The sequence below is a fragment of the Zingiber officinale genome, chromosome 1B, assembly GCF_018446385.1.
Source record: "Zingiber officinale cultivar Zhangliang chromosome 1B, Zo_v1.1, whole genome shotgun sequence".
NCBI lineage: Eukaryota > Viridiplantae > Streptophyta > Magnoliopsida > Zingiberales > Zingiberaceae > Zingiber > Zingiber officinale.
In genome coordinates this window covers 115,148,970-115,293,079 of record NC_055986.1, presented here as the reverse complement: position 1 = coordinate 115,293,079, position 144,110 = coordinate 115,148,970, and the positions used below count along the sequence as shown (strand labels likewise).

General features: G+C 38.9%; 7 protein-coding genes across 8 annotated transcripts; 1 reads left to right on the top strand and 6 right to left on the bottom strand.

Annotated features, from left to right (window-relative positions):
• Positions 1–44,667: 44,667 nt before the first annotated feature.
• LOC121974552 (uncharacterized vacuolar membrane protein YML018C-like) lies at positions 44,668–50,085 on the bottom strand. The gene is made up of 8 exons (XM_042525665.1): positions 49,673–50,085; positions 47,819–48,199; positions 46,847–47,064; positions 46,613–46,683; positions 46,419–46,520; positions 45,649–45,766; positions 45,443–45,578; positions 44,668–45,137 (listed from the first exon to the last, which is right to left on the bottom strand). Exons 1-8 carry the CDS (start codon positions 49,754–49,756, stop codon positions 45,075–45,077), a joined length of 1,173 nt encoding a protein of 390 aa, XP_042381599.1. The 5' UTR covers positions 49,757–50,085; the 3' UTR covers positions 44,668–45,074.
• Positions 50,086–51,088: 1,003 nt separating this feature from the next.
• Positions 51,089–54,848, bottom strand: LOC121974541 (F-box protein At5g67140-like). Its single transcript, XM_042525655.1, has 5 exons — positions 54,642–54,848; positions 54,409–54,555; positions 53,831–53,966; positions 53,449–53,547; positions 51,089–51,420 (listed from the first exon to the last, which is right to left on the bottom strand). The coding sequence occupies exons 1-5, from the start codon at positions 54,740–54,742 to the stop codon at positions 51,223–51,225; spliced, it is 681 nt and encodes a 226-aa protein (XP_042381589.1). The 5' UTR covers positions 54,743–54,848; the 3' UTR covers positions 51,089–51,222.
• Positions 54,849–55,111: 263 nt separating this feature from the next.
• Positions 55,112–57,517, top strand: LOC121974531 (ras-related protein RHN1-like). The gene is made up of 7 exons (XM_042525647.1): positions 55,112–55,280; positions 55,679–55,756; positions 55,850–56,017; positions 56,622–56,670; positions 56,791–56,864; positions 57,146–57,239; positions 57,346–57,517. Exons 1-7 carry the CDS (start codon positions 55,239–55,241, stop codon positions 57,444–57,446), a joined length of 606 nt encoding a protein of 201 aa, XP_042381581.1. The 5' UTR covers positions 55,112–55,238; the 3' UTR covers positions 57,447–57,517.
• A 2,214-nt stretch (positions 57,518–59,731) lies between these two features.
• Positions 59,732–61,613, bottom strand: LOC121974523 (NADP-dependent D-sorbitol-6-phosphate dehydrogenase-like). Its single transcript, XM_042525636.1, has 6 exons — positions 61,419–61,613; positions 61,168–61,262; positions 60,955–61,072; positions 60,747–60,879; positions 60,428–60,647; positions 59,732–60,244 (listed from the first exon to the last, which is right to left on the bottom strand). The coding sequence occupies exons 1-6, from the start codon at positions 61,555–61,557 to the stop codon at positions 60,014–60,016; spliced, it is 936 nt and encodes a 311-aa protein (XP_042381570.1). The 5' UTR covers positions 61,558–61,613; the 3' UTR covers positions 59,732–60,013.
• Positions 61,614–62,185: 572 nt separating this feature from the next.
• On the bottom strand, positions 62,186–68,288 carry LOC121974512 (putative clathrin assembly protein At5g35200). 2 transcript variants are annotated; one of them, XM_042525614.1, is made up of 16 exons: positions 67,970–68,288; positions 67,386–67,507; positions 67,213–67,282; positions 66,649–66,746; positions 66,021–66,162; positions 65,836–65,936; positions 64,842–64,925; positions 64,712–64,762; positions 64,560–64,625; positions 64,418–64,483; positions 64,200–64,280; positions 64,011–64,088; positions 63,438–63,596; positions 63,282–63,357; positions 63,059–63,186; positions 62,186–62,744 (listed from the first exon to the last, which is right to left on the bottom strand). In XM_042525614.1, exons 2-16 carry the CDS (start codon positions 67,479–67,481, stop codon positions 62,382–62,384), a joined length of 1,659 nt encoding a protein of 552 aa, XP_042381548.1. In that variant the 5' UTR covers positions 67,482–67,507; positions 67,970–68,288; the 3' UTR covers positions 62,186–62,381. The 2 variants fall into 2 exon arrangements, with proteins under 2 accessions (XP_042381548.1, XP_042381557.1); XM_042525623.1 differs by having other exon boundaries at positions 67,386–67,503; positions 67,970–68,217.
• A 2,640-nt stretch (positions 68,289–70,928) lies between these two features.
• LOC121988869 (glycosyltransferase BC10-like) lies at positions 70,929–74,345 on the bottom strand. The gene is made up of 2 exons (XM_042542600.1): positions 73,024–74,345; positions 70,929–71,138 (listed from the first exon to the last, which is right to left on the bottom strand). The coding sequence occupies exon 1, from the start codon at positions 74,139–74,141 to the stop codon at positions 73,089–73,091; it is 1,053 nt and encodes a 350-aa protein (XP_042398534.1). The 5' UTR covers positions 74,142–74,345; the 3' UTR covers positions 70,929–71,138; positions 73,024–73,088.
• A 6,954-nt stretch (positions 74,346–81,299) lies between these two features.
• LOC122041123 (brain acid soluble protein 1-like) lies at positions 81,300–99,809 on the bottom strand. Its single transcript, XM_042600719.1, has 2 exons — positions 99,431–99,809; positions 81,300–81,349 (listed from the first exon to the last, which is right to left on the bottom strand). Exons 1-2 carry the CDS (start codon positions 99,807–99,809, stop codon positions 81,300–81,302), a joined length of 429 nt encoding a protein of 142 aa, XP_042456653.1.
• Positions 99,810–144,110: the final 44,301 nt, after the last annotated feature.

Here is a 144,110-nt window from a genome sequence, read left to right as displayed (position 1 = left end):
GCTTTCCTTAATGGAAGTCTTGAAGAAAACATTCATATGAAACAATCAGAAGAGTTCATTGAAAAGGGCAAAGAGCATCTAGTGTGTAAGCTCAATCGGTCCATTTATGGACTGAAGCAAGCTTCAAGATCTTGGAACATCCGGCTTAATGAAGTAATCTAGTCATATGGATTTATTCAGTGTCTGGATGAGTCTTGTGTATACAAGAAGTGTAACGAAAATGTGGTGGTATTTCTTGTATTATACGTAGATGATATTTTGTTAATTGACAACAATGTCAAGGTATTATCAGACGTAAGAGTATGGTTGTCCAAACAATTTGATATGAAGGACTTAGGAGAATGTGCACACATTCTTGGGATCAAAGTTATAAGGGATCGCAAGAAAAGAATGTTGTGTCTATCCCAAGCTTTATATATAGATACAATCCTTGCTCGTTTTAGCATGCAAAACTCCAAAAAAGATTTCTTACCTTTTAGGCATGGAGTAGCCTTATCTAAAGAGATGTCTCTGAAGACATCAAAGGAGATTGAGGACATGAAGGCAGTACCTTATGCTTCGGCTGTAGGAAGCCTTATGTATGCAATGCTGTGTACGAGACCTGATATCTGTTTTGCCGTGGGCATTACCTGAGAAGGACTAGAGATTATATGCTAGTCTACCAAGCAGACGATTTGCTCCCTGTGGGTTACACGGATTCAGATTTCCAATCAGATAGGGACAATAGTAAGTCTACGTCAGGCTATGTGTTTACTCAAGGAGGTGGAGCCATTGCATGGAGGAGTGTTAAGCATAAATGCGTCTCGGACTCAACCATGGAAGCTGAGTATGTGGCAGCCTCTGAGGCAGCCAAAGAAGCTGTATGGCTCAGGAACTTTCTAATGGACTTAGATGTGATTCCTGGTTTGCCCAAGAGCATCACAATTTATTGTGATAATAGCGGTGCAGTTGTAAACTCGAAGGAACCACGAGCTCATAAGGCAAGTAAACATATAGAGCGCAAGTACTATTGATACAGTCTGACCTGGCTGTTGTTTTGATGTTGACACTGATTTAAGTTTGTATCAGATGTTAATTGAACTCGGATTGATTACTGATCAAGGTTGATCGTGTGGAAGGGAAAAGTCCAAGTTGGAAACTTGGCACGCGAAGTCGGAGAGGGCTCGGTAGCTCGTTCTCCGTACTAGGTCAGAGAGGGCTCGGTAGCTCGTTCTCTGGACCTGACGAAGTCGGAGAGGGCTCGGTAGCTCGTTCTCCGGACTAGGTCAGAGAGGGCTCGGTAGCTCGTTCTCTGGACCTGACGAAGTCGGAGAGGGCTCGGTAGCTCGTTCTCCGGACTAGGTCAGAGAGGGCTCGGTAGCTCGTTCTCTGGACCTGACAAAGTCGGAGAGGGCTCGGTAGCTCGTTCTCTGGACTAGGTCAGAGAGGGCTCGGTAGCTCGTTCTCTGGACCTGACAAAGTCGGAGAGGGCTCGGTAGCTCGTTCTCCGGACTAGGTCAGAGAGGGCTCGATAGCTCGTTCTCTGGACCGGACGAAGTCGGAGAGGGCTCGGTAGTCTGTTCTCCGGATTAGGTCAGAGAGGGACTTAAGTGGACATTCCATGGTACATTGGATCGGTCGGCAGACCGATCCAGTGATACATAAGACAGTGGATCGGTCGGCAGACCGATCCAGTGAAACTAAGTTTCCTGATCGGTCTGGTGACCGATCAGGAAACACTCAGTAGCACACTGAGTGTAATCTGATCGGTCTGTGGATCGATCAGGAAACACTCAGTAGCACACTGAGTGTAATCTGATCGGTCTGTAGACCGATCAGGAGATGCTATTGCGAAGTCTTGGAGACCGATCGGGAGATGGTAGTGCGAAGAGAAGAAGGCAGGGGATCGGTCTGCCGACCGATCCACCTGCCGTCTGATCGGTCTCCACGACCGATCAGACAAGCTGTGGACCGATCAGGATATGCCCTGATCGGTCCATGGATCGGTCTGGTGACCGATCCACACACAACCAAATTTGTTCGCTGTTTCTGCGATTCCTCCACTGCATTTGATTTGCCTGATTCATGTGATATAACCATCTGTGCTGTTAGCTTTTGAGTTTGCAGGATCACAGGTACCATTCCAAGCATAATTTCAAATTAAGTCCATAAGAGGAATACGACAAATGGACTTTCTGCTGTGATTCGCGGCGCATGGTGCATTTGAAGCATCAACGGCTACTGGTGTGATCTGGCTGTGATCCGCTTGACTCCTGGTGATTGGTTCGATCTCAGAAGACACCAGTGAAGACTGTGATTTCATTGGTGTGAGTTCAGAGAACCAGGTAAGGAGGAAGAGGGATTGGCTGCAGCGATGATTTTGTGCAGATTGACCACGATCCGTGACAGCAGAGAACAGGGGCTTAAGAAGCAGTAAAAAGCGAGAGGAAAGAATCACAAGCAAGTAAGAAAGTGAAAGAAACGGTGTGTGCTAAGTTCTTGAGCTCTCGTGTGAGAAACTGTGATCTGTGAGTTCTCTGTTTCCACTGATCCTCGCGTGGTTGTAAGCGATTAGTTCATTCTTCTTTGCCACCGAGCTCTGTAAGTCTTGTGCTTTAACATATATATTTCTTGAGACTTTGTGGAGAGGTTACTCCACTGAGAAGGAGGATCTTTAGCCGGAATTTATCCGGGGTGCGATCTACCGAAGATCAAGGAGTCGTCCACCTTACGGACACGCCGAGGAGTAGGGGAAAGTTATCCCCGAACCTCGTAAATCCGAGTGTTAGGGTGCTTATTTCCTTTTGTTTTAGTTTCCTAATTCCGCTGTGCTAACAAGTTTCTCTGTAGAAAGTTTTGTTTAAGTTTTTAAGAGGCTATTCACCCCCCTCTAGCCATCTAAGATCTTAACAAGTGGTATCAGAGCGTGGTGCTCTTCATCTGGACTAACATCCTAGAGCAAAAGAAGATGGCTATGAAGGAAGGATTTAGCACCAATCGTCCTCCCTATTTCGACGGAGCAGATTTTCAGTATTGGAAGAGTCGCATGGAGTATTACCTCAAGACTGATATCTCCATGTGGTTCTCGGTCAAGGAAGGATTCACACCACCGAAGGACGAAGAAGGTAAGGAACTCGATTCATCAAGGTGGTCTACCGAACAAACTCGTAAAGGGCAAGCTGATGCCAAGGCAGTAGTCACCTTACAATGTGGGATTGCCAAGGATCAACTCGTCAAGGTAGGTCCATTCTCGAGTGCAAAAGATTTATGGAACAAGCTTATTGAGCTTCAAGAAGGAACTCGAGATTCTCGGATAGCCAAGAGGGACCTATTCTTGAATCAACTACAAAATCTCACCATGAAGGAAAACGAAATGGTAAGTGAACTACATGGGAGGTTCAAGGAAATCATCAATGGTTTACATTCCGTATATGAACGCGTGGAGAATCGCGATCTAGTAAGGTACGCTCTTAAATCATTTCCAAGGAATGCCTTGTGGTCATCTATGGTAGATGCCTACAAGGTTTCCAAGGATCTTTCCATTGTTAAATTAGACGAATTCTTTTGTGAAATGGAACTTCATGAACTTGCTAACAAAGGTCAAAGAGAGAAAGGTATTGCCTTAGTTGCAGGACCAAAGAACAAGGATGGAAGAAGAAAGAGGGAAAAGAAGAAGGAGGAAAGAGCCAAGAAGAAGAAAGCTCTCAAGGCCACTTGGGATGAATCTTCCTCAAGCTCATCGGAGGAGGAAGAGAAGAAGGAGAAGAGTACTCGGCAATTGGCACTTATGGCAAGGGAGGAGTCCGAGTCCGAGAGTGATGACTCAAGCACTTCAGCCGCGGCTTCATCATCTTCGGATGATGAAGAGGTAACCTCTTCTCACTTAGAAAAATGCTATAAGACTATTACACATTTGTCTACCTTGCTTAAAAAATCAAAAACAGAAAATAAATCATTAAAAGAAGAAGTAGAAAACTTGAGGGCCCTTAGGGAAGATGAGGTTGATGACCTACATCTAGAGGTCCTTGAGGATGAGAACAAGGCCTTGAAGGGTGAGGTTGAGAAACTCAAGAAAATGCTTGAGAAATTCTCAACTAGCTCCAAGACATTAGACATGATTCTAAATGCCCAAAGGGCAGTCTACAACAAGGCTGGATTAGGATACCAACCTAAGGAGTCTAGCTTTATTTCTTTAGTATCAAGAACCCAATTTCATAGATCGCATGTTTCTAGGGTTCATGAGACTAGGAAGAAGGTAACAAAGGCATGGGTGCCTAAGTCTTTCATTGTAGATGCATTAGGTCCCAAGATTTGGGTACCTAAAACATCTATCTTTCGTGTCTTGTAGGCATTGGTAAAGGGGGAGCGTCTATCAACTTGGTTTGTTGATAGTGGATGCTCCAAGCACATGACCGGGGACAAGTCACTATTTTCTACCATTCAAAACAAAAATAGAGGTAATGTGTCATTTGGTAACAATGGTAGTCTTAAGGTTATAGGAGTTGGAGACATTCATATATCCGAATGCCTCCAAATCAAGAATGTCATTCTAGTCAAGGGGATGACTTTTAATCTCCTAAGTGTCAGTCAATTGTGTGATACGGGTTACACAATTGAGTTTCATTCGAGTCAATGTCTAGTCAAAAACATTAACACACTTGACACGGTACTAGTAGGCACAAGGGTAGATAACATTTATCAAGTTTCTTTTAAAAGTGCTACTAATGCTCTTGCTAAGTGTTTCATGTCGAAAGAAGAAGAATCGTGGCTTTGGCATAGGAGGTTGGCTCATGTGAACATGAAGAATATCCGGAAGCTGGTCAACAAAGGGTTAGTGCGAGGCTTACCAAGCATCAAGTACCAAAAGACCAAATTGTGTGATGCATGTCAGAAGGGTAAGCAAACTAAAGCGCCTCATAAAGGTAAAAGCGTTGTAAGTACAACTACTGCCTTAGACTTATTACATATGGATTTGTTTGATTGCAGTAGTGTTATTTCATTAAATGGAAGTAGATACTGTTTAGTGATTATTGATGACTTTACTAGGTATACATGAACCTTCTTTTTGAAAACTAAGGATCAAACCATAGATATTTTTATTTCCTTTTGTAGAAGAACTGAAAATGAAAAATCAACAACAATTAAAACCATTAGAAGTGATCATGGTGGGGAATTTCAAAATCATAGGTTTTTAGAATTCTGTCAAGAAAAGGGATATAGGCATGAGTTCTCTACTCCAAGGACCCCACAGCAAAATGGGGTTGTGGAGAGAAAGAACCGAGTCCTACAAGAGGTTGCACGAAGTATGCTCAATGAGTACTGACTACCGAGTTACTTATGGGCTGAAGCTGTAAATACAGCTTGCTATGTGCAAAATCGAATCCTGATACATAGGTTTTTAGGAAAGACTCCCCATGAACTTTGGTTTGGAAAACCCCCTACAATTAAACATCTTAGGGTGTTTGGTTGTAAGGTGTTTATTTTGAACACCAAGGACCATCTTGGAAAATTTTCGGCCAAGGCTGATGAAGGGATACTGGTCGGGTACTCGCTCACCAGCAAAGCCTATCGAGTCTACAACAATAGGACTAAATTGATTGAGGAGTCCTCTGATGTAGCTTTTGAAGAAATCCCTAACTTAAATGATCAATCAAGGGATGTAGGAGAGATTCAACTTGAACTTAGAAATCTAAGTTTGAATGATCAAAATGAAGAACGAGTCGAGGTTGACTCTAATAATGATGAGCAAAGGCAACAAAGGGCTCAGGCTGATCCTTTGCCTGATATTGAGTCCTTGCCTGTGCCTAGTGAGACCATTCATGAGGCACCACCAACACCAAGACAATCTAGAATAACCACTAGTCATCCCCAAGACCAAATTATGGGAGACATCCAACAAGGGGTTAGGACTAGGTCATTCTTTAGAAATGAGTCTAATGAAGTCGCATTGATTTCAGAGATTGAACCAAAATTAGTTGATGAGGCATTGCGCGATCCTGATTGGATCATAGCTATACAAGATGAGTTAGGTCAATTTGAAAGGAGCCAAGTGTGGGACTTAGTTCTTAGACCTAAGAAGACCACCATTATTGGAACTAAATGGGTCTTCAAAAATAAGTTAAATCAAAAGGGAGAAGTTGTAAGAAACAAGGCAAGACTTGTAGCCAAGGGCTATAGTCAAGTCGAAGGTCTCGATTATGATGAGACTTATGCTCCCGTGGCCCGATTAGAGTCCATTCGTTTGATGCTAGCTTTTGCTGCACATAGAGGTTTCAAGCTCTATCAAATGGATGTTAAATCTGCCTTCTTAAATGACTTTATTAAAGAAGAAGTATATGTTGAACAACCACCGGGGTTTGTGAATACCGAAGCTCCAAACCACGTGTACAAGCTCAAGAAAGCACTTTATGGGCTTAAACAAGCACCACGAGCTTGGTACGAAAGGTTGTCAACATATTTACTAGAAAAGAGTTTTGTAAGAGGCCAAATAGACCCAACACTATTTCTGCGTAGAGATGGTGAAAACATTTTTGTAGCCCAAGTGTATGTCGATGACATAATTTGTGGATCAAATAACAAGGGCTATTTGAATGAATTTATTTCTCACATGGAAAGTGAGTTTGAGATGAGTCTAGTAGAAGAATTGACATTATTCCTTGGACTTGAAATCAAACAAACTCGAGATGGAATTTATGTCCATCAGACGAAATACACTCAAGAGATGCTCAAAAAATTCAACATGAGTGACTCTAAGGAAGTGTCCACTCCAATGGCGACAAGCACTCGTCTTGACAATGATGAGAGTGGGAAACCAGTTGATCTAACGCAATATAGAAGCATGATCGGTAGTCTTCTATATCTCACAGCTAGTCGACCGGACATACTTTTTGCTGTGGGCATGTGCGCTAGATATCAAGTTTGTGCCAAGGAATCTCATTTAACTGCAGTTAAGAGAATTCTAAGATATCTCAAGGGCACAATTAGAGTAGGACTGTGGTACCCTCGTACGGAGTCTTTTGATTTGATAGGCTATACCGATTCCGATTATGTTGGATGCAAATTGGATCGGAAAAGCACTAGTGGGGGTTGTCAATTTTTAGGTTCATCGTTGATTAGTTGGTCAAGTCGGAAGCAACATTGTGTTGCTCTCTCCACGACCGAGGCTGAATAAATTGCCATGGGAGAGAGTGTATCACAATTGTTGTGGATGATTCACACTCTAGAAGATTATGGACTTTCATATAAAGGAGTGCAAGTGTTGTGTGACAACATTAGCACAATAAACCTAACGAAAAATCCAGTCCATCATTCTAGGACCAAACACATTGAAGTGCGTCATCACTTCATTAGAGATCACGTAGCTAGGGGAGACATTGCACTCACATATGTTGAGTCAAAGTCATACCTAGCCGATATTTTCACCAAACCCCTTCCGAAAAATGAATTTAGTCATTTAAGGAGGGAATTAGGAATGTGTTTGGCTCAATAAGTCATTTTGACCACATCATGATCAATAAGGACCATTAAAATGACAAGAGAAATTGGGAAATTAATTTGGGCAACTTGGGGGCATCTCACACAAACTATAAGGTTTAACAAACTATTTTTGTTTGCTAGAAATGGGGTGAGATGCTAGGATCAACCAAATTATTCAAAATGTATCATGCATCCCTTGAATAATTAGGTTGAAGAGACATAAATTGAGTATGGGGAATGTCATTACATAATTCATGTGTATTTGGCTCCTAGATCTTACTCATATATTCCAACCAAAGAATCTTGGTTGGATCTGTGTCTAGAAATCATCTAACCTTGTTGATGTGTTGATTGATACCCCTGATTGACACCTTCCTGATTTTGATTGAAAATAGGACAAGTTGGTGAAGAAATTTTGACATATTTTGACAAACTTGTAACTACTCATAGCAAGGATATATTTTGAACCGATACTGAGTCAGATTTATTACCTTAGTTCACTATAGATCATAGCAGCAAACAAACAAAACAAACTTCTCTGGGTTTGAAACTTTGAGATTCAACACATCTGTTTATGAAGTGTCTGAAACTTTCGAGCTTTAAATAATTCCAAATCATTAGAGCTCATCATTAGGAAATATTCATTGGTATCACTGAATATAATCTGTGGGCTCTTCAGATTCTAAGTTCTAAACTTGGAAGTTGTTGAACCAAGTTTCAGAGCTTTCGATACGAATTTCAGAGACTGAAATCACTGATTATCAGACACTGATCGGTCCAGGGACCGATCAGGAGAGTTCCACTCTCTGTTCGATATCTGATCGGTCTGCAGACCGATCAGGGGTTCTGGCACGTATCAGTAGTTACTGATCGACCTCTGATCGGTCCGGGGACCGATCAGGAGGTTCCCTGATCGGTCTCCACGATCGATCAGGAGGCTCTACCTCTGATCCACCTCTGATCGGTCCAGGGACCGATCAGGAAGCTCTCTGATCGGTCTCCACGACCGATCAGGACACTCCCTGACCGATCAGGACGTTCCCTGGATCGGTCAGGATTTCTCCTGATCGGACAGCCGTCCGATCTTATGATCTGATCACCCTTTTAACTTCCCCCAATCCTTCGTCCTCTCATTTCACGCCGAAAACCCTAGCCGAACCACTCCTCAGTCCCGACTCTTCTCTCCACCTTCTCCGAAAACCTCAAATGGCGCCCAGGTAACTTCCTTTCTCCCCGAAATCTGTTTATTTTTGGCATTTTAGTTTCTTTTCACAGTGTATCTCTGTATGTTGTCTCTGTTCTCGACGCTGTGGCTCTCGTGGACTCCCATTTGCCCCGACCATGTCCTATTTTTGACCTATTTAGGAAGAAATCAACCGGTGAGGGTACGTCTAAGTCTTCTGCTGAGAAATCCAAGTCCCAAACACCCTCCCGACCTCAACCTTCCTCATCTTCGAGATTCCCGAACCGCCAGTTTGAACAGGCGTTTCAACAGAGGACATTCAAGCTACTCTCATGTCGATCTGTGGATCGAAAATACATGGATGAGTTTTGTCCCTCTGTATCCGAAACCTTGGCATATTACAAACTTGACTCGATAGTCTACCTGGAAAGGGACATCAACCATGACCTAGTGTCTGAATTCTACAACAATCTTCATCAGAACAGTGATGATGCCTATAAAACCAGAGTCGCTAAGAGAACTATCGATTTCTCCATCGTAGAATTCTTTAGGTATCTAGGTTGCTGAATGTGTTCAGGAGATCTTTTTTCCATTTATCCTGATTTACCAGACCCATTACTTCCTCCACTTGATGTCTCACCTGATTCCATCTATGAATACTTCTTCAGTCATCCTAGACCAGATGGACTGGATGAGTTGGATGTTGAGTTTCCCACCTTTGCCGCCCTACGACTATCTCCTCCTGACTATATTCTTTTTAAGATAGTAACAAACTGTCTTCTTCCAATCACATCCAAACCTCTAGCAGAGATCCGCCCCTATCATTGTTTGATGCTTTATGGGTTGCGTCGGTGTCTCGACTTTGACATTATGTCCAGCATCTATACTTCGATCATCTTGTATTCTCAGCCTAGCAGCTCCACTATTTATATGCCTTATGGGCATATAATTACAGATTGGCTCGAGACCCTTCTGATAGATGTGTCTAAGGGTAGGATAGTGAAGATGGTCCGACAGGATTGCAGACTTGGGAAATGGACATTTTCCGAGTCCAGTATCTTGGGACAGAATGAGACTATTCGGTGGAAGGATGGGAGAGGTCTGGGAGAGTTACCACGGGCACCTCCTCGACAGGTTGTTGTTCCTCCTCCTGCTGCTGATGAGGCCGATCCTGATCTGCGCTGGCAGATCGCTGAGCTAGAGAGCCGCTTCGATCAGCACGATGAGCTGCTGGCTGCTGAGCTCTACGCAGTCAGCAGCTGGTGACGCAGCAGCTGCTTCTGGGCTGGATGGCCAACTACCCACCTCCACAGCGTTTCTCGGGCCATCCACCTTCGAGCTCCAGCATGCTGCCTCAGGGTTACGAACCTCCCGCGGATGATGATGATGTTCCTCATGTTGAGGAAATTGATTGATACATTCTATGTGTTATTTTGCCTGTCTGTGTTTTGGACGATATTTGTTGGATATCTTTGTCTGACCTGGATACTTGTGCTACTCATATATTTTTGCTATTCATTTGTCTATTTCTCGTTTTTCCTTATGCTTCAGTTCATATTAATATGTTGTTCCTATGCCATGATTTGATTGTATCTTATCTCTTTCTTACTGTCACATAGTACACTTAGAGGGAACTCTAGGTGCATTAAGAAAAGACAGTATGGGTTAAGGGGGAGTCTTTTGAGTCTTATCACCCCATTCGCACCTTTTCGGTGTTTGACAAAGGGGGAGAGATATCTAAGTTTAGAGATGTATGAAGGTTTGATTTTAGGGGAGAAGATAACGGGGAGGATCTTGATTCTCGTTATTGACTTCCTTACATCATGGTATATTCATCTTAGGGGGAGGATCTTGATTCCCCTAAAATTATGAAAATAAGAACATTTCTGATATAAACTTAAATCGTGTTGTCAAACAACAAAAAGGGGGAGATTGTTGATACAGTCTGACCTGGCTGTTGTTTTGATGTTGACACTGATTTAAGTTTGTATCAGATGTTAATTGAACTCGGATTGATTACTGATCAAGGTTGATCGTGTGGAAGGGAAAAGTCCAAGTTGGAAACTTGGCACGCGAAGTCGGAGAGGGCTCAGTAGCTCGTTCTCCGTACTAGGTCAGAGAGGGCTCGGTAACTCGTTCTCTGGACCTGACGAAGTCGGAGAGGGCTTGGTAGCTCGTTCTCCGGACTAGGTCAGAGAGGGCTCGGTAGCTCTGTTAGAGTGTATACTAAAAGCCTAGCTTTTGATATAAACATTTATCTAGAAATAAGAATCACATTGGTCAAATGTTTACATTTATGATAAATGTAGTTGTTCAATTAATTTATATTGTAGATAACATGGTGTGTGGTGTCACACACAGAAGATCATGTTATCAGTACCTTATAAATTATAAACAGTAGCTCACGACCATAATGGAAAGGAACAAACCATTGGAAGGTCGTAGTGTAATTAGGTATTAGTTTATCTTAACTATATAATTACACTAGTACACTTAGAGTGTATTGAGTAGGATCATTAGAGGTCGTTTCTTTTATACTGACTTTATAAAGAAACAAAGATCTCAGTTATTATGGAAGTGTGTGCTCTTAATCCTAATATAATAACAAGCACATATATTTGATATTTATTTCTTTAATTTATCAATGGGTGAGATTTAGTTCGATGAATCAATAAGCCCGATAAGTTGGGAAATGATATCACTTATAGTGTGTGTTGTTGATTATAGAAGGAAACTGTGTCCTAGTGATCTAGGTTGAGAATGTCCCCAAGAGGAGCTCATAAGGATTGTCATGTTAAACCCTGCAGGTGGACTTAGTCCGACATGACGATGAAGTTGAGTGGTACTACTCTTGGAGCTAGATATTAATTAAGTGAGTTGTCAGTAACTTACTTAATCAGTGGACATTTGTTATCTTAAACACAGGGAGATTAACACACTCATAATAAGAAGGAGCCCAAAATGTAATTTGGGATTGGTGCGGTAGTTCAATAATAGTTCTTTAGTGGAATGAATTATTATTGATGAAATTAAGTTGTGTATTCGGGGCGAACACGGGATGCTTAATTTCATCGGGAGACCAAAACCAATTCCTCCTCTCGGTCCCTATCGTAGCCTCTAGTATATAGAGATTTACACCCACCGCATACCCACCTTCTTACCCATCCAATGGGGCCGGCCAAGCTAGCTTGGAACCCAAGCTAGGGCCGGCCAAGACCAAGAGGATGGGCCATGTAGGTGGCCGGCCAAAGCATGGGTCCCAAGCTTAGGTGGCCGACCACTAGAATATTAAAAAAGATTTTTTATTAAAATTATTTCTTATGTGGATATCATGATTTTAAAAGAGAGTTTAAAAATTAAAAATTTCCTTTTATAACTTTCTACAAAAGATTAAGAGAAGAGATTAATCTCTTTCCTTATTTGTAGTTTAAAAGGATGGTTTTAATTTTTGGTAAAAACTTTCCTTATTTGAAAATCATCTACATGTTTAAAAGAAAGTTTAAAATTTGAAATCTTTCCTTATTTGTTGATTAAAGGAGGATTTTAAATTTTAAGAAAAACTTTCCTTTTTAACCATGTTCATGATTTAAAAGAAAGTTTAAAAATTAAATATTCTCTTTTATAAGTTTCTACAAGAGATTAAGAAAAGATTTGATATCTTTCCTTATTTGTAGATTAAAAGAGATTTTAATTTTTAGAGATAACTTTCTTTTTATCCACATGTTTAAAAGAAAGATTTTAATTTATAAAATTTCCTTTTTATTAATCATCATGAAGGGAAAAATTATTAGAGAAATTTTTTATAAAATTTCCGGAAACAAATTAGGAAAGTTTTAATTCTTGATTGAATTAAATTTCCTTTGCTTGGTTTAAAGTGGCCGGCCACATTGTTGATGAGATAAAATTGTTTTTAATTAAATAAATTTTCCTTATCAATGGCAAAATAATTAAGGAAATTTTTATTTAAATTTCCTTATTTGCCAAGGCCAAGGATTATAAAAGAGAGGGTAGAGGTGCCTTCATTGTGAATAACTCTATTATTTTTCCTCTATCTTTTTCTTCCTTGGTGTGGCCGGCCATCCTCTCCTTCTTTCTTCTCTTTGATGGCCGAACCTCATCTTTCTTGTGGAGACTCATATGGTGGCCGGATCAAGTTTAGAGAAGAAGAAGAAGGAGAGAAAGAAAGCTTTGTTTCTAGCATCCCTTGGAGCATGGTGGTGGTGGCCAAACCTCTTCATCCTAGAAGATGTTTTGATGGCCGAAACTTGCAAGGAAGAAGAAGGTGCTTGGTGGTTCTCATCTCGGAAGATCGTTGCCCACACAACGTCCTAGGTTAGAAGAGGAATACGATAGAAGATCAAGAGGTCTTTCTAAAAGGTATAACTAGTATTTTTCCTTTCCGCATCATACTAGTTATTTTTGGAAATAATACCAAATACAAGAGGCTTACGATTCTAGTATTTCGAATATGTTTTTCGAAGTTGTGTTCTTTTGTTTTATTTTTCCTTGTGATTTGATTGTTCTTTTTGGTTAACCTAAAGTTATTTTAGGAAATTAAATATTAGATTTCTATAAAAGGTTTTGTCTAGTCGGTGGTGGTTGCTCCCATATCCAAGAAGGCCATGTGCCTCGCCACGTCAGTACTGGGAACCAATTATGGAAATTAATATTTAATGGAATTAATAACTTAAGGTGATTTGGGTCGAACGTGTTAAGTTTCGCAGGAGATCCAAGTCAAAACCTAAAAGAACAAATAGATTAAGTTTTGGATCAAACGTGTTAAGTTCCGCAGGCGATCCAAAATTTAATTTAAAAGAACACATGGTAGCTAGGAAAAGGTTCAGACCTTTGTACAAAATTTTTGTACAGTGGAACCTCTAGGTTTTTCGAGTAGCAACCAACAAGCTCGTTCTCTGGACCTGACGAAGTCGGAGAGGGCTCGGTAGCTCGTTCTCCGGACTAGGCCAGAGAGGGCTCAGTAGCTCGTTCTCCGGACTAGGTCAGAGAGGGCTCGGTAGCTCGTTCTCTGGACCTGACAAAGTCGGAGAGGGCTCGGTAGCTCGTTCTCCGGACTAGGTCAGAGAGGGCTCGGTAGCTCGTTCTCTAGACCTGACAAAGTCGGAGAGGGCTCGGTAGCTCGTTCTCCGGACTAGGTCAGAGAGGGCTCGGTAGCTCGTTCTCTGGACCGGACGAAGTCGGAGAGGGCTCGGTAGTCTGTTCTCCGGATTAGGTCAGAGAGGGACTTAAGTGGACATTCCATGGTACATTGGATCGGTCGCCAGACCGATCCAGTGATACATAAGACAGTGGATCGGTCGGCAGACCGATCTAGTGAAACTAAGTTTCCTGATCGGTCTGGTGACCGATCAGGAAACACTCAGTAGCACACTGAGTGTAATCTGATCGGTCTGTAGACCGATCAGGGAACACTCAGTAGCACACTGAGTGCAATCTGATCGGTCTTGGAGACCGATCAGGAGATGGTAGTGCGAAGAGAAGAAGGCAGGGGATCGGTCTGCCGACCGATCCACCTGCCGTCTGATCGGTCTCCACGACCGATCAGACAAGCTGTGGACCGATCAGGATATGCCCTGATCGGTCCATGGATCGGTCTGGTGACCGATCCACACACAACCAAATTTGTTCGCTGTTTCTGCGATTCCTCCACTGCATTTGATTTGCCTGATTCATGTGATATAACCATCCGTGCTGTTAGCTTTTGAGTTTGCAGGATCACAGGTACCATTCCAAGCATAATTTCAAATTAAGTCCATAAGAGGAATACGACAAATGGACTTTCTGCTGTGATTCGCGGCGCATGGTGCATTTGAAGCATCAACGGCTACTGGTGTGATCTGGCTGTGATCCGCTTGACTCCTGGTGATTGGTTCGAGCTCAGAAGACACCAGTGAAGATTGTGATTTCATTGGTGTGAGTTCAGAGAACCAGGTAAGGAGGAAGAGGGATTGGCTGCAGCGATGATTTTGTGCAGATTGACCACGATCCGTGACAACAGAGAACAAGGGCTTAAGAAGCAGTAAAAAGCGAGAGGAAAGAATCACAAGCAAGTAAGAAAGTGAAAGAAACGGTGTGTGCTAAGTTCTTGAGCTCTCGTGTGAGAAACTGTGATCTGTGAGTTCTCTGTTTCCACTGATCCTCGCGTGGTTGTAAGCGATTAGTTCATTCTTCTTTGCCACCGAGCTCTGTAAGTCTTGTGCTTTAACATATATATTTCTTGAGACTTTGTGGAGAGGTTATTCCACTGAGAAGGAGGATCTTTAGCCGGAATTTATCCGGGGTGCGATCTACCGAAGATCAAGGAGTCGTCCACCTTACGGACACGCCGAGGAGTAGGGGAAAGTTATCCCCGAACCTCGTAAATCCGAGTATTAGTGTGCTTGTTTCCTTTTGTTTTAGTTTCCTAATTCCGCTGTGCTAACAAGTTTCTCTGTAGAAAGTTTTGTTTAAGTTTTTAAGAGGCTATTCACCCCCCTCTAGCCATCTAAGATCCTAACAAGTACCACCTGATACGAGACATCGTCAAGCGAGGAGAAGTTGTCATCGCCAAGATTGCATCAGAAGATAACCTAGCATATCCTTTCATAAAGGCCCTTCCGGCGAAAGCTTTTGATCGGCATGTGGAGGGGATGAGAATCAGATGTAAGGCAACAGATATGGCAGCTTAGTCTTTTAGTATAAGTGGGAGATTGTTAGAGTGTATACTAAAAGCCTAGCTTTTGTAAACATTTATTTGTTGAAATAAAAGAATCACATTGGTCAATATATGTATTTATTTATTAAATATAATTGTTCAATTAATTTACATAGCAGACAACATGGAGTGTGGTGTCACACTCAGAAGATCATGTTGTCGGTTCTATATAAATTATAAACAATTGCTCGCGACTAAGATGGAAAAGAACAAACTATCAGAATAGTCGTAGTGTAATTAAGTATTAGTTTATCTTGACTAATAAATTACACTGATACACTTTAAGTGTATTGAGTATGATCATTTAGGTAAGTTCTTTTTGTACTGACTTAGTAAAAGAACTAAACCTTAGTTATTATGAAAGTGTGTGCTCTTAATCCTAATATAATAACAAGCACATATATTTAATATTTATTTCTTTGACTTATCAAATGGTAAGGTTTAGCTCGATAAATCAATATGCCTGATAAGTTGGGAAATGATATTACTTATAGTATGTGTTGTTGATTATAGAAGGAATCTGTGTCCTAGTTATCTAGGTTGAGAATGTCCCCAAGAGGAGCTCATAAGGATTACTATGTTAAACCCTGCAGGTGGACCTAGTCCGACATGACAATAAAGTTGAGTGACACTACTCTTGGAGCTAGATATTAATTAAGTAAGTTGTCAGTAACTTATTTAATTAGTGGACATTCGTAATCTTAAACACAGGGAGACTAGCACACTCATGATAAGAAGGAGCCCATAATATAATTTGGGATTGGTGCGGTAGTGCGGTAATAACTCTCTAGTGGAATGAGTTATTATCGATGAACTTGAGTTGTGTGTTCGGGGCGAACACGGGATACTCAAGCTCATCGGAAGGCCAAAACCAATTTCTCCTCTACGTCCCTGTCGTAGCCTCATTATAGCCTCAAGTTCATCCAAATATAAGGCTCTTCTTGGTGTCCAAGAAGTGGACCGGTCTAATGCTTGGTGACCAAGCAAGGGTCGGCCACATCCTCTCCTATAGGGGCCTACCCTTTGCTTGGTGACCAAGCATGAAGGGGCCGACCACAATATTCAAACAAGGAGGGTTGTTTTTGAATTTTTTAAAATCTTATCTTTGTAGAAAACTATAAGTTTTAAAAGAGAGATTTTAATTTTAAAAACTTTCCTTATTTGAATTTGGCCACATGTTTTAATAGAGAGTTTTAAAAGTTTTAAAACTTTCCTTTTTTAACCATCCTCATGGTTTAAGAAAAAAGGGAGATAAGTTTTAAAATTAAAATTTTCTATCATCATGTTAAAAAAGGAAATTTTATAAGAGAGTTTTTTAAATTTAAAACATGGTTATAATTTTTTGAAACTTTCCTTTTTTAACTCCTACTTTAGGAAAGAGAGCTTGTAAAATTTTATAAGAGTTTTTTCTCTTGTAAAATTTTATAAAAAAAAATTATTATTCCTTTCCTAAATATGGTGGTCGGCCACCTTGCTTGGTGCCCAAGCAAGGGGCCGGCCAAACTTAATCCTAAACCATATAGGATTGATCACAACCATTGATTGGTGATTGATTCAATCAAGAGGAAAGAAAAGGAAAAATAAAAAGGAAAAAGGAAAAACTGTTGGATGATTTTATTTTTTGTAAAAGGTTTTTCCTTATTTGCCTTGGGCAAGTAATATAAAAGAAGGGGTGAGGGGGCTTCATGAGACACAATTCTTATTCTATTGCTTAGAGGTTTTTTGGTGGTCGGCCCTCTCCCTTCTCCCTTTGCTCTCTTCTCCTTGGTGGTGGTGGTGGCCGAATCTTAAAGGAAGAGGAAGGACTCTTTTGGGTGGTGTTTATCTTGGAGGATCGTCGCCCACACGACGTCCAAGGCGAGGCGAGGAATACGGCAGAAGATCTCGAGGTCATTAGCTTACAAAGAGAAGGTATAACTAGTAATTTTCTTCGGCATCATACTAGTTATTTTCTTTGTAAGAATTCTAAATACAAGAGGCAATTAGATCTAGTTTATCGAATTTATTTTTCGATTTTGTGTTTTCTTCTTTTTTGAATTTGTGTTTTGATTGTTCTTTTTGGTTTACCTAGAGTTATTTAAGGAAATAAATATTAGCTTTCCTTAAAAGGCTTTGCCTAGGCGGTGGTGGTTGCTCCCATATCCAAGAAGGCCATGTGCCTCGCCATGCAGTCTTGGAAGATAATTTTGAAAATTAATATTTATGGAATTAATAAATTAGGTAGATTTGAATCAATAGTGTTAAGTTTCGCTTGCGATTCAAATCTAAACAATTAAGAACAGATAAATTAAATTTGGAATCAATGATGTTAAGTTCCATTTGCGATTCCTAATTTAACATCTAAAGAACATAATAGGTTATTTAAGGAAAGGTTCGACACTTGTACAAAAAAAATTTGTACAGTGGAACCGGTACGTTTTCCTAGGATTAACCATCAGTAGGAACTTTGGAGCACAGGAAATCGAGCGAAAGACGTAGCTAGCGAGAAAGACGACACAAGAGAGAGCCGACAAACTCAGTATGTCCGAGGGACGAGGTACTACGGAAGAGTACGTAGGCGGACGAGAAGGAGGCACGCGATATTTCTAAGGGACGAGAAGCTGGAACAGAAGACAACTCGAAGGTCGGAAAATGGGTTTAGGTGAGCCCTATTCCGGATGGTCGAAATCACCCAAACAAGCAGAGCCGGAGCCGTAGTAGAAGACCCGGACCCAAGCGAGTGGAGCCGGAGGAAAAACCCGAACCAAACAAGTTAACATAAGGTTAACTTTGGTCTGGGCGCTTGGACCATGAAAATTATCCAGATCGCGTCAAACGCGATCCGTTGCGACATGGATTAAATTTTATCCCCCTCCAGGTATCTGAAACTCTTCCAGGCTCCCCGACCAGGGTTATAAATACAATCTTAGTCCCTGAAGCAAGCTTAGACAGAACACGTGTAAATAATTTCCTTTGTTTAGCTTTGCATTTTGAGTGCTTTAACTGCTGCAAGAGGCTTCTCCACCTAAAGGAGACTTTGATAGTGAGATTCAACTTCCTTGGATTAACAACCTCCCTGATTGTAACCAAGTAAACCTCGTTGTGCCTTTTCTTTCTAGTTTCTTATTTAATTTATGCAAGTGTTAGTTTAATTAAGCTATAATATTTAAGGAAGGTTCGTGTTATTTTTACAGAGTTATTTACCCCCTTTAACTGGCCGCCAAGAGTCTTACAATTGGTATCAGAGCGGGTTCACTTCAAGAGGACTAACCGCTGAACGAAGCACACGAGATGACCGGACTGAGTATCAACCCACCGAAGTTCGAGGGAGAATTTGCGAGCTGGTAGAAAAAGATGGAGGTATTTTTAAAATAGATTTTGAATTATTAATAATTATGAAATATGATTTTGTAGTCCCGAAAGATAAAGAAGAATATTAGTGGATGAAGAAGGAGCAAGCCGACTTCATGGCAAACGACAAAGCAGAGTTTCATCTGCTTAGCATTTTACCACCCCAAGAAGTCAACTGTATCGGAGCCTACGAGTCAGCCACGGAGCTCTAGGAGAAATTCTTGGAAACACGAAGAGACCTTGGAGGCAAAACTAGCGAGACGAGACCTACTCCGGAACCAGATTAGCAACCTTCGATTAGAAGAAGGCGAAGCCATCGCACACCTCCACTCAAGAATCAAGGAACGCATCACTGGACTTACGAATCTCGGAGAAAAGGTAAGCAACCGAGATTCGCTAAGGTACGCGCTTAACGCATTTTCTAGAACTACTGAATGTGTATCATTAGTAGATGCTTATTATATATCTAAGGATCTAGAATCAAGTACTTTAGACTAAATATTTTCAACTTTTGAAGTCCATGAAAAGAGATGTGCAGATTTGAAGAAGGAGCCAAAGTACAATATTGTCTTAAAGGCAAAGATGGACGAACGAGATTCTGAATTTTTCTCGAGAACAATGAAATGACATTCATGATAAGTAGATTTAAAAATTATTTAAATCTAATAAATTTAATCAATGCAAGTACAAAAAGGAAAAGAAAGGTAAAATGCTACCATTGTAATGAAGAAGAGCACGTGAAAGATAACTACCCAAAATTGAAGAATTAGGACAAGGAAAAGAACAAGAAGGCAGTCCAAAACAAGTATAAAACTCTAAAGGCAACATGGGACGAAACACTAGTATAAATCTTTTCTTGTAGTGAAACGTCGTCTGAATCAGAGATCGAAACAATCGTTGGACTTGCACTAGTAGCAAGTCACCAAGAAGACGAAGACGAAACAAGCTCATCGAGAGCATCAATGAAGGGAGAGTGACATCGGAAGAAAGCAACACTTCAAGGGAGCTTCAGATTGCAAGATCGACGAGGTAAGTCAGGTACGGTCTCTTCTTCCTGACAAATTATTTTAGTTTATAAAACTATTATCGAAAATTTACTGTAAATTAGAAAAAAGAAAATAAAGAGTTAAAATCAACCTTAGCTATATCTTGTTGATTAGAAGATCTCGATAAGATTAACACTGAAAATGAAAAATTAAAAATTGAAAATGCAAATTTAAAATATCAAATAGAAAACTTAATAAAAAATTTTGCATGCTTGAATTTGTCTGCTTCAACTTTCAGGAATTATAAAGGATTAAATTGGTCATTTAGATATTACAAGCGAAAAAATAGAAAATATATTACACGAAAATTTTTAATTAACTCAGTAGGAAGAAACTTATATTGGGTTCAAAAAATAAGCTTAAGTTAATTGTTTTTGTGGGCTTTCAGAGAGAAAGCTAAATACTTAATTTCTTTAAAATACTTTGTCTAGAAAGTGGTTGTTGTTCAAATATCCAAAAAGGCCTAGTACTTTACCACAATCTGGAAGCCAATTACTGAAATAAAATATTTAATTAACTAACTATGAAGCATTTAATCAATTTAACTTAAGCTTTAAATAGTTTGTCAAAATTTCTCTTAGAAAAATTCTGATCGTTAAAATTTATTTAACAAAAATCATATTTGTTAGAGTTATTTTAGCAAATTTATTTTTTTAGACTTTATCCAAACAATCCGTTAGAAATGTTGGTGCAGGTTGCACTAGAATAAAACCTAAGTTTTGATGTTATCAAAGGTTCAAGTTAAGTCTTTTTGTAATCTAATAAATTGACCAAGTGTGCAGACTGTTTACTCAACTGGGAAAATCCTAGTTGGAGGCTAGGCAGGAAAGACTTAGCAGATCATGGAAGCCAAGCAGAAAGACCAAGTGGGTCGAGAGGATTCGACACTTGGCGAAGAAACTAGATAGGTTTGGAGGACCGTAGATCGAGAGAAAGTTCTGGGTGGCTGATCCAATGCTAAGAAGTAAAGTCCAAACATGTCTGGAGGATTATGTTTGGTAAGTAGGTTGAGGTAAGCAACTGGAGGAACGATAGTGAGGTTGTGTTCCTGAAAGGAACAACCTAAGGTCGTTGATCCAACTGAAGAAACCAGGAAGGTTTCCAAGTTGAGATCAAGACAGTGTTACTGTCTATTACTACTCATGCATCACATTATATTACTGTGTTAACCTTTGTTTTACAGAAGTATATTCTGTCTAACTCTGTTTTGCAGGAACCAACTTGATTTGTTGACCGAACATAGGGATTGGTCGACCGAATCAGGGTAACTCAGACCTCAGATCAGATCAGATGAAGGCAGAATCCGATCAAGCATGATCAGTCGACCGAACCATAGGATTGGTCGATTAAACCTTAATGATGTGTCACCTATCAGATCGATCAGAAGCACATATTGAAGGCTGGCTGATCGGTCGACCAAACTAGGAGATCGATCGATCGAACGATCATCACATTAAAGGCGCATTGATGAAGAATCTCGATGAACGGGGAAAGCTCATCATTCGGTCGACTGAATAATGGAATCAGTCGACAAAACCATTAAACATCATTAATGTCCGAGGATCGGATCTCAGCAAAGAAGGCAGCGAGCGGGTTCGGTCGATTGAACCCAAGGATCGGTCAACCGAACGTTGACCATTCTTATAAAAGTGAAGCTCAAGGTTTGAGGCTGAACAATGAATTTGTTTCAAGTTCTTCTCTGTGAAAAGGCTCTGTTCGTGCTACTGTTCTGCCAAGCTCCTTCAAGCAAGCTACTGCTCTGACACGATGCCAATAAACTTCATCGATATTTCTTGTTTGATATAATTATTTACTAGCTTGCGATTGTACTTAAATTAAAATAAGATAGTAGGTTGTTACTATCTTTACTTTGCATCTGTACGAATTGCTTCTCTCCGAAGGATTTCAGAAAGAAGAGTTTTAGTGGATTGCCCAACGGTGCAATCAAGGATCGCGGATTTTGGAGTAAGAGTCAACGTAGGCTCCGAACCAACTAACCGACTTGAGTCTTTTGTATTGTTTTCCACTGCCGCTTTGATATTCGTGTTACAAATCTGTACGAGAAAAGAAAGAGTTTTTAAAAGCGATATTCACCCCTCTCTCTATCACTAGTTTTCGATCCTATAATTGGTATCAGAGCCAAGTTGCTCTGAAAGTACTTAATCGTTTTTCGAGCACTTTTAAAAACTCTCTTTTTTCCTTTAAAGTTTTCTTTACTCTTATTTCTTTTTCCAGCACTACTAATCCCAAGACGAGAGTCTTGAAAATTTGTTTGTTGTTTTTCTCTTTGATCCAAGTATGTCAAATTCCTACCAAGAAGGGTACAACACCATCCGCCCTCCACTGTTCAAAGAAGATAATTTTAGCTACTGGAAGAATAGAATGGAGTGCTACCTTAAGTCCGACATCAAACTCTGGTTCACCATACTCAAAGGATACACTCCCTCAATGATCGATAGAAAATCGGTAGAACCAGAAGACTGGACCCATTCGATGATCAAGAATGTGCAACTAAATTACAAGGCGATCAACACCATTTAATGCGGTCTAACAATGGAAGAGCTAAATCGAGTCGGGCACTACAAAGATGCAAAACAACTTTGGGATCATCTGGTAAAGCTGCACGAAGGAACCGACGAATATAAGGTAAACAAAAGAGATTTATTATTAAATAATTTATTTAATATTAAAATGATTCCCGGAGAGACGACCATGCAAATACATGCTCAGTCAAAAGATATTCTCAATGGCCTACATCTAATCGGACACCACTTGGAGAACCGCAATACGATAAGGTACGCGCTAAACACTTTCCCGAGAAATGCCTTGTGGGCATCAATAATAGATGCATACAAGGTTTCATAGGATCTTTCAATTATTAAATTAGATGAATTATTTTGCGAATTTGAATTAAATGAATAGTCTAACTTAAGTCAAGTTGAGAAAGGTGTTGTCTTGTATGCAGGGTCAAGCACATAAACCAAGACTAGAGCCAAGATTGAACCAGAAAGTGAGATTGACTTAGACTCAACCAATGAAGAGAAACTGGTCAACATGATCCGAAAATTACTAAGAAGGAAGAAGTTCAAAAAGAGCACCAAAAGGACACTGATCAACTAGACGCAAAACAAATCAGAAATGATTTGTTATGGATGTAACAAGAAGAGGCATCTCAAAAAGGAATGCTCTAACCGGAAGGAAGAACATCTGAAATCAAGAAGGAAGAAGACCCTCCAAGCGACGTGGGATGAGTCATCCTCTGAGTAATATGATGTGGAAGAACCAAAGCACTCGAGCCGTCTTACCTTTATGGCAAAAAATGAAGATTCCGATTCTGATTCCGAGGAAAAGTACGAGTCCGAAACCGACACTGAGTCCGAGAGAAGCCACGGACCCGTATCCGTTTCCGAAGGTCCAAATATGATAACTTTTTATTCCAAGTCAAACTTACTTAAATTATTAAATGTTTGTTTAAAAAATTGACAAAATTCAAAAATTAAAATAACTTGCTTCTTAAGGAAATAGATTACCTTAAGGAGCAAGTTAACTTGAGTGACTCGACTAACCAAGTTCAAGTTGAAACTTCAACTCAAATTGCAAAACTTGAGGAAGAAATTTTCAATCTGAAAGGACAAGTCAAGCTATTCAAGAAAACATTGAAAAAGTTCAAACTGGGATCCAAGTGTCTAAACATGGTACTTGGATTGCAACGAGCCGTGTACAACAAATTGAGACTTGACTATAAATCAAATAAAACAAATAAACCATATTTGTCTTTAATTAGTCAAAATGCTAAAAGTCAAGTCCAAGCATGAGTTCCAATAAAATATTTAACCAAACCATTTAAACCAAATCTCTATTCAATCCCTAAGAATCAGATTCATTACTTAAATAGACCATATCTAAGCTATGACTCAAGGGGAGCAATTAGAAAAACAGTTCAACCAACTTGATTAACCAACTTTACATGATTAGAATTATGTTTACTTTCTACTTAAAATGGTTAGTTAAAAAGGTTTACCAAACCCTCTAACATAGCATCGGAGTGGATTGGGATGATAGTACGTCAAGGAAGATTTGTCGAAGACATGTCTAGGTCAAATCTTGTATATTATACCTGGTGCACTAGGCTTAGTGGATCTAACCGAAGCTACCCTAGTCAAACATGGGCTAGTTAGACAAAAAATTAGTATTAAATTTTTTGGGCAAGACTATTTTGGAAAGTATATAGGTCCACCGTTGATACACAAGAAGGTCATATGTCTCGCCATTGAACTGAAAACTTATCCCTAAGAAGTTTACTTGATTAACCCAAAACTAAGTTTGAATCTAACATAGATTCAACAACCTTTTTTAAATAATTAATTAATACAAACTTTATTAAAAACAATTTTTAAAACTTAATTAAAAATTATTTTAAAACATAATTTTAATACTTAATTAAAAAATTTTGTAAAGAAAAAACTTAATTTAAAACTTTATTAAAAATTATTTTAAAATATAATTAAAAATTATTGTAAAAAAACTTAATTTAAAACATAATTTAAAATTTAATTAAAAATTATTTTAAAACATAATTTAAAACTTAATTAAAAATTATTTTAAAACTTAATTAATTTTTTAAAAAAATTAATTTAAAACTAAATTAAAAATTATTTTAAAACATAATTAAAAATTATTTTAAAACTTAATTAAAATTTTAGTTATAAATTATTTTAAAAACTTAATTAAATTTATTTTAAAACTTAATTTAAAATTATTTTAAAACTTAACTTAAAAATTATTAATTAAACTTATTTAAACAGACATAAATTAAACTTTAAACTTAATCCAAACTTATTTTAATTCCTAAACCCAAGTATTAAATTAATAAACTTAACTTTAAATAAACCTATAGTCAAACTTAAAATTAAATCAACATTATAACTTAAATTTTAAAATACAACCTAATAACTAAATTTACCACATTTAAAAATCCTTTTAACTAAACTTTAATTTAATTCCTACGTTATGTGTAAGAATCCAAACTTTAGATAAATGAATCTTAGACATCAGCTGCTCCAGACATATAATTGGGGATCAACATAAATTCACCAATATTAAGTTCAAAAACCCGAGATCAGTTGCATTTGGAAACAACGACATCGATAAGGTAAAGATAATTGGTACAAGTGTAATTCAATTACAATCAAACATATCAATTAAAAAGGTTTGCTTGTTGAACATTTTCAGTATAACTTGCTTAATATAAGTCAATTATACGATTTTGGATTTAAAGTCAAATTTTTATCTTCTGAATGTCTAATAAGTTACACTGAATCAACCAATATACTACTAAAAGGATTTAGAGATAAAAATATTTACTCAATTAATCTACCAAAAACATTACCCAAGTGCCTTTTAACAAATCATGAAGAAACATGATTATGACATAGGAGACTAGCTCACACCCATATTAGGAATTTACTAAAATTAAACAAAAAAGGGTTAGTTAAAGGTCTACCAAAATTAGGAAATCCTGAAAATAAAATATGTAATCATTGTCAACAAAGAAAACAAATTTCTCATAAAGTAAAATCACTAAATAGAAGTTTTTACTGCTTGGTAATAATAGATGGCTACTCTAAATATACTTAGGTTAAATTCTTAACTCATAAATATAAAACTTTTGAAATATTTAGTAATTTCTGCAAACAAATAGAAAACGAAAAAGAAATAAAAATGAAGAAAATTAGAAGTGATAATGGAGGAGAATTCAAAAATCAAAATTTTACAAACTTTTGCTTAGAAAATGATTATCATCATGAATTTCCATGTCCAAAAACTCCACAACAAACTGGTCTATTAGAACATAAAAATAGAATTTTATAGGAAGCTGCAAGAACAATATTAAATAAATATAATTTACCTAAATACTTTTGGGCTAAAGTTATTAATACAGCTTGTTATGTTCAAAATAGAATTATAATTAACAAATTTCTGAATAAAACCTCTTATGAAATTTATTTTAATAAAATTTCAAATATAAAATATTTTAAAATATTTAGATGTAATGTTCATATTTTAAACCTCAAAGATTACTTATGAAAATTCACCTCAAAAACTCAACAAGGAATTTTTATTGATTATTCATCTACAAGTAGAGTCTATAGAGTTTATAATAAATCTACCTTAAAAATTGAAAAAACCAATAATGTAACTTTTGATGAAAATATTAATAATATCTTAACTAATAATCAACATAGTTCCATAAATAAAAAAGAAGAACAACAATTAATACAAACCAAATAACCTAAAAAATCTAACTCACGAAAAATAAAATCAAACCCTAATCATTCAATTGAACAAATCATAGGTAATCCTGAATTAAGGGTTCAAACCAGATCAACCTTTTAGAAACTTAAGTCAAATAGCACTAATATCTAAAATTGAACCTAAAATCATAAATGATGCATTGTACGAGCCCGACTGTGTAATTGCAATGCAATAAGAGTTAGGTCAATTTGAAAGAAATCATGTTTGAGATCTAGTATGCCCACCAATAGGAAAGACAATTATTGACACAGAATGAGTATTTAGGAATAAATTAGATGATCAAGGAGAAATCATAAGGAATAAAGTCTGACTAGTTGCCAAAGGGTTTAGTCAAGTCAAAGGTCTAGATTATGATGAGACTTATGCTCTGATAGCTAGATTTGAATCAATTAGGATATTGCTAGCCTCTGTAGTATACAAAGGATTCAAATTATATCAAATGGATATTAAATCCACATTCCTAAATGGACAAATTAAAGAAGAAACCTATGTAAGTCAACCACCAGGTTTTGAAGATCTAAAATACCTAAACCATGTCTTTAAACTAAAAAAGACACTATACGGATTAAAACAAGTACCTAGGGCTTGATATGAAAGATTGTTTAGCTTTTAAATTCAAAAAGGTTTTAAGAGGGTCAAATTGACCCTACATTTTTCATAAAAACCCTTAATTCTGATATTTTCATAGCCCAGGTGTATGTTGATGACATAGTATTTGGGTCAACCAATTCAAAATTCTTAAAAGAATTTATAACTTTAATGGAAACCGAATTTGAAATGAGTTTAGTTGGATAATTAAATTATTTCCTAGGACTTTAAATTAAACAAACTAAAGAAGGTAACTATGTACATCAAACTAAATACATAAAAGAACTACTTAGAAAATTTGGTTTGGAAAACTCAAAAAAAACTAAAAACACCTATGGCTAGTGACATTAATCTAGATAGTGACACAAATGGTAAATCAGTTGACTTAAGACATTATAGAAGCATGATAGGTAGCTTACTATGTTGGGATCGTCGGGTCTCGTCGCACGCTCGTCTGTTGCGTCTTGATGATGATATGCAGCGAAAATAAAATACAAGACTCACACAACGCTAACAAGTAGATTTACTTGGTATCCACCTCAAGAAGAGGTGACTAATCCAAGGATCCACACATGACACGTTCCTCCACTATGAAAACCCTCCTTCTCGGTCGCAGCCGAAGGCGGAGAAGCCTTGTACAAATTCTCACACACACAAACAACTCACACAAGAAGAAGAAATACAAATACAAGTAAAAACACTCTCTTCTTGCTTACTTGTTGCTTGTTATTGTCTCTTGAACCTTGAGAGAACACTCTCAAGAGCCTTCAAAAACTGGCGGTGAAAGTCAGAGAAGCTCGTTGAAGATCGTAAAAAAATCACAGGAAGAAGAACCCAAAGTTCTACGGAGAAAAACGCTCCGCAACGACTATATCCTGTGCTCCCAATCGATTGAAATCAACCCCAATCGATCGCCACGTCAGCTCCTCACAATCCAAGCCATCCATCACCTGCATCTTGCGCAACGGTCGAATCCCAATCGATCGGGCAATCGATTGGGACACTTTGAATCGATCCACCGATCGATTCAGATACTTTCTGTGTTCTCGCGATCGCGCGAGAACTCCCAGCTCCAATCGATCGACCGATCGATTGGAGATTCCCAATCAGTTGCCCGATCGATTGGAGATTCCCAATCGATTGCCTGATCGATTGGGAAAGCCTCTGTACTCACGACTCATGCTCCCAATCTATCGACCAATCGATTGGGCCTTTTCTTCCTTCGCATCACACTCCAATCGATCGGCTGATCGATTTGACCCTGGTTCAATCGATTTCCCAATCGATTGACCATCTTGGACTTGACTCAATTTCAAGTCCAAAGTCTCCAACCAACTCTCGGTCAACCGTGACCTATTGGGTCTCCATGCCTAGCATTTGGCCACACCCGACCAACCTCGAACTAGCCTTCTAGCCTCCTCCATCAGCCTCGCGTCCCTCGGATATCTCCCCATCCTTCACGCCTTGCCTTCAGGAGCTTCCTTCGACCTCATCCTAGTTGTCGGGTCTTCCTTGCCAAGTCATACCAGGACTTACCTTGCCAAGACCACATGCTTGGACTTACACCCTTTGCTAAGATCACACTTGGACTTTCCAATTGTCTGGCTCCTCACCAGGACTTTCTCCTTTGCCAAGATCACACTTGGAATTTCCAATTGCCTGGCTCCTCACCAGGACTTTTCCTTTGCCAAGATCACATTTGGACTTTCTCCTACCTAGCTCCACACTAGGACTTTCCAAATGTCTAACCTCCAGTTAGGACTTTCCCAGTCAAGTCTCCTGTCAACCTTGACCTACTTGACTTGTATTCTCATCAACCTGGTCAATCCTTTGACCATCTCCACAACCGGATGATTGCTCCAGCAATCTCCTTATATTGTCAAATATCAAAACTCAAATCCTGACTCAAGTTTGACTTAACTCAAGCTTAGTCAAACTGGTCAACCTTGACCTAGGGAAATTTCCCCAACAATCTCCCCCTTTTTGATATTTGACAATACCTCTAAGTTAGGTTAAATCTCATAGCCTTAACCTCTTCTTTATCACTAGGCTAAATCTCATAGCCTTAACCGCTTCTTTACACCAAAACTAAATCTCATAGCCTTAACTTTATGATAAAGCATGAATGAAGGTTTCCTTCATCCTCTTCCTTTCCTAGAGGACAAACTCCCCCTTCTTGGGATGAAGGTCTAACTTAACCTTCCATTCTCCCTCTTTGTCACACATCAAACCAAGAAAACATACTCTTCTCCACAAGAGTTAACTCTATGTTGTTTACAACTTCATATGTTGTTATCAACCCCACAATGAAGACCTCTTATTCTTCATTGCCGCCAAGGCTCCCCCTTGAGATCTACTTCACTTCACAATGCTCATCCTAGAGCATGCATCAACTTCCCAATGAAACTCTCATTCATTGTATTCAATGCTCCCCCTTGAGTAGTAATCTTCTTCTCAATGCTCATCCAAGAGCATTTTTCACTTTACCAATGAAGGTCTGATCCCCTTCATTAATCCAATGCTCCTCCTTGAGCAGTAACCTACTCCACAATGCTCATCCGAGAGTATTTATCATCCTAGCAATGAAGATAACCAATCTTCCATTGTTCCCCAATACTCGACCCTGAGTATTATCCATCACGAAGGTTTAACCCCCTTAAAAAGGTCCTTGAAAGTAAATTTTCATGCATTCAAAGAGTAACTCCCCTTAAAATATGGTCAAACTTCTGTCATTGCACCAACAATGACTTGGAGTTCCTAAACAGTTAGGAAAACCAAAACTTGAAGTTTTGAGGTTCAAAATTCAATAATGAAACTAAACCCCAACCTAAATTTCACCTAAGTCTACCTTAACCAATCCATACTTGCTTTCATCATTAAAACTCCCCCTAAATGTATACAAATGTATTCCAGGGGATTTGGAATGACTATTGGAACTTGAAGTGGCTTAATGTGCTAAAATCAGGCTTTTCCAGCTATAATCAGACTTCCCAATCGATTGAAGTTGGGACTCAATCGATTGAAGCTACTTCAATCGATCCATTGATCGATTCCGCAAGCTTCTGCTTGTAGAAATTCCCTTTGAATCGATTGACTGATTGATTCATCCTGGGTCAATCGATTGGCTGATCGATTCACTGACCTTCTGTTCGTGGGAATGAACTTTCTAATCGATCGGCTGATCGATCGAAACTCATCCAATCGATCGACTGATCGATTGGGTTTCTGATTTCTCTGAAATTCAATTTCAGCAGACTTCAGAAACTCCCCAAAAAATCTACAACCCTCTAAAAATCATGATAATTCATATAGATATTATTTAGGGTATATTCTATCAAAGAAAAATAGTTTTCTATGAAAATACTTCCTATTTTCAAATATTGACAGAAACTTGAGACCTTGTAAAAACTTTAGTGTTTTCTTCCAAATTTGTGTCTAATTATTCAATGATGATTACTATCAAAAGATAGTCTTCACCAAGGTTTTCCAAAAGCCTTTTAAAATCATTTTCAAAACCAATATCCAACTATGTTCCTTGAGCTCAATGCACATGACTTGTACATTAGCTTTCCCAATAATTGGAAAACACATAACTATGTATTTTGATGAACCTAAAACTCAACAAGATGTACTAAATCAACATCTTGAGTTTTGTTCACCATCCTAACATCTCACTTGTATCTAATGTGTACTAAAACACATATAAATCACCTTATGGTTCTTTGTGAGATGTATATTTGGTTTTGCCCTAAACTAAGAGATCATGCATAACTATCTAGGCATTATGAAACTTATGATCATCCACCTAGGATGTCACTTGGTGTCATCCCACTTGTTGAGATATTTACCATTCATAATAAATGTCTTTTGTCCTTAATTACAAGAAAATTAACATAATGCATGATGTTACATGACATACATCAAAATAAGCAATTTTCAAGAGAAAAAAATGTTATAGCTACATGATGTATGTATGACATGACATGGTACTTTTGTGTTTTTCATACTAAAAATGAATGCAACACATGATGTCATGACATGTAATAAACAATCAATCATGACACTTTAGCATATATAAAATATACCTAGATAGATTATCTAAGTATCCTTAATCCCTTAACTAAGCCTTTAAATTCTAATCCTAGATTGCCTATTGAAGAAATGCCACAACCCAACATGGCATGTCTTTTACCCTTTCTTATTCGTGTCAATTGAAATTAAAAATTAAATCCTCAAATTTTATTTGACACATTTTACTCTTTCTAAAAAATAATTTTGATTAAGGTTTACATTTCCCTTAATTCCATAAGAAAATACCAAATTCCCAATTTGGCATTTCTTTTGCTTTTCTCAAGTGTGTCAATTTAAATTAGATTCAACTCCTCAAATTTTGACACATTTTACTCTTTCAAAGAGTAACACTAATAATCCTTCTCATTTTCAAAGGTTAGTAAAACCTTGAAAATGCTCTCCAAGTGCCAACTTCATCAAGGTTGGGTTGACTACCCTTCCAATTAGAGTTGACACTCTCTAACCCATGTAAGATGTAGAGAATATGCTCCTAGGAACTCAAAACCTATTGGTACTCCTTGGATGCTCTAGGTACTCACTAGGGATGACTTCCCTAGATACCTTCCTAAGGACCTTTCTAGGCTTCTTAGAAGCCTTGGTCACCTCTATTAGGTCACTTCTAGGAATAACTTCCCTTATAACTTTCTTTGTGACTTTATTAGGTCTTTTTGGAGCCTTAGTCACCTTTACTAGATCAACTTTAGGGAATGCCTCCTTGCGACATTCTTTATGACTTTGTTAGACTTCTTAGAAGTCTCAGTCACATTGGTCTTTCCAAAAGTACTCTTAGGGATTCCTTCCCTAGTATCTTTGACTTGACCTCTACACCTAGGGTTGGTCCCATAGCTATATGGAACCCTATGAAAGGAAGTCACATCCTTCTTGGCTTTAGGTTTGTATCCCAAACCACTATAGTCATTGGATGGCTCTTGTCTAGCTTTTCCTAGGTTATGCTCATTTTGCCCCCCAAGCATATTTTTCATTCTTGCTAGGGTCCTTTCTAAATTATCAAGTCTTGACCTTAAGACTTGATTGCCCACTCTTAAATCCGTAGATTTGAATTTTTCTTGATTCCTATGAGCATTTCTATATTTAGGCATATATCTATAATCCTTAGAATTATTGTCTAAATTGCTATCTATCTTCCTAAACTTAGGTATGGTAGATCTAGCATGAGGAGGAATATATTTATCCTTAGTGCCATCATACTTCCTACTTTCATGATAATTAGCATTAAAATGATAAAATTATTTCTAGCATGCTTTTTATCTTATGTCAAAGGAATATATTCATTAAATGATACCTTGATTTTTACCTTGGAAGCTCCCCCTAGACTTGTGCTTCCTCCTTTGACTTTGGTTGACTTCCTCTTTTTAGGACATTGACTTCGGTAATGTCCTCTTTTTTTTCATGAGAAGCACACAATGTGCTCCTTGCTTTTGTGTTCCGTGGGACCAACCACTTTAGACTTCTCCTTAGCCTTGGTTGCCACTTGGCCCTTCTTCTTGGCCAATTTTGGACACTCGCTCTTATAGTGTCCATGTTCCCTACACTCAAAGCAAATGATATGATTTTTATTATTTACATTCGAAATTTCTATACATTTTCTTGTAGGAGTGACACTTGATCCTCCATTTGATTTATCTTGCATTATGGAGGTTGCATCATCATCTTCTTCTTCTCCTCTTAAGGGTGTGGGTGCTTCCACCTCTTCAACTCTTGAGGATGTGGATACTTCCACCTCTTCCGCTCTTGAAGATGTAGAAGATCCTTCATCTTCTTCCTTCTCCTCCTCTTCCTTCTTCTCCTCGAATGTTGACCTTATGTCAACATCGGATTGGTCCTTCTCTTCTTAGACCAATGAGTCCTTCTCCTTAGGCTCATCCACTCCTTGAAATTGAGTGGGGTTCTCATGATAGACTGTTGGAACCCCAAGGTTGTTTTGGTGTGATCAACAAGTTAAGTTAGGTCCTGCGTTGTTTCTAACCTTGTGTCTAAGTGTGCAGGAGCTTAGGAGCACAGGTACTCGAGCGGAAGACGCAGCTAGCGAGAAGGACGGCACGCTGTGCGTTCGAGGGACGAGGTGCTGCGGAAGGAAGTGCGCGCGGTGGTTCCGAGGTACGAAAGCCGGAGCGGAAGATTGCTCGGGGAGCAAGAGACGCAGCTAGCGCGAAGGTCGGCACGGGGTGCGACCGAGGGACGAAGTCTGCGGATGAGTACGCTGGTGGACGAGAAGGGACACGCGGTAATTCCGAGGGACGAGAAGCCGGAGGGAAGCACGCTCGAGAAGACCGGAAGATGGGTTCGGGTGAGCCCTATTCCGGATGTCAGAGATCACCCAAGCAAGCGGAGCCGGAGCAGAAAGACCCGGACCAGAGGCGAGCTGAACCAGAGAAGAGAGCATGGACCAAAAGTCAACTGGGTTGACTTTTGGCTCCGGGGCGCCCGGAACTATCCGGGGCGCCCGGAGCTGTCCGGGGCGCCCGGAACCATCCGGGGCGCCCGGAAGGGACTTTTTCACAGGATCGAGCTTTGACTCGATCCAACCGTTGGGGGATAAATTTTATCCCCCCCAGGGCGCCCGGAACCCATCCAGGCGCCCCGACCAAGGCTATAAATATAGCCTTGGTCCAGAAGCTTTTCAACAATCACGATCATTCTATTTCCAAACACTTGTATGCTTTAGTTGTAGTTAAGCTTCTGTTTTCTGTGCCTAAACGCTGTAAGAGGCTTTTCCGCCTGAAGGAGTTTTTGAGCTTAATCTTCCTTGGATTAACAACCACATCGGTTGTAACCAAGTAAACATCTGGTGCCTCGTTTTCTTCTTTTATGCTTTTATTTATCTACTTAATTCATTTTACAAGTGTTAGCTTAATCATTCGAGGAAGGGTTGTTTGTTTTTAATTGACAGGTTATTTACCAACCCCTCTAGCCGGCCCAACGGTCCTACAAGTGGTATCAGAGCCGAGTACGCCTTAGAAGGACTAACCGCCGTCTGAAGCAACAAAACGATGGCCGGAGCTAGCGAATATCCACCAGCATTCAAGGGGGAGTTTTCTTCATGGAAGAAACAAATGGAGATATATCTTAACTTTGATATTGGTATTTCACTAATAATGAAAACAGGTTATGAAGCACCAAAGACAACGAATGGAGAAGAACTCGATCTACGCCTATGGAACAAGAAGCAACGTGATGCGTCAATGGCAAACGGTCGGGCAGAGTTTCACATTCTAACCGCAATACCAAATGAAGATTTCGATAGAGTTGGCGAATACAACAGCGCAAAAGAACTTTGGGAAAAGTTCTTAAAACTCTACGAAGAACCAACTGAAGCCGAATCCGACTCTTTGATAGACACCGAGCTGCCGACAGAACAATCTGAGATGGAAGAAATTACCGAGACAGCCCCAACAGCCGAAGTACATCCCGAGAGTGATGAAGGGGGAGAATCTTCGGATAAAAGCAACTCGACAGGGGGAGAATCAACTACCGAAAAGGTAAGTCGGGTATGGATTCGAACCTCTGATCAATTAAATGATTCAATCAAAAAATTGCCTGAAGAGTCTTTCGAATCAGAAATTGAATCATCGAAAGAATTTTTCGAATTAGAAAATCAATTGTCAAACTTGCCTTGCAAATTATTATTAAAAGAATTTTGCAAGTTAGAAATCTCGTCGAAAAACTTTTGTAAATTGCAAAATATTTTTTCGAAAGAATTATGCAAATTAGAAATGATGTCAAAAACTTTCTTCGAATATTTTTTCGAATTACAAATTACTTTCTCGAAAGAGTTTTGCAATTCAGAAAATGAGTCATCGAAAAAGTGTTTCGGATTAAGAAATCTATTATTAATAAATTCTAGCAAATTAGAATTTTTATTAAAAAATTCTTGCAAATTACAAAATATTCTTTCAAACGAATTTTGCACATTGTCGAAAGAATTTTTTATAGCGTCGAAAAATTTTATCAAGTTAGAATCTATGCTATCGAAATATTTTTGTGAACTTGAAATTCAAAAAATAATAGAAATTAACATGATACAAATTGTTGCATGTTTAATATTTTTTTCTTTAAATCTAAAAAAGTGTGACTTAAGAATTTCTGATAAATTAAAATGGAAATTTAAACCTTCTGATTAAAGCATAAAATATATAAATAAATAAATGCATAGAAAATTTCTCTTTATGTTATTAATTCTCTGAAATTTTCTTGCATAAAGCTTTCTGTTTAGAAACTTCTTAATCTTGATGTCGAATGACTTAGAAATTTGTCTTGACTTAGAAATATTTCCCTGAAAATTATTGAAATAGAGTTTCAAAATTTTTTAATGTCAACCCTTAGATTTCGTTTGTACCCCATTTTTATTGTGATCAAAGGGGGAGAAGGAAAATATAAGTCTAGGGGGAGGTAGAAAAAATTGAAAATTAAAATTGGGAATGTTTGAAATTTAATTTTTTCTATCATGTTGCATGTTATTGCAATAAACTGTTTAATTTCATATCTATTGTTGACCCTAGCTTAACTTGGGTTGATCACACCAAAAAGGGGGAGATTGTTGGAACCCCAAGGTTGTTTTGGTGTGATCAACAAGTTAAGTTAGGTCCTGCGTTGTTTCTAACCTTGTGTCTAAGTGTGCAGGAGCTTAGGAGCACAGGTACTCGAGCGGAAGACGCAGCTAGCGAGAAGGACGGCACGTTGTGCGTCCGAGGGACGAGGTGCTGCGGAAGAGTACACCGGCGGACGAGAAGGAAGTGCGCGCGGTGGTTCCGAGGTACGAAAGCCGGAGCGGAAGATTGCTCGGGGAGCAAGAGACGCAGCTAGCGCGAAGGTCGGCACGGGGTGCGACCGAGGGACGAAGTCTGCGGATGAGTACGCTGGTGGACGAGAAGGGACACGCGGTAATTCCGAGGGACGAGAAGCCGGAGGGAAGCACGCTCGAGAAGACCGGAAGATGGGTTCGGGTGAGCCCTATTCCGGATGTCAGAGATCACCCAAGCAAGCGGAGCCGGAGCAGAAAGACCCGGACCAGAGGCGAGCTGAATAAGAGAAGAGAGCACGGACCAAAAGTCAACTGGGTTGACTTTTGGCTCCGGGGCGCCCGGAACTATCCGGGGCGCCCGGAGCTGTCCGGGGCGCCCGGAACCATCCGGGGCACCCGGAAGGGACTTTTTCACAGGATCGAGCTTTGACTCGATCCAACCGTTGGGGGATAAATTTTATCCCCCCAGGGCGCCCGGAACCCATCCAGGCGCCCCGACCAAGGCTATAAATATAGCCTTGGTCCAGAAGCTTTAACAACAATCACGATCATTCTATTTCCAAACACTTGTATGCTTTAGTTGTAGTTAAGCTTCTGTTTTCTGTGCCTAAATGCTGTAAGAGGCTTCTCCGCCTGAAGGAGTTTTTGAGCTTAATCTTCCTTGGATTAACAACCACATCGGTTGTAACCAAGTAAACATCTGGTGCCTCGTTTTCTTCTTTTATGTTTTTATTTATCTGCTTAATTCATTTTACAAGTGTTAGTTTAATCGTTCGAGGAAGGGTTGTTTGTTTTTAATTGACAGGTTATTTACCAACCCCTCTAGCCGGCCCAACGGTCCTACATAGACAATAACCTTTTTCCAAAGATTACTTGCACTCGTGCATTCACCTACACTCAAAATTATGTTAGAGGGTAATAGATTTAACAAAAATTTTGTTACCTCCTTATCCGCCTCCGCTTGCTCCCTTTGTTCCTCGGTCCAATGTCGAGGTCGGAGGCGCTTCCCCTTTTTATCCTTTAGAGGCTCAAATGGATCTTCCAAAGCAACCCATTGGTTCCAATCCATTTGGAACAAAATTTTCAATCTCGTCCTCCAATAGTTGAAGTCTTCTTTGTCATACGGAGGTGGAATTTGGATATCCCATCCGAGCGGTCCTTCGGACTCCATCTTCTTCCTCTAGCTTCTTGCACTCTTGGCGGTTAGTCCGTAGAAGAGCAACCTCGCTCTGATACCAATTGTTGGGACCGTTGTGTCCGCTAGAGGGGGGGGGTGAATAGCGTCTTGTCGCACGCTCATCGGTTGCGTCTTGATGATGATATGCAGCAGAAATAAAATACAAGAGTCACATAACGCTAACAAGTAGATTTACTTGGTATCCACCTCAAGAAGAGGTGACTAATCCAAGGATCCACACACGACACGCTCCTCCACTATGAAAACCCTCCTTCTCGGTCGCAGCCAAAGGCGGAGAAGCCTTGTACAAATTCTCACACACACAAACAACTCACACAAGAAGAAGAAATACAAATACAAGTAAAAACACTCTCTTCTTGCTTACTTGTTGCTTGTTATTGTCTCTTGAACCTTGAGAGAACACTCTCAAGAGCCTTCAAGAACTGACGGTGAAAGTCGGAGAAGCTCGTTGAAGATCGTAAAAAAATCGCAGGAAGAAGAACCCAAAGTTCTACGGAGAAAAATGCTCCGCAACGGCTATATCCTGTGCTCCCAATCGATTGAAATCAACCCCAATCGATCGCCACGTCAGCTCTGCACAATCACAGCCATCCATCACCTGCATCCTGCGCAACTGTCGAATCTCAATCGATCGGCCAATTGATTGGGACATTCTGAATCGATCTACCGATCGATTTAGATGCTTTCTGTGTTCTCACGATCGCGCGAGAACTCCCAGCTCCAATCGATCGACCTATCGATTGGAGATTCCCAATCGATTGCCTGATCGATTGGAAAGACCCTTATGCTCACAACTCATGCTCCCAATCGATCGACCAATCGATTGAGCTATTTCTTCCTTCGCAGCACACTCCAATCGATCGGCTAATCGATTGGACCCTGGTTCAATCGATTGACCATCCTGGACTTGACTCAATCTCAAGTCCAAAGTCTCCAACAACTCTCGGTCAACCGTGACCTGTTGGGTCTCCATGCCTAGCATTTGGCCACACCCGACCAACCTCGAACTAGCCTTCTAGCTTCCTTCATCAGCCTCGTGTCCCTCTTATATCTCCCCATCCTTCACGCCTTGCCTTCAGGAGCTTCCTTCGGCTTCATCCTAATTGTCAGGTCTTCCTTGCCAAGTCATACCAAGACTTACTGTTGGTGCAATCGACCTCCAAGATTTTAATGTTAGACAAATATGTTTAAGTATGTTTAAGTATGGAGCTTGATCTAGGGAAGTCCTAGTTGTAAGCTAGGCAAGGGAAGTCCTAGTTAGAGGCTAGGCAAGGAGAGAAATCTCGGTATATCATGGAAGCCAGGCGGATAGGTCTGGAGGGCTTGATCCCTGGGTAGCCGAATACTGAGTCCTAGTTGTAGGCTAGGTAAGGGAAATCTCAGTATATCGTGGAAGCCAGGTGGATAGGTCTGGAGGACTTGATCCCTGGGTAGGCGAATACTGAGTCTTGGTGAGTGAAGTCAAGTGAAGAAAATCCTAGGGGGTGGTAACCTTAGGTAACGAGAAGTCTTGGAGGAGTGAACTCCAAGCAAGGTTGATCGGATGGTTTCCGGTTGACCGCGCGCGGTCGACTGGACCAGCGGATCTCGGTAAATCTAGGTTTAGGTTTACCATTGTTTTCTGTATTATTGTTGTTGGCTAACATAATATTACAGGAAAAGTCTTAGTGGATTAGGTGATCAGACACTGAGCAGACAAAAGTCCAAATAAGTTTGGAGGACCATGTTTGGCAGGTAAGTTGAGGTAAGCAACTGGAGGAGCGACAGTGAGGTCGAGTTCCTAAAGGGAACAACCTTAGGTCGCTGATCCAACTGAAGAAACCGGGAAGGTTTCCAAGTTGAGATTAAGACAGTTCTACTGTCTTTCATATTACTCATGCATGTTATATTACTGTGCTAATCTCGGTTTTGCAAGGTGTTTTGCTTAACTCTGTTTTGCAGATTCGGCCTAATCGGTCGACCGAATAGGAGGATCGGTCGACCGAACCAGCTTGACTCAGATTAGAGATCAGTTCAGACCAAAGCGAAGCGCAGTCCGATCGAAGCTTGATCGGTCGACCGAACCAGGGATCGGTCGACCGATCCAATCAGTATTAATGGAGCATTAAATGAAGATCTCAGCAGATTTTGACGAACAGGGAAGGAAGCTATTAGGTCGACCAAAAAAGAGGTTCGGTCGACCGAACCATTTAAGACCAGTAAATGCAAAAGATCGAGCCAGCTTCGGACTTCAACCAAGAAGGAAGGGAGCGGGTTTGGTCGACCGAACAATGGGATCGGTCGACCGAACATCCAGTACACCTATAAATAAAGGCTCAGAGTCAAAGGCTCAATAACTGGTTCTGATCTATTCAAAAGTCCTTCTGCAAGCTTGTCGAGCTACGAATCTTCATCAGTCCTGCAAAGCTACTCCATCCGACCGAGCTTTCCACTTCTCTTCGAAGGTTTCGGAAAGAAGTGTCATAGTAGTTTGCCTATCGGTGTGGTCAAGGACCGCGGGCCTTCGAGTAGGAGTCGAGCTAGGCTCCGAATGAAGTAAACAAACGTGTCTCTCTCTTTACTTTCCGCTGCACATTTCTGATTTTAAAAAGGAAAAGAAAAGTTTTAAAGAAGCGATATTCACCCCCCCTCTATCGCTAACATTCGATCTATCACTTACCTTGCCAAGACCACATGTTTGGACTTACACCCTTTGCCAAGATCACACTTGGACTTTCCAATTGCCTGGCTCTTCATCAGGACTTTCTCCTTTGCCAAGATCACACTTGGACTTTCCAATTGTCTGGCTCCTCACCAGGACTTTTCCTTTGCCAAGATCACACTTGGACTTTCTCCTACCTAGCTCCACACTAGGAATTTCCAAATGTCTAACCTCCAGTTAGGGCTTTCCCAGTCAAGTCTCCTGTCAACCTTGACCTACTTGACTTGTATTCTCATCAACCTGGTCAATCCTTTGACCATCTCCACAACCGGACGATTGCTCCAGCAACCTCCTTATATTGTCAAACATCAAAACTCAAATCCTGACTCAAGCTTGACTCAACTCAAGCTTAGTCAAACTGGTCAACTTTGACCTAGGAAAATTGCCCCAACATACTATACTTAACTGTAAGCAGACCTGACATATTATTTGCAGTGAGTATGTGTGCTCGCTATCAAATATGCGCAAAAGAGTCCCATCTATCTTATGTTAAAAAAATAATTAAATATCTAAAAGGAACCATTAATGTAGAAATGTGATATCCTAGAACATCACATTTTGAATTAGTTGGCTATTCTGATTCAGATTATGCCGATTGTAAGCTAGATAGAAAAAAATATAAGTGGAGGATGTCAATTACTAGGATCTTCTTTAATTGGTTGGTTTAGTAGAAAGTAACATTGTGTTGCCCTATCTACTACTAAGGCCAAATGCATAGCAATGGGCGAATGTGTAGCTCAATTGCTATGGATGTCTCATACCTTAAAAGATTTTAATCTAGATTATAAAAATGTAAAAACTTATATTGATAATATAAACTCTATAAATCTAACTAAAAATTCAGTACATCACTCTAGAACTAAACATATAGAAGTTAAACATCATTTCGTTAGAGATCATGTTTCTAAAGGAAATATTGAACTTAACTATATTGAATCAAAATCTAACCTAGCTGACATATTTACCAAACCTTTACCTAAAGCTGAATTTAGTAACTTAAGAAGAAAATTAGGGATGTGTTTTATAGAATAGGTTTTTTAACACATTTTTGAAATTATTACTTAGTAGCTTTTCAAAATTATTTTTGTAAAATTCCCCTTTTAAAAATTATTTCAAAATGTTTTATCTTTTTGGAGTATTTAAGTCTTATCGTAGAATTGTATGATCCTATAGATTTAGCAGTTAACATCTCACAAGCAGAGCAGGATATCTTACTTGTGTATTGTGAAACTTAGAACGGTATGAGATGCTTAGGAGTTTACCTAAGATTTCAGATGCTTATATCAGTGCATCGCTATAAATCTGGGCTTTAAACAACACATACTGATCAATTTGAGTTACCTAACTAGTAACAAACTAGTTAGATCCAAATACTCAAATTGACCAACCTGAGTCAGCAGCTGCTAACTTGTAGTAATTAGCTTTGTACATAGGTTTAACATTTCATCATAAGGACAATTTCTTAGTTTTCAAATCATGCTTGGACTTTTAAGTACTCATCAATTTTAGGGGAGCTTCAATTTTTTTTTCACAATTTTCAAAATTATTTATTTTTAAAAAAATTTCAATATTTTGTCTTTAGAAAATTCTTCGAAATTTGACGTTTACTAAAATTTTCAAAATTACTTTTCAAAATGTTTACTTTACAAATTTTTAAAATTTTCCTTACAATTTTTCAAAATTGTGTCTTTCTAAAATATTTTTTCAAAAATATTTATAATTTTTTAAAAAATATTTACAAATTTTTTCTTCCTTTAAAATTTTACTTTTCCTAAAAATTTTCAAAATTATTTAGCTTTACAAAATTTTCAAAATTTTACCTTTAGAAATTTTTCAAACTTTACCTTTACAAAATTTTTCTTAAACTTTCGAAATTTTATTTTTACAAACTCTTCAAGAATTTGTCTTTCCTTAAACTTTCAAAATTTTCTTCGAATTCAGGATTTTCATATCAAATTTTCAAATTCAAAATTTCCTAAAGTTTGATTGTTTCTCCTTTTTTTTTTGATGTGTGTCAAAGGGAGAGAAATAATAAATTTAGGAGGACATGTTTAACTTAGGGGGGAGAGTTAAATTAAAAATATATATTTTAAACTTAACTTTGAATCTTAGTTACCAAACATCAAAAAGGGGGAGATTGTTGGTGCAGATTGCACCAGAATCAAACCTAAGTTTTGATGTTGTCAAAGGTTCAAGTTAAGTCTTGTTGTCATCCAACAAGTTGACCAAATGTGCAAACTGTTTACTCAACCGGGAAAGTCCTAGTTGGAGGCTAGGCAGGAAAGACTTAGTAGATCGTGGAAGTCAGGCGAAAAGACTAAGTGGGTCGAGATGATTCGACACTTGGTGGAGAAACTCGATAGGTTTGGAGGATCGTAGATCGAGAGAAAATCCTGGGTGGTCCATCCAATGCTAAGCGATAAAGTCCAAACATGTCTGGAGGATCATGCTTGGCAGGTAGGTTAAGGTAAGCAACTAGAGGAGCGACAGTGAGGTCGTGTTCTTGAAAGGAACAACCTAAGGTCGCTGATCCAACTGAAGAAACTGGGAATGTTTCCAAGTTGAGATCAAGACAGTGTTACTGTTTATTACTACTCATGCATCACATTATATTACTATGCTAACCCTTGTTTTGTAGGAGTATATTCTATCTAACTTTATTTTACAGGAACCGACTTGATCGGTCGACCGAACACAGGGATCGGTCGACCGAACCAGGGTAACTCAGACCTCAGATCAAATCAGATCAGATGAAGGCAGAATCCAATCAAGCATGATCGGTCGACCGAATCCTGATGATGTAGCACCTATTAGATCGATCAGAAGCACGTATGGAAGACTGGCTGGTCGATCGAATCAGGGGATCGGTCGACCAAACAATCATCGCATTAAAGGCGCATTGATGAAGAATCTCGATGAACGGAGAAAGTTCACCATTCGGTGGACCAAACAATGTGATTAGTCGACCGAACCATTAAACATCATTAATGCCCAAGGATCGGATCTCAACAAAGAAGAGGCAGGGAGCGGGTTCGGTCAACCAAACCCAAGGATCGGTCGACCGAACGTTGACCATTTTTATAAAAGTGAAGCTCGAGGTCTGAGGCTAAACAACGAATCTGTTTCAAGTTCTTCTTTGTGAAAAGGCTCTGTCCATGCTAAGGCTCCTTCAAGCTAGTTACTGCTCCGACATGACGCCAACAAACTTCATCGATATTTCTTGTTCGGTATAATTATTTACTAGCTTGCAATTGTACTTAAATTAAAATAAGATAGTTGGTTGTTACTATCTTATACTTTGCATCTGTATGAATTGCTTCTCTCTAAAAGATTTTGGAAAGAAGAGTTTTAGTGGATTGCCCAACGGTGCGATCAAGGATCGCAGATCTTGGAATAGTCGACGTATGCTCCGAACCAAGTAACCAACTTGAGTCTTTTGTATTGTTTTCCACTGCTTTGATATTTGTGTTACAAATCTATACGAGAAAAGAAAGAATTTTTAAAAGTGATATTTACCACCCCCTCTATCGCTAGTTTTCGATCCTACAAGAAAATTTTCTATGAATTAATTATCCAAATACAAAACTTTTAAAAATATGTTTAAAATTCAAATTTTTGTAAAAAAAATTCTGATTTTTTCCTTAGACTTTAAGTTTAGTAAATTTAATTTCTTATACATTATTGAGTTGCAAATTTATTAGCTTGTTATTAATTCTTTATGTTTGTTTACCATAACTTAACTTGGATTGTTCACATCAAAAAAAGGGAGATTGTTAGTACCCTAAGGTAGTTTTGATGTGATTAAGCAAGTCAGGTTAAGTCCTGTTGGTTTTTAACCTTTGTGTCTAAGTGTGCAGGAACTTAAGAGCACAAGAAGTCGAGCGAAAGACACAGCTAGTGAGAAGGACGACACAGAAGAGAGCCGACGAGCTCGGTGTGTCCAAGGGACGAGGTGCTGCGGAAGAGTACGCGGGCGGATGAGAAGGAGGCGCGCGACGTTTTCGAGGGATAAGAAGTCGGAGCGGAAGAATGCTCGAAGGTCGAAAATGGGTTTGGGTGAGCCCTATTCCGGATGGCCGAAATCACCTAAGCAAGCGGAGCCGGAGCAGAAGACCCGGACCTAAGCGAGCGGAGCTGGAGCAAGAACCCGGACCAAACAAGTTAACATAAGGTTAACTTTGGTCCGGGCGCCCAGACCATGAAAATTATCCAAATCGTGTCAAACACGATTCATTAAGACGGGGATAAAATTTTATCCCCCTCCATGTGCTTGAAACTCTTCCAAGCGCCCCAATCAGGGCTATAAATACAATCATGATCTCAGAAGCTTAGACATAACACTTGTAAAGAATTTCCTTTGTCTAGTTTTGCATTTTGAGTGTTTTAACTACTGTAAAGACTTCTTCGTCTAAAGGAAACTTTGATAGTGAACTTCAACTTTCTTGGATTAACAACCTCTCAGGTTGTAACCAAGTAAATCTCATTGTGTCTCTTCTTTCTAGTTTTTTATTTAATTTATGTAAGTGTTAGTTTAATTAAGCTATAACATTCCAGAAAGATTCGTGTTATTTTTGTAAGACTATTCACTCCTCTCTAGTCGTCCGCCAAAAGTCTTACAATTTGTTGTTTATAAAATTTTGTTGACTGTTCTAATCACAGTTGCAAGTGTAGAAAGAATTTTTTCAAATTAAAATTGCTCAAAACTTATTTTCGATCGATAATGTCTTAAGAAAAATTGAATGTATTAACTATGTTATCAATTGAGACAAATAATTGTTAAATATGTTTGATTGATATTTTGCATCCAAAACAGTACACACATATTATTTGATTGTTGATAATCTTTTACTTATGATTTAATTACATCACACATCACTTATACTTTGAATATTATATGTCATTTAACTTAAATGTTTTACTTTATATTTTGTAGATTTAATTGAGAAAATTTATTATTCATTTTAAGAGGTCCATTTTTAAAATTCGATTCAGGCCAAGAAAATCTCATATACGGCAGTGCCCCAATTGATTGCTACTTGGGGACATAGATGTGCGATTAGATAATTTTAAAACTTAGCTTTAGCCTTTAGGTAGTTGAGAAACTTACCAATGCAATTTGGTAATTTACCGAAATAATTAAATTTCAAGTAGTATAATGGGAAATTATGACGTATTAAAATGCAAATATGTTAAATATATTTCAAAGTTATTATTCCAAAAAAAAATAAAAATACAAAAATAAGTTTCATTTATTTCATATGAGACAAGACACTGCGTAAAAATCACAATTCTTGACTTCGACTATATTCAATATAAATCCCAAAAGTTATCTTATTCTAGAAACACGTTAAAGATTTTCCAAGTTATTTCAAACTTGCACAAATGAATCATAATTCAAAACAGAAAAAATTATTCGAACTTACATAAATTTCCTATATGGAATCTATATACAACTTTTTAAAAATATATAATTAATTCTACAGAATCAGTAATTAAGAACAGCAGTAAGAAACCTCTTGATAAACTTTTGTTTAGTTCTTCCCATGTGTCGACATCAGTCCAAAACGAAAGCGTTTACGCAATTCGTTTAAGAGAGCAAAACCAAATGTGAGTTTCAATCTCGAGTCAGTTCAACTTCCGACTTCTCGAAAAGAATACGAACAATTCCTTGGTAAAGAATCGCCCTATCACGAGCGGTGTTATAGTAAAAATGCTAGAAACCTATGAACCTTGATAGCCGGTCCGACAGATTGGCTACGACAAACCCAGCAAAAACCTGTGAATGGAATGTGCATATGTTTGAATCTAGTCGGGCATTAGGACAAACCATGGAGACTTGATAATTGTATAAGTTGAATCAACTAAACCAGTAGTTCGGAGGGAAGAGAAAGAGCAAAGAAAGATTAGAAGAGATCTAAATGAGATCAATATTCTAAATAATATTGTATTCCGCTAAAACTCTCACAGGGCAAGTCACTGTAAGTTTGTCTCAAAAACTTTTGGTAGCTTTTATGTTTATCGATCAAGAACAGGATATTTATTATACATGAAAAGACACCTCAATGCAGTTGGATTGATTACCTGAGTTGAGCCAAGGATGTAGACTGCTGAATATTGTCGACCATGAATCATCATATCAGCTAACATAGCAAGTGGTATTGTAAGTGACATGCCCAATGTTGCCACCAAAGGCGTTGTCCATACGACACACAATGCCCTGATGCAACAACATTCTGAGTCAGATACTACATTAAGTATGGAAAGGCACAACATGTCTGGAAGTGTACCAGAAGTAATCTGAAAGAACACTTCCGATAAAGCCATTAGCAAGCACAATTTCATCCATTTTAGCAGAATGTGGTATCCTGAACTTAGGCTCAATCCCTAGAGCAGTCAATGGCCACACTGAAAAGAAAGAAAACAGCAATATATTTTTCGATAATTTGTATTGTGTTATCAAGTAGAGGAATTGTGCAAAATATTTTGTTAAAAATAAGCTAGTGCACAAACAAAACAATATAATCACTAAGAAAAATAGTATAGTTTGAAGAACTAATACATGGCATGGTGAGAACGATAAAGCAGTCAGTTGAGAGAGTAGAGAACTGGCATATTGCACCCCAAAACACGGGCATGGTGGCTATGAAAGACATCCTAGGTTGCAAGCCAATGAACTATCCAAGAGATGGTTGTGCAAAATTGATATTATAGTTTTCAGAAAAGCAAGTAGGATAGAATATTTAATACAAACCCCTCTTAAATATTTTGATATGAAATTATTATAGTACCCTTATGTTTTAAAAATTGTTGCATATTAATTATAATTAATAAAATATCCTCCAAAGACCCCTCCATTAATCTGCAGCCGAATGCCCGAATCAAAAAGAATTATTTTTCTTCAAAGATGCTCTTTGTCGGTAGATTGACCTGCTTCTGTAGCATCTGATAACTGTCACAAGAAGTGCTACATTTACCATAGTTTGGGGAACAAAATCTTGAATTCAAAACAAATGCTGATAATAGTCCAATAATCTTCAGAAAAGAGCAGGAAATTTACCAAGCCACCACAAAGCTACTAGTGTAAATAGTCCAACATATCCAAATAGCTTCTGAACATCAACTCCTTCTCCTTCCTCTCCTGCAAACTTTTTTAGGAGCACTGCAACATTCAAATTGGATACTTGAGGTTAGACTAGTACTAAATTGTCACTTAATGCTATGAAGCGAAGAAGGATGTGAGATCCTACAGACCAGTAAATAGACCATAAGTCATTGCTGAAAGAAGACCGAAAATATCCCCTACAAGCGATCGTTTTCCATTACTGCAAAAAGTAAGCAACACTCTAGACAAGATAAAGGAAATGAAGACAAAAATGACAAACATTCTCTCTGCAAATATGGTTTCTAAATATTTTCTTCTTTTAGAATGGGAAAAAAAAGTATGCATCCACAATCAACCAAAAAAAGAACACACATAGAGGATACCTAGCAGCACTGAGCTCTGATTCATCTGTAGCCCAAGTCTTGCCAAATGTAGTCATCACAACGCCAGCCATGCAAACAAATACAGCAATCACTTTTGACATATTCAAGGAGTCTTGTCGTAGAAGCACGCCAATAAAAAGAGTAAAGAGACATGATGTTGATGATAACACAGTAGTACTTGCTACGCTGGTTCTTGCAAGTGCTGCATTTGATAAGTACTGCATCCATAAAATTTAAATATTAAGTATGCTCAACAATGATGACTATGTTGTTTCGTCTTTTTAGTCAGCAGAAGAAGAACACAAGAAAAACCTATGAAGCTAATTTAGAAAATGAGAGTTATTGAAGGAACTATTTATGCTCAGGAAAGGTTTGAGCAGTCTTCCTTTCACAATGCTAAAAGGATATTCATATTGGTTACTTGACAATGCTTATTTTTATTTTACCAGTTAACAGGTCCAAAAATATATTTTTCAAAGTAAAGCATCCAAGTATAAGTATATCTGCATATCAAAAAAGTGCAATCCGTGAATCCCCCTCAAAATTCATGAAGACATGCATAACCAACACGTGACTAGACAACATGTTCCAGAGGAAGATATTTAATGGATTTTATTCATGACTCAATAGAATATCTTCTTTTCCCCAATTAAGGATATCAGGAACAATAAAAACAAAAGCAGCGTGACTAGAACAGCATGCAACTTCTATAACTGGGGATTATGGACTTGAAACTTGAAGGCCCTTTACAAAGATAAATATGCCAGAGCAACTTATAACTGGGGATCATAAACTTGAAACTTGAAAGCCCTTTAAAAGGATTAATATGCCAGAGGAACTTACACACTTAGTGTATTTTTAGATGATCAAATACAACGAATATTAACTTTTTATTATTGTGCCTTTTCAGTATATGCATGAACAATAGCAAAGTAAATACATTAAAGTCCAACATAAGATGACAAATCTCACCTCTGTCACAAACCAAATAGGGGCAAGATAGATTGAGTATGTTATCATCTCCTTAGTAGTGACTGCTTTTCTTTCCTTCAGCATTTCAATATCCACATCATCTTTAATTTGAGATATTAGTGATTGTTCCTCTTTTCGTGCTGAAAGGTCAATTCCAATTTCTTTTTTCACTAAAAGAGATTGCGCTTCCATTTCAATCAACCTTTGGCTATGCTTTGGGGAAGAGTTAATTCCAGATGATAACTTGTCGCTTCTGGAAGGATGTTTTCTCAGTAAACTGTACACCCAATCTCTGAGGAAAGATACTGGTAGGTAAACAACCATAAGAGAGGCTCCCAAGTAAGTGATAGCAAATGGTTGTTGATAATCAATAAATATACCCTGGTTTACGGTGATTAAAGTTAATAAGATGCATTAATTTAAAGCATGTTGCATTATTATACAATTAATAGAATTAGTACAAAAAGAAAAATGGCTTTCATTCAATGAAACAAAGTATTAGTTCAATTAAAGAAAATTATTTGGCTTCCTGAAACAAAATTTCTCATCAACCTTAATAAAGCCATTCCCCAAAAATAATTACTTTACTGCAGAAATATCAGCATTGGATGCGGCACCATAGTTTAGTCCTAGATGTAGTATCATGGGATAATAAAAGGGTTTATAGGCTTAGATGAAACTTCAGAATGATTGTCACTTTTGACTTCTAGATCACGACAAAAAAAACACTCCTAGATTCAAATTGGCTGATCTTATTTCCCAACAAGAGCATACTGATGTTGATCTAGGGCATCCATTCTGCAACTTAATCTTTTGTATCAAGATGAATGATATATTCCTATCACCAGTTGACATAGGCTATTTAGATTTAATATTTTATTTAATGTGGTAAAGATAGAATAATCTATCAGCTAAGTCAATACTTTAATACTATCCTTCCTCTCTTTTCTCTCTCATTACAAATCACAGATTGAGTTACATGACCTTGTGTTGTGTCACCAATCTAATATTAGCAGGTTGAAAAGTTATATTCTACAGTATTCCTCCAATAGACACAAAAACTTGTAAGTGAATTTTTTATGATATTCATGCATGGTACCTCCTCCCTTAGATGCCACATCAAAAGTTCAAGCTTTTACTATTTACCTCCTCCCTTAGATGCCACATCGAAAGTTCAAGCTTTTACTATAACTCTTACAAAGTCGAATTTCAGTCAATTGAGAATAATGACAGAATTATCTCAGTATTTCCTTGTAGAAGCTTCATCTACAAATTTAATTGTGCTCCATCAGCACATTAACGGAGATTGTAAACATCTGCTGTGTCTTATGCATTCCTTCACCATTCGAACATCTTCTTTATTGTTAATTAGTGTAACATCTATCCCAGACACTTCAGCAAACAATAGAGCATCAGAGTTAAACAACTGAAGTATGAACACTCAAATCAAAGGCAATCAGATTAAACTGTTCGTTACATTGTGCTCTCTTGATTTTTGGAATAATGTCACTTGGCTGTTCATCAGTCAAGCTTTCAATGAACTCGGACTGAAGCTTGGATGCTATGAAAGAAAAGAGTGCAGATTTGTGATTCAACGACTAAGGCATTTATAGTTCAACAAAGGTTCCTGAATACAAGTCCTTGGATCTAGCTCTTAAATTTCAAAAGTTCATCTTATAAACCATAAGTGAAATCTAGACATGCTTCCTCCTCATGAGTAGAAAAGTCCTAAATGTTTAGGATTAATGCTACCTAAAGCAAAACTAAAAGCATAGCAAGATATGATAGATTAACACACAGGAAATTTTCCACATTGAAAAAACAAAGAACTTATGAAACGGATTCAGCATAAACCTGTGTGACTTCGGCTGAGGCGACCCAAATGACGACCACCCCAACTATGAGAAACAACCCGGCCCGATACCTCCAGCTCGACATCGCCACCCACCTCTTACACCGAATAATCACACGCCCAGAACGAAATAGGAGATGAAATCAAGAAATAAACAAGTAAAAAAAGGTCCGGCAAAGATCGGATCCTGGATCAAAATCTCGCCAGGTCCCGCGGCTGCTTCCACCACCGCTCGCAACCCGGACGACGATGCCGAGATCCCGAACAACTCGAACCCATGAGCCGGAGAAGAAGAAGATCCTTTCGCTCCTATTTCTTCTTCTTTCGCTGCTTCTTCTTTTCCGCTCTTCCTCGAATTGGCGAAACGAGGGAGGCGTCGAGAAGCGAAGCGGAGAATCCACTAAAAATAGAGCTATGATCGAAGCTGCGAACGCATAATTATATATATATATATATATATACATAATTATATATATATATATATATATTGACAAAGCCAATTGCTAACCAAAAAATATATTTTATTTTTTAAAACATATTTATCACAAAATTTTATTTTTTTAAAAAACACATAACAAATATTTAAATATTTTTTTTTAAAAAAAAATAAATTTCTCAAACTTTAACTACTTTAAAGATTTTAGTTACCTTGAATTTATTTTTCTAAATATTTTTTTTGATTTTTTTTAGTTTTATTAATATATTTAATCGACCTTAAATATATCTCTAAGGCATAGCCGAACTAGTTATGATGTATTGATGTGATAGAATTTTCATAATAAATAAGAGTTAAATCCTAATAAAATCCGTCTGATCATACCACTCTCCCACATGAGGATCGGTTTCAGTTTTCTAATTTACCTCTCAAATTAATTATGGGACCACTCATGTGAGATGCCTGAGCTTTGCCACCATTAACCTACCTTAAATATATATTTGCTACCATTTCGCAATATATCCAAAACAAAATAAGAAAAAAAAAGGTGGAGGATTGGGCACAAGATTGATGATAGAACTAACTCGAAGGAGGCTTTAAGTGAATGGTCAGAGTAGTTGAAAAGAACTTCATGTGTTATTAGCGTGAATACTTCATTATTTTAGTTTTCTTATGAGATTGATAAGGGGAACAAATGAATGACTATATGCTATCGAATTATTTCAATTTAGTTTTTTTAGTCAACAGTAAAATGACACAAATTTTTAAATATAAAAGTTCGATAGATATATCACGAGCTAGTTTCATCTATTGAGTTATCACAAGCTAGTTCCATCTATTGAGTTGACTACCGAAGATCCTTCCGAGCTTGATTAATCATTTTTTTTTCTATGGAGCCAAGCTTGTTTATTCAATAATTCAAAACCTTATCGGGTTCCAGCTAAACTTCACCTTGTTAAACTCTCTACATCACAATTCAGGATTTAGGATTTACAAGAACAATATCATTATATTTCTTTGTCTATACACAATTAAGGCAATTTATTTATGAACAGAAAAATCATTACTTATGCACACTTGCGAAGAAAACAAATAGTGCAACGTCAATCAAGTTGCTTATGCCACTGGCCAAACACCAAGTTGCTGGGTAATAGGTTTTATCTTCAAAGCAGGGCTGATGGCAAGCAAGCTCACAAAGCAATCTACAGACAGCCTCATGCCCCAAACATTGATCGATTCGAGCTTCCGACACTTCTTGACGAGCATGGTGAGGCCCTGCTCCGTGACATGGCGGCAGCTCCATAGAACGATAGTCTGAAAATATAAGTTCCAGAGATTATCATGTACCGCACAAATCATCAACGAAAATCATTGTCTGTCATCATCATTATCCCCTTATACAGTTAGCTTCTCTGTGGGTGACACTCCAGATGAATAAACACAAGGTTTCCATGTTGCTGAAATACTCAGGAGCGATTTGAAATTTTGTACAGAACCACCAGTTCATGATATTAGTTGTGCAAAGTGATCGCTGTACTGAAATTTTGTATTTCAAGTAATGATAGACATGCGAGAGGGCATTTTCAAAATGAACTACTTTTACGTCTACATCTAGTTATGTAGAACTCACCAAACAATTGAACTCAAATCAGTTAGAATAAAACTATATAATCCATCCATAGCGAGTGAAGATATCTCAAATTCAGTGAGACGTGAGATACAACGAACAAAAGTTAAACTAAAGCGGAAAAAACAAACAAACTACAATCACAGTTGATACAACCATACAGGATGTTACGAGCGGATCAGGTATGACGTGATAGTCAAAGTCAAAGTCAAAGTGAGGTGATGGTCAAAGTTAAGGGGAGGTGGCATTCGATCACTCTCAACAGGATTATTGCTCCTCGTCCAATGCTAAGACCTTCAGTACGAGGATGACCGGCCAAAGAGCCGGTCGGATCCAAGGGACCTAGTGCTCTATTCATGTGATAAGACACCTTTTATATATCCAATCAACCAATAATCAATTGGATTTAAGGGATGACCTGCCTACCACAAATCCAGTCAGTCATAAGTCAGGCCGGATTTAGAAGACCCCAGCTTCCCATTCTCATAGTACACGGTCAGCCCTAAAACTGATTAAATCTAGGGGGTTCAATACCAATACGTACACATAACCCGATTGGCCCTACGACCAGACGAACATACAAGACAACCCTCCTTCATATAGCCGGTCGGTAACAATGTCGATTAGGTTTATACAGCTCAGCACACCCATTTCTCATGTGTACAGAAGATAAATGTATAAGACAATTCTCATTATAGACTCGGCCGAACTTCCGGATCTCAAGTTATCATTTTAAAAGCAAGCCTCCTATCATACGGACGATCGGCTTAAAGTATTGATCGAATCTCTCGGAATTCAGTTCCCCATCCTTCAGAGGCAAGTATCCCAGCATATGGTCAGTCGATCATATAGTCGGCCGAGCCTATGAGATTTGGCTCCCTATTGCTTCAATATTAGGGGACGGACGACCTTACGGGACTCGGTACCCTACTGCTTATGTATTGATATGCCAATATAATATACAACCGATCGGCAAAAGATCCGGTCGAACTTCCTCATAAGACCGTATTGTCAAAGAATCACAACAACATGTCAAAATAACAGTTATTCGTCAGAGAATATTCTAATATCTGACATATACATGCAACGTAACCTTCTTAGGAGGGTGTGCTCAGCTTCTATCATTATTGCAGAGATTACAAAAGACTGTTCGTACACATGTAACGGAAGATTCTTCGAAGGAAGACTGTACGCCTTCCATCAACCGACAGCTTCTGGCACCGAATATTCCTTGTTGCCTCATTATTGCGGAGGTTATGAGAGGTGATATAAAAGAGAGTTCTCTTCGCTAGCTAGGTACGCAATACATTCTAAGCCAACTTTACAACACCCACTCGGATTTTACTCTTAATCTTCTCCACTTTTCGCTCGGTCATCTATTGACTTGAGCGTCGGAGGGCCTACGTTAGGACTCCTTCCTTAGTTTTTGCCCTAATGTTTTGTTGGCTCTCTCGAGTGTGCGCAGAAAGGAGCCGTAAAGGAGTGCCATGCATCGTCGTTTCTCCCTAGCAAAGTCTTCTCTAAGTCAACGTCAGAGCCACCTTTCCCAGCTCGCCATTTTCACAGCTTTTAGACCGGATCAACAGTAGCATGTAAAACTATCGGTGGTAGAACTCTAACACAATCAGTTGTAAAGTGATATACAAGTTTGCAACTGTATTTTAAAGAAATGTGGAAATCGGATCGAGTAGCAAATTATGCATTTAAGATAATACCTTGACATGTGGACAACTATTGGCAACTGCATACAAAGATTCATTTGTAATAAATGTACCCCCAACATTCAGGTGCTGTAAGGAATTAGCTCTCGTCACCTGAATACAATCAAATATAAGTGAAGAGCAGCAAGGTCCAAAAAAAAAAGAACAAGTATGAAAAAGACCATGGCAGATAGTAATTGACCAGCTAGAAGGATAAGGAAATATACAATTCAGAATTGCTTAAAATCGATCTACTTGCCCAACTCAAACATTTTCCCTATTGTAGCATAAGAAAGAACTAGTGGTCACTTACAATATTTCAATCAACCAATTCAGCATATTTAAACTGAAACTAGTCCACAGCTTATTGGAATAAGTATACGGGAGAAGTACAGACCAATTGAATTACTCCTTTATCGGTGATTCCGGTCATGCCCCACATTGATATGGATAATAGATTACCAACGCATTTTGTTTGTGAAATCTTATGCAGCCCTTCGTCAGTTATCTGGCAACCCCAGCAACTCCTGGAACTGCAACAATAAAAAAAAGAAGCAATTTTTATCAAATTAAAAAGATAACAAATTGAAAAGGACAAAATTTTTCAAATTTCCCAGAAGAAGAGCTATTCTTCATATTACAATAAAAATTAACTATTTGATCTCTTCAACCTCATCACTAACGAATTTGCAACCAAAATCAGCGTTTTTAAGCATAATACAAGGTTTGGAAAATCCAAACAAAGAAACAAAGGGAAAGAAGGAGATGCTTATCCAGCTCTGAGATCGAATAAAAAAGATAACATCGAATGCACGAAACTTTGCATTGAAAGAAAATTAACTAACTGATCTCTTCCACCTCCTCATAACTAATCAATTTGCGACCGAAACCAGCGTTTTAAGCAGAATAATAGAGGGAAAGGCATCGAAATCGAGTGAGAAAAAGGGAAGAAGGAGGAGGAGGAGAAGAAGGTACATATCCAGCTCCTTTATATTGTAGGAAGCCTGCACGACCCTGGAGGCGGACTCGTCATCCACCTTCCACCCAGCGAAGCTGAGCCGCTCCTTCCTCGCAAGCGACTCCGCCACCCCACGCCGCCACTTCCGACAAACTCCGCTCGCCCTTGCAAATCCAAACGCATTTAATGAAACCCAGCGACTCGATTCAACCACAAAAAAGGAAAAATAGGGCTAAATTGAGACGCTTACCGAGCCAAATCCCTAAAGGAGAGGGCGAGCGAGAAGATGTAGGCGAGGAGGTCCACGGGCAACCACTCTATCTCGGACCCCGTCTCCATCTCCGCCTCCATCCCCACCGCCTCGGGGTTAAAAGCGCGGCGGGGAGGAGAGGATGCGGCGGAGTTGTTCGACGCTACGCGCCCATCAGCCGGTCATCTTAACAAACGGCGTGACGTCGAGGAATCCTAATTAGTTAATCAAATGGTCAAAGATACTTTCCATTAAAACCCTTCAGACTTAGTAAAATACAATTTACCTCTTTAATTTCTCAATATGTCGTACGAACCCTCGTTTTTGTTAAAAGCATATAATTTCCAAAATTCTCCATTAACATCAACTTGATATTTACAAAACTTTGAGGTGTATATTGTAAGAATGTAAAAGATTCGAAGCAAAAAGGGATCCATCCATATCAAACGAACGTTCAAATTTCAAAAGCGAAGTCGTACCTACCATTCCTGGACCTTCCCTCCCTCCTCTCCATATTGCTTGTTTCTTGTAATCTCTTCGTCTCCCTTTTGACGATCGCTAAAAGCTTCGTCTTGCGTTCTGCGTCGGAGTTCTGCCATGGCCAGGACAGGGAGCAATAACAACATCCAAGCCAAGCTGGTGGGTATGTCTTCCCTTTGGGCTTGTTCTTGGCCCAAAAAAACTTGTCTGCTTTACTTGATCTTGTGGTTCGTATGTTCAATCGACAAGAGGATCCATTTGTTGCATGGCATCTCAGTAGATTTAGTAGCTAAATTATGTATTTGAATCATGATCGGGGTAAAATATTAGCAAAACAGGGTAATACTTTTTCTTCCAGGAGTGTGCGTAAGGGGAAAAAACCCCTGAGATCTGAATAATCTGTTTAGGATATGATGGGGGAAGAGAAGAGAACTCCTAATGTATAAAATACTAACTTTTTGACAATTATTTTCACTTTCTAAGATCTAGACAAAGGATCAAAATTGCCATTGTCTAAATTTTTCACACACTAAAATTGCTCATGGACTCTCTCACAGGTTCTTCTTGGAGATGTGGGAACAGGAAAGACAAGCATAGTGCTAAGGTTCATCAAAGGCCAATATTTCGACTGCCAGGTCTACCACTTTTCACTATTATTTTTTTTTGTTTATTTGTTTGCTCGGGTAATTTTCGAATTGTGCATGACAAATTGAGTGTTCTTTTTGCAGGAGTCGACAATTGGAGCTGCATTCTTCTCTCAAGTTATCTCACTGAATGAAGCAACTGTGAAATTTGATATATGGGACACGGCTGGACAGGAAAGATATCATAGTTTAGCTCCAATGTATTATCGCGGTGCAGCTGCAGCTATCGTAGTCTATGATATCTCAAACATGGTAACAACTGACCAATTCATCTAAATAGAACCTCTGAGCGATCTCTTGAACCATGTTTAGGAGAAAAGGATTTGTAAGATAGTCTTATTATTGTCATTTGTCTATCCAATATACATCTGAGGAAAGTTGGATTTCTCATAATAAAATATTTTATGCTTAAGAATTCACCCAAAAGCTTCAGATATGAGAAAAGACTCAGGTTTATACTGATTTTGGTCAAGTTGGAGTAAGTTTGAAAGAAGGATTACAAGAAAGCAGAAACTTGCAGATAACCTGTGTTCCACTTCCATATTAAAGTCTTTATTCGATAACTCCATAAAAAAGAAAAGAAAAAAACTTAAGCTACTAGGAAGATATCAAGGTGCATTTATGGTTGACAAACCAATATTTGTTACTGTAATCTTGTTCATGCTCATATAGGGTTGTGTTTCAATTGTCAGTTTGCAGGTTGCTATATATCTTCGGTTTGCTGGATTGTTTGATGGCCCACCCTGTGCCTCTAGTCCTTGTGGTTTTTAGATTTTGTATCTGGTTATTGTAGAAGAAAACTTGCATGATCGAGTACTAAATATTATCTAACTTTTATTTGTTTTACCTTCATCAGGAATCCTTCATTAGGGGACAAAAGTGGGTTCAAGAACTTCAAAGACAAGGTGATTTAAGATTATCTAAGACATGACTTTACCTATCAATTTGAGTGGTGTGCAATAATACATATCTATATCTACTAATTTATAGGATTTCAATTACTAAATAAATCTGTTTCATTCCAGGAAATCCATATCTGACAATGGCTCTGGTGGCGAACAAGGTGGACTTGGAGGCAAAAAGGAAGGTGAAAAGTGAGGTAAATCGACGACTCGGGTTGTTTCATGTTTAATTATCTGAAACCTACTTTTGTTTCTCCCTTTCTCCTCTCAGTGGACCAATTTTATCATTGTTTGAGTTGATACATCTTTGGAATTTCACACTTTGTATTCTTTATTTCACGCTTTGAACTCAATTCCATTTTAGTGAAATCAAACATAAGAATGGAGATCAAGCATTCTATTTTATTCCATTCCGATATAGATTTCATTCCTAACCCGAAAAAAGCACTTGCACTTTGATACTTGGACAATGCTTCAGGAAGGGTTGCAGTACGCTCAAGAACACGGATTGTTCTTCATTGAAACTTCAGCAAAAACCGCAGAGAACATCAATGAGCTCTTCTATGAAGTAGGTAGGTAAATGCATCACCATTAGTTCCCTCTATTTAGCTGTTTCGATGCATTTGGAACCAGTGTATGATAGATATATTTGACAACTTTAACTTTTACTCTTCGCAGCTAAGAGACTTGCGAGAATACATCCTTCGCGATCATCTGGGATGAACTTGACTAATGAAACAAGAGGCACGCCAAGGAGATTCTTTTGCTGCTCTGGATGAGTTTCAAATGTTTAGCTGTATCTTAGCAAGCTATAACACTATCATGCCAAATTTACTACTTTCAGTATTGATATGCATAGTTACTAATAAACATTTATAAAATTATTTGAATAATTAAACCACTCAAACCCTTACATTCTTTTACACCCATAGTGGATAGGGTGAAAATTAAAAAAACATCCCTATTTTTTTTTAAAACATTCTTCTTTTTTTTTTAAAACATCCTATCATATGAGTAAACTTTTTAAATTTTTGATACCCGTTCGATATTATTATTTTCTACTGCATGTATTAAATCCTGAATCTATCAAGTTTATTATAGCAGTGATGATTTTGTAGCTGTTATAGTTTGATAATTACTATAATATGAATTTACTATAATATGAATGTTGTTGAATATAACAAGTCTAAATTATAGTCGTTATTATTTCGTAGTTATTACAACGTGAATATTAAATGAGTAAATCGAATATGTATTGTAGTAGTTACGATCGTAATGGTTAAAATATGAATATTTTTAAATAGATTAAGTATGTATTATCATAAATATAAAATCATAGATGTTATAACACTCTTAATCAATTTAGGATTTATACGTATGATAAGAGATAATAATAACAAACAATAGAACTTAAGAATAACTATATCATTTTATAAGTATTAGGGTGAAGTGTTATTTTAATAAAAAATAAAAAGGGGCATCCTTGGATGATTCAATTATCCAATAATAAAGGACACTTTTGATTATTGCCTAATTGATATTTATTTATTGTTTTGAAAAAAAAACTTTTCCACAAAACAAATTTTCTGAATAGGGAAATTAATTAATCAAACATGCACTTCAAATTTACTTTCTACAGCTTTATTAGTTTCCATTGTTATGGAAGAGGCCATTTTGGTGGTAGGGTTGTCCCCTAGATGCCCCCACCACCACCACTACCTAAAAAACCGGCGGGTTGTCTGGAGATCTAGTTTCTAGTTTCTTTGTTGGTGTAAGTTTCACATATTTTATTACAAAATTAAAATTAAAATTTTTAATTTTTTTCTCATTGATCACTAAAGCTACAAAGTGAATTATTATATATCAATATTCATTCATTTATGCAACACGTCATAGTAAAATCTCTAAATTAAATTTACAATATATTTATTTATTTATTTATTAAAAAAATCATGCCCGACAGGATGAGGCTGGATTAAACATGCTTTGTTGTAACTTTTGTCACCTTTATGAATTAAACGACAATTTACATAAATTAATTATGAAGCCATCACTTGGCCACTACCTCAGCCAACCCTAAACTAACCATTTTCTCCAACCCTTTAATTTGTGGCAGCTAAAAGATAGACAACGCAGGCTCTAAATTATTCTCACTAAGTATTAGTTAAATCATCTTAAACAAGATAATATTATTTTTCAACCCCATAAATTAACTTTATATTCTTCTCGGGATTGGCCCCTTATTCAGTCATTTATTTATTTATTTATACTTTTTTCCCCTCGATAATTCTATAAATAGCTGCCTCCTTAATCTCCAACCCCCACCACTTCTTCTTCTTCTTCTTCTTCTTCTTCTTCCTGGTTCTTTCTTGAGAGATGTATGTAGTGTTCCTCTTTGTGGTCTTCCACAGCTTTCTTGAACTGCAAATATACAATCTATTCAAGTTGCAGTTCAATAAAGCTGTGGGAAATTACAGAGAGTGATCAAACTGAGAAGCTTCTTCATCATAATTTTGCAGTTCTTGTTCTTCTTGTAATATTGCTTTCTTTAGTTAATTGCCAGGTTTTTATATAATAGAGAGATCAAATTCAAGCTTCTTTGTCATCATCATCAATTTTCTTTTTCTTTACTTTGGTTTCTCTCTTCATTTTACAGTCCTTGTTCTTGTAAGACTCTAATTTTTTTTTCATTACTCATGATTTTTCAAAAAAAAAAAAAAACTTATCATAATTCATCCTTTTTAGATAATTCATACTTTGAAGTGATAGAATTGTACATATGCAATTATGTAGATTGGTGTGTCAAGGCAATATATTCCTACTGTTTAAATTTTTTACCATCATCTTGTTCATTTAAATGATTTTTCAGCTGGAATGAACTTAATATGGTTGTTTTTCAGCTGGAATGAACTTAATATGCTTATTGGCATCATCAATAATGAAGATATCTTATCTGTTAACACTTCATGCTTAGTGTCTAAATGAGATTCGATTTCACAAACAAGTCCAAAGAGCATAAATTCATGCTCAAGATAGATAAGCATTGTATTTATGATTACTTGTACAAACTCATAGACCAATATCAAGAGGCCCAGTTGGGGGGTTTCATGACAAGAGAGATACGAAGTCAGATCAAGTGCTATGCAAAAATAGATCATCATCACAAACAGCAACCCAATTTCAAGAAGAATCATAAGTTATTGTATCACTTAGTCAAGTAGTTTGCTCACTCATATACTCGTATCATTTTTTTTCGAAAAAAAAAACAAAACAACAACAAGCAGCATCATAGATAAGGAAAAACTAACTATTCTATTAGTGTAGTGAGAACTCTTGATAGATGAGTTCAAGCATAGAGATCAATCCCCCAAAATTTGGCTGGCTGATTAGTTCTGTACTTCCGATCGATATCTTTCATCTTTTTCATGTCTTCATCATGTATTGTGAAATCAAACACTTTGAAATTCTCATGCAGCCTTTCGATCTTCGAAGTCTTTGGTATAACAACAGTGTTCCTCTGGATCCCCCACTTGAGAATAAGCTGAGAAGCTGTCTTGTTGTATTTCTCAGCCAAGGACTGATACATCCAAAGACAGAATTATCAGGCTATCTATTCCTGAGAACGATTCATAGTTGTCAGAATGCTAAAGCTGAAAACAAATAAATATTCAACTGCACACTGATTTCCACATAGGACAGGTGCTTCACCATTGTTACAATTCTTGCTTTCAGTCATCATGCCTCTCGACTACGTACGTACCTTTATGACCGGATCGTCAAGGCAGGACATGGTGCCAAAACGTTGGGTGTTAGCAGTACCACCACTGAGAGGTGTATGAGCAGTTACACAGATTCCATGCTTCTGGCAAAAGTCGATGAGAGATTCCCGTTGAAAATATGGGTGAATCTCTATTTGGATCACTGAAGGCTTGATTTTAGAGTATGCCAAGCAGTCTCTAGTGAGAAATATGTCGTAGTTGCTGAACAAGTAGGCTATCAGTTGATCAGTATACACAAGTAAACCACAGGAGCTGAGATTCAAAAGAATGGATTTCAGATCAAATCCTATGTGAGTTCACCTGATCCCAATGCTCCTGACAAGCCCTAAGTTAACAAGCTCTTCCATCGCATGCCAAGTGGTCTCAAGGGAGATGGTTGTATCTATGTCTAGAACACCATCATCTCCAAAAGCACTAGCTGATGTTCCAATCCCTACATCCATGAATTGATGCCCAAAATGGTGTCAGTGAGCTTCAAGCATGCCAGAGCAAAGAAAGTATTGTGTACCAGTATGCCTTGTAGCTACTGGAAAGTGAACAAGGTAAAGATCAAGATATTGTAGATTGAGTTTCTTCAAGCTGTCCTTGCAGGCATCAAGCACATGCCCGTGATCTGAATTCCATAGCTGTTGCAACGTACATGGAGATTAGTGGAGGAAAGAACAAAAGGAATTATGTGATTGGGCATGAAGATTCACATCCATAGTTCGTTAATGAAGACCTTGGTGGTGATGAAAACTTCTTCTCTTTTGACGAGTCCTGTGAGAAAAGCCTCTGCGAGTGCTTCGCCAACCTCAGCTTCAATGTGGTAATTAGCTGCATTTTGAGGGTGAAAATCATGCCAAGATCAGGACTTTCGTTCTTAGAATGTGGAATTAGGGTTATATTCATCCATTTTCGACGAAGATGGGGAAGGTGGTTGGACGACTGAAATCAAAATTCACCCTTTATTCAAAAAGCTAGTAGTAGTACCGGCGCAATCGAAATGGCGATAGCCAATGTTGAGCGCGGAGAGGATGAGGTCTCGGATGGACTGGGGCTCCAACCACGACACGCCGATGCCGATGACGGGCACGCTGTGGCCGTTTCTGAGGGTGACCACCTCCGCCATGGCTCCCTGTTGCTGATGCTGCTGATAGGTGGATGACTGAATCCAGAATTCACCCTTTTACACAATGTCGTGACGTCGGCGCAATCGAAGTCGAGATAGCCGACGGCGAGGGCGGAGAGGATGAGACGTCAGGTGGACAATCGAGACCGATAATAGGCATCCTCCTGTGGTCGCTGACGACCTCCGCCATGGCTCCTTCCTCCTGAAATTGCTGCGTGGGGCCTCCCGTGCCAAGCGGCAGACGCTTCAAATCCTGACAAATAGGAAAAAAACAATTAATAACTATTTTTAATGTCTCTTTTTTTTTTCCTCTCCGCGCAAGTTTGTTGACTTGTTTCTCTACACAATAATATTTATAAAATGAATATTACACCATAAAAACTCTTGACAATTTTAAGTTGGGCCGTACTTGGATGGGCCATGCCCGGCCCGGCATTGGTATCCGGCCGGCCGAGCATGGAGGCTAGAGCCGGTTCGTTTTGATCGGGTTTAGCCTTTGCAATTTGGACCACGTCGTGTCCGGTCTGAGCCGGAGCATTGCTATCAGTTGTGGCCCCGACGAACCGGCTTCGCATCTTTGACTATCCACAAACTCAAATCAGTTTTTGTAACGACACACAAAAAAAAATAAAAATACAAAAATAATTCTTTATTATTACATACAACACAGATCTCCACTCCATATTCCTAAAAATAAATCAAGATAATCACCCGAAACATCACTTGAATATTGCATTCAAGCACTATCGACAGTGAATCTTATGATCATCAAATTACAAAAGATATCTCAAAAAAGAAAAGGGGAAAAAAAAATCTCATCTCATCTAGATGAGGCCGTTGTAACCCCTGGAAGGTTGATGAACAGGCACACTCGGAACGTCTCCATATGGATTGGCAAAAGGGTTGATGGTTGGATGGAGAGGCAGCTGCTGCTGCTGCTGCCCTCCCATCATCATCGTCATCATTTGCTGCTGCTGCACCAAGAAAGCTTGCTGTTGCTGTGCCATAGCTGCCATCTGCACCAAGTGTGGCGCAGCAATTGCATTCGAGGCGTAGAATGGGTCGTGAGCTACCGGTTGTTGCATCATGGGACCCATCTCCCATGGGTTGTAGCTGACGTTCTGGCTCGCTCTTCTCTCTGCGTCGTCATATAAGCTGTCTAGTATGAGCTTGTCTAGCCCTCCGGCCTGCAGGCGAGCATAGAATTGAATCAGCAAAACAGCATTCTGAGCAGTAATGCATGTTTGCAGCGTTAGAACATTGTTCTAGTTTGTGAGATTCTAAATATGCAAATTGTTATTGGGTACTTAGTAGTAGAATCGAATCTTAAAATGATATCAATGATATAGGAGCTAGATCATGAGTTCCAATTCCCCATTCTGTGTCTTTTCTATTGAATGTTATGCTATATATTGAGCTGATGCAGGGTATTACGATATAGCTAGTGATTAGTGAGATCATGAAATACTACTTTAAGGAGTGCAGATCATGAAACTCTTACCAATTTGCTTGAAGCTACGGCGGTCTCATTTGAGCTGGGAGCTGTAACGAGTGCCAATTCCCAGCCAGTAACTCCATTATCTGGATTCAAGCCCCTAGTGGTAGCAGAGCTAGAAACATTATCTGCGACTGCAATAATTCACACCCGAAAGTGAAGAAAGTCAAGAGAGCATAACTGCTGCATGCAGTTGAAACAATCAAAATATTAGTAATGGAAACATTACCAACTGGAACAATGGCAAGTGCCATGGCGTTCTTATTATCCAGGTCGAATGCTTCCGGAGCAGGATCTCTTAATCCCTGATAAGAATGAATTGAAGTAAAGTCAGAGCAGTAATTATCAAAGGGACCAATTGCAGTTTGGATCTGTTTGTTATTACCAGTAAATCTGTTTCTTTCGGTTTCTCCGGTGCAGGGACTTCAATTTTAACTGGTTCTGTTGGTGGAGGGGGAGGGGGGGAAGGTGCTGCTTCTTCCTGTTCAAGGTCCTTCTTGTACTCAATTGCTAATATTACTTGGGTTGTGCCATTATCTCTCGCCTGACGTTAACTCACACAATTTAGTAATTCAAGAAAATACTGAAGCAAGAAACAGATATGAGAACACGAAATAGAAAGATTACAATAAGGATAGATGGATGCCGAGGGGATAAATGAAACTAATTCGAGTATAGTATTAACTGAAAAAAAAGTATCAACTTTAATATGGACAATTATAAATGAATCCAAGTTGGACAAGATCACTCTGTGCAGCAAGTTGTTCAAGTTCTATTTTGAATTTAAACATTGGATATACACAACGACAAACATTTTGCTTAGTTCCACAAAGAGATATCAGTTGACATTCAGTTTATGTTCTGATTTGAATTTTAAGTAGGTTCAGATTATAACTTCTTATGTAAAAATATAATAAACAATTTAATAATGATGGAAAAGCATAGTAATATGTTCAACCTGATCCTTTCGAACTGTTGAAGCTCGTGGAGCATCTCTGATATATTCCTCCATTGTTGTTAGAAATGATGCAGGGGGCTGCATTATTGTTATAATAAATTCAGTGGTTCTGGAGGCTATTAATAGGAAATCTTCCTCACAATAACAAGCAGGAGGATGAGGACTGAGGAGCGATCATGAAACTAGTACCTGTTCAATTTTTAAAAATTTCTCTCCTCGTCTGACATCCATGCTTTTGCATACTTCATAAAATTCTGATAGTCGTTCACCCTGCAAATCATGACTGATTTTAGAAAGGAACGGCAAAATTATACCGAGATTGTAGACTTAATCTAAAAGTGAAATATCCCTTGGTATAATAACCTTCAAACAAACTTAACAACTTCTTTTTGGTTAATATATAATACCTGCTGACCTGCTCTTCTGTATATATCAAGTGCCCTAACTGCATCATGTCTCTGCATCTCAAAGAACTGAAAAGAAACTGTTTAGCATGAAATTTAGACCAAAATGGGCTCAATAAACTAATAGCTCATGGAATTCCAAAACCTTGTCGACCATATTTATTATTCCATCACTAATTGAAACGTAGATCTTAATACTCTCTGAAGCAACCTAGCCATGAAAAGTTGAAAAAGAAAAGAATCATGAGAATTATTTAGAAATGCCATTACACTATAGACAGATTAAATTTTGCTTACCATAGTAAGTGCAAGATGGATTATGATATTATGACGAGATGCTCCAAGTGGCTGCAAAAGGCGATTGCAATATTACTCATTCTTGAAACGAGTTATGAACATCATCGGTAAATACACCTTGCCAACCTACCTCACAGCCAAGTAGGCGATGTAACAGTTGTTGCAATGATGGCAATTGCTCAAGCAACTCTGCAGTTCCCAGATCCTTAGTTCTCTGTAGTTTGCAATCATTTTTTTTATCAAAACTAATTAATTGATACCAGTTACAAGATTAAATAAATAATTTGTATGTTGAAACTTAAGTCTTAGAGCTGGAACCATACACTAAATCCTCAGGGAATAACCTAGAAGAAATTCATGCATGTATTTAATCACCATTACTGTTTATAAGGATTGGATTCAATTTCTAACTCAGAACTATGTAGTTTTTGTTATTACTCCAAATGTAATTCTATCAAGATCAAGATAACACAAAATGATCTTGGAGGGGAACTTACAAAATATTAAATGAAGTTGAAGATTCACGAGCTAGAAATTAATCTTCCAAGAATGCATGCTTTAGATCATCATGATGGCCAAGTTGTGCTTGTGCCACGTGGATTTTATCCCTCTATTAAATTCAAATCAGTTGAATTATTTTTTATTAATTCAACTAAGGTTTTCATAATCTTCCTCTACTGCTTTTTGATGGATTGAAAATTTCTACCTATAGAATTTATTGGTCGTCTTTTAACATGTCCACACCATTCAACCTTTTCCCTCTTTTTACCGTATTGGAGCTTCACCTAATTACTCATGGTTATTAGTTTTTTTTATACATATTTGAATTCTTTCCAATGACCTCACGCATTTTTTGCATTATGATGCTCTAACAGTCTAAGTAACTGATGTCTATGCATGAAACTTAAATTGGACCATCTATACTATAGTGTTTCAACTACCAATTTATTGAATGAGTCAACAAATTGCATAGCTTTTTCAAGAAAATTGATCAGAATATTTCCCAAAGAAGTACCATTTGTAAGGATGCATTATCTTTTGTAGACAAATGAATGTTCTAAAGCTCTAATATAAAGTAAACAGAATCAGAAGAGCAGGGGAAAGAGGTAGGAATATATGCATACCGGAGGATCTGACTCAACATCATACTTGAGAATCCGGAAACACTCAAGCCTCTCTTCTAAATATAGAGCATAAGTACGCACCCATGCAGAATAATCCCAAGCTGAAACCCAATCAAACAAGAAAATACATGTAAATGGTCATTTCTTCATATAAGTGATTAGCAACAAGTTAAGAGAGCAAATACCATATGCACTGGAATCATCTTTAAAGTGGGACATATTCAACATCTGATTTCTGCTTCTCCCATAATTGATGAGTTCTTCACGAAATGTGGGATCAACTTCCCTCAATGCACGATGTATGACAAGCAAAGTTTTCAATGCAACCTGAAAATAACCAATATCTTTTCTCAATGATTACAAACACAAATAACTGTGCTTCCCTAGCATTAAAGTAGTTTTGCACAAAGTTACCAATCATTTTCACATTTCAAGATAGTATCTTTGTTTCTCAAAAAAGAAAGAGCAATTGCACGAATGAAAAAGTGTCCAAAATGTATAAAGGTAAAGGGAAAGAAAAATCACGACCAGTTGTTTGATCATGTTCTATTTTATACATTATTATATTTATAGCAAAGCCATAACATCCAGGAACTCATGCAATAATGAAAACAAGAGTTCAGCAAGTGAGTTTATCTTCTGTAACTACTAATCAAAATCAGAACATTCTTGAGCTCATCTCTCAAGATGCAGTTGTCAAAGAGTTAAATAGCAAGGGATGCCTAAGTTTCAAAATATTAACACGAATGCAAAATTTCTTTTGACTAAATGTGATGTAAACCAGATCATTGCATAACATGCTGAAGTATATACCGCCCAATTTTGTGTTTTGGTAAGACGTCTTGCAAGAGCATGAATGCAATAGGCCACATCTGCCCGAGGTCTGGCAGCTGAAATAGCACTGAAGATAACTGCAAGAAAAATAAATAAGGAATTAAACAAGCACAAGACTAGGGAAAAATATACAAAGGCATCTCCGAAAACATAAATTACATAAAAGTTATTATTAATGAAAAAAATATCATGCAACAAGAACTCTAATCTGAGATAATTGCATACATATAATACATAACATGAGTGGAAGAAAACAAGCTAGCATTAAACCACTCATCACAAAGTACTGAAAGACATTTAAGTTAGAAGACGAGGAGCTTTCTGATCATAAAGAACAAGCATAAAGAAATTCTAATGCATTATTTCTAGTAGATTGGAAATGACTAATGAACAAAGAATATCATTAACATTGAGATAAGTGGTGCTTGGAATGCTCATCTTCTTTACTTTACAATAAACAATAAATTCAGCACCCCATGTCATGGCTTGTCTTCAACTCTGCATTGAACAAACAACAAATAAATAAGATTATGCCACACACACCTCGTATGTGCTTCTCCTTGGAAGGACGCTCTACATGGTTTGTAGCCCTCACAATGGCAATATCCAATTCCTGATTCAAGGGATAATCCAGCTAAATGGATCAGCGGAAAAACAAACCTAAAAACAGAAGAAGGATAAGTCATGGCAATAACAAACACTTCTTAAGTTCTAACCTTGTAGTCACTGTTCACTTTAGCCAAGCTGACCGTGGTGGTGTCTTTAATGGCTCCCAAGTACTTCCTTAAGCTAGGCTGCGTTCCTCCAGACATTTTCCCTTCCTAACCCAAGATCCTATCTGAATGCAATTGGTCACAGAAAGCAAAATATTTATACAAAAAAGAAATCAAACAATCAGAGCATAACTCGATTTGCCTTTTTGTTTACTAAAATCAAAGCGCCAATATAGAAAGAACGATTTGTCCAAAAAAATCGAATCCGATCAAATATTTGGCTAGTATTAAAACGTCGAAACGATCAACAACTCGACAAAACTGAACGTCTGGACCAGAATCTCAAATTTGGTCATACTCGCCGAAATCCACCAAAGATCCAACTACAGATTCAGCGAAAACCAACAAAGCAAGCATTAAGCTTAACCACCGCAACAACTCAGTTGAAGAAGCAGCATCGAATCAAGAAACAAAGAAAGCTTCTCTTGCAACCCCAAAAGAACTCCTTTTCCTCACAAAAGACGTCAAATTTTCCAGCAAGCGGCGCAAAAACGGCGACAGATCAACTAATTTTTCCAAGAACTCACCGTGGTTAGATGGAAGTTGAAGGATGAGAACGAAGAGGTTCCCGATGGAGGATTGGCTCGATCGTTGAAGAGTAGTGGTTGGCGTGCCAAGGCGTCGACTTTTCAAAGCTGGGAGAAGGGAATCGACACTCGGGTGCGGTGCACCTTCGGAGCCACTTTCGGTTGCGGAGATCTTCTTCAGCCCACCAACGACGACCCACAGCGTGCACAAAAACCATGAGTCAAGAAAAGGACTTGACAAATAGTGGAGAGGAGGGCGCTCGTCGGCGACGCTGGAGTAGGCTAAGACAGCGGCGCAAGGGATCGCGATGCTCTTCGTTTCGTTTGATTCCTCCACAGTTTATTGACATAGTGAAAGTTTCATTTTGCCCCTCCAAAAATTTAATTTTCTTAATAATTAATTTTAACTGTGAGAACACCCACAGAAAAGAAAATTATTAAAAAGTATTTAAAATTTAATATTCAACTTTCCGACACTAATAGATAAATTTCTAAAATACCCTAATCATATATTATAGTTTCAAAATTATTAAATCACGTATCCATTTTTTATTTTATCCTCGTCTTCATATCAATTCAATTGGAAAATAAATTAGTTGACTGAAAAAAATTCAGTCGAATCAATTTCATTCTCTTTGAAAAATCGATCGACCGATTTCGACTAAAATCGACTGATAGATCTAGAAATCTTGGAATGATATGAAATTAGTTCCTATATATTCGTCTAGTTCTCTTAATTATAAAAATACTATCAAATATCAATTTAACCAAATATATTGGAAGCAGTGATCTTTTAAACCTAAATTAATTTTCCAGGCACATTCGTATTTAAAAAATCATTGCTCTCAATATATTAGGTTGAATTGGTATTTGATAGTATTTTAATAATTAAGAGAATAAGACAAACACATAAAAATTAGTTTCATATCATTCCGAGGTCTCTATAGGCCCATCAACTGATTTCTTGAAATGGCATGAAATCAGTTCCTATGTGTTCGTCTAGTTCTACTAATTGTTAAAAATACTATCAAATATCAATTTCATGTAATATATTAAGAGCAGTGGTTTTTTCTTAAACTACGACCGAATAAATCTAAATAAAATCAATATAAGTTCATTTGGTTAAACTCGGTTGATGAACCTAGAAAAGCTTGGAATTAAGTGAAAGTATATCCAATAAGTTCTTCAAGTTCTTATGATTATATCCATGCATTCAAAAATCAATTTGACCTAATATAATATATTGAGAGCTTTTTTAACATGATTAATTTTTTTGACATATTCATATTTAAAAAATTACTACTCTCAATATATTCGGTCAAATTGATATTTGATAGCATTTTTACAATCAGAAAAACTAGACAAATACATAGGAACTAGTTTTATGTCATTTCGAGATCTCTAGGTCTATCTGTCAATTTCGGTCGAAACCGACTGATGGACCTAGAGACCTCGAAATAATATAAAATCAGTTTCTATGTGTTCGTGTAATTCTCCTAATTATAAAAATACTATCAAATATCAATTTAACAGAATATATATATCATTTCAAGATCTCTAGGTTCATTGGTCGATTCTGATCAAAATTAACTAATGAATTTTTTTAATCACATAAAAAAAATCAATTCGACTAGAAAAAAAATCAGTTGATCATTTTTTTTTCAGTCGAATTCATTTAAGGATGAGGGTAAAATGGGAAGTGAATATAATAATTTTTAAATTATGACATATGATTTGGATATTTTGGAAACATATAGTAGTTTTGTTAAAAAGCGATTTAATCTTTATTACTTTCACGGCCAAATAATACTAATTTTTTAAACCAACACATATAAACGTTAACAGTCATTTAATAATAAAAAATTATTATAATTATTTCCCTTCTTGCAAATTTCTTATTAGTATTGTTATTATTTGCTAATAATTCAAGCATTATTAGTTTCCATCTTGACAAAGAAACAAATTTATTTATCCAAACTTGTTATGGTTCGGATAGATTAGTAAAATACTAATTTATATTTCCAAGCATCCAATGTTTAATTCTTACACGGGACATTTATTGTGATTAAATTACTTGTGATGCTATGTTTCTTGGATTTATTGGATAGGCAAAATATAGAGTCGATTGTCTATTCGTAAAATAGGGATATCTAATGTATATATAAAAGATTAGATGAGTGAAGTTGCAATTAGAATGATTTTTAGGTGATTAATGTTTGGGATATTTGTATAATTTTCTTTGAAAAAAAAGGAAGAAAATTGGTAAAACATTAAAAAAATATATAGTTTTTCTATATAATATCAAGGTGGCGCGAGCCTTTCATTTATTATTTTTATCAAAAGGATGTCCTATCTCATCAATAATCCTTTGTAAAATGATATAATTCTTCTTAAATACATTAACTGATAATATTATCTCCTGTTATAATCGAACAACTATGACAAATCTATAGTATAATTATTACAATTTTATAACTGTTAGAATACGAATTTGTTTTATTGTTTTATTCAATATATTCATATTGCAACAGCTATAAAATTATAGTTATTATAACTACAAAAATAATTATAAAATCGTAATTGTTACAATGAATTTGCCGTGAATTAATAGGACAGGTCCTTTAAAAAAAATAGAATGAAAGAGAGCAATGATTAAAAAATAATACTTTTTAATTTTTCTCAAAAAAAAATAAAAAAAAAATATTTTAATACATCAACAACCAAACTTCTGGTGGGATCTAAACATATTTTAGTACCAACAAGAAAAAAAAAATCATTCTCCTTCTAGATAGAAAAGGGCCCATAGTCAATTGCTTATAATAAAACAAAAATAAGAAAAATATAATGGAAGGGACCGATGAAAATTTTAAAAATATAAATAGAATAGACTTCACAAACTCAACAACTTTAAAGAAAAAAAATACAGGAAAAAATAAAAAAAATCCCTTTATCTTCTACAATTATCGAATTGGTAAGAAAAAAAAAATCCCTTTATCTTCGACAATTTTCACAAACTCACAATCTTTTTTAAGTCACTAATCTTAAATTGCTTACAATGACTCATTGTTTTCTTCTTCAAAGAGGAAAAGTGCAGTGTACATTGGAACCTTTGTTTCTTCTCTTTTTCCATTTGCCTTAAGTAGATTAAGCCAGTTGCCATCAATTGTTCCTGCAAAACAAGTGGTGTTTGCGAGTCATGAAACCGAAAAAAACTATAAGTTTTCGTCAATCCTTGGCTACTTTCCGAAAAACAAAACACACAAAAAAAAGAAGCTTAAGACAATCTAGAAAAGACTATATGTTAATGTTTGTAGGTTTCCCAAGAGCATGTTTTTGGATTATGCCTAGGTAGTCAGTTTGGTTCATGGTTTCTAAGCTTTTTCTGTAAACCGTTCCGTGCTGTCTAAGTTTGCCTTGATATTCTTCATTCATCCAAGAGGCAACTTTGGTTTTGATAATGCTAATTGATGCATGAGGTTTTCCGATACGTTTGCAATGCTATACTTATCATTGCATTGAAACACAACCATTACAAATATCACATACATCAATAAACACACAAAAGTAACACAAAGCGAAAAAGAGTTGTAACGAAAGGCACACTGGCGAAATGTAAGACTTCTACATCATTGCTTATATACTGTTGACATGGATAGAAGAAGTAGATATACCGAGACTAACGGCTATCCGTAGTGAATATATGCCAACTAAGAAGACATTTGATGTCAAGTCAATTGCTCTAAGTTCACGCAAAGAAATATGAAAGTGAGTGGAGAATTCCTTAAAGCCAAACAAGTTTACCATCCTTGCATTTAGAAAAGGCAATTCGAACAGGGATTGGTTTAAGAACATATATACAGTGAGAGATTTAACCAGTTCAGGAAAAAGCCTGAGTTAAAGAGGTGAACTCTGACAAAATAAGTGTGATCGAGCATACAATAGTATATTTGTCAAACTAGAATTTTTGAAACTATACATGGACAAAAAATATGCAATCCTTGTGTCTAGAATGGAGCAAGCAGCAAGATATGGTCCAAACAAAACAAAGGAAAGGACCAAGATTTCTTTATATTCATCCTTCTTTGACCTCAACATGATCCAACAAACCATCCTTCCAAATGGGATAGAAGATTTCATAGGAACAACCACTACTACTTCAATTGAAACAAGTTGAAGAATCAAAACTTTTAATTTTAAACAAGAACTGGTAAATAGCTGAATGTTGGTGATGGAAGAACTACTAGTATTCAGAACAATTATATAAACAAAGAAAATAAAACCATTTTTCAATGAAGAAATTGCCAAATATTTTAATATTGATTATGGTCAAACTAACATGCCTTAAATGCATTTGGAATAAAATATCTAGAAAGACATGGTTGACTCTTGCAAAAACTACTACTGATATTAATATATGCAGTACTCCCCATCATTTTAGGAGTTTTAACAAAGTCCCCAAAGCTGAAATGATGTCAAGTAGACCTTCAAGGTCCAAGCAAATAACTACAAAGAATCAAAGATGTAGTCACGGACAAACGAATTGCACATTGCATTTAGAATAAAGTATGGATTGAAGAGGAAGCAAATGAGATACTCCATGGTTTCTCTAGTTTGGGCATACTCGAAAGAAAGAAAGAAAGAATTGATGTGGTAGAACTTCAGTGAAAATAACCGTTTGGTTGTTCTGACTAATACTATATTTTCAACTGCCAACTTGTCAATTAGATGATGTTGTTCATGGACAACTGCTATGTGACAACATCCTTGCATCTAAAACAAAGTAGATAGGAAGTTATGTTCCAGATATGAACTGTTCGTTGTCCTAGACTTCAGTAAAAACAACTAAGAAGTTTTAGCAAAACACAACGAGCAGAATCATGGAAGCTTCCTATACAAGAGGAATCATTATGATATCGATTGAATTATTCTTTTATTGTATCGATAAGAATCTTCTTTCTCACCTCAACAAATTACAGGGACTCACACGGTCAAACCGTACATTTGTTTGTATGCAGTGAAAAAATTTGTCATTGAAGGGAAATGAGAAGGAATACCTCAAACGTTCAACTTGAAACAAAAGTCTTCCTCACCAACTCTTCGATCAAGAACGGGGTCCCTACTAATCACGAAAGATCACTCCATCCGCAAGCTCGAGCAAGATGTCGAGGGAATCTGGTGAGAACTTCCGCCCAAAGAGGTGGGAGTAAGTTGAGTTGGACTTTCTTAGCTCCTTGATGAGAGTGGCGGAAATCTCCGGCGGCCTGTACGTGTGCGGGTGGCCGTCTACGCTGTCGGTCCAGTTTACGCTAGTTAAGGTGTAGCGAGAGCAACCTGCGGGATCGAGCATGTCGAGGAGAGTAGGGAAGTAGTGTTCCTCCGGGTAGCAGGAATGGTTCCTCGACCTTAAGCACGGAAGCTTGAACTTTTTCCAGAGCCGACGGTCGCGCACCGTAAGCATGGCGTGCCGCCTAGTGAGGACGAAGAACTGCGACCCGTAGCGGAAGCGGACGAACGGCACCTCGGGCATCATCACGTCGTCGCCGCGGGCCACGTACCGCTTCCACAGGCCAGGCTCGTCGGAGACCACCTGAATGTAGCTCCGTTGGCGGGGGAGGTGGAGGTACCCTCCAAGGGTGCGGTAGGTGAATCTGAAGGAATGGAGGGGAACGCAGCGCTCGGAGAGGAGGGCGAAGAAGGCGTTGGCAGGGTCGTCAATGAGGGCGGTGGCGAGGAGACGTCGCGAGGCGGAGATGAGCATCGGGGAGGCGCGCTGGGTTGACTTGGCATTTATGAAGCGCCCCCGGAAAGAAGGAGTCGGCGGGAGGATAAAGCGGGTGGCAGGGTCGGCGTGGACGTACACGTTGAACAGCCGCTCGTGCCCGCGGAAGAACCGCTCCCACAGCGGTGCGAAAGCGAGGTCGGTATTGGTTAGAAATAAAAACGCGATCTTGGGCTCCGACGTCGGGCGGCGCAGAAACCGAGCTCCGCCGCTGCCGGCGAAGTAGGGCACAGCAGCGCGGCGGAAGAGCGCGAGGTCCTCGGCCTCGTCCAAATCAGGAATGCTCGGCATCGTCTTTGGCGGCAACACCCATGGAGCCAAAACCAACACCAACGGAATCGACATCAACAGGAGCAAAGAGATCACGAACGGAGGCGAAGAAATCGTCGACATCGTGCAATCCTGGTCCAGATTTTTCCCTAGAAAACCTTCACCGCGTCGCCCCGCTAGGGTTCTTCACTGCATCCGAACGCAAATCATTCATCAAAATAGCGAATCGATCGGCTCCATGTCGCACGAAGCATTCGTTGCTCGCATCAAAATCAAATTTTGCAGGTAAGAACGGATCGAATTGGGAGGATTTGGAGGGAGAGTCGCGCGGAGGCAGCCTTTTTGTCCCTTTCTGCATTATCCTTTGAAATATATTATTTCTTAAATCGATCTAACCGTCTCATTGCGGGAGTGAACTGGCGGTGACCTTCGCGTTACGGACCGTCGATCTTGTGATCGACGTCCATAAATGATCAACATTCAACAAACTACGGATCATCAAATCTGGCGCTGAATCAGCGTGAGAAGGATTCGATACGGAAACGAGTTTATATAATTGTCTTAAAAGTCCAATAAACTATTTCATATTCATATTTATGGTATTTTTTCCAGAGGAAATTATTTTATCACGATAATTACAATATCAAAAACGACTAAATAAAACAAATAATTAGGAATAATTACAGGATATTTGAAGTAAAATTCAAGTCAGAGAGTAATATTATATTCAAAATTATGTAAAATCACATATTATGATGGTATTTAAGTAATAAAGTTAAATCTCTTCAATAATTTTTATTAATTAATATTAGATTAAAGTGTATGAGTAAGTCTATTTTTTTTTAAAAAAATGAGTAAGTCAATTTTGATTATTTCTTTATCATTTTATTAGTAGAAAAATAATATTGGTTACTTAAATTAGGAAGAGGAAAATAAAATGCCAATGAGTTGTAGTCTCGTCATTAATGGGCGACCATTGGGTCTCAAGTTCAATTTCCGATGCAGGTAGGTAGGTTTCTGTCATCTGTTTACTAGCCAACGATTTCGACATTGCGACGTCTATCAAATCGTGCCGTGGGAATTTCCTCGGATTATTTCACCTTCATGCTTGGCTAGTACCGATCGGAGACGAACGATTGTTACTTCATGAAGTCGTCTCAACGACAACTTGATGTGGATAAAGTAGAGGCAAATTTCATTGATTTTGCTAGTTGAAGCTCTTTCCACTTCGCATCATTTGTCAGGTATACATAGAGTAATTTACTTTCCGTAAAAGTTTATATCTTTATGTGTGTGGTGCATGTTATTATTTTATCTTCTACTGTATGTTTAAGAAATGTATTTTAGCACGCAACCATATTAGACATTATTTGACAGTGGTATTAGAGTTCATAAAATTATTTTATGAGTCATAGTTGGTCATAAATTATTTTTCAAAATTTTCCCTATTTTATTACGAATTTTTATTTTTGGAAAGCATCTTAGTTTGTTTAGAGATTCTAATTTTTAAAAGTTAAGAATAATTTAGGAAATTTTATTTTATAAATATTCTAAAAATTAATTTCTAGATTTTTCTTATTTTATTATGAATTTTTAATTTTGGAAAGTTTCTTAATTTGTTAGGAAATTTTAATTTTGGAAAGTTATGAAATAATTTGAAAAATTTTAATTTAGAAAATATTTCGTAAATAATTTAGAAAATTATATTTTGGAAAGTTTAATTCTAATTTTAGAATGTTTTTTAATTGGTTAGGAAATTCTAATTTTAAAAAAATTCTAAAATAATTTAGAATAATTCTAGATATAAGAGTTTCTGAAATAATTAAGAAATCTAATAATAATTTTTCTAATTTGTTAGTTAATTAAAATTAGAAATTGTTTCCTAATTAATTAGATTTTCATAATTGAGAGTAATTTTTTATATAAAATATATAATTAAAATTTAGAAAAATTGTTTCCTAATTAAATTAGAGAAATCTTATTTATGAAAAATAAGATTGTTAATCTTATTTTATATAAATAAAAATTATGTCATATATGTAAGTCAGGTAGATGCATTAGATGTATATGTGAATGATGTGTTATATCTTATGATATGTCATCATTTATGTCATGCATGCGATCTCATATAGAAAGTATATTTGAATGATGATGATGAGACCTAAATCCTTATATCAATATTAAAGTATATACCTTTCACTAATATGGTAAGAACTAGAGCCTGATTTCTTATTTGGGTTGTTGGACTCACTCCAAGCTTGACCTGAAATTAGATATGTTCAAACCATTAAGATACAGTCTCATGATTAACGGACTGGCTTTAACTTGAAGTGTTAGTTTGTTGGACTCACTCAAAGGTTAATGTGAATAGACATGAAGTTCAGTAATATACATATGATGTATACTTGTTAATAAGTTAATAACCCGATGTTTATGTGAATATTCAAATAATTTGATATGGTGATAAGGATGGGTCCCCTAAAAAGCGAGTCAAAGTAGCAAGGACCGATTGGTGTTGAGGTTAAAGTCGTAGAGTCGTATGGACTTAGAGACAGCAGACTAGGTAGGGTTGGTCGAGCGAGCTCGCAGCGCTGGTCAGACGTGAAGAGCTGAACATACCATCCGAACGACCGTCCTCCGCAACTTACAGAAGAGGTTAGGAGCCAACTACTAAGCTACCTGACCCACCATCCTTGCTGATTGAACCTAAGGGCCGATCAGTATAGTGCGCCTCTCCGACAGCATGAAAGTCGAGTAAAGAACAAGTTGGCAACTGCATGACCGAGCGGGCGATGCCCAGCTGAACGGATCTTGGTCGACTTACGACGAGACCCAACTACTTGTCAAATCGTATGTTTTTGAAAGTTTATACCAGAAAGGATAAAAAATATTCGTCGGTAAATCGTCCTTTAGAAGCTTCCAACTTGTCAAATCATAGAGATTGGCGGGCTCATTTAAGGAAAGGTGTCAGAGACACTTTATGGCTTGCCCTTTCTTGGGAATGTTTTGGGAAATATGCTAATACTTTGAGATATGTGCATAACACAACAGGGACACTATAAAAGGGAGTCTCCATTTACAGGCGGAGGTATGCGATGTTTTTTATTTGCATATGCTATGATGCGGTAATGATGAAGGGTCTCACCCCGGTGTCATGGTGGAGGTTAAAAGAGATCAAAGTCAAGACGGTCAACGAGTGGGCGGTATCGGCCTGTCGGGCGAATCACACTCCGACCAAGGATTAAGCTCCGACCCACCGTCTTCGACATAAGCATTCAAACACCCGACGCTTAAGGGACGATGTGTAGAAACTGAGCTGAGCGCTACCCCGTTCGACCAGACAGCGAGGCCTGGCACCAACAGAGTTCAATTTCGGCCGAGCATCTCTTCCGCTCGGCCTAGCAACAGACTTGACGTCAACTGAGCATGTGGACAGTGGGTTCCTGGCCGACCGAGTGACTATCCTGCTCAACCCGACAACAGACAACACTTGTACAGTGGACTTTCGGTCGAGCGCCTATCCCGCTCGACCCAACAGCAGACAACCCGTGGATAATAAAATTTTGGCCGAGCGGCTATTCCGCTCGGCCAAGCAACAGACACAGCAGGATATCTTTTGACATCCTTTTGGGAGCTAGTGCCACTGACAGGCGGCATGATCAGACAGAGGATCATACGGTGGAAGCTTCTACTGTCACTTCAGAGATAAGCTCGGCCCGTTAAGGTACTGTATCAGAAACACTTTACTAGCACGTCTTTTCAGGAAAAGCTTTGAGATGCGTGTCCGTCTCAGGAAGCGTGTACATGCGCTACATGACCTCTATATAAAGGGGGTCCAAGCATCGACGGAGGTATTCGTTACATGCGATATCTTACTGTTGCACTACAGTTCATGTTGTTTCGCTTACTGCTTCTTCTTCTTCGCCGGAGACTGACTTGAGCATTGGAGGGCCATCGCTGGGGACCCCTTCCCTGGGTCGGCACTGACGCTGATTATGTTGCAGGCGGGAGCGAAGTCCACAGGAGGTCAGCGGGAGCGCCACATCCCCAGCATTCATCTCATCAACTTTCGGATAGGATCATATTTGGCGTCGTCTGTGGGAACGTCACCTGCATCCGAGTTGAGAGGATGGAAGACGCTAGACGACTCACCACCATGACGCTCACTCAGGAGGGACTTGGGATTCTCGTTCAACCCCGAGCAGCAAAAATGATCGAGCAGCAACAACAACAAGCGCTAGCCGATAGACTAGCGTCGCAGCCTGCAACATTGGCAGCTGATAGGCGAGCGGGGCAAGAAGACCGAGCGGAGCAACTCTCCGTATGGGGACATAACCGAAGGCCGACCGACATACAGGAGGAAGCGCCTCCTGCACCGATCCCCTTCCGCTGAGCTTTATTCCAAACCCCCTTGGAGATAGCCCAAGCACATCAAGAGCGGGGATTATCTTCAGATGATGCTCCCATTCAGGATGCATGGAAAGGGAAGGCGCCCCGAGGCACCACGTCTCCTGAACGGATCAACAGGCAGTTCCCAGAGGATATCTTACAAGACCCTCTGCCCCGACACTACACCCCGTTGGCGATCGGGACGTACAATGGATCGACTGACCCAGATGATCATCTGGATCAGTTCGATAATGAGGTCACACTGCACCAATACACGGATGGAGTGAAGTGCCATGTCTTCCTCACGACTCTCTTCGGATCGGCGTAGTACTGGTTCAGAAGACTGCCGGACGGTTCGATACGAAACTTCAAAAACTTCAGAGCCGCTTTCTAGCACCACTTCGCCAGTAGCCGACGCTATCAGAAGATGAGCGTCAGCCTCTTCGCCCTGAAGCAAGGGCCCAAGGAAGTGCTTCGAGCGTACATTCAGTGTTTCAATCAAGTGGCCATGGACATCCCCTCGGTCTCGTCCGATACCATGATTAACGCCTTCACCCAGGGGCTTGCCAAGGGAGATTTTTTCCGGCCACTCATCAGGAAGCCGTCTAGGGACTTCGACCGCATGCTCAAGAAGGCCAATGAGTATATCAATGTGGAAGAAGTGTAGGCGACCAGAAGAAAGGAGGCGTCGACCGAGCATACGACACCGATCGAACACCGGTCGTCAAACATCCATCAACCACCCAAGGGGTCGAGGGCTGAAGGAGCACGACTGCACCAGGAGACTAGGGCACATGCCATACAGCATGTGGCATCCGGTCGGCCTAAGGTGTTGAAGGGCAAGGTATGGACGCCTATGTTTTGTTCATTCCACCAGTCGGTGACTCACAACACATGGGATTGCAACGGACTGACGTCAATCGTCAGCCGACCAACCCCGAGAGGATACCACCACCGATCACCTTCTCTTGATTAGCGACAGAGACACAGATCCGCTTAGCGACGGGAGGACGACGGGAGGGCGTTCGAACACCATCACCATCAGCGGAGGGGGGACACCGAGCCCGCTCGAGTATTAGCAGAGCGAAATAGGTCATCCACTCGGGAAGAAGATAACAGGAGCAATGCTTCCCGAGGAGAGATAGGCATGATCGCTGGAGGGCCGATCGGCGGTGACTCCAACCAAGCCCGGAAGTCATACGCTCGGTGGTTGGAGATCCATGCCGTAGGATGCAACAAGGAGAAGGCCGAAGGCCCCTAGATCAGCTTCGATCTGAGAGACTCGGAGGGAGTAGAGATCTCTTATGATGATGCTCTGATCATCCGAGTGATGATCGCCAACTATACCATTCACCGAACCTTCGTCGACACGGGGAGTTCGGTGAACATCATCTTCAAGAAGGTGTTCGATCAGCTATAGATTGATTGAAGCGAGTTGCTACCCATGTCAACCCCACTTTACGGATTCACAGGCAACAAAGTTTTATCGATCGACTAAGTAAGGTTGGTGATAACGATGTCTGTCACACTCGTAAATCAAATTAACAATGTATATTCCATGAGCCCCTTAACTACACAATTATGTTGTAGTAACGAGCCCAGGATCAATCTCTCGAGGAATAAATGGTAGGATGTAATCTAGGATTATATTTTTATTCCTATTTTTGGGGGTTTTAATATGAAAATGGGGGTTTAAACTTGAATCTAAGTCTAACAAAAGTGAAGCACAACAATAAAGAAATTACTCTAATGCATTAATGAAACCTAACTAGGTGCCAACAATTAAACCATAACGCATTGTCACTCTACGTTGTGATTAAATCATTAAGACACACTTAAACTAAGAATGAACAACAAGACACATTTAAATCTGATCTAAAGCATAATTAAATCGCTAACTTAGAAATTAAACATTAAACAATTAACTAAGCATCAAACAAGAATTAAACTAAATTGTATCAATGAAATTACAACTACTAAACATGAATTTAACTTCAACAAGAATAAGAAATTCTAAATGGTAGTGATAATAACATAACAAAAGCTAAAATGAAGTTGTTCTAGCTACAAAACAGTAACAAAGCAAAACAAACCCTAACCGATCCAACTCACAACCAATCTAACAAGCAACAAATTCTTGCCGTCACACAAGAGTGCCGAAGTCGAGAACACCCAACTCCGGACCTCAATGGAGCATCTCAGCTGCGTCTCAGTTCAAGGAATGCTCAAGAACGCCGGCGGACCACCTCCGGTGAGCTAGAACAACCCTAAACCCACTCAAGTGCCGAAAATCTGGATTTATGCTACCTGGAATCTCTGGATCTGGAATGAAGTTGCGGATTGCGGATTGCTGTCGGATGGAGTTCAAGAACACCGGAAGACCACCTCCAAATGTCGCTGATGAGAATCGGAGTCGCCGATTGGAGGAACACCTCCAAATCTGGCGAAAACAAAGGCTTGCCGAGAGAAGACTTCCGCCGGAGGGAACACCCGTCGATGGATCCAGATGATCGGGATGACGATGCCGTGAAGCTCTACAATAAGGTTGAAGCTTGAAAGAGTTGATCGGAGAAGGAAAGGGGTCGGAAATCCTGGGAGAAACCGTGCGGCGCGAAGCTCAGCGAAGGGGATCGACAAAGAGAATGTACTGTAGCTTCTCTGTTTTGAATCAAACCTCAGATCTGATCGGACGACTGGGATGCTTTGAAGCTAAATCAACGGTGAAAGTTTGCCTAAAATCCGATCCGGAGGTACTGATCTTGAGCTAGGGTCTGGATTTACTCTCCCTTAGGTCGGATTGACCAGATCTTCACTGGATGGTTCAGATCTGCCCAATCTTTGATGAATGGTCCAAATAACTCCAAGGTTTGATCTTCTCGTTTCAACTCCGATTCAAGCATAAATTTGGCCCAAATAGATCAAAATCCAAGATCCTTTGATGCCTACAAAATAAGAATCAAATATTAGCATCAAATAACACAAAAATACAATAATTTATAATTAGGTCCAAAATTGATACAATGCATAAAATGTGATGTAACCATGATTTAAACCTATGAAATCAACATCAAACCATGCATATATGAATCAAAATAATACAGTAAAATCATGGTTATCAGTTGGCCATCTCGCTGGGAGAAGAGCTGTTGAGGAGGACCTAGACCACCAACTTCATAGTGGTGGGCGCACCATCAGCTTACAACGTCATCTTGGGCCGACCGGCCCTCAACGAGTTCCAGGCGGTGGTGTCAACTTATTGCCAGAAGATAAAGTTCCAAGTAGACGATTAGGTGGGCGAGGTCAAAGGCGACCAACTGGCCGCTCGACGCCGCTATGTGGAGATGGTCAAGACCGAAGCAAAGGCTGCTCGGAAGGCTCCGCGACTGGAGGTAAATGCGATCATTGAAAAACCCCCTACCTTAGTATACGAATAAAAGGAGGAGGTCTAGATCCATCCCAGCCGAGCAGAGGCAACAACCTTCATCGCCGCTAACCTGGAGGAGGAGAAGAAGGCAGAGCTGGTCGCCTGCCTTAAACAAAATCACGACGTATTCGTTTGGTCGACCCATGAGCTTCCTGACATCTCCCCAGCGTGGCTCAGCACGAGCTTCATGTCCGACCGGACGCTCGGCCAGTGAAGTAAAGGAAAAGGGATTTCAGTGCGGAGCAGAACATGATCATCCGAGCAGAGATAGAGAAGTTGCTAGAGGTCGGCCACATCAGGGAAGTCCAATTCCCGAGTTGGCTAGCCAATGTGATGCTAGTCTCCAAGCCGGGCAACAAATGGCAGGTCTGCATTGACTTCCATGACTTAAACAAGGCGTGCCCGAAGAACTTCTATCTGCTGCCCAAGATAGATCAAATGGTGGACTTGACGATGGGTTGCGAGTTGATCTGTATTCTTGATGCGTATCAAAGGTAACACCAAGTGCCACTCGGCCGCGAGGACCTGGAGAAGGTTAGTTTCATCACGGCTAACGGGATATACTGCTACAATGTCATGCCATTCAGACTGAAGAACGCCGGAGCCACCTACCAGAGGCTAATGAATAAAGTGTTCCGATGGCAGATCAACCGTAATATGGAGGTATATGTCGATGATATATTGATTAAATCCCTTCGAGCTGCCAACCTATGTGCAGATATCAACGAGACTTGCCAGACGCTAAGGACATACAGAATAAAATTGAACCCGAGCAAGTGTCTATTTGGCACGAAGAGTGGACGCTTCCTGGGCTACATCGTCATCAAGCATGGTATTGAAGCTAACCCAAGCAAGGTCAAAGCTTCACAAGATATGCCGCCACCTCAGAACTTGAAGGAAGCTCAAAGGTTGACCGGTCGGATCATGACGCTATCCAGATTCATATCCAAATCATCTGATTGGAGCCTGTCGTTCTTCAAGGTGCTCCACCGAGCCACGAAATTCCAATGGGACACCAAGTGCGACCGGGAGCTAGAGGAGCTAAAGGAGTATCTGAACTCATTGCCTGTATTGGCCAAGCTGGTTGTGGGTGAGCCATTGTGGATTTACTTATCATCCAACGAACATGTCGTTGGATTGGCTTTGGTTAGGCAGAACGGCCAATATCAGCAGCTTTTATATTTTCTAAGCCACGTATTAAAAGATGTTGAGTCCCGCTACACTGGTCTTGAAAAGTTGGATCATGCATTAGTAATCACTGCGCAGAGGCTTCACCCATACTTCCTAGTGCACTCAATAATTGTGATGACTAATAGCGCTTTGGGAAGAGTCCTCCTCAATTCGGAGGCGTCCAACGGCTGATTAAGTGGACGACAGAACTTAGTAAGTTCGACATTCAGTATCAACCCCGAGCGGCAATCAAGGCTCAAGCCTTGGCAAATTTCGTCATAGAAGTACAGAGTGACGAGCCAGCAGCAACATGGAAGATATATGTGGATGGCTCGTCCATTTGGCAGGGCAGTGGGATCGACATATTGCTTATCTCACCACGGGGGACCAGATGTAGCTGTCCGTTCGGCTGGACTACCGAGCCACTAATAATGAAGTAGAGTATAAGGCGCTGATAGCCGACCTACAGGCAGCTCGACACGTGGGAGCAGTCAAAGTCTTCATCCACTCAAACTCCCAACTCGCCACCTAGTAGCTATCCGGGACATTTGAGAGAGATAAGCAACGCTCGGCTAAGGCTCTATGCAGAGGCTTTTGAGAAACTGAAGGCCAACTTCCAGGAGGTCATTATACAGAAGATCCCCCGATCGGAGAACCAGGCAACGGATGAGTTAGCGAAGTAGCCAGTTCGTTGACTACAATCGGCATAGGTCAGTCGATCGAGCAAGTCTCACTTGTGGCGCACATCTACCGGATGAAGGGAATAACCTTCTCGAGCGACTGGAAAACAACTCTGATGGAGTTTCTGTGTTCGGGAGCTACACTCGTCGATCTGAAGGATGCCCACTTATTGAAAAAGAGGGTCGAGCGGTTCACCTTGATCGGCGACCAGCTCTACAAGAGAGCCTTCTCCAGGCCTCTCCTCAAGTGCATCGGATCGTAGGACTTCGAGTACATTCTGAAGGCTCTTACGGAGGTCATCCGGGTGGCCGTGCATTAGCCCGTAAGATACTCTTGGTCAGATATTTCTAGCCGATCCTCCAGGAGGATGCTGCTCAAACGGTGGCCACCTGCTTGTCCTGCCAGAAGTATCACAACATGCCGCACCGACCGACCGAGGAAGTGAAAGAATCCACTGTATCATGCCCGTTCGACCAATGGGGCATGGACATCATCGGACCTTTCCCCATGGCGATCAGTCAGCGGAAGTTCCTGCTCGTTGCTGTGGACTACTTCTCAAAGTGGGTAGAAGTCGATCCGCTTGCAAGAATCACCGAGAAGATGATCATCAAATTTATCTGGCAAAACATTATTTACCGGTTCGGAATCCCACGCTGACTCGTTTCTGATAACGGAAGGCAGTTCGCTAGTCGGGAGCTTAGAGAATGGTGTGAAGGCTATGACATCCAACAAGCCTTCACCTCGGTGGCCTACCCTCAGGGCAACAAGCAAGCCGAAGTCACCAATCGGGAGATTCTCAGAGTCTTACGCGCTCGGCTCGACCACATGGGAGGCAACTAGGTCAACGTGCTCCTCGGTGTGTTGTGGGCTCTCCGCACGACTCTGAAGGAGGCGACTGGTGTAACCCCATTCCAGTTGGTGTAAGAAGTTTTCCCTGTGGAGGTCGGAGTAGAATCCAATCGGGTGTAGCTCTACGACGAAGAGAACGCCGAACGAAGGCTGATAGCGCAGGCAAAACCCGTCATTCGGCTAATGGCGTGCCAACAGTGAATGAAACAGAACTACAACTGGTGAGTGATCCAGAGGTCCTTCCAGGTCGGCGATCTCGTCTGGAAGAAAGTGAAACTGGTCGGCAACGTCACCAAGCTCGAGGTACCATGGGCAGGACCGTTCAAGGTCATGCAGAAGCTCCGCTCGGGCACTTACTATCTGGAGGACGAAAAGGGAAGGCAACTTGAAAGGCCATGGAGCGCGAACCATCTTCAACCCTATAGAGCTGGATGAGAGGTGCACGAGTGAATATTGTACTTAATGGTATTCTTTGCATGCCTTTCGAATGCAGGGCAATGTATGAATAAAAAGTGAAGACCTCATTAAGTGCACCTTCATAGACAGTCGAACGACGACCTTAAACCCGGGTGTATATCGAGTTTATATCGATGGTCGAGCGACGACGTTAAATGCGGGTCTACCTCAAATCGTCAAGCAACTACGTTAAACACGGGTCTACCTCAAATCGTCGAGCGACGACGTTAAACACGGGTCTACCTTAAATTGTTGAGCAACGACATTAAACACCGGTCTACACCAGATCATCGAGCGGTGACGTTAAACTCTTGTCTCCACCAGTGGTCGAGCGGCAACCTTAAGCCCTTGTCTCCATCGATGGTCGAGCGACGACCTTAAATGCATGTTTATAATGGTTGATGTCTACATCAAATCATGAGCGGCAACGTTAAACGCGGATCTACATCAAATTGTCGAGCGACGATGTTAAACGTGGGTCTACACCAGATCGTCGAGCGATAACGTTAAACTCTTGTCTCCACCAACGATCGAGCGGCGACCTTAAACCCTTGTCTCCACTAACGGTTGAGCGACGACCTTAAACGCGTGTTTACAATGGTTGATGTCTACATCAAATCTTCAAGCAGCGATGTTAAATGTAGGTCTACATCAAATTGTCGAGCAGCAATGTTAAATGAGGGTTTATATCAAATCGTCGAGCGACGACGTTAAACTCTTGTCTCCACCAACGGTTGAGCGACGACCTTATGTTGGTGTGGTTAGCACTAATGGTCTAAATCAAGTTTTGATAAATAACAAAGTAGGTTAAGTTAATTGTGTTATGATGTAACATTTTGACTGAGTGTGGAGGAGAAATCTAGCTAAATCGACGAGTCGATCAGATAGCTGGTGAGAAGCCCAGCTAGGTCGACGGGCCGACCTGATAGCTGGCAAGAAGTCCAGATAGGTTGACAGGCTGACCTGATATCTGACACGAAGCCCAGCTAGATTGACGGGCTGACCTGATAGCTGGCACAAAGTCCAGATAGGTTGACGAGCTGACCTGATATCTGGCATGAAACCCAGCTAGGTCGATGGGCTGACCTGACAGCTGGCATGAAGTACAGATTGGTCGATGGGCTGACTAGATGTCTGACAAACGATAAGTAAAGGTAAATCACTGGAGGAGAGTGACTGTGAGGACATGCCCCAATTGAGGGACATTAGGCGTCGGTCCAGTCCAGGACCATTTGGGATCCCTAGACTAAGACCTTGACTAGTTCCTGGTCCTGAGAGGATAAGAGCTAATTACTCTTTTTATTATTTGCTTATTTGTTCTAAACACATGTCTTGCAGGGTTAGTGGACTAATATTGTTTTGTAGGATAAAAGGAAGAAAATGGCCTTCGGGTGAACAGTGCCCGAATGTGCCTTCCATGGCTATGGAAGGCGCCTCGGTACTGTTCATAGAAGACGCCTTCCATGGCTATGGAAGGTGCCTTCCACATGATAAATTTTGACCTATTCACAGATAAGGTGCAACGAAGTCGGGATAAATTTTTATCCCATTGGAGGCGCCTTCAAGGCCTTTGGAAGGCGCCTTCCAAGCTCTTTATAAGGTTGTTTTGAGGAGGCTTTGAAACAACAACGATATACAAGCTATTGCACGTACACTTGAGCCTCCGATTTCTTCCGGTTGCAACTATGACTCTACTATGAAGCTGCTGAGCCCGATGACTGATCCGAGGAGTTCCGTTCACGCACAGGAGACAAACATCAACACAAAGCATGAGGTGATTATTGTTGGTCCAGTTGGTACCAATGATTAAACCTAAGTTTTGATTAATGACAAATGGATTAAAGTTAGATGTGTTGTGATCTAACATTTCTACTAAGTGTGCAGGACTTGACTGATTTGACACCAGGCTAAAATTCAACTAGGTCTAGAGGACTTGATAGTTGGTGTAAAAGTCTAGATAGGTCAAGGAGTGACCTGATATCTAGTGGGAAGTCTAGCTGGGTCCGCGAGACCTGACAGCTGGCCAAAGTCCAGTTGGGTCTGCGGACTTGACAACTGGTGAGAAGACCTGGTGAACCAAGGTAGAGTCTGTTAGGATGTATACTAAAAGCCTAGCTTTTGGTATAAACATTTATCTAGAAATAAGAATCACATTGGTCAAATGTCTACATTTATGATAAATGTAGTTGTTCAATTATTTTATATTGTAGATAACATGGTGTGTGGTGTCACACACAGAGGATCATGTTATCAGTACCTTATAAATTATAAACAGTAGCTCACGACCAAAATGGAAAGGAACAAATCATTGTAAGGTCATAGTGTAATTAGGAATTAGTTTATCTTAACTATATAATTACACTAGTACACTTAGAGTGTATTGAGTAGGACCATTAGAGGTCGTTTCTTTTATACTGACTTATAAAGAAACAAAGACCTCAGTTATTATGAAAGTGTGTGCTCTTAATCCTAATATAATAACAAGCACATATATTTGATATTTATTTCTTTAATTTATCAATGGGTGAGATTTAGTTCGATGAATCAATAAGCCCGATAAGTTGAGAAATGATATCACTTATAGTGTGTGTTGTTGATTATAGAAGGAAACTGTGTCCTAAAGATACTAGGTTGATAATGTCCCCAAGAGGAGCTCATAAGGATTGTCATGTTAAACCCTGCAGGTGGACTTAGTCCGACATGATGATAAGGTTGAGTGGTACTACTCTTGGATTAAGATATTAATTAAATGAGTTGTCAGTAACTCACTTAATTAGTGGGCATTCGACATCTTAAACACAGGGAGACTAACACACTCATAATAAGAAGGAACCCAAAAATGTAATTTGGGATTGGTGCGGTAGTTCAATAATAGTTCTCTAGTGGAATGAATTATTATTGATAAAATTAAGTTGTGTGTTCGGGGCGAATACGGGATGCTTAATTTTATCGGGAGACCAAAACCAATTCCTCCTCTCGGTCCCTATCGTAGCCTCTTATTTATAGAGTACTATACCCACCTATACCCACCTTCTATACCCACCTAAAGGGGGCCGGCCAAGCTAGCTTGGAATCAAGCTAGGGCCGGCCTAAGCATGGTTTAAGGTGGCCGGCCCTAGCTTGAACCCAAGCTAGAGGGGCCGGCCATATTAAATTAAAAAGGATTTTAATTTTAATTTTTATTATGTGGAAGATATAATTTATTAAAGAGAATTAAAATTAAAAATATCTCTCTTGTAAAAGATCTACAAAAGATTAAAGAAAGAGATTAGATCTCTTTCCTTATTTGTAGATTGGTGAGATATTTTATTTTCTCTTTAAAAATTATTCACATATTGTTAAAATTAAAAATAGAAATTTCTTTTTATTAACCATGAAGAGATTTTTGAAGAGAAACTTTATTTTTAAAATTTCCGGAAATAAATTAGGAAGTTTTAATTTGTTGATTAAAACTTGTCTAATTTATTTCTCCATGTGGTGGCCGGCCAATATAGTTTAATTTGGGAAATTTTATTTTATTTTTCTCAATTAAATCATGTCAAGGAAATTAAGGAAATTTTATTGTAATTAAATTTCCTAATTTGCCTAGGCCAAGGAATATAAAAGAAGGGGTGGGGGTGCCTTCATGAGGTGAACCTCAATTATTTCTCTCCCTCTTTTGTTCCTTGGTGTGGCCGGCCATCGTCATCCTCTCCCTCTCTTCCTCTTGTGGTGGCCGAACCTCTCTCTCCCCTTGGAGCTCTCTGTTAGAGTGTATACTAAAAGCCTAGCTTTTGGTATAAATATTTATTATGAATAAAGAATCACATTTGGTCAAATTGTCTACATTTGTTTGTAGTTGTTCATTTAATTTATATTGTAGATAACATAGTATGTGGTGTCACATGCAGAAGATGATGTTATCAGTACCTTATAAATTATAAACAGTAGCTCACGACCAAAATGGAAAGGAACAAACCATTAGAAGGTCGTAATGTAATTAGGTATTAGTTTATCTTGACTATATAATTACACTAGTACACTCAGAGTGTATTGAGTAGGACCATTTGAGGTCGTTTCTTTTATACTGACTTTATAAAGGAACAAAGACCTCGGTTATTATGGAAGTGTGTGCTCTTAATCCTAATATAATAACAAGCACATATATTTGATATTTATTTCTTTAATTTATCAATGGTGAGATTTAGTTCGATGAATCAACAAGCCCGATAAGTTGGGAAATGGTATCACTTATAGTGTGTGTTGTTGATTATAGAAGGAAACTGTGTCCTAGAGATACTAGGTTGATAATGTCCTCAAGAGGAGCTCATAAGGATTGTCATGTTAAACCCTGCAGGTGGACTTTGTCCGACATGATAATAAAGTTGAGTGGTACTACTCTTGGATTTAGATATTAATTAAATGAGTTGTCAGTAACTCACTTAATTAGTGGACATTCGATATCTTAAACACAGGGAGACTAACACACTCATAATAAGAAGGAGCCCAAAAATGTAATTTGGGATTGGTGCGGTAGTTCAATAATAATTCTCTAGTGGAATGAATTATTATTGATAAAATTAAGTTGTGTGTTCGGGGCGAACACGGGATGCTTAATTTTATCGGGAGACCAAAACCAATTCCTCCTTTCGGTCCCTATCGTAGCCTCTTAATTATAGAGTACTATACCCACCTATACCCACCTTCTTACCCATCCTATAGGGGCCGGCCAAGCTAGCTTGGAGATCAAGCTAGGGCCGGCCATGGGTATGTTCATGGGTGAATTCATGTGGTCGTCCCTATTAAAATAAAAAGGAATTTTAATTTTAAAATTTTTCTTATGTGGATAATATAATTTAAAAGAGAGTTTAAAAATTTAAATCCTTCCTTTTATAAGATTCTACAAAAGATTAAGAGAAGAGTTAAAATCTCTTTCCTTATTTGTAGATTAAAAGGTTGATTTTAATTTTAGTAAAAACTTTCCTTTTAATTATATTCATGATTTAAAAGAAAGTTTAAAAATTAAAAATTCTCTTTTATTAGTTTCTACAAAAGATTAAGAAAAGATTTAATATCTTTCCTTATTTGTAGACTGAAAGGAGATTTTAATTTTTAGAGATAACTTTCCTTTTTGGAAATTATCCACATGTTTAAAAGAAATATTTTAATTTATAAAATTTCTTTTTATTAACCAATCATGAAGGGATTAAAATTATTGGAGAAATTTTTTATAAATTTCTAGAAATAAATTAGGAAGTTTTAATTTTTGTTTTAATTAAAACTCTCCATGTTTTGGGGAGAAGAGTGGCCGACCATTATAATTTGAAAAGAGAAAATTATTTTAATTAAATAAATTTTCATTTTCAATGGCAAAAGAATTAAGGAAGTTTTTATTAAATTTTCCTTATTTGCCAAGACCAAGGATTATAAAAGAGGGGGTAGAGGAGGCTTCAAGGCTAACGACTCTATTCTATTTTTCCTCTCTTTTTTCCTTTGTGTGGCCGAAACCTTCTCATGGTGGAGATAGCTAGGGTTTTGCCTCTGTGTATTTGGTATTTAGTTTAATTATGCACATGTCATACATAATTTAGGCAGGTTAATAGTAGGATGTGCTAACTCTATGGATGCAGGATCCAACTATTATGGCTTTTAGTTATTATGTGTGTGATTGGACCCTTGGACATGTCAAGGGCATTTATATGTGTGTGCATGATTGTATTAAAATACAGCAGGAGCTGTATTTAGTTTTATTAGGATTTTATTTTTGATCTAGATACATGTACATTCCTTTTATGGAATATAGGATCAAAAATGTAAAATTCTATTTATGTCGCGGATCGAATCTTGCAAAGCGTGGAACCTTCTAAGGACCAGAGGCGCAGCGGAACTAGGAGCAAGATGGATGCGACAGTTAGACCCGGTGGCGGTGGCCAAATATGGCAGCAGCTTCGGATGATAACACACGGAAGACAATTAAAGATAAAAGCCATAATAGTTGAAAATTAGATTTTCTATTTATTGCTTTTATATTGTGCTGTGTATGTTAGTTTACAAGTTTAGTAGGCTAGCATAGTTAAAATTCCTCATTTATAAATAACTAAGTGGGAGAGGGATTTTAAGTAAATCCCATGGTCTCCATTACTGGTTTGTAAGTGATGCAAACAAGCTTGCGTTGGCTCGAGTGCCTTCCTCCATAACGGATGAACTTGTTTGCGGATCACTAGAACAGACTTCCATTTTTGGATGACTATAGGAAGTTAATTAAGAGCGTGTGATCTTCCCCAACGGAAGAGGCATAATCTTATTAATGGACTTAGTGTCAAGTAATGGTGTACACTTAGACACATCTAATAGTATCCTCCCCAACGGAGTCATTATTTGTGTGACCAAATAATACCAACTATTAATTTTATTTGTCAAAAAGTTAGGTTGACAAGATAATAAAATTAATGGGTTAAAACCCTCTTTTTTACAAATGTTGAAATTGTATACGTCCACACTAACGTGGCATACAAAATTCACGGTGTTATGAGGTGTTGGTTAATTTAAAATAGTATTGTTTGAGGAATCAATATTATTCTAAATTTAAAGTTCTGACCAAAAGTTATTTGTGATTCTTAGGATGACTTTCAACCCACTGTCCATCATACTTCAACAAAATAGACTTACTGGACCAAATTACATAGATTGGAAAAGAAACCTGGGTCTTGTTCTGACTGCTGAAAGCTATAAATTTGTACTGACTGAACCTTGTCCTGATGCACCCACTGGTGAATCTACCCAAGAGGAGATTGAATATCATAAGAGATGGGTAAAGGCAGATGAGATGGCGCGGTGTTACATTTTGGCTTCAATGTCAAATGTATTGCAACATCAGCATAAAGATTTACCAACGACTTATGATATTATGAACAATCTCAAGGAACTCTTTGGTCATCAGATAGGGCTTCTAGGCAAGAAGCCATGAGAAAGATAATGACCACCATGCAAGAGGGTACTCTGTAAGGGATCATATCCTAAAGATGATGGCTTATCCGAACGAAAATACGGATCCTTGGAGGAGAAATTGATGGGAAACCCGGATCGATATGATTCTCCAAACGCTACCTAGAAGTTTTGAGCCACTGAACTATAATATGAATAAAGGATTTATTCATTAGGGAACTCTACTTCAAGAAGCAGAAGGGTTATTTCGTCACAATGCTCAAATTCACTATCTGAAAATGGTTCTACTTCTAAACCGAAAGGAAAGAAGAAGAAGAAACAAGTTGGTTCAGCAAGTGAAGAGTACAGGATTTAAAGCTGGAGTGAAGAAGCCGAAGGGCAAGTGCTTCATCTGCAAACAATCAGGGCATTGGAAGGCGGACTGGCCTCGTAAGAACCAAAACAAAGGTATATCTCATGCTCTAGTTGTTGAAACATGTTTAGCGGTGTTATCTACCAGGTGTGTAGATACGGGAGCCATGATCATGTCTGCAATTCCTGCAGGGGTTCCAGGAAGGAGAGATTACCGTCTACATGGGCAATGCTACTAAGGTGGCAGTGTTGCAGTGGGAGACGTCTACTTATCTTTTAGTAGAAATAGAAATTTGGTTTTAAGAAATTGTCTTTATGTACCCAGTTTTAGAAAGAATTTAATTTCAGTTTCTAAACTGTTTTTAGATGGATATTCATTTTCTTTCAGTAACGATGTAGTTATTAAAAGAAATAAAGTGATTATCTGTTCCGGTGCATTAGTTGGCAATTTGTATATTTTAAATCCAAATTCTTCCATAAAGCAAAACATGGAAATTTATAATTCATCTTCTAATTCTAATAAGAGAAAAGAACCTTCAGAAATGAACCAAGCATATCTTTGGCATCTAAGGCTTGGTCATATTAACTTAAGTAGGATTCAGAGGCTTATAGCCGATGGACTTTTAAGTTCATTAGAGTTGGAAAATTTTCCAACTTGTGAATCTTGCTTAGAAGGTAAAATGACCAAGAGGCCATTCAAGGACAAGGGGTATAGAGCCAAAGAAGTGTTAGAATTGATTCACTCTGATTTGTGTGGTCCTATGTCTGTCCAGGCAAGAGGAGGTTTTGAATATTTTGTCTCTTTTATAGATGATTATTCAAGATATGGATATATTTACCTAATCGCAAGTCCGAGTGCTTTGATAAGTTCAAAGAATACAAGGTCGATGTGGAAAAGCGATTAGGTAAAAGTATCAAGACACTACGATCGATCGTGGTGGCGAATACCTCTTAGGAGAGTTTAGGAATTACTTATCGAGGGATTCAATCCCAATTGTCCGCACACGGAACACCCCAACAGAATGGTGTGGCAGAACGAAAGAATAGGACTCTTATGGAGATGGTTAGATCAATGATGAGTTATTGAATTACCAAATTCGTTTTGGGGATATGCTCGGGAAACATGTTCCGAACTTAGTACCTTCTAAATCGGTTTCTTCTACTCCCATAGAATTGTGGAATGGCGAAAACCCGTCTAAGACATATTCGGATTTGGCACATGTCTGAAACCAGATCCTGATAAGTTAGAATCTCGTCAGAAGTTCGCGTGTTTGTGGGATATCCCAAAGGAACGAAAGGAGGTTTATTTTATAGTCCTAAAGACCAAGGTCATTGTTAGCACAAATGCCCGATTTTAGAAGAAGACTATATAATAGATCACAAGCCCAAGTAAAATTGTTTTAGAAGAACTTAGAGAGGACACGCCTACTTACCAACATTACAAGATGAAGTACCACAAGAGACCGCAACACGTGTCACACATGATACACAACCACAGACGATGCCTCGTCGTAGTGGGAGGGTTGTGAGGCAACCTGAGAGATTCATGTTTTGGGAGAGTCTTCAGACTTGATCCCTGGTAAACATGAACTGATCCCCGTCATATGATGAAGCACTCCAAGATATGAATGCAGATCTTGGCAAAAGGCGATGAATTCAAATAGAGTCTATGTACTCTAATAAGGTCTGCTTGTAGAACCACACGATGGTGTAAAGTTGGATGCAAGTGGATCTACAAAAGGAAAAGAGGGATGACGGGAAGGTAGAAACCTTCAAAGCTAGGCTTGTTGCAAAAGGGTACACTCAAAGAGAATCGATTATGAGGAAACCTTTTCACCGGTAGCCATGCTTAAGTCTATCCGGATACTCTTATCCATTGCTGCTCATATGGATTATGAGATTTGGCAAATGGATGTCAAGACAGCTTTCCTTAATGGAAGTCTTGAAGAGAACATCCATATGAAGCAACCAGAAGGGTTCATTGAAAAAGGCAAAGAGCATCTAGTGTGCAAGCTCAATCGGTCCATTTATGGACTGAAGCAAGCTTCAAGGTCTTGGAACATCCGGTTTAATGAAGTAATCCAGTCATATGGATTTATTCAAAGTCCGGATGAGTCTTGTGTATATAAGAAGTGTAACGGAAACGTGGTGGTATTTCTTGTACTATACGTAGATGATATTTTGTTAATTGGCAACAATGTCAAGGTATTATCAGACGTAAGGGTATGGTTGTCCAAACAATTTGATATGAAGGACTTAGGAGAATGTGCACACATTCTTGGGATCAAAGTTATAAGGGATCGTAAGAAAAGAATGTTGTGTCTATCCCAAGCTTCATATATAGATACAATCCTTGCTCGTTTTAGCATGCAGGATTCCAAGAAAGGTTTCTTACCTTTTAGACATGGAGTAGCTTTATCTAAATAACTGAGGTCTTTGTTTCTTTATAAAGTCAGTATAAAAGAAACGACCTCTAATGGTCCTACTCAATACACTCTAAGTGTACTAGTGTAATTATATAGTTAAGATAAACTAATACCTAATTACACTACGACCTTCCAATGGTTTGTTCCTTTCCATTATGGTCGTGAGCTACTGTTTATAATTTATAAGGTACTGATAACATGATCCTCTGTGTGTGACACCTCACACCATGTTATCTACAATATAAATTAATTGAACAACTACATTTATCATAAATGTAGATATTTGACCAATGTGATTCTTATTTCTAGATAAATGTTTATACCAAAAGCTAGGCTTTTAGTATACACTCTAACAATCTCCCACTTATACTAAAAGACTAAGCTGCCATATCTGCTGCCATACATCTGATTCCCATGCCTTCAAAAAGCTCTTCCTTAAGGACCTTAGGTTATCATCTGATGCAATCTAGGCGCAACAACTTCTCCTCGTTATACAATTTCTCGAATTGGGTGGTACTTGCGCTCTATTGTGTTTACTTGCCTTATAGACTTATGGTTTCTTCGAGTTTGCTACTGCACCAACATTATTACAATAAATTGTAATAATCTTTGGACAAACCAGAAATCATATCTAAGTCTCTCTTGAGGTTATTGAGTCATTCATCTTTTATGGCTACCTCAGAGGCTTGCCATATACTAAGCTTCTATGGTGGAGTCCAGAAAAACACCTATGCTTATCACTCTTCCATAGTTATGACTTTACCTCCTAAAGTAAACACAAAACCCCGAGGTCGACTTATTATTGTCCCTATCCGATTGAATGTTAAAATCCATGTAACCCACAGAGACCAAATTATCTGCCTTGTAAGCTAGCATATAATCTCTAGTGTCTCTAAGGTACTTTAATATATGCTTTACCGTAGACCGCAATCCAATGTCCTTGTCCAGGGTTACTTAGATATCTGCTAACTATGTCTTCGACAAAACAGATTTCTGATCTCGTGCATAGCATACATTAGGCTTCCGATAGCCTAAGCATAAGGAACTGCCTTCATTTCTTCTATCTACTTTGATGTCTTCAGAGACATATCTTTAGATAAAGTTACTCCATCCTGAAAAGGTAAGAAACCTTTCTTGGAGTTTTGCATGCTTAAAACGAGCAAGGATTTTTCTGATATATGAAGCTTGGGATAAGTAAAATATTCTTTTCTTGCGATCACTTATTACTTTGATCTTAAAAATATATACATTCTCCCAAGTCTTTATATCAAATTGTTTGAACAACCATACCCTTACTTCTGACAACATTTTGATATTGTTTCCAACTACCAAAAATGTTATCTACGTATAGTACAAAAATACCACCACGCTTTCATCACACCTTTTGTATACACAAGACTTATCCGGTTACTAAATCCATAGATCTGGATTACTTTGATAAACCGGATGTTCCAAGACCTTGAAGCTTTACCTCAGTCCATAGACTGATTGAGCTTGCACACAAGATGCTCTTAGCCCTTTGCAATGAACCCTTCTGGTTGCTTTATATGGATGCTTTCTTCAAGACTTCCATTAAGGAATGCTGTCTTGACATCCACTTGCCAAATAGATAAAAGAATCCGGATAGACTTAAGCATGGCTACCAGTAAAAAAGTTTCCTTTTTCATCAAGCCTTGCTGTGAAAGTTACTACCTTCCTGTCTATCCCTCTTTTCCTATTATAGACCTTTTACACCCAACGACTTTTACACCATTTGGTGATTCTACAAGCTTCCAGATTTTATTAGAATATATATATTCTAATTCTGTTATTCATTACTCTTTGCCAAGATGCTGCATCTTTATCTTGGAGTACTTCATCATATGACCGGAGATCAGGTTCATGTCCTCCAGGGATCGAATCCAAAAACTCTCCCAAAACATGAACCTATTTAGGTTGCCTAACAACCCTCCCACTACGACAAGGCACTTTCTGCAATTGTGTATCATATGTGATACGTGTTGCAGTTTTCTTGTGGTATCTCATCTTGTACAGTTGGTACTAGGTTAGACATGTCCTTTATTATTTCCTTAAGAACAAATTTACTTATGAGCACGTGGTTCATTATATAGTTATTTTCTAAAAATCAGTCATTGATGCTAACAATGACCTTCTGATTTTTAAGACTATAAACCTACTTTTTTTTATCTAGGATAACTTACAAACAAGTGAACTCCTATCCAACTTATCATTATCTCTCTTTAACATATGTGCTAGATTACCCGAATCCGAATATGCTTCAAAATAGGCTTACGCCTATTCAACAATTCTATATGAGTAGAGAGTTATGACTTGGAAGGCACTATGTTCACTTTCATTTTCAGAGTTTATCCTTAAAACAAATTTGGTAATTTTCTGAATAACTCATTATCTATCTAATTATTCCATAAGAGTTCTTTACCTTCTTTCTACTACACCATTCTGTTGGGGTGTACTAGATGCAGTTAGTTGGGATTGAAATCCAACTTCTGATAAGTGACTCCTAAAATCTCTCAAGAGGTACTTGCCACTACGATCTTCCATAGTGACTTTTTACTTTATTCCTCCGCATCAACCTTGTACTCTTTGAACTAATCAAAGTACTTAGTCTTGCGGTACATTAAGTAAATTTATTTGTATCTTGAATAGTTGTCTATAAATTAGACAAAATATTCAATACTACCTCTTGTCCGATAGTCATAGGATCACACAAATCAGAATGAACCGATTTCAACATATCTTTGACTCCATACCCTTGGACTTAAAAGCTTCTTGGTTATTTTCTTCCAAGTAAGACTTGCAGGTTGGAAAGATTTCCACTACCAATGAACCCAAAAGTTCATCAGTTACCAATGAATCCTACTCAAGTATAACCTAGCTTTAGATGCCAAAGATATAATTGGTTCATTTCCGAAGATTGCTTTCTCTTAAAATTAGAAGATGTGTTACTAATTTCCATTTGTTGCATCGTGGGAGTTATTGGATTATAAATTGTCAACCATCATACCAGAATAGATAACTTTCCTATTTTTCTTGATAACAACTTTGTTATCAAAATAGACATAATATCTATAATAGTTTAGAAACTAAATCTAGTTCTTTCTAAACTTGGTACGTAAAGACAATTACTTAAAATCCATATTTTATTCTTATCAAAGGATAAACATCTCCCACTGCAACAGCTACCACTTTTACAGTAGTGCCCATGTGGACGGTGATTTACCTTTCATTTAGTTGTCGGGTTTCCTGGAACCCTGCAATGAATTGCAGACATGATTAATGGCATCTTGTATCTACACTCCAGGTTCTGGTAGATAACACCACTAGACATGTTTCAACTAATGAATTAAATACACCTAAATTATTCTTAGTTCTAAGAAGACAGTCTACCTTAATGTCCAAGTCCTATTTCCAATCATTACAATTGGGACTACTAAGTCTTTTTCTATAGTATGACTACTAGGGATTTGACAAACATCCTAAGAATCACAAAAATATTTGGTCAAGATCAACTCCTTAAAATCTTCATGAATTTTGTGTATACAAAATCGAAGAGGAGATTTTATTCATTAATTTTATTATCTCGTCAACTTTACTTTATGACGAATAAAATTAATAGTTGATCTGTCTTTGATCAAATATTTGGTCAAAGCTCTTTGAATTTAAAATAACATTGATTCCTCAAACAATATTATTTAAATTTACCAACACCTCAAACACCGTGAATTTTGCATGCCACGTTAGTGTGGACGTATACAAATTCATCATTTGTAAGAGGAGGGTTTTACCCATTGACTATCTTGTCAATATAACTTTTGACAAATAAAATTACCTCAAACACCATGAATCTTGTATGTCACGTTAGTGTGGACGTATACAAATTCAAACATTTGTAAGAGGGGTTTATTAATTTTATTATATTGCCAATCTAGTTTTATGACAAATCAATAGTTGGTTTCCCTTTGGTCACACAAGTGATAGTAGTGACTCCGTTGGGGAGGATACTATTAAATGTGTCTAAGTGTATACCATTACTTGACACTAAGTCCATTAATAAGATTATGCCCTTCCGTTGGGGAAGATCACACGCTCTTAATTAATTTCCTATAGTCATCCAAAAATGGAAGTCTGTTCTAGTGGTCCACAAACAAGCTCATCCGTTATGGAGGAAGGCACTCAGAGCCAACGCGCAAGCTTGTTTGTATCACTTACAAACCAGTAATGGAGACCATGAGATTTACTTAAAAATCCCTCTCCCACTTACACTACAAGAATTTTTGCATTCAACAACACCCAATAGACAACGCTTTTTAATAAAAACGTTGTCGTTCTTTGTTTTACAACGCTTTTAGTGAAAAGCGTTGTCTATGGTATTTACTTTTTACTAACGACAACGGTTTTTAATGAAGTGTTGTCTTTAGTGTTGTTGTTTATGGTCAAAGACAACATTTTTTTAAAAAACATTTTTTAAAGTGTTGTGTATGTTTCCCCTAAACTCACTTAAAATAAATTCGCAGCCCTCGCTTTGCTAAACTCTAAACCCTCAACGCGCGCGCGCCTTCTCCTCTCCTTCTCCTCTCCACGAGTGCCTTCTCCTCTCCACTCCTCTCCACGAGCGCCTTCTCCTCTCCTTGCCGCGTGATCTCCTCTGAACCCTAATCTCGACCCAAACTCCTCACGCAAAACTCCTCACGCCGGCCCAACTCCTCCAAGTCGACCCAAACCCTCAGTCTCTTCCGCTTCCTCCTCTTTCTCCCTCTCCTCCGCCTCCCCCTTCTCCTTCGCTCCCACCGCCGCTGGCGCCGCCTCATCTTCCGCCACTGGTTTCTCCCTAGGCGCTTCTTCCTCCGCCGGTTCCTCCCCATCTCTCTTCGGCCTCTCAACCTTTGGCTCCTCATCGGCCGCATCCTCAGCCTTTTCTACCTCCAGTCTTTTCTCGACGTCTGCTCCATCTTCCGCCGCTTCTACCTTCAGTCTTTTCCCGCCATCTGCTCCATCCTCCGCCTCTACTACCTCTAGTCTTTTCTCGCCATCTGCTCCATCCTCCGCCTCTACTACCCCCGGTCTCTTTTCCTCGCAGGCGGTCTCTTCTCCCAAACCCATCCCTTTTCCCTCAGCATCCGCCGCACCTTCCGCTTCCTCAAGCCCTAATTTTGGTTTTGGATTGGGGGCTTCGACTCCCCTCCGGCGCCGGCCTTGTCCTCGGCTCAGACACTGTTTGCTTCGTCAGCTAGTGCCGCACCTTCGGTGCCTTCGTTTGCTACGTCCTCATCTCCCCCCGCCTTTTCTGTCCCGACGACGTCTGCTCCAGCTCCATCCTTCGTATCCCCGTTTCCTGCCTCCTCCTCTGCGTCCCCTCTATTCTCTTCTTCTGCTACCGCTACCTCCTCTCCTGCCATCACCAGCATTTCGACCTCTCCTTTCTCCTTTGGAAGTGGCAGTTCCTTTGCTCCGAGTTCGTTCGATGCCGTGTCGTCTGGTAGTACTACTTCGTCCTCACCTGTTACTACCACGTCCACCTTGGCAACTGGCTTTTCTTTTGCGACTCCGACATCTGCTGTGTCCCAACCTTCCTTTGGGTTTACCAATGCTGCTACATCAACTCCCTCCAGTGCATCTATGTTCTCCGCTCCTACTGCTGCAAAGCCTTCAACTCTGTCATTTGGATTTGGGGTGCATGGGACAATTCAATTGATGACAAAGGCAGTTGCTCGGTGAAGTTTCATCAGAAGAATATTGAAGAAGATGACGTAGAGATTGTGGGTAAAGACGAAGTTTTACAGGTAAAATACAAGTTATAGTGATATTCATTATTATTATAGCATTATAAACTAAATATAATCAACATGTTTTTTTTTTAATATTTTAGGGTCAATCAGTTGCATTGACATTGGAATCTTGCTCAAATATTGCTGCATATGGTACAATTGTTTGTTTCAATGGCATGGAAAAAATGCTTCATGGTATTCCATTTCCCAAGAATTGCATTCGAGTCTCCATTGATCAAGCAGTGGACAAATCCGCTCCTTTGCCATATCCAATTCCAAGTGAATGTGAAGTAATTGGTGATGCCATAGGAACTGTTGTGGCTTGGCCTAAACAGCAGATTGTGAAGCAAGATGAGGTATATGAGATATTATATTTCTAATTATATTGTCACTTTATTATTATATTTCTAATTATATTGCCACTTTATTATTATTCAACCTAGCTATATCTAACTTGTTTATATTTGAAATTATTAGAAGCCTAGAAGGAAGAAGTTTGAACGAAAAAAATCAAAACCTACTTTGTCAACAAGTGTCCCAAGAGCATTACATATGTTATATTGTTACAGTAAGCATGCTCTAGATGGAGGAAAATGTATATCAATGTGCTTAGATAATGAAGTGTTTGATGAAGATTGTGAACTTTTTCTTGACCTTGAGGACATCAATTTTTTGTATCATTTGGAGTCAATTTCAGGAAATTTGATCGTTGCCTACATATGGTAAGTAAGTTTATTTAAGCAATTTCAGCAACTTTTTCATCACATGTTTGCTTCCCAATTTTAGCAACTTATTATGGTTTATTGTTACAATTTCACCAACTTATTATGAGTGATCATTATTTTTTAATCCACATGATTGTTTTGTATCTAAATTTTATTATTTAGTATCTAAATATTATTTTCTCAGTTGCAACTGCATTGCTTTACTTATGCTGGGAAATTACTGCATTGCTTTATGTTTGCTGGGAAATTCTAATATCTAGCAAGACAGAAAATCACTGATTTGAACTGCAAGAAGTTTACTAATATTGTTGTGTGAACAAGTTTACTATTGAAAATTCAACTTCTAGTAATTTTCTCATACCATGTTATTCTCATTAAGTTAATAGTTCATCATTTCTATTGAGAGGTTTACTAATATCAATTGATGTGGTACACTTTACATAAATATAGCTCATTCATTTTCAACCGGCCCTTAATGTTTGCCTTCTGCCATTTGTTCTTCTAGACAGGAAGTACTTTGCTCATATCTTTTTTCTTGTATATTTTTAAGTATCTTAAATGTGCTTGTCCTCAAGAAATAAAAGAATTTGCATGTATACATTTCTGGTATGTTTAATATGCAAGACTGCTCATAGTAAGTTCTCATGTATGGATGTTACTATCATCACCATAACTTAGTGTTATGAGTGATCATTATTTTTCCAACTTATTATGAGTGTTTTGTATCTAAATTTTATTATTTAGTATCTAAATATTTTTTTCTTTGCAATGATAGGTGTCTAGATAAAAAGATGGTGAAAGATACCAAGACAAAGAAATTCAGATTTATGAATCCTCACAAACTCCCATATCTGGCAAAAACGGCACAAGACAAATCAGTTAAGCTTGAAACCCTGAATCAAAGGGCAACTCTTTTAGCAGATAAGCTGACAAGTGCATCAACAGATCAACTAGTGTTAGTGCCATGTAATGTCGGGTAAGCAAGAAGTAAAACATCACTTTCAATTGCTTCCTTTCGATAATTTATTCAATTTTATGATCTAATCCTATGTATTTGCCTAGTTTCCATTGGAATCTTAGTGTTATTGAACCTTACAAGGATGCTATTTACCTGCTGGATTCCCTAAGTTGCCGCATTCGCGATGATGATTCAAAATACGTAATGGAAATGTGAGTTCAGATTTCTTTTAGTAAATATTTATTATAATAAAAATCTTATTTAACAAATATTCTTAACGTATGAAGGGCCTTAAAATTGTTTAATTCAACCAAGGGAAGGAAAGGTAGGAAAAATGTTAAGTGGGAAGTAGTTAAGGTATGTGTACTTTTGTTTAACATATATTGTAATGTGTATAATTTTCATTAACAATTTGACTCTAATTACTATATATAGGCTCCTCAACAACCGGATGCGAAACAATGTGGTTTTTTTGTGATGCGATTTATGAGAGAAATTATTGAAGAAGTTGAGACTATTGAGAGAGATTCACTGCAATCAATAGTAACATTATTTAGCTTATCTCAAATTATTTGACATAAACTATTTAAAATTGCAAAGTGATCAGTGTTGATTATTTTTTCCATTAACATAAATTGTGTATGCTCACAGTTCACAAAAATAGGGTACTCTCGTGAACAAATTGATGAGGTTCGGTCCGAGTTGGCAGAGTGCATACAAGATCATATTTATGAATAGGTATGGAATGATAGTTGCCATAATTCTATTTAGATTTAAGTTCATGGAATGGTGGTTTTTTTTGGTGGAATCATAGTTAATGCCAATTTTTTTGATGCAGTGCATAGTTACCAGATCGACCTTGAGCAGTTGACCCCAAAGAAAAGTTGTCACTGAAGTTTAAAAACTTGTGAAAATTTTTAGTGAATGATGATGTTTTGTGAATGATGATGTTTTGAAAAAATTGTCACTTAGGTGAAAGGATGTTTTCTGGATTAATATGCAAGTACAAAGTACTGTATTATATGTTATTCTGTAAAGTTCTGTCAGTGTAAATTATCTAGTTTCTTTATCTAGCTTTTGTTCCACTATTGGGTTTGTTTTTCTAATAATTACTCGTGCAGCAAAATACTGAGCAAGAAGCTGTAGATCTTATAATCAGGTAAAGTAGAAAAAGTTAACTACTTCATTATGCTTTCATCTTAGTATTTGTATATTTGATTTGTCTTCTTTGAACCAGCTTCAAGTCAAAAAGCCAGATCCTCTAGATAGCTGTTAAAAATAAGGTATTATTTGGTTTGTCAGTGATCTTAATATTTGGTAATATTTGGTCTTTGATGCTCACGACAGAGTTCCAACGCTGCATGATTACCTTGTTCAAGCAGATTGCTCGCTGCCTCAGTAGCTCACATTTTCAGAGTTCCACAGTTCTTCTTTCTTATGATGATCTTGTTCTTGCAGATTTGTGTTTCCTCTGTGGACCCTTTGGCATTTCCTTCTGCAGTGGAAGCAGGTGCCCAAATGGTTAGGATGCGATGAACTTGACTGGTTTCGATCGGATTGTCTGTCATACCAAACATTAAAATCCTTGTGCTAAATGCAGGTGGAAATTGGAAATTATGATTCTTTCTACGAGATGGGAATTCAGTTTTCCCCTGAACAGGTATATGAATCATGATCGTACTTTTCCTTGCAGTTCCTCGAGTATTTTCAGCTATTTCTATCTCGTCACTATTCTGTGGTGCCATTGTCAGATTCTAAAGCTCACTAGAGAAACTAGAAGGATTCTTCCATCCATTACACTGTCTGTAACCGTGCCACACATGCTTAGTCTCCCTGATCAGGTAGCTCATTTATTTCCTCGTAAACTGAGATTTGTCACTAACACAATCTCTCGTTGTTTTTTGTTCAATTTAAAAAGGTGAAGCTAGCAGAGTTGCTGGAACAGGAAGGTGCTGATATAATCCAAACTGAAGGAGGGAAATACTCAAGTCCATCAAAACCTGGTGTCCTTGGTTTGATCGAGAAGGTAACAACAGTACGAATAAGAAATCTTAGCACACTTGTGATGAAAAATGTGATATTTTTCCTCTTTAAAATGTAGGCCACACCAACGCTAGCAGCTGCATACTCCATTTCCCGAGTAGTTCAGATTCCAGTTATGTGCTCATCTGGATTAAGCGCTGTCACTGCACCTATGGCTTTAACAGCAGGAGCAGCTGGTGTGGTATGCGTTCTTTTGCTTTCTAATCTAATCATTATCTGCTACTAGTGAAAGAAATATAGACTCTTTCAGATTCTCTTGTGTTCTTGATTATCTGCTACTACTTCATTGTCAGAAGTAGTTGAACACTAACACTTGGACGCCAACATTTTTGAGTTGGCGCCTAGATTTGACCATCTAACAGACACGGCTAAAGGATCAACTTCTATGAACACCCTTAATAACTTATACAGATATTTGTGAACAATTAGGTTGGTGGCTATCATTTATCCTCCCTTTTGTTGTTTTTTCCATGTACCCAATGCAGCTTTCATTTCAAAGGTTCCAAGCTGATGAACAAGGATGGGTGGACACAATCAAGTCAATGCGATTTGGAGGAGCTGTCAGGATTAGTACCATGGATTGGCTTGGGCAATCTCAATATTTGCGTCAAACTGTCTTCTGGCCTTCCCTATCATCTGCAGTATCTGAGGTATACTATGCACATTTACCGTGAATTTTCCTTATTGAGCTTGGGCTAGTGACGGTTACGAATGTATTTTATTTCAAGAACCGTATAAGCAAGTGTTCGTGCATCTAGTTTTATAACAATGCACTTCGTATCTTTGATCTAAAAAGCTTCTGAAACAAGTCATCTTCTCCAAGCATGCCCTGGTCAACATGCTAGTCACCTACTGGAGTCATTTCCTCGATGGCACGGATGAATACCTGAAATCCATCCTCTACTCCACCATTCTTTGCCACTCCTCAAGCCGAAACAACTGCAAAGGTAGAGTCAACATCAAGTATTACATTGTACCTGGCTACAAGAAGACCGGGGCCGCAAAATCCAATAAAGACAGGTCAAACATCAAGTAGCATTTTGTAACTTATTCCTCTTAGGTTATATGCTTGGTTAATATATATGCTTAGAACTTGTAAAGACAGGTCAAACATTAATATGCTTGGTTAATATATCCATCTACAACACTCCCGCTTTTTCCTCTAAATATGATTTTCATTTAGCACAGAACTAATGCCAATTTTTTTATTTTGATGCAGTGTTTAAAGAGCTTGAGTAGAAGTTGGCCCTAAAGAAAACTTGTCAGTTACGATATAAACACACTTACGGTATGAATTACATGTATATATAACATTGACATATTATTTAGTACGAGATTTACATGTATGAAAGTTTTCATACAAAATTTCTTGATTGCCTACAACCCCAGGTGTGCTGATGACAAGTTGAAGAAGATGGCTCTAAGAGTGATAGCTGAAAGCCTTTCAGAAGAAGAGATTGCTGGACTTAAAGAAGCAATTCCATGCGATGGACACCAACAACAGCGGTTAGTCAATGATGAGGTTTTGTAAAACTTGTGTGTTTGAAAAATTATTGTCATGAAGTTAAGGATAACTTGTATGATACAAATTTAATTTGTGGATCAATATGTATACATTTTGTTTGTATAATATAAAGTTTTATTTATTTGTTAAATAGTCTTATTATAAAAATGATTGTGGTTGTGGATATTCAATTATATGTAAATTTTGAGTATTTTTATAATTTTGAGTATTTGGACAACGCTTAAAAAACAATGTCTTTGAGACCAACCACAACGCTTTTAAAGCGTTGTCTTTGAGACGTGCAACAACGCTTTTAAAGCGTTGTCTTTGATATGTGCATTTTTACAACAGCATCTTTAACAACGCTTTTTAAGAACGAATAGACAACGCTTAAAAAGCGTTGTCTTTGTGACCAACCACAACGCTTTTAAAGCGTTGTCTTTGATATGTGCATTTTTACAACAGCATCTATAACAACGATTTTTAAGAACGAAAAGACAACGCTTAAAAAGCGTTGTCTTTGTGACCAACCACAACGCTTTTAAAGCGTTGTCTTTGATATGACTTTCTACAACACCATCTACAACATCACTTTTTAAGTACATACGACAACGCCAAAAAAGCGTTGTTGTTTAGCTTTTTTCTTGTAGTGTTAGTTATTTATAAATGAGGAATTTTAACTATGCTAGCCTACTAAATATGTAAACCAACATGCACACACAGCACAATATAAAAGCAATAAATAGAAAATCTAATTTTCAACTATTATGGCTTTTATCTCTAGTTGTCCTCCGTGTGTTGTCATCCCAAGCTGCTGCCATATTTGGCCACCGCCACCGGGATTAGCTGTCGCATCCATCTTGCTCCTAGTTCCGCTGCGCCTCTGGTCCTTAGAAGGTTCCACGCTTTGCAAGATTCGATCCGCGACATAAATAGAATTTTACATTTTTGATCCTATATTCCATAAAAGGAATGTACATGTATCTAGATCAAAAATAAAATCCTAATAAAACTAAATACAGCTCCTGCTGTATTTTATAATACAATCATGCACACACATATAAATGCCCTTGACATGTCCAAGGGTCCAATCACACACATAATAACTAAAAGCCATAATAGTTGGATCCTGCATCCACAAAGTTAGCACATCCTACTATTAACCTGCCTAAATTATGTATGACATGTGCATAATTAAACTAATACCAAATACACAGAGGCAAAACTCGCTCCGATACCAATTGTTGGTTGCTACTCGGAAAGCCTAGAGGTTCCACTGCATAAAATTTTGTACAAAGGTCTGAACCTTTCCTAGCTACCATGTGTTCTTTTAAATTAAATTTGGATCGCTGCGAACTTAACACGTTTGATCCAAAACTTAATCTATTTGTTCTTTTAGGTTTTGACTTGGATCTCCTGCGGAACTTAACACGTTCGACCCAAATCACCTTAAGTTATTAATTCCATTAAATATTAATTTCCATAATTGGTTCCCAGTACTGACGTGGCGAGGCACATGGCCTTCTTGGATATGGGAGCAACCACCACCGACTAGACAAAACCTTTTATAGAAATCTAATATTTAATTTCCTAAAATAACTTTAGGTTAACCAAAAGAACAATCAAATCACAAGGGAAAAAAAATAAAACAAAAGAACACTACTTCGAAAAACATATTCGAAATACTAAAACGTAAGCCTCTTATATTTGGTATTATTTCCATAAATAACTAGTATGATGCGGAAAAGGAAAAACTACTAGTTATACCTTTTAGAATGACCTCTTGATCTTCTACCGTATTCCTCTTCTAACCTCGGACGTTGTGTGGGCAACGATCTTCCGAGATGAGAATCCACCAAAGCACCTTCTTCTCCTTTCTTCAAGTTTCGCCAGCACAAAGCTTCCAAAAGATGAAGATCTTTTCCACCAACTAAGCTCCAAGGATACAAGCTTTCCTCCTTCTTCTTCTTCTCCAAGTAGTATCCGCCACCACAAGAGCTCCAAGCAAATAGAGAAGGTCGGCCACCACCAAGAGGAAGAGAGGAAGAGAGGTTGGTGACCACAACACCAAGGAAAAGAGGAGAGAAATAATAGAGGTTGTTCACCATGAAGCCTTTTACCCCCTCTTTATAATCCTTGGTCTTGGCAAATAAGGAAATTTAATTAAAAACTTTCTTAATTTTTTTGCCATGAAAAGGAAAATTTATTTAATTAAAAACAATTTTCCTTTTCTCAATTTACATGGTCGCCACACTAAAACAAAACAAGGAGAGTTTTAATTAATTAAAACTTCCTAATTTGTCTCCGGAAATTTATAAAATTTCTCCAATAATTTAATCCTTCATGATTGGTTTATAAAAGGAAATTTAATAAATTATAATCTTTCTTTTAAACATGTGGATAAAAATAAAGTTATCTCTAAAAATTAAAATCTCTTTTAATCTACAAATAAGGAAAGATATCAAATCTTTTCTCAATCTTTTGTAGAAACTAATAAAAGAGAATTATTAATTTTTAAACTTTCTTTTAAATCATAAACATGGTTAAAAGGAAAGTTTTCTTAAAATTTAAAATCCTCCTTTAACAAATAAGGAAAGATTTCAAATTTTAAACTCTCTTTTAAACATGTAGATGATTTACAAATAAGGAAAGTTTTTACCAAAAATTAAAACAATCCTTTTAATCTACAAATAAGGAAAGAGATTAATCTCTTCTCTTAATCTTTTGTAGAAAGTTATAAAAGGAAATTTTTAATTTTTAAACTCTCTTTAAAAATCATGATATCCACATAAGAAATAATTTTAATAAAAATCCTTTTAATATTCTAGTGGCCGGCCACCTAAGCTTGGGACCCAAGCTTTGGCCGGCCACCTACATGACTCATCTACTTGATCTTGGCCGGCCCTAGCTTGGGTTCCAAGCTAGCTTGGCCGACCCCATTGGATGGGTAAGAAGGTGGGTATGCGGTGGGTATAAATCTCTATATACTAGAGGCTACGATAGGACCGAGGAGGAATTGGTTTTGGTCTCCGATGAAATTAAGCATCCTGTGTTCGCGAACACACAACTAAATTTCATCAATAATCATTCCACTAAAGAAATATTATTGAACTATCGCACCAATCCCAAATTACATTTTGGCTCCTTCTTATTATGAGTGTGTTAGTCTCCGTGTTTAAGATAACAAATGTCCACTAATTAAGTAAGTTACTAACAACCGCAATTAATATCTAGCTCCAAGAGTAGTACCACTCACTTTCATCGTCATGTCGGACTAAGTCCACCGCAGGTTTAACATGACAATCCTTATGAGCTCCTCTTGGGACATTCTCAACCTAGATCACTAGGACACGCTTCTTCTATAGTCAACAACACACACTATAAGTGATATCATTTCCAACTTATCGGGCTTATTGATTCATCGAACTAAATCTCACCCATTGATAAATTAAAGAAATAAATATCAAATATATGTGCTTGTTATTATATTAGGATTAAGAGCACACACTTCCATAATAACTGAGGTCTTTGTTTCTTTATAAAGTCAGTATAAAAGAAACGACCTCTAATGGTCCTACTCAATACACTCTAAGTGTACTAGTGTAATTATATAGTTAAGATAAACTAATACCTAATTACACTACGACCTTCCAATGGTTTGTTCCTTTCCATTATGGTCGTGAGCTACTGTTTATAATTTATAAGGTACTGATAACATGATCCTCTGTGTGTGACACCTCACACCATGTTATCTACAATATAAATTAATTGAACAACTACATTTATCATAAATGTAGATATTTGACCAATGTGATTCTTATTTCTAGATAAATGTTTATACCAAAAGCTAGGCTTTTAGTATACACTCTAACAGGTTGAGTGGTACTACTCTTGGATTAAGATATTAATTAAATGAGTTGTCAGTAACTCACTTAATTAGTGGGCATTCGACATCTTAAACACAGGGAGACTAACACACTCATAATAAGAAGGAACCCAAAAATGTAATTTGGGATTGGTGCGGTAGTTCAATAATAGTTCTCTAGTGGAATGAATTATTATTGATAAAATTAAGTTGTGTGTTCGGGGCGAATACGGGATGCTTAATTTTATCGGGAGACCAAAACCAATTCCTCCTCTCGGTCCCTATCGTAGCCTCTTATTTATAGAGTACTATACCCACCTATACCCACCTTCTATACCCACCTAAAGGGGGCCGGCCAAGCTAGCTTGGAATCAAGCTAGGGCCGGCCTAAGCATGGTTTAAGGTGGCCGGCCCTAGCTTGAACCCAAGCTAGAGGGGCCGGCCATATTAAATTAAAAAGGATTTTAATTTTAATTTTTATTACGTGGAAGATATAATTTATTAAAGAAAATTAAAATTAAAAATATCTCTCGAAAAAGATCTACAAAAGATTAAAGAAAGAGATTAGATCTCTTTCCTTATTTGTAGATTGGTGAGATATTTTATTTTCTCTTTAAAAATTATTCACATATTGTTAAATTAAAATTATAGAAATTTCTTTTTATTAACCATGAAGAGATTTTTGAAGAGAAATTTTATTTTTAAAATTTCCGGAAATAAATTAGGAAGTTTTAATTTGTTGATTAAAACTTGTCTAATTTATTTCTCCATGTGGTGGCCGGCCAATATAGTTTAATTTGGGAAATTTTATTTTATTTTTCTCAATTAAATCATGTCAAGGAAATTAAGGAAATTTTATTGTAATTAAATTTCCTAATTTGCCTAGGCCAAGGAATATAAAAGAAGGGGTGGGGGTGCCTTCATGAGGTGAACCTCAATTATTTCTCTCCCTCTTTTGTTCCTTGGTGTGGCCGGCCATCGTCATCCTCTCCCTCTCTTCCTCTTGTGGTGGCCGAACCTCTCTCTCCCCTTGGAGCTCTCATGGTGTGTATACTAAAGCTTGGTATAAAAATATTAAGAATAAAGAAATTCACATTTGTCTACATTTGTTTGTAGTTGTTCATTTAATTTATATTGTAGATAATATAGTATGTGGTGTCACATGCAGAAGATGATGTTATCAGTACCTTATAAATTATAAACAGTAGCTCACGACCAAAATGGAAAGGAACAAACCATTAGAAGGTCGTAATGTAATTAGGTATTAGTTTATCTTGACTATATAATTACACTAGTACACTCAGAGTGTATTGAGTAGGACCATTTGAGGTCGTTTTTTTATCTTGACTTTATAAAGGAACAAAGACCTCGGTTATTATGGAAGTGTGTGCTCTTAATCCTAATATAATAACAAGCACATATATTTGATATTTATTTCTTTAATTTATCAATGGTGAGATTTAGTTCGATGAATCAACAAGCCCGATAAGTTGGGAAATGATATCACTTATAGTGTGTGTTGTTGATTATAGAAGGAAACTGTGTCCTAGAGATACTAGGTTGATAATGTCCTCAAGAGGAGCTCATAAGGATTGTCATGTTAAACCCTGCAGGTGGACTTAGTCCGACATGATAATAAAGTTGAGTGGTACTACTCTTGGATTTAGATATTAATTAAATGAGTTGTCAGTAACTCACTTAATTAGTGGACATTCGATATCTTAAACACAGGGAGACTAACACACTCATAATAAGAAGGAGCCCAAAAATGTAATTTGGGATTGGTGCGGTAGTTCAATAATAATTCTCTAGTGGAATGAATTATTATTGATAAAATTAAGTTGTGTGTTTGGGGCGAACTCGGGATGCTTAATTTTATCGGGAGACCAAAACCAATTCCTCCTTTCGGTCCCTATCGTAGCCTCTTAATTATAGAGTACTATACCCACCTATACCCACCTTCTTACCCATCCTATAGGGGCCGGCCAAGCTAGCTTGGAGATCAAGCTAGGGCCGGCTATGGGTATGTTCATGGGTGAATTCATGTGGTCGTCCCTATTAAAATAAAAAGGAATTTTAATTTTAAAATTTTTCTTATGTGGATAATATAATTTAAAAGAGAGTTTAAAAATTTAAATCCTTCCTTTTATAAGATTCTACAAAAGATTAAGAGAAGAGTTAAAATCTCTTTCCTTATTTGTAGATTAAAAGGTTGATTTTAATTTTAGTAAAAACTTTCCTTTTAATTATATTCATGATTTAAAAGAAAGTTTAAAAATTAAAAATTCTCTTTTATTAGTTTCTACAAAAGATTAAGAAAAGATTTAATATCTTTCCTTATTTATAGATTGAAAGGAGATTTTAATTTTTAGAGATAACTTTCTTTTTGGAAATTATCCACATGTTTAAAAGAAAGATTTTAATTTATAAAATTTCTTTTTATTAACCAATCATGAAGGGATTAAAATTATTGGAGAAATTTTTATAAATTTCTAGAAACAAATTAGGAAGTTTTAATTTTTGTTTTAATTAAAACTCTCCATGTTTTGGGGAGAAGAGTGGCCGACCATTATAATTTGAAAAGAGAAAATTATTTTAATTAAATAAATTTTCATTTTCAATGGCAAAAGAATTAAGGAAGTTTTTATTAAATTTTCCTTATTTGCCAAGACCAAGGATTATAAAAGAGGGGGTAGAGGAGGCTTCAAGGCTAACGACTCTATTCTATTTTTCCTCTCTTTTCTCCTTGGGTGTGGCCGGCCCTTTCTTTCCTCTCCTCTCCTTTGTGTGGCCGAAACCTTCTCATGGTGGAGATAGCTTTGGTGGCCGGATCTAAGAAGGAGAAGAAGGAGAGAAAAGAAGCCTCTTTTCTAGCATCCCTTGGAGCATGGTGGTGGTGGCCGAACCTCTTCATCCTAGGAGAAGTTTTGATGGCCAAAACTTGTAAGGAAGAAGAAGGTGCTTGGTGGTTCTCATCTCGGAAGATCGTTGCCCACACAACGTCCGAGGTTAGAAGAGGAATACGGTAGAAGATCAAGAGGTCTTTCTAAAAGGTATAACTAGTAATTTTTGTTTCCGCATCATACTAGTTATTTTTGGAAATAATACTAAATACAAGAGACATACGATTCTAGAGTTTTGAATTTGTTTTCGATATAGTGTTCTTTTGTTTTTCTTTCCCTTGTGATTTGATTGTTCTTTTCGGTTAACCTAAAGTTATTTTAGGAAATTAAATATTAGCTTTCCATAAAAGGTTTTGTCTAGTCGGTGGTGGTTGCTCCCATATCCAAGAAGGCCATGTGCCTCGCCACGTCAGATCGGGAACCAATTATGGAAATTAATATTTAATGGAATTAATAACTTAAGGTGATTTGGGTCGAACGTGTTAAGTTCTGCAGGAGACCCAAGTCAAAACCTAAAAGAATGAATAGATTAAGTTTTGGATCAAACGTGTTAAGTTCCGCAGGCGATCCAAAATTTAATTTAAAAGAACACATGGTAGCTAGGAAAAGGTTCAGACCTTTGTACAAAATTTTTGTACAGTGGAACCTCTAGGTTTTCCGAGTAGCAACCAACACTCTCGTGGTGGCCGGATACTACTTGGAGAAGAAGAAGAAGAAGAAGGAGAGAAAGCTAGCATCTCTTGGAGCTTGGTTGGTGTTTTGATTTTCTTCCTTGGTGAAGCTTCCTTATTGTGGCCGAACCTAGCTTGGAGGAGAAGAAGGTTTCTCATCTCAGAAGATCGTTGCCCACACAACGTCCGAGGTTAGAAGAGGAATACGGTAGAAGATCAAGAGGTCTTTCTAGAAGGTATAACTAGTAGTTTTTCCTTTTCCGCATCATACTAGTTATTTATGGAAATAATACCAAATACAAGAGGCTTACGTTCTAGTATTTCGAATATGTTTTTCGAATTTGTGTTTTTTTTTCCTTGTGATTTGATTGTTCTTTTCGGTTAACCTAAAGTTATTTTAGGAAATTAAATATTAGATTTCTATAAAAGGTTTTGTCTAGTCGGTGGTGGTTGCTCCCATATCCAAGAAGGCCATGTGCCTCGCCACGTCAGTACTGGGAACCGATTATGGAAATTAATATTTAATGGAATTAATAACTTAAGGTGATTTGGGTCGAACGTGTTAAGTTCCGCAGGAGATCCAAGTCAAAACCTAAAAGAACAAATAGATTAAGTTTTGGATCAAACGTGTTAAGTTCCGCAGGCGATCCAAAATTTAATTTAAAAGAACACATGGTAGCTAGGAAAAGGTTCAGACCTTTGTACAAAATTTTTGTACAGTGGAACCTCTAGGCTTTCCGAGTAGCAACCAACAGAGTCAAGCGATTCTGCAAGATAAGTAAGATGAGTCACTGGAGGAGAGTGTTCTAGTGAGGACGAGTCTCAATTTGAGACTTTAGGTGCAGGTCTAATTTAGGTTCATTTTGAAAACCTAAATTGAGACCATAATTAGTTCCTGGTCTTGGAAGGATAGAAACTAATTAATACTGCTATTTTATTACAGTGCTAACTCTGTTTTGTAGGTTACTCTTTGCTTTTGAACTAACATGTTTTTACAAGTGTTAGAAAGAAAAAAATAGCCTTAATGAACAATGCTTAAGGCGCCTTTCATGTGAAGGAAGGCGCCTTGAAACTTGGTGCTGAAGGCGCCTTTGAGAGCTTGGAAGGCGCGTTCGGTCGGATAACATTAAGGACTTCGTTGACGATAAAAGGTGCGCTGTTCAAGATAAAAGTTGGAGGGTTGAAGGCGCGTCCAGTGCCATGGAAGGCGCCTTCAATGCTCAATAAAAAAGAGCTTCGACTAGTGCATTCAACACAACTTTTTTACAAGCTTTTGTGCATTCGTTCAATGGTTTGACCGTTTTAACTTCGTGTTGCTGCTTTGCTACGACACTGTTGCCCCTGACTACTACTGAGGAGCCATCCAACACCAAGCTCAATCTGACTATCTTCAAAAGTATTGGGCAACAAAAGTTTAATTTTGTACTTAACTATTATTTAAAGGAAAGTGTAGCTTGTTACACTAATCCTCATTTTTATTGTCCTCGATTCCCTCTTCTAGCGGTTCTGGAAGAGGTCATTAGTAGATTTACCCATTGATAGGTCCGCGGGACCTAGATCTTGGAATAGTAGTCGTCGAAGGCTCTGAACCAAGTAACTCCTCATGTATTGTATTTTTTTTTGTTTCTATTTTACCTTATTTCTGTTGCATACACATTTTCATAAAATTGAAAAATAGTGTTTTAAAAACCACTTGATTCACTCTCCCCTCTCACGTGCATAAAGATCCAACACGTAGTATCAAAGCAAGATTTGCTCTGAATTGGTGCAACTACCAATCAAACCGGGGGGGGGGGGGGGGGGGGGTCTTCTTATTCGTTTTTAGTTTTGAGATTTTTGAATATATCTGAACTGGTATGCTTACCTTTTCAGATAAATTTTCCTTCATCATGGTTTTTACTTGAAGTGGGTGCAATACCACTTGAGCTTAATATTTTTTTACAGTATTCTTCTCCCACACTACTAATCCAAGACCAAGTTTTTCTACTTCTTTTTTGTTTTACCATTTTAGTAATCACATGCCCCAAAAAGAAGATTTCAACACTGCGTGCCAGCCACTCTTTGTCGGAGATGACTTCTCGTATTAGAAGAGAAGAATGGAATTGTACCTCAAGACTATTAGAGTGTATACTAAAAGCCTAGCTTTTGGTATAAACATTTATCTAGAAATAAGAATCACATTGGTCAAATGTCTACATTTATGATAAATGTAGTTGTTCAATTAATTTATATTGTAGATAACATGGTGTGTGGTGTCACACACAGAGGATCATGTTATCAGTACCTTATAAATTATAAACAGTAACTCACGACCATAATGGAAAGGAACAAACCATTGGAAGGTCGTAGTGTAATTAGGTATTAGTTTATCTTAACTATATAATTACACTAGTACACTTAGAGTGTATTGAGTAGGACCATTAGAGGTCGTTTCTTTTATACTGACTTTATAAAGAAACAAAGACCTCAATTATTATGGAAGTGTGTGCTCTTAATCCTAATATAATAACAAGCACATATATTTGATATTTATTTCTTTAATTTATCAATGGGTGAGATTTAGTTCGATGAATCAATAAGCCCGATAAGTTGGGAAATGATATCACTTATAGTGTGTATTATTGATTATAGAAGGAAACTGTGTCCTAGTGATCTAGGTTGAGAATGTCCTCAAGAGGAGCTCATAAGGATTGTCATGTTAAACCCTGCAGGTGGACTTAGTCCGACATGACGATAAGGTTGAGTGGTACTACTCTTGGACTAAGATATTAATTAAATGAGTTGTCAGTAACTCGCTTAATTAGTGGACATTTGACATCTTAAACACAGGGAGACTAACACACTCATAATAAGAAGGAGCCCAAAATGTAATTTGGGATTGGTGCGGTAATTCAATAATAGTTCTTTAGTAGAATGAATTATTATTGATGGAATTAAGTTGTGTGTTCGGGGCGAACACGGGAAGCTTAATTTCATAGGGAGACCAAAACCAATTCCTCCTCTCGGTCCCTATCGTAGCCTCTTGTATATAGAGATTTATACCCACCACATACCCACCTTCTTACCCAACCAATAGGGTCGGCCAAGCTAAAGCCAAGCCTAAAGGTTGGCCTTAAGGTGACCGGCCAATAGCTTGGAGCCCAAGTTTAGTGGCCACATCATATTAAAAAGAATTTTTATTAAAATTATTTCTTATGTGGATATCATAGTTTTAAAGAGAGTTTAAAATTAAATCTTTCTTTTAAAAGTTTTCATAAAAGATTAAGAAAAGATTTGAAATCTTTCCTTATTTGTAGATTGAAAGGAGATTTTATTTTTAAGAAAAACTTTCCTTTTTGACCATGATAATAATTTAAAAGAGAAGTTTAAAAATTAAATATTCTCTTTTATTAGTTTCTACAAAAGATTAAGAAAAGATTTGATATCTTTCCTTATTTGTAGATTGAAAAGATATTTTAATTTTTTAGAGATAACTTTCCTTTTGGAAATTATCCACATGTTTAGAAGAAGAATTTTAATTTATAAAATTTTCTTTTTATTAACCAATCATGAAGGGATAAAAATTATTGGAGAAATTTTTATAAATTTCTAGAAACAAATTAGGAAGTTTTAATTCTTGTGTGAATTAAATTTTCCTTGTATTGGGGAATTAGAAGTGGCCGACCATTATTATTAAAAGAAGAAAATTGTTTTTTAATTAAAATAAATTTTATTTTTTATGACAAAAGAATTAAGGAATTTTTTATTAAAATTTCCTTATTTGTCAAGACCAAGGATTATAAAAGAGGGGGTAGAGGTGCCTTCACGGGTGATTAACTCTATTATTCTTCTCCTCTCTTTTCCTCCTTGGTGGCCGGACTTCTTCCTCTTCTCTTCTTCTTATGGCAGCGGCAACCTCTTGGAGCTCTTGATGGTGGCGGTTCTAGCTAGGAGAAGAAGGAGAGAAAGGTGGTTTTGTTTCTTGCATCCCTTGGAGCTTGGTGGTGGTGGCGGAACCTCTTCTCTTGAGAATTGTGGTGGCGAAACTTGCAAGGAAGAAGAAGGTGCTTGGTGGTTCTCATCTCGAAGATCGTTGCCCACACAACGCTCGAGGTTAGAAGAGGAATACGTAGAAGATCAAGAGGTCTTTTAGAATGTATAACTAGTAATTTTTCCTTCCGCATCATGCTAGTTATTTATGGAAATAATACCAAATACAAGAGGCTTACGATTCTAGTATTTCAAATATGTTTTCGAAGTTGTGTTCTTTTATTTTTCTTTTCCTTGTGATTTGATTGTTCTTTTTGGTTGACCTAAAGTTATTTTAGGAAATTAAATATTAGCTTTCCATAAAAGGTTTTGTCTAGTCGGTGGTGGTTGTTCCCATATCCAAGAAGGCCATGTGCCTCGCCACGTCAGTACTGGGAACCAATTATGGAAATTAATATTTAATGGAATTAATAACTTAGGTGATTTGGATCAAACGTGTTAAGTTCCGCAGGAGATCCAAGTCTAAACCTTAAAGAACAAATAGATTAAGTTTTGGATCAAACGTGTTAAGTTCCGCAGGCGATCCAAAATTTAATTTAAAAGAACACATGGTAGCTAGGAAAAGGTTCAGACCTTTGTACAAAATTTTTGTACAGTGGAACCTCTAGGTTTTTCGAGTAGCAACCAACAAAGACGACCATTAACCAGTGGTTCTCGATCTAACACGGGTACCAGGCACCGGTTGACAAAGCAAAAGTACCTTTGGATCCAGAGAATTGGAACTCAAACATGAGGAAGAAATCCTAGACCGACTCCAAAGCACTAAACACCCTTCAGTGCAAACTGGCCAAGGAGGAACTCAACTAGGTCGGTTCATTTGAAAATGCAAAGGAAGTCTAGGACAAACTAATCGAACTACATGAGGGCACCAACGACGTGAAGGTAACAAAAAGAGACCTTTTATTAAATTCATTATTCAATATTAAAATGTAGGATAGAGAAATGACAACATAACTCGATGCGAGAATCAAAGACATCCTCAATGGTCTGTACCTTATCGGCCACGAACTTCAAAACTAGGACATTATAAGGTATGCTTTAAATTTGTTTCCCCGAAATGTACTGTGGGCATCCATAGTGGATACCTATAAAGTTTCAAGGAACTTAAATAAACTTAAATTAGATAAACTATTCTGTAAACTAGAGCTACATGAACAGACTAACTCCCAAAAGACCGAGAAAGGTATAACATTTCTTGCAGGTTCTACAAATCAAACAAAGAACAAAACCAAGCAAAAGGCGAAATCTGAGTCTGACACAGACTTGGATCCAGAAGAGCAATTGGTGAACATGGTAAAGAGAATATTCACCAAAAGGAAGGACTTCAGCACAAAGGACCTTGAAAAGATGATCATGTTAGTACCCCTAGTTTTAATGTGATCAAACAATTAAGTTAGGTCCTATTGTATTTGTTGGTGTGGTTAGCACTAATGATCTAACTCAAGTATTGATGAATGACAAAATAGGTTGATCCTGTCCGACTGCTGAATCAACGGACGCTGGGCACGGGGCGCTCTCCGACTGCTGACGTGGATCTTCGACTGGAGGCACGAAGCTCCGGCGAACCTGCACAGAAGTCGGGCCGGGAAGGGGTTCCCGGCGGTGACCCTCCGACGCTCAAGTCAGGTAAGCAAGTGGTGGAAAAAGTAGCTCCAAAGGTGTTCAACGCGTCCCTCCGGCGAAGTATGAGGCTCGTTATATAGAGCGGTGAAAGAGCTCCTGCACGTCCACCGAGGCGAATATGTGTCCGCAGCCCATGCCTCGGTATGTATCTGTCAGAAAGCTTACCTGACGTCATACTGCTACAGTCCACACACGTCTTCGATGGGACAACGGAGCACCTTGTTGTCAGACTTGGCGTATGGCCTAGCCATAGGACTTGACAGCTGTCATAAAATGTTCTTGTCCCTCTTTACCGATCACAGGCCAGGGCGTCCGGCCAGCCCTCAACTTACGCGCCGGCCGGACGGCACTCACATCACGTCCGTCCGGTCGGCCCTTGGCCTCCATATGCTGGGGATATTTTCGGTAGGGTGGTATGTAGGGACTGTTTAGCAGTATATCACCTTCTCTTAGGCCTTCCGCTCGGCTCTTTGCTACTATTATATTGAGCGTCGGAACCCCGACTCCTGTCGGGGCGACTTTTGCCCTCGGCTGTTCACCGGTCCGCCGGCCGGGAGGTCGGCTCATCCTTCTCCGGTCGGCCACCTGGCCTTCTGACTCCCGCGTGACACTGGCATCTCCGAATGGGGGTCCCCTGTTCTAACCGCCGAATCACTTGCCTTCCCCTCAAGTCTAGTCGAAGGAGGCGGAGTCCGACTGACTAGACTGCCGATCTGATCGAGTGGCGACCGATACCTTAGTCCGCTCGGACAGGCTGAGGATTGCTCTGCCTTGGAAATTATGTCCAGGCGTTTGTTAACCACGTGCGTTAACCCGTAACTTGCTGACACGTGGCTACCTTTCTCTTGTCAGGGTATGGCGGTGGCGTCACTTCCGATGGGACAGCCGCCGTTTGAAATGAACGGCTGGATGATGACCTCGTTATCGACGACCTGGATCGGACGGCTGAAATTGATAGCGGCCGCCCTTATAAAGTTCCGACTTCCGCTTTCCGCCGCATTTCGGCCTCATCTCCTCCCGACACCTCGCTGCTCCTTTCTTCTCCGGCGACCTTACGTTCCGGCTCTCCGGCGACCCTACAGCTTCTTCCGATCATCTCCCTTGCCCGTAAGGCTTCCTTTTCCTTGCTGCCTCTCCTTTCTTCTCTCTATTAGCTATTTCTTTTATCATCCCGCACTCTTTCCTAGTTTTATTTCTCCTTCCTTCCATCACGCGTCCATCCCTGGCCTTATCCCATGACCAGTACCTCACAGCCGACCGGCGGTGCTCCTGGTCTTTGGTATTCGACCATGGAAAGTCGGTTTGACGAGGAGGACGCCTTGCGCCTCACTCGAACCTATGATCTGTCGACCGACCACCACATCATAGTAGCTGACACCACCGACCGGCCACATGAACCGCCGTCCGGTACCGTTCTTTTCTTCCGAGACCAATTTTTGGCCGGGCTGCGTTTTCCACCCCACAAGTTCTTCTTACAAGTCTGTAATTATTTTCGCATTCCGCTCGGCCAGGTAGTCCCTAACTCCATTAGGCTGTTGAGCGGAGTGATAGTCCTTTTTAAACTGAACAACATCCCCCTCGACCCTAAGATTTTTCACTACTTTTTTTTATCCCAAGCAAGCCGAGTGGGGTTTTCCAATCTAGGATAGGTTTTGTCCTTTTGATAATATGCCGAGCTCCAACAAACATTGGAAGGAGCACTTTTTCTATGTGCATTTTCCCGAGCCGCCAACTTTCCGCATCAGTGGCAGACGGCGATGCGCAAGAACCGGACTCAAATTTAGAGGCGGCATACCTTCATGCCGAGCGGTTGGTGGGTATCACATTGATGCTCCTTCCGGGAGTAATGTATATTCGGCTTGTCTTCTACCCCGGCCGACAGCATGAGTAAGCGATTCTCATCCCTCCTTTTTCTTTGTTCTAATTGATTTAATCTTTATTTCTGCTGAAGTTATGTGGCGTGCTAAGGCAACCGAAAAATTGAAGGCCGCTCAGATTGAGGCGGTGAAGAACAAGGAGGTCGCCGACGGGGCCTTGATCCAGCTTATCCGACCGGCGAAGTAGGTGAGGGGACTCAGGATGCCCTGAAGCCTTAGCAGCTACTACCTCTCACGACGAGGCAGTGGGCGGCACAGAACCTTCTCCCCTGCTCACTCGGAAGCGCAGACGGCCAGAGCCGGCATCTGCATCAACTGCTTTTGATGAGCCACAGCCCGAGCGGGGCGCGGATGCTCCGATGTTATCGGGGACCATTTCTCTAGAGAGTACCCCGACCCCACATGGCTCTCCGAGGGCAAGCTATGAGGTGCCGCCGTCCAGCCCTTCAAGAACTCTGCGCCGTATCAGGCGTTTGGGCGAGCTTCCCCCCTCGTCCACCGGTGGACCATCCGGTAAGGTCGACGCTTCTCAGAGCGAGCCGAGCGGCCCGAATTTAATTAAAATCGTCCTGCGCCTCCCCTCAGAGGAATACATGGTTGCTGCTGATCGGCCATTGGTCCCCGAGCAGCAGATCACCTTGACGGGACCTCTTGCAAAAGCTTGGGAGGATGCTCGGCGCCGAATAACCGCGATGACTCCCGGGCAGCTCGGCGACAGCAACCTTCAACAGGCCACCGGGGTATGCTCTTTTTCTTTGTTCGTGTATTTGAATTAAGTTTTTAACCTATTCACTTTTGTTCGCAGAACTGGGTGGAGCAGATTGCCATTAGCAATCGGTTGGCCGAGCTGGAGGATGAATTGAAAAAACTTAAAGCCGCAGGGGATAACCGACAACCGACGACCGCTCTGGAGAAGGCCAAAAGATTACTGGAAGCCGAACGGAAACGAGCTTCCGATCTGGCGAGCGAGGTCGCTCGGATTGAAGCGGTGGTCAAACAACGAGATAAGGAGATCAAGACGGCGACCACTCGGAAGCGCCAGGCCATCGATGACATGGACCGAATGAAGGTGGAGATCAGAGGGCTAGAGCAACGCATCAAGGATCTGGATGCCCTTTTGGCCACAGAGAAGGAGGGCCGCTCGGTCGATCTACTCAAATTTGAAGGGAATTTAAAGGCTCTCCATGCTGCCAGAGATGCCTCCCAGGCCGCGCTCAAAGAGTATCAAGAGGGGGAATCAGCTCACTCTGAGGAAGTGAGGAAGGCATTCGTCCGCTCGGATGCCTTTGGGGAGAAATTTACTGACAAGATCTCCCTCACCTTTGAAGGGCGATCAAGGCGGCTGTGGATCACTTGAAGACCAAGGGCCACCTTCCCGCCGAGCTGACCATCCCCCCAGAGGATCTGGCTACCGTGATGGGCGCCATTCCTGATGCACTTTTTGATTTTGACGCATGAGGAGTGTTTTTCATCAACTTTTTTGTTCCCCTGCCGTTCGGCCAAACTTGTTTTTTGCTGTAACTTTTTTGGTTTGCCTAGTGCTCGGCATAAATAGATTATCTTTTCCGTTCCTTCAACTTTTGTTTTGGCAAGAAATTTTTCTTTCGTCACATTAAGTGTTCTTTAAAACTCCTCCGCTCGGCTTCACGCTCTAACGTGGACTCAAGCCGCTTGCCTTCAATAATGTCTTTCGCCATGCAATTGGGCAGCCGCTCGGCGCGCGAACGTCACCCGTTCATGTGCTCACATTTTTAATTCTAATTAACCATCTTTTGCTGTGTGCCTTACCTCAAAGGGGTTTTCGCTAGATTTTTGAAACGCGAGCCACTCAGACGTTTATAGACGCCGGCTCGTCTCTCGATATTTAACGTCGGAGCTCGACGGTCTTCCTGACCGGACCGGCTCGTCTCTCGATATTTAACGTCGGAGCTCGACGGTCTTCCTCTCGACGTTTATAGCGCCTCTCTCGATATTTAACGCCGGAGCTCGCGGCCTTCCGCCGAGGGTTTATAGACGCGGATCGCCTCGATATTTAACGCCGGAGTCGACGGTCTTCCGGGACGTTTATAGACGCCGGCGCTCGCCTCGATATTTAATGTCGGCTCAAGCCTTCCGCTCGGACGTTTATAGACGCCGGCTCTCTCGATATTTAACGCCGGAGTTCGGCTTTTAAGGCTACTTTTAACACAGCCGATCGGCGAAGATATTTGCCATCTTTATAATTTTGCTTCCTGCATTACAAGGACATAGGCGATCGAAATGTTCGAATAACGTACTCCCGGCCGAACGGCTCGGGGTCTTCTTTGTCGAGCCTTTGGCTTCGATGATATACGCCCGGCCGAACGACACGGGCCTTCTTTCGGAAAATTACGATGAATTCTATTCCCGAAAGAAACTATATCTGAAAGACTAACCTGCCGATCAGCATAAGATCTGACTCAATTTCTCAACTCCCGAATACCCGTGGAGTGAGGTGGATACTATGTACTCGTCGAAATTTATCAAGGCCAGGAGGATGGCGAAACTTCCCGGTCGGTCCCCCATGGCCGCTCGGCCCCCCTAGAAGTGGAGGCGACCTGCTGCTTTATCCTTTTACTTGAGCCTTCTGCTCCTGTTGCTCCACGAGCCTAGCTACTCTTGCCTCTATCAGAGCGTCGAGTTTCTCCATGGAGAGCATCACCATGTGTGGTCGTCCAGCTTCATCCATTGCTTCCGTTAGGATGCAGGGCGACGGCGCCAAATTGATCTGTCCATTCGAATCAACAAGGCACGGGCGCCCGATCACGTGGATCTTCGATCGAGGCACGAAGCCGAACCCGCAGGAGTCGGGCCGAAGGGGTTCCCGCGACCTCCACGCCAAGTCAGGTGCGCAAGTGGTAGCTCCAAAGGTGTTCAACGCGCCCTCGTATGAGGCTCGTTATATAGAGCGGTGAAAGAGCTCTGCACGCCCACAGGCGAATATGTGTCCGCACCCATGCCTCGGTATGTATCATCGAGCTTACCGCATGCATCTGATACACCACACCGTCTTGATGGGACAACGGAGCACCTTGTTGTCGACTTGGCGTATGGCCTAGCCATAGGACTTGACAACATAAAATGTTCTTGTCCTCTTTACCGATCAGGGGGCCGATCCGGACGGGAGTCCGTCCGGCCCTCACACGTGGGGACGGCCTCACATCACGTCCGTCCGCCAGCCCTTGGCCTCCATATCTGGGATATTTTAGGGTGGTATGTAGGATTTTAGGATATCACCTTCTCTTAGGCCTTCCGCGGCTCTTGCTACTATTATATTGAGGCGAACCCCAACTCCCTCGGCTGTTCACCGGTCGGCCGGCCCGGAGGTCGGCTCATCCTTCTCCGCTGGGCCACCGGCCTTTGACTTCCAGCTATGGGGGTCCCCTGTTCTAACCCCGAATCATAGGTTAAGTTAGTTTGTTGTTATCTAACACTCGATCGAGTGTGCGGAGAAGTCCAGACAGTCGGCCGACCGATGTCCGGCACGAAGTCGGCTAGGTCGACGGGCCCGAAGTCCAAGCGGGTTGTGGGTTGACCTGACGTTACGAAGTCCGCCTAGGTCGACTGCTGGCCGGATAGTACACGAAGCCCGGTCGGCCGGATGTTTGGCAGGTAAGTGAAGGTAAGTCGCTGGAGGGGAGTGACTGTGAGGACGCATTCCTGGGAAGAGAACTTAGGTGTCGATCCGACTTAGAACCATTTCGGAACTCTAAGTCTAGATCTTGACTAGATTCCGGTCTCGGAGAGACGGAATCTAATTAATACTCTACATGTTAAACTTGAACTGTGCTAACATTTTGTTTTGCAGGATATATGTATTATATATTTGTCTCCGGACTAACGTTTCTGAAGGGATCCGGGCGCCCGAAGGCAAAAACTTATCCTCAACGTCACCTCTCCACGTGGAGCGCCCCGGTTGGCTCAGCTACTGTTGGAATGTATACTAAAAGCCTAGCTTTATGTATAAACATTTACTTCGAAATAAGAATCATATTGGTCAAATATCTACATTTATAAGCTAAGTGCAGTTGTTCAATTAATTTATATTGTAGATAACATAGTGTGTGGTGTCACACACAGAAGATAATGTTATCAATTCCTTATAAATTATAAATAGTAGCTCATGACTGAGATGGAAAGGAACAAACCATTGGAATAGTCGTAGTATAATTAGGTATTAGTTTATTTTGACTGATAAATTACACTAAACACTCTGAGTGTATTAAGCAATACCATTTAAGGTAAGTTCTTTTTATACTGACTTAATAAAAGAACAAGACCTTAGTTATTATGGAAGTGTGTGCTCTTAATCCTAATATAATAACAAGCACATATATTTAGTATTCATTTCTTTAACTTATCAAAGGGTGAGATTTAGCTCGATAAATCAATAGGCCCGATAAGTTGGGAAATGATATTACTTATAGTGTGTGTTGTTGATTATAGAAGGAAACTGTGTCCTAGTAATCTAGGTTGATAATGTCCCTAAGAGGAGCTTATAAAGATTGTCATGTTAAACCCTGCAAGTGGACTTAGTCCGACATGACAATAAGGTTGAGTGGTACTACTCTTGGACTAAGATATTAATTAAAGAGAGTTGTCAGTAACTCATTTAATTAGTGGACATTCGACATCTTAAATACAGGGAGACTAACACACTCATAATAAGAAGGAGCCCAAAATGTAATTTGGGATTGGTGCGGTAGTTCAATAATAATTCTTCAGTGGTATGAATTATTATTGATGAAATTAAGTTGGGTGTTCGGGGTGAACACGGGAAGCTTAATTTCATCAGGAGACCAAAACCAATTCCTCCTCTCGGTCCCTATCATAGCCTCTTATATACAGAGAATTATACCCACCGCATACCCACTTCATACTCACCTTTAGGTGGGCGGCCAAGCAAGCTTGGAGTCCAAGCTTGGGTCGGCCAAGTCAAGGGTTGAGCCAAGTGAAGGGGGTCGGCCATAGCTTGGAGCCCAAGCTTGTTGTGGCCGGCCCTAATAAAATTAAAATGATTTTATTTTAAAATCTTTTCTTATGTAGATATCATGGTTTTAAAAGAGAGAGTTTAAAATTTAAATCTTTCCTTTTATAGCTTTCCACAAGAGATTAAGTGAAAGATTTGATATCTTTCCTTATTTATAGTTAAAAGGAAGATTTTAATTTTTGATAAAACTTTCCTTTTTTGTAACCATGTTCAGATTTAAAAAGATGGTTTTAAAATTAAATATTTCCTTTTATAAGTTTCTACAAAAGATTAAGAAAAGATTTGATATCTTTCCTTATTTGTAGATTGAAAGGATGATTTTAATTTTAGAGAAAACTTTCCGTTTTGGAAATCATCCACATGTTTTAATAGAGAGATTTTAATTTATAAAATTTCCTTTTATAACCAACCATGAAGGGAAAAATTATTAGAGAAATTTTTATTAAAATTTCGGAAGTAAATTAAGAAGTTTTAATTCTTGTGTTATTAAAACTTTCCTTGCTTGGAGCTATGAGGTTGTAACAACCCAAATTTCCTCATTTCGAGTCCTAATAGTAATTAAAAATATTTAGAAATACTTTAGAAATATTCTAGAGATTTTTAGGACTTTTTAGAGTATTTTTATGTAATTTTCGGAGTTCGTTTGGTATTTTTACCAAAAGAAACAAATTGCAAAATAATAAAGAGGTTGAGCCGAGGTTCGAACCGGAGACCTCTAGTTAAGTAAAGCCTTAAGTTGTTTCGGATGACCAGGAACCCAGAAGGACCTCTAGTTAGATTAAAGTGTATGAGTAAGTCTATTTTTTTTTAAAAAAAAATGAGTAAGTCTATTTTGATTATTTCTTTATCATTTTATTAGTAGAAAAATAATATTGCGCTCCATCATGAATATGTAATTTAGTTATTTTATGGTTACTTAAATTCTTAAACTATGAAGAGGAAGAGGAAGAGGAAGAGGAAAATAAAATGCCAATGAGTTGTAGCCTCGTCGTTACGATGGACGATCATTAGGTCTCAAGTTCAATTTCCGATGCATGTAGGTAGGTTTCTGTCATCTGCTTACTAGCCAACGATTTGGCTGTCGCGACGTCCATCAAATCGTGTCGTGAGAGTTCTCTCGGATTACTTCACCTTATGCTTGGCTAGTACCGATCATAGACGAACGATTGTTGCTTCGTGAAGTCGTCTCAACGACAACTCGATGTGAATACAAGTAAAGGCAAACTTCATTGGTTTTGCTAGTTGATGCTCTTTCCACTTCGCATCATTTGTCAGGTATACATAGAGTAATTTACTTTCCGTAAAATTTTATATCTTTGTATGCGTGTGGTGCATGTGCCGTAATAATTAGGAATTATTATTTTGTCTTCCACTGTGTATGTTTAAAAACGTATTTTAGCACGCAACCACATTAGATATTACTTAACAGTGGTATTAGAATCTGATCGTGATATAATCGTAAAATTATTTTATGAGCCATAGTTGATCATAAATTTTTTAAATTTTTTTTTCCTATTTTATTATGAATTTCTATTTTTGGAAAGCTTCTTAATTTGTTAGGAGATTACAATTTTTAAAAGTTCAGAATAATTTAGGAAATCTTATTTTATAAATATTCTAAAAATTAATTTCTATATTTTTTATTATTTTATTATGAATTTTTAATTTTGGAAAGTTTTTAGGAAATCTTAATTTTGGAAAGTTGTAAGATAATTTGAAAATTTTTAATTTTGAAAATATTTGGTAAATAATTTAGAAAATATATTTTGGAAAGTTTAATTCTAATTTTAGAAAGTTTTTAAATTGGTTAGGAAATTCTAATTTTAAAAAATTTCTAAAATAATTTAGAATAATTCTATATATAAGAGTTTCTGAATTAATTAAGAAATCTAATAATAAATTTTCTAATTTGTTAGTTAATTAAAATTATAAATTGTTTCCTAATTAATTAGATTTTCATAATTGAGAATAATTTTTTATATAAAATATATAATTAAAATTTTAAAAAATTGTTTCCTAATTACATTAGAGAAATCTTATTTATGAAAATAAGATTTTTAATCTTATTTTATATAAATAAAAATTATGTCATATATGTAAGTCAGGTAGATGCATTAGGGCTACGTTTGGTTGAGTGTAATGTAATGTAACTTGTAATATAATCAAATTTGTAATGTGGTGTAATCTTGATTACATTACTATGTTTGTAATGTAATGTATGTAATCTTTGATTACAAGAGTAATTACATTCTTTTGTTTGGTGTCTATTATTTTTTATAAGCAATGTAATTCATAATATTATAAAATGATAAAAATATCCTACGATCTCTACCGACGACCTCTGCAAGAGCTTGCGGCAACCAGTGGTCGCCGCCGTTGGCGTCCTCCGCCGGCTGCCGCCATCGGCAACCACTGATTGTCGTCGACCGTCGACAATCGACAACCGACAACCGACGACAACAACAATCGTTGGCGACGGTGGACGGAGGTGGCTAGCGGCGGCGACGACAGGTGACGGTGGTCGCCGGCAGCTGGCGGTGGTCGCGGGCGGCCGTGGTGGTTGCGGGTGGCGGCGGTGGTCGCGGGCTGCGACGGTGGTCACCGGCGGTGGGCGACGGCCGCGGGTGGCGGCGAGTGACGACCGCGGGTGGCGGCGAGCAACGGCCGCCGGTGGCGGTGACCGCAGTGGACTAGGGGTATATTCAACATTTAAATTTTGGTTAAATAGTGACCTCGTAATGTAATCGGATTACATAGTATTTGTTTTGTAATCCAGATTACAAAACTTCACTACCTTTTATAATACAGATTACATTACATTACAAGTTTAAAATTAAACAAACAAAATAATCAACCTTGTAATGTAATCCTGATTACATTACAAGGTAGATTACACCCTACCAAACGTAGCCTAGATGTATATGTGAGTGATGTGTTATATTATTAATTATGTCATGCGTATGTTGTGATATGTCATCATTTATGTCATGCATGCGATCTCATATAGAAAGTATATTTGAATGATGACGATGAGACCTAAATCCTTATATCAATATTAAAGTATATACCTTTCGTTAATATGGTAAAAACCAAAGCTTGATTTCTTATTTAGGTTGTTGGACTCACTCTAAGCTTGACATGAAATTAGATAGGTTCAAACGGTTAAGATATAATCTCATGATTAACGGAATGACTTTAACTTGAAGTATTAGTTTGTTGGACTCACTCAAAGGTTAATGTGAATAGACATGAAGTTGAGTAATATACATATGATGTATACTTGTTAATAAGTTAACAACCCGATGTTTATGTGAATATTCAAATAATTTGATATGGTGATAAGGATGGGTCCCCTAAAAAGCGGGTTAAAGTAGCAAGGACCGGTTGGTGTTGAGGTTAAAGTCGTAGAGTCGTATGGACCTAGAGATGGTAGACCAGGCAGGGTTGGCCGAGCGAGCTTGCAGCGCTGGTCAGACGTGAAGAGCTGAACATACCATCCGAACGACCATCCTTCGCAACTTATAGAAGAGGTTAGGAGCCAACTACTATGCTACCTGATCCACCTTCCTTGCCGATCGAACCTAAGGGCCGATCAAACATAGTGCGCCTCTCCGACAGCATGAAAATTGAGTAAAGAACAAGTTGGCAGCTGCATGACTGAGCGGGCGATGTCCAGCTGAGCAGATCCTGGTCGGCCTACGGCCGGATCCTGGTCGACCTACGGCGGGACCCAACTACTTGTCAAATCGTACATTTTTGAAAGTTTATACCGAAAAGGACAAAGAATATCCGCCGGTAAATCGCCCTTTAGAAGCTTCCAACTTGTCAAGTCATAGAGATTGGCAAACTCATTTAAGGAAAGGTGTCAGAGACACTTTATAGCTTGTCCTTTCTTGGGAAAGTTTTGGGAAATATGCTAATACTTTGAGATATGTGCATAACACAACAAGGATACTATAAAAGGGAGTCTCCATTTACAGGCAGAGGTATGCGATGTTTCTTATTTGCATGCGTTATGATGCGGTAATGATGAAGGGCCCCACCTCGGTATCACGGTGGAGGTCAAAAGAGGTCAAAGTCAAGACGGTCAACGGGTGGACGGTATCGGCCTGTCAGGCGAATCACACTTTGATCGGGGATTAAGCTCCGACCCACCGTCTTCGACATGAGCATTCAAACACCTGATGCTCAAAGGATGATGTGCAAAAACTGAGCCGAGCGCTACCCCGCTTGACCAGACAGCGAGGCCAGCCACCGACAGAGTTCAATTTCGATCGAGCGGCTCTTTCACTCAGCCTAGCAGCAGAATTAACGTCAACCGAGCATGCAGACAGTGGGCTCCTGGCCGAGCAACTATCCTGCTCAGCCCGGCAACAGACAACACTTGTATAGTGGACTTTCGGTCGAGCGGCTATCCCACTCGGCCCAACAGCAGACATCCCGTGGATAGCATAATTTCGGCCGAGCGGCTATTCCGCTCGGCCAAGCAATATACACAACAGGATATCTTTTGACATCCTTTTGAGAGCTAGTGTCGCTGACAGGCAGCATGATTAGACAGAGGATCGTACGGTGGAAGCTTGTACTGTCACTTCAGAGATATGCTTGGGCTGTTAAGGTACTGTGTCAGGGACACTTTACTAGCATATCTTTTCAGGAAAAACTTTGAGATGCATGTCTGTCTCAGGAAGCGTGTACATGCGCTATAGGAGCTCTATATAAAGGGGGTCCAAGCATCGGCGGAGGTATGTGTTACATGCGATATCTTACTGTTGTTGTACAGTTCATGTTGCTTCGCTTACTACTTCTTCTTCTTCTTCGCCGGAGACTGACTTGAGCATTAGAGGGTCATCGCCGGGGACCCCTTCCCTGTGTTGGCACTGACGCAACTTATGTTGCAGGCGGGAGCGATGTCCACAGGAGGTCAGCGGGAGCGCCACATCTCCAGTATCCATCTCATCAACTTTCAGACTGGATCATATTTGGCGTCGTCTGTGGGAACGCCACCTGCATCCAAGTTGAGAGGATGGAAGATGCTGGACGACTCACCACCATGACGCTCACTTAGGAGGAACTTGAGATTCTCGTTCAACCTCGAGCAATAAAAATGATTGAGCAATAACAACAACAAGCGCTAGCCGATCGACTAGTGTCGCAGCCTGCAACATTGGCAGCTGATAGGCGAACGGGGCAAGAATACCGAGCGAAGCAACTCTCTGTATGGGGACAGAACCGAAGGCCGACCAGCATACAGGGGTAAGCGCCTCTTGCGCCAATCCCCTTCCACCGAGCTTTGTTCTAAACCCCCTCGGAGATAGCCCAAGCACATCAGGAGCGAGGATCATCTTCGGATGATGCTCCCATTCAGGATGCATGGAAAGGGAAGGCGCCCCGAGGCACCACGTCTCCTGAACGGATCAACAGGCATTTCCCAGAGGATATCTTACAAGACCTTCTGCCCCGACACTACACCCCGTTGGCGATCGGGACGTACAATGGGTCGACCGACCCAGATGATCATCTGGATCAGTTCGATAATGAGGCCACGCTGCACCAATACACGGATGGAGTGAAGTGTCATGTCTTCCTCATGACTCTCTTCGGATAGGCGTAGTATTGGTTCAGAAGACTGCCGGACGGTTCGATACGAAACTTCAAAAACTTCAGAGCCGCTTTCTAGCACCACTTCGCCAGTAGCCGACGCTATCAGAAGACGAGCGTCAGCCTCTTCGCCTTGAAGCAAGGGCCCAAGGAAGTGCTCCTAGCGTACATTAATTCAGCGCTTCAATCAAGTGGCCATGGATATCCCCTCGGTCTCGTCTGATACCATGATGAACGACTTCACTTAGGGGCTCACCGAGGGAGATTTTTTCCGGCCACTCATCAGGAAGCCGCCCAGGGACTTCGACCACATGCTCAAGAAGGACAATGAGTATATCAATGTGAAAGAAGTCCAAGTGGCCAGAAGAAAAGAGGTGTCGACCGAGCATACGACACCGACCGAACACCGACTGTCAAGCAGCCATCAACCACCTAAGGGGCCGAGGGCTGAAGGAGCACGACCGCACCAAGAGACTAGGGCACATGCCATATGACATGTGGCATTCGATCGGCCAAAGGTGCCGAAGGGAAAGGTATGGATGCCTATGTTTTGTTCATTCCACCAGTCGGCGACTCACAACACACGGGATTGCAACGGACTGATGCCAATTGTCAGCCGACCGACCTCAAGAGGATACCACCATCGATCACCTTCTCCTGATCGGTGACAGAGACACAGATCCGCTGAGCGACGGGAGGACGACAGGAGGGCGTCCGAACACCATCACCATCAGTGGAGGGGGGACACCGAGCCCGTCTGAGTATTAGCAGAGCGGAATAGGTCATCCACTCGGGAAGAAGAGAACATGAACAATGCTTCCCGAGGAGAGATAGGCATAATCGCTGGAGGGCCGATCGACGGCGACTCCAACTGAGCCCGGAAGTCATACGCTCGGTGGTTGGAGATCCACGCCATAGGATGCAGTAAGGAGAAGGTCGAAGGCCCCCAGATCAGCTTCGGCCCGAGAGACTTAGAGGGAGTAGAGGTCTCTCATGATGATGCTTTGATCATCTGAGTGATGATCGCCAACTACACCATTCACCGGATCTTCATCGACACGGGGAGTTCGGTGAACATCATCTTCAAGAAGGTGTTTGATCAGCTACAGATTGATCGAAGCGAGCTCCTGCCCATGGCAACCCCGCTTTACGAATTCACAGGCAACGAAGTTTTGTCGATCGACCAAGCAAGGTTGGCCATCTCGCTAGGAGAAGAGCCGTTGAGGAGGACCCAGACCACCAACTTCATAGTGGTGGACGCACCATCAGCCTACAACGTCATCTTGGGCCGACCGACCCTCAACGAGTTTCGGATGGTGGTGTCAACTTACTGCCAAAAGATAAAGTTCCAAGTGGATGATCAAGTGGGCGAGGTCAAAGGCAACCAACTGGCCGCTCGGCGCCGCTATGTGGAGATGGTCAAGACTGAGGCAAAGGCTGCTCGAAAGGCTCCGCGACTGGAGGTAAATGTGATCATTGAAAACCCCCTACCTTGGTATACGAAGAAAAGGAGGAGGTCCAGATCCATCCCAGCCGAGCAGAGGCAACAACCTTTATCGCCGCCAACCTGGAGGAGGAGAAGAAGGCAGAGCTGGTCGCCTGCCTTAAACAAAATCATGACGTATTCGCCTGGTTGACCCATGTGTTTCCTATCATCTCCTCGAGTGTGGCTCAGCACGAGCTTCTTGTCAGACCGGACGCTCGATCGGTGAAGCAAAGGAAAAGGGATTTCAGTGCGGAGCAGAACGTGATCATCCGAGCAGAGATAGAGAAGTTCCTAGAGGTCGGACACATCAGGGAAGTCTAATTCCCGAGTTGGCTAGCCAATGTGGTGCTAGTCTCTAAGTTGGGCAACAAATGACAGGTCTACATTGACTTTCGTGACTTAAACAATGCGTGCCCAAAGAACTTCTATTCGCTGCCCAGGATAGATCAAATGGTGGACTCGACGACGGGCTGCGGGCTAATCTGTATGCTTGACGCGTATCAAGGGTACCACCAAGTGTCACTCGCCCGCGAGGACTAGGAGAAGGTCAGCTTCATCACGGCCGATGGGACATACTGATATAATGTCATGTTGTTCGGGCTGAAGAACACCGAGCCACCTACCAGAGGCTAATGAATAAAGTGTTCCGATGGCAGATCGACCGTAATATAGAGGTATATATCGATGATATATTGATTAAATCCCTTCGAGATACTGACATATGTGCAGATATCAACGAGACTTGCTGGATGCTAAGGACATACGGAATAAAGTTGAACCCGAGCAAGTGTCTATTTGGCGCGAAGAGTGGATGCTTCCTTGGTTACATCGTCATCGAGCAGGACATTGAAACCAACCCAAGCAAGGTCAAAGCTTTGTAAGATATGCTGCCACCTTAGAACTTGAAGGAAGCTCAAAGGCTGACCGATCGGATCACGGCGCTGCCCAGATTCATATCTAAATCGTCCGATCGGTGCCTGTCGTTCTTCAAGGTGCTCCGCCGAGCCACGAAATTCCAATGGGACGCCGAGTGCAATCGGGAGTTGGAGGAGATGAAGGAGTATTTGAACTCACTGCCTGTATTGGCCAAGCCGGTTGTGGGTGAGCCACTGTGGATTTACTTGTCATCTAACGAACATGCCGTTGGATTGGCTTTGGTTAGGCAGAACGACCAATATCAGCAGCTTGTATATTTTCTAAGCCACATATTAAAAGATGCTAAGTCCCGCTACACTGGTCTCGAAAAGTTGGCTTATGCATTAGTACTCGCCGCGCAGAGCTTCACCCATACTTCCTGGTGCACTCAATAATTGTGATGACTAATAGCACTTTGGGAAGAGTCCTCCTCAATCCGGAGGCGTCCGGACGGCTGATTAAGTGGACGACAGAACTTAGTGAGTTCGACATTCAATATCAACCCCGAGCGGCAATCAAGACTCAAGCCTAGGTAGATTTCATCATAGAAGTCCACAGTGATGAGTCGGCAGCAACATGAAAGATATATGTGGACAACTCGTCCACTTGGCAGGGCAGCGGGATCGACATATTCCTTATCTCACCGTGGGAGGACCGGATGTAGTTGTCCGTTCGACTGGACTACCGAGCCACTAATAACGAAGCAGAGTATGAGGCGCGGATAGCCGACCTACAGGTAGCTCGGCACGTGGGAGCAGTCAAAGTCCTCATCTACTCGAACTCCCAGCTCACCGCCTAGTAGCTATCCAGGACATTTGAGATAAGCAACACTCGGCTAAGGCTCTATGCAGAGACTTTCGAGAAATTGAATGCCAACTTCCAGGAGGTCATTGTATAGAAGAACCAGGTGATGATTGGAGAACCAGGTGACGAATGAGTTAGCGAAGTATCCAGTTCGTTGACGCTGATCTGTTGGAGTATATACTAAAAGCCTAGCTTTTGTATAAACATTTATAAGAATCACATTGGTCAAGTGTCTACATTTATATATATACCAAATGTAGATGTTCAATTAATTTATATTGTAGATAACATAATGTGTGGTGTCATACACAGAAGATCGTGTTATCGGTTCTTTATAAATTAAAAACAGTATCTCACGACTAAGATGGAAAGGAACAAACCATTGGAAGGTCGTAGTATAATTAGGAATTAGTTTATCTTAACTATATAATTACACTAGTACACTTAGAGTGTATTGAGCAGGACTATTTAGAGGTCGTTTCTTTTATACTGACTTTATAAAAGAACAAAGACCTCAGTTATTATGGAAGTGTGTGCTCTTAATCCTAATATAATAATAAGCACATATATTTGATATTTATTTCTTTAATTTATCAATGGGGGAGATTTAGTTCGATAAATCAATAAGCCGGATAAGTTGGGAAATGATATCACTTATAGTGTGTGTTGTTGATTATAAAAGGAAACTGTGTCCTAGTGATCTAGGTTGATAATGTCCCCAAGAGGAGCTCATAAGGATTTTCATGTTAAACCCTGCAGGTGGACTTACTCCGACATGACGATAAGGTTGAGTGGTACTACTCTTGGACTAAGATATTAATTAAATGAGTTGTCAATAACTCACTTAATTAGTGGGCATTCGACATCTTAAACACAGGGAGATTAACACACTCGTAATAAGAAGGAGCCCAAAAATATAATTTGGGATTGGTGCGGTAGTTCAATAATAATTCTTTAGTGGTATGAATTATTATTGATGAAGTTAAGTTGTGTGTTCGGGGCGAACACGGGAAGCTTAATATCATCGGGAGACCAAAACCAATTCCTCCTTTCGGTCCCTATCATAGACTCTTATATATAGAAATTTATACCCACCACATACCCACCTTCTTACCCATCCTAATGGGGCCGACCAAGCTAGCTTGGAGCCCAAGCTAGGGCCTGCCAAGACCAAGTGTATGAGCCAAGTTGGTGGCCGGCCAAAGCTTGGGTCCCAAGCTTAGGTGGCCGGCCACTAGAATATTAAAATGGATTTTTATTAAAATTATTTCTTATGTGGATATCATGGTTTTAAAAGAGAGTTTAAAATTTAAAATTTTCCTTTTATAGCTTTCTACAAAAGATTAAGAAAAGATTAAAAATCTCTCCTTATTTGTAGATTGAAAAGAGATTTTAATTTTGAGAAAACTTTCCTTTTTAACCATGATCATAATTTAAAAGAGAGTTTTAAAAATTAAATATTCTCTTTTATTAGTTTCTACAAAAGATTAAGAAAATATTTGATATCTTTCCTTATTTGTAAATTGAAAAGAGATTTTAATTTTTAGAAATAACTTTCCTTTTTAGAAATTATCCACATGTTTAAAAGAAAGATTTTAATTTATAAAATTTCCTTTTTATAACCCACCATGAAGGGAAAAATTATTGGAGAATTTTTTTTTATAAATTTCCGGAAACAAATTAGGAAGTTTTAATTTTTGTTTTAATTAAAACTCTCCTTGTTTTGGGGAAATAAGTGGTCGGCCATTGATATTAAGAAAAGAAAATTATTTTTAATTAAATAATTTTTTATTTTTCATGGAAAAGGAATTAAGGAAGTTTTTTATTAAAATTTCCTTATTTGCCAAGACCAAGGAATATAAAAGAATGGGTAGAGGTGCCTTCATTGTGTACAACTCTATTCTTTTCTTCCTCTCTTTTTCTCCTTGGTGTGGCCGGCCCTTAGAGGTTCTCCCTCTCCTCTTCTCTTCTTCTTTAGTGGCCGGTTTTATCCCCTCTTGGAGCTCTTGATGGTGGCCGGTTCAAGCTAGGAGAAGAAGGAGAGAAAGGAGGTTTTGTTTCTTGCATCCCTTGGAGCTTGGTGGTGGTGGCCGACCTCTACTTCTCTTGGAGAATTATGGTGGCCGAATCTAGCTTGGAGAAGAAGGAGCTTGGTGGTTCTCGTCTCGCAAGATCGTTGCCCACACAACGTCCGAGATAAGAAAAGGAATACGGTAGAAGATCAAGAGGTTATTTTTCTTACAAAGAAAGGTATAACTAGTAATTGTTTTCCGCATCATAATAGTTTTATTTGTATAGTTATTTATGGAAATACCAAACACAAGAGGCATATGATTCTAGAGTTTTCGAAATAGTTTTTTCGAGTTTGTGTTTTCTTCTTTTTCGAATTTGTGATTCGATTGTTCTTTTTGGTTAACCTAGAGTTATTTAAGGAAATAAATATTAGCTTTCCTTAAAAGGCTTTGTCTAGGCGGTGGTGGTTGCTCCCATATCCAAGAAGGCCATGTGCATCCGGAAGCCAATTTTGGAAATTAATATTTATGGAATTAATAACTTAGGTAGATTTGAATCAATAGTGTTAAGTTCCGCTTGTGATTCAAATCTAGACCATTAAGAACATATAAGTTAAATTTGGAATCAATGATGTTAAGTTCCGTCTGCGATTCCTAATTTAACTTCTAAAGAACACAATAGGTTATTTAAGGAAAGGTTCGACACTTGTACAAAAAAATTTTATACAGTGGAACCGGTACGATTTTCTTAGGACTAACCAACAATTGGTATCAGAGCTAGGGTTTGCCTTTGTGTGTTTGGTTTTCAAATAGGTTATGCACATGTCATACATAATTTAGGCAGGATAATAGTAGGATGTGCTAACTTTGTGGTTGTAGACTCTAACTATTATGACATATTTTTATTGTGTGTGATTGGACCCTTTGACATGTCAATGGCATTTAATTGTGTGTGCATGATTGTAAAATTAAATACAACAAGAGCTGTATTAGTTATTAGGATTTTATATTTTTTTGTTCGATCTAGAATACATGTACATTCCATTTATGGAATATAGGATCGATATATGTAAAATTCTATATTTGTCGCGGATCGGATTCTTGCAAGGCGTGGTACTTATGGAGCACCAGAGGCGCAGCGGAATAAGAAGCAAGATGGATGCGACGACTTGACCCGATGGCGGTGGCTAAAGAAGGCAGCAGCTAGGGTTGGAGCACACGGAAGACAGTGATGAAAATGCCATAATAGTTGGAAAATAATTTTCATATTTATTGCTTTTATTTACTGTGATGTGTGTGTATGCATGTGATGTATGCTAGGATAGTTTAAAATTCCTCACTTTAAATAACTAAGTGGGAGAGGGATTAGTATATTAATCCCACGGTCTCCATTACTGGTTTGTAAGTGATGCAACAAGCTTGCGTGTTGGCTCTGAGTGCCTCCCTCCACAACGGATGAGTTTGTTTGCGGATCACTAGATCAAACTTCTTTAATGGATGGTTATAGGAAGTTATTTAGGATGTATGTGATCTTCTCCAACTGAAGGAGCACAATTCTATTTAATGGACTTAGTATCAAGTAATGGTATACACTTAGACACATTTAATAGTATCCTCCCCAACGGAGTCACTGCTATCACTTGTGTGACCAAAGGGAAACCAACTATTAATTTGTCATAAAACTAGGGTGACAAGATAATAAAATTAATGGGTTAAAACCCCTCTTACAAATGATTATTTTTGTATACGTCCACACTAACGTGGCATACAAAATTAACAGTGTTTGAGATAATTTTATTTGTCATACAGTTAGGTTGACAAGATAGTTAATGGGTAAAACCCTCCTCTTACAAATGATAATTTTGTATACGTCCACACTAACGTGGCATGCAAAATTCACGGTGTTTTGAGGTGTTGGTAAATTTAAATAGTATTGTTAGAGGAATCAATATTATTTTAAATTTAGAGTCTTGACCAAATATTTGATCAAAGATAGACCAACTATTAATTTTATTTGTCATAGGTTGACGAGATAATAAAATTAATGGATAAAATCTCCTTTTAGAATTTGTATACGTCCACACTAACGTGGCATACAAAATTCACGGGGATTTTGAGATGTTGGTCTTGACCAAATATTTTGTGATTCTTAGGATTTCAAATGTTAGTCAATCCCCTAGTTGTTATACTATAGAATAAACTTAGTAGTCCCAATTGTAATGATTGGAAAACTTGGACATTAAGGTAGACTGTCCTCTCAGAACTGAGAACAATAACGGTGTATTTTATTAGTTGTTGAAACATATTTAGTGGTGTTATCTACCGGTACATGGTGTGTAGATACATGAACCACTAATTATGTCTACAATTCATTGCAGGGGTTCCAGAAAATCTGACAACTATATAAATCACCGTCCATATGGACACTGCTGTAAAAGTAGTAGCTGTTGCAGTGGGAGATGTTTATCCTTTAATAGGAATAAAATATGGATTATTAGAAATTGTCTTTACGTACTAAGTTTAGAAAGAACCTGATTTCAGTTTCTAAACTATTAAAGAATAGATATTCTGTCTATTTTGATAACAAACTTGTTATCAAGAAAAATAGGGAAGTTATCTGTTCTGGTACGTTGGTTGACAATTTATAATCCAATAAACTCCCACGATGCAATAAATAGAAATTAATAACACATTTTCTAACTTTAAGAGAAAGTAACCTTCGGAAATGAACCAATCATATTTTTGGCATCCAAGGCTAGGTTATATTAACTTGAGTAGGATTCAAAGGATAATAACCAATGAACTCTTGGGTTCATTGGTAGTGAAAATCTTTCCAACCTGCGAGTCTTATTTGGAAGGAAAAATAACCAAGAAGCTTTTAAGTCTAAGGGATATGGAGCCAAAGATATAATGGAATTGGTTCATTCTGATTTGTGTGGTCCTATGACTATCTAGACAAGAGGTAGTTTCGAATAGTTTGTCTATTTTATAGACAACTATTCGAGACACAGATAGATTTACTTGATACACCGCAAGTCTAAGTGCTTTGATTAGTTCAAAGAGTACGAGGCTGATGCGGAGAAATGTCAAAGTAAAAATATCGAGACACTACGGTGAGATCGTAGTAGCAAATACCTCTTGGGAGAATTTAGGAGTCACTTATCAAAAGTAGGGATTCAATTCCAACTAACTACACTTGGTACATCCCAACAGAATGGTGTAGTAAAAAGAAAGTATAAGGCTCTTATAGAATAATTAGAATGATGATGAGTTATTTAGAAAATTACCAAATTCGTTTTAAGGATATACACTGAAAACGGAAGTGAACATAATACCTTCTAAGTCAGAACTCTCTACTCCCAATGAATTGCAGAATGGGCGTAAGCCTAGTCTGAAGCATATTCAGATTTGGGTGGTCTAACACGTGAGATACACTAAAAAGTTGGACATGAGTTCACTTTTTTGTGAGTTATCCTAGAAAAATGAAAAGAGGTTTGTAGTTCTTAAAATCGGAAGGTCATTGTTGGCACCAATGCCCGATTTTAGAAAAGGACTATACTATGAACCATAAGCCCATAAGTAAATTTATTCTTAAGAAAATAATAAAGGATATGTCTAATCTAGTACCAACTGTACAAGATGAAATATCACAATAAACTGCAACACATATCACAATTGATACACAAACAGTGTCTCGTCGTAGTGGGAGGGTTGTGAGGCAACTTAAGAGATTCATGTTTTTGGGAGAATCTTCGGACTTGATCCCGAGTAAATATGAACCTGATCCCCAGACATATGACGAAGCACTCCAAGATAAAGATGCAGCATCTTTGCAAAAAGCAATGAATACAGAATTAGAATATATGTATTCTAATAAAGTCTGGGAGCTTGTAGAATCACCAAATGGTGTAAAAGCCATTAAGTGAAAATAAGTCTACAATAGGAAAAGATGGATAGACAGGAAGGTAGAAACTTTCAAAGTAAAGCTTGTTGGAAAAAGAAAACTTTTTACCAGTAGCCATGCTTAAGTCTATCAGGATTCTTTTATCTATTATGAGATTTGGCAAATGGATGACAAGACAGCTTTTCTTAATGGAAGTCTTGAAGAAAACATCTATATAAAGCAACCAGAAGGGTTCATTGCAAAGAGCAAAGAGCATCTTGTGTGTAAGCTCAAACAGTCTATGGACTGAAGTAAAGCTTCAAGGTCTTGGTACATTCGGTTTAATAAAGTAATCCAGACCTATGGATTTATTTTATAACCAAATGAGTTTTGTGTATACAAGAAATGTGATGGAGACGTGGTGGTATTTCTTGTACTATATGTAGATAACATTTTTGGTAGTTGGAAACAATATCAAAGTGTTGTCAGAAGTAAGGGTATGGTTGTCTAAACAATTTGATATGAAGGACTTAGGAGAATGCATATATTCTTGGGATCAAAGGGATCACAAGAAAAGAATATATTTTACTTATCCTAAGCTTCATATATTGAAACAATCCTTGCTTATTTTAGCATGCAGAACTCCAAGAAAAGGTTTCTTACCTTTTAGGCATGGAGTAACTTTATCTAAAGAGATGTCTCCGAAGACATCAAAGTAGATAGAGGAAATGAAGGCAGTTCCTTATGCTTCGGCTGTCGGAAGCCTAATGTATGCTATGCACAAGATCAAAGATTTGTTTTGTCGAGGGCATAGTTAGCAGATATCTAAGTAACCCTGGATAAGGACATTGGACTGCGGTAAAACATATATTAAAGTACCTTAGAGGCACTAGAGATTATATGCTAGCTTACAAGGCAGATAATTTAGTCCCTGTGGGTTGCACGGATTTTAATCGCCAATCAGATAGGGACAATAGTAAGTCGACCTCGGGGTTTTGTATTTACTTTAGGAGGTAAAGTCATAACTATGGAAGAGTGATAAACAAAAGTGTTTTTTCGGACTCAACCATAGAAGCTGAGTAAGTGGCAGCCTCTGAGGCAGTCATAGAAGATGAATGACTCAGTAACCTCAAGATGGACTTAGATATGATTTTTTGTTTGTCCAAAGATTATTACAATTTATTGTAATAATAGTGGTGCAGTAGCAAACTCGAAGAAACCATGAGTCCATAAGGCAAGTAAACACAATAGAGCGCAAGTACCACCCAATACGAGACATCGTATAACGAGGAGAAGTTGTTGCCACATAGATTGCATCAGGTAATGACCTGTAGATCCTTTCACTAAGGTTCTTAAGGCAAGAGCTTTTGATGGACATGTTGAAGGGATGAGAATCAGATGTATGGTAACATTTATGGTAGCATAGTCTTTTAGTATAAGTGGGAGATTGTTGGAGTGTATACTAAAAGCCTAGCTTTTGTATAAACATTTATAAGAATCACATTGGTCAAGTTTCTACATTTATATATATACCAAATGTAGATGTTCAATTAATTTATATTGTAGATAACATAGTGTGTGGTGTCACACACAGAAGATCGTGTTATCGGTTCTTTATAAATTAAAAACAGTAGCTCACGACTAAGATGGAAAGGAACAAACCATTGGAAGGTCGTAGTGTAATTAGGAATTAGTTTATCTTAACTATATAATTACACTAGTACACTTAGAGTGTATTGAGCAGGACTATTTAGAAGTCGTTTCTTTTATACTGACTTTATAAAAGAACAAAGACCTCAGTTATTATGGAAGTGTGTGCTCTTAATCCTAATATAATAATAAACACATATATTTGATATTTATTTCTTTAATTTATCAATGGGTGAGATTTAGTTCGATAAATCAATAAGCCGGATAAGTTGGGAAATGATATCACTTATAGTGTGTGTTGTTGATTATAGAAGGAAACTGTGTCCTAGTGATCTAGGTTGATAATGTCCCCAAGAGGAGCTCATAAGGATTGTCATGTTAAACCCTGCAGGTGGACTTAGTCCGACATGACGATAAGGTTGAGTGGTACTACTCTTGGATTAAGATATTAATTAAATTGTCGGTAGTTGTCGGAAACTCATTTAATGACGGACATTCGACAGAATATTCAGTCGTAATTAGGGATATTTTTGGAGTGTAGTTCAATAATAATTCTTTAGTGGTATGAATTATTATTGATGAAGTTAAGTTGTGTGTTCGGGGCGAACACGGGAAGCTTAATTTCATCGGGAGACCAAAACCAATTCCTCCTTTCGGTCCCTATTGTAGCCTCTTATATATAGAGATTTATACCCACCACATACCCACCTTCTTACCCATCATAATGGGGCCGACCAAGCTAGCTTGGAACCCAAGCTAGGGCCGGCCAAGACCAAGTGGATGAGCCAAGTTGGTGGCCGGCCAAAGCTTGGGTCCCAAGCTTAGGTGGCCGACCACTAGAATATTAAAAAGGATTTTTATTAAAATTATTTCTTATGTGGATATCATGGTTTTAAAAGAGAGTTTAAAATTTAAAATTTTCCTTTTATAGCTTTCTACAAAAGATTAAGAAAAGATTAAAAATCTCTCCTTATTTGTAGATTGAAAAGAGATTTTAATTTTGAGAAAACTTTCATTTTTAACCATGATCATTATTTAAAAGAGTGTTTTAAAAATTAAATATTCTCTTTTATTAATTTCTACAAAAGATTAAGAAAAGATTTGATATCTTTCCTTATTTGTAAATTGAAAAGAGATTTTAATTTTTAGAGATAACTTTCCTTTTTAGAAATTATCCACATGTTTAAAAGAAAGATTTTAATTTATAAAATTTCCTTTTTATAACCCACCATGAAGGGAAAAATTATTGGAGAATTTTTTTTTATAAATTTCCGGAAACAAATTAGGAAGTTTTAATTAAAACTCTCCTTATTTTGGGGAAATAAGTGGTCGGCCATTGATATTAAGAAAAGAAAATTATTTTTAATTAAATAATTTTTTATTTTTCATGGCAAAGGAATTAAGGAAGTTTTTTTATTAAAATTTCCTTATTTGCCAAGACCAAGGAATATAAAAGAGGGGGTAGAGGTGCCTTCATTGTGTACAACTCTATTCTTTTCTTCCTCTCTTTTTCTCCTTGGTGTGGCCGGCCCTTAGAGGTTCTCCCTCTCCTCTTCCTTCTTCTTTAGTGGCTGGTTTTATCCCCTCTTGGAGCTCTTGATGGTGGCCGGTTCAAGCTAGGAGAAGAAGGAGAGAAAGGAGGTTTTGTTTCTTGCATCCCTTGGAGCTTGGTGGTGGTGGCCGGACCTCTACTTCTCTTGGAGAATTATGGTGGCCGAATCTAGCTTGGAGAAGGAGGAGCTTGGTGGTTCTCGTCCGGAAGATCGTTGCCCACACAACGTCTGAGATAAGAAAAGGAATACGGTAGAAGATCAAGATGTTATTTTTCTTACAAAGAAAGGTATAACTAGTAATTGTTTTCCGCATCATACTAGTTTTCTTTGTATAGTTATTTATGGAAATACCAAACACAAGAGGCATATGATTCTAGAGTTTTCGAAATAGTTTTTTCGAGTTTGTGTTTTCTTCTTTTTCGAATTTGTGATTCGATTGTTCTTTTTGGTTAACCTAGAGTTATTTAAGGAAATAAATATTAGCTTTCCTTAAAAGGCTTTACCTAGGCGGTGGTGGTTGCTCCTA

Coding starts and splice junctions, on each gene's coding strand:
- LOC121974552 (XM_042525665.1), bottom strand. CDS start 49,756: ATGTCGAGCTGGAGGTATCGGGCCGGGTTGTTTCTCATAGTTGGGGTG. Junction 46,684..46,846: donor TCAGAGCTCAGTGCTGCTAG/GTATCCTCTATG, acceptor TACTTTTTGCAG/TAATGGAAAACGATCGCTTG. Junction 45,579..45,648: donor GTTCTTTCAGATTACTTCTG/GTACACTTCCAG, acceptor TTGTTGCATCAG/GGCATTGTGTGTCGTATGGA.
- LOC121974541 (XM_042525655.1), bottom strand. CDS start 54,742: ATGGAGGCGGAGATGGAGACGGGGTCCGAGATAGAGTGGTTGCCCGTG. Junction 53,967..54,408: donor AATATAAAGGAGCTGGATAT/GTACCTTCTTCT, acceptor TTATTGTTGCAG/TTCCAGGAGTTGCTGGGGTT. Junction 51,421..53,448: donor ATAGTTGTCCACATGTCAAG/GTATTATCTTAA, acceptor TTATATTTTCAG/ACTATCGTTCTATGGAGCTG.
- LOC121974531 (XM_042525647.1), top strand. CDS start 55,239: ATGGCCAGGACAGGGAGCAATAACAACATCCAAGCCAAGCTG. Junction 56,865..57,145: donor AAAGGAAGGTGAAAAGTGAG/GTAAATCGACGA, acceptor ACAATGCTTCAG/GAAGGGTTGCAGTACGCTCA. Junction 57,240..57,345: donor TGAGCTCTTCTATGAAGTAG/GTAGGTAAATGC, acceptor TACTCTTCGCAG/CTAAGAGACTTGCGAGAATA.
- LOC121974523 (XM_042525636.1), bottom strand. CDS start 61,557: ATGGCGGAGGTGGTCACCCTCAGAAACGGCCACAGCGTGCCCGTCATC. Junction 61,263..61,418: donor TCGCCATTTCGATTGCGCCG/GTACTACTACTA, acceptor CTCAAAATGCAG/CTAATTACCACATTGAAGCT. Junction 60,880..60,954: donor AGTAGCTACAAGGCATACTG/GTACACAATACT, acceptor TCATGGATGTAG/GGATTGGAACATCAGCTAGT.
- LOC121974512 (XM_042525614.1), bottom strand. CDS start 67,481: ATGTCTGGAGGAACGCAGCCTAGCTTAAGGAAGTACTTGGGAGCCATT. Junction 65,937..66,020: donor AGATGATTCCAGTGCATATG/GTATTTGCTCTC, acceptor ATTGGGTTTCAG/CTTGGGATTATTCTGCATGG. Junction 64,089..64,199: donor AATTTTTAAAAATTGAACAG/GTACTAGTTTCA, acceptor ACAATAATGCAG/CCCCCTGCATCATTTCTAAC.
- LOC121988869 (XM_042542600.1), bottom strand. CDS start 74,141: ATGTCGACGATTTCTTCGCCTCCGTTCGTGATCTCTTTGCTCCTGTTG.
- LOC122041123 (XM_042600719.1), bottom strand. CDS start 99,809: ATGGGTTTGGGAGAAGAGACCGCCTGCGAGGAAAAGAGACCGGGGGTA. Junction 81,350..99,430: donor GGAAGCGGAAGAGACTGAGG/GTTTGGGTCGAC, acceptor CTTATTTTGTAG/GCATCAAAGGATCTTGGATT.